This window comes from Solanum dulcamara, chromosome 6, assembly GCF_947179165.1.
Source record: "Solanum dulcamara chromosome 6, daSolDulc1.2, whole genome shotgun sequence".
NCBI lineage: Eukaryota > Viridiplantae > Streptophyta > Magnoliopsida > Solanales > Solanaceae > Solanum > Solanum dulcamara.
In genome coordinates, this window is record NC_077242.1 from 4762312 (window position 1) to 4906490 (window position 144179).

The following is a 144179-nucleotide window of genomic DNA, read 5'->3' on the forward strand; positions in this document are numbered from 1 at the left end:
GCGAATCTGATACATAAGCAAGATGTATCATATACGTTAAATCTTGAGACATAGAATTCTTATGCAAAAAATTAATGTATCGGAATCATTAAATATTGAGAAATGAGAATCTGATACATGTGCATGATGTATCATAATAAATAAAACTTGATTCATGTATCAGAATTCACAAAATGTGACACTTATGAATATTATACTTGATACAAGTTTGATACAGTAGAATATAAAACATAAACTTTGATTTTATATTCGATTTTGACACCAGAGAAAAACATAGTAAATCTGATGTATGGAAACATTAAAACATATTAAATCTGATACATTAGAGTTTATGTATCAGATACATTAAAAGAATCAGAATCACCTAAAATGTTTACTATAAAAAAAAAACTATTGGACATCAATCAGTTCTCTTGGTTTGGAGAGATGTCTCTCCTAAGGTTTTTTGGATCATCGTTATCGCTAACATAACCATCCATGGCCTTCTGACAACCATATCTCCATAAGAGTGCGCTATATCTTGAACGGAAGAATTCAGCGTTTAGTCCAGTATTTGGAATAGAAATTCCATCACTAAGATATTCAGCAAACATGGCCAGGAAAACTCCACAATCTCTGCAAAGAAAGGAATACACGAATTTAAAAAAAGTAAAATTGACATATGAATGATTTAGATATACATAGCCGATGTTAATACTCACAAGCTGTCACTTCCCTGTTGCGCAATTCCTTCAACATACTCAACTGCAAATAGGTGATGTGGTTCAAGCATGTTACCGGTTGATTTGTCCTTGTATGAATCAAGAGATGACCAATCATTACGTTCATTGTTGTCAAAGAAACCACTGTCTTACAGGTATGTTGGTAGCATTGCTGCTATCTTTTGGATCTCTTGGGAAGGGTTGCTACTTCTTCGTCTAGGCGATGAATCATACACACGTATCAACCTCTCTTTCAACACAACTACCGCAAGAACCCAATGAAAATCCCTGTCGCAGTTTACTGGAATGTATACCTCATCTACTAAATGCCAGGGCAAACCGGCTGATATTGAGAAACCTCTTATTATGTTCTTCACGGATCTCTCGTGATGAGCTGTAACAGTGGCCCTTGCCATATCTTCTTGTGTAGAAATGTTAGGTGGAAGGTGATAGTAGCGTGTGTGTGCATATTCGATGTAAATTTTGAAAATGCAGTTTGTCGTTGTGTATCGATACTGATTGCTCAACTGCATCTTCGATTTCTTTCGAAGGTAGTAAAATATTACATCGATGTGCTGCATATTTTAAGAAAGTATTAGTTATATAACAACTAGCATCATGTATCAGATTATGTATGTATCAGATACATTTATCTATATATGTATCAGATACATTAATATGTATGTATCAGGTAGTTAATATGAGTTGTATTATATTATTTATGATGAAATTTTTACCTCATTGTTCCAGCATCTGTTCGGCTGTGACATTAGGTAGAACCAGTTCTTATCTTTAAGAAATGCCACAACAAAGTCCATTTTTTCAAAGCCGAATAAAGAGCACTTAGATCTGTAATGATCCTTCTTCGAATTCTTGAATGGAAGCTTGTAGTTTAATAACATAACAAATATAATACACAACTTGTATGGGTATAAGTTGAATATATCATACTTACTTGTTGCCATGTGATTTTAGAAGTCCTTTATCTATCCATTGAGAGTAGTCTGTGACAAGCTCGGATGGGGGATGATAGCATATACCAAAACCTTCAAAAGGGTATGTCTGATGCATAACAGCTGACAAATTTTCCTTTCCCTTTTCACTCGACCCAAAGTTTGAAAGATACGGAGACTATAAGATCTTCGAAGGAATCCTGCTTCTTCGAAATGGTGTCTTCGCATCGTCAGACAATACATTGGCTTTTGATGGAAGAGTGGTTGGTAGCTGGCTATCGCATAATAGACATTCATCCTGAACTTGCTTATTACTAACAGCTGTTAATGGCATGGCTGGTAATGAAAGACCGTATATTAGAGCATCTATCACATCCAGAGTTTCGACTGAAAATGATGCTGAAGTATTGGATTCTGATATGCTTGGTTTGATTTTTTCTTTTTCAATCTCCTCAACTTGCTCTTCTACTTTGTCAGTTTTATCATCGGCTACTCTTCCATCTTTCTTTCCAGTGTTCTACACGTAATGTATAACGTCATTAAAAAACTTAATAATGTTGACTTTATCTCAGTAATGTTTCTGATACATTACCTGTAATGTATCAGAATCAGTAATAAGCTGATCAGTATCTACTCTTTGTGGTTCCATTTAGTGTGCTGATACATCCTTCAATTGTGGTGTAAAATTTAATGTTTTCGGTTCCTACAAATGTTAAAAAAATAATTACTTAATAAAAAACTGTGGATATCATACATTATCTTAAAAAACCAATTACTTCATAAAAAATCTACAGATATCATACATCATCTGCTACAATGTTATGTTGTGATACATCATCCACCTTTTGTATCTTGACGGATGATTCATCTTCCTGGAAACATAATAACATTTACTTATGATATATATGTACTAAATGTCTAGATATATATATATTTAAAGAGGTTGAGCTTATACAAAATATATATATAAAATCAAATTGTTCATCAATTTATTTCTGATACATTACCTTTAATGTATCAGAATAAACTTGCTGATCAAATAATTCAGGAACATCTGCTGAAATGCTTTGTTCCGATATATTGTCCACCTGATTTATCATGGTGGATGGTTCAGGTCCCTGAAAACATAATAACATTTACATTTGATACATGACAATGAAAAGTATCCAAAAGTTTAAAACCATAAATATCAAATATTACATGATGTATGTACCTTAATATCTTCCTGGACATTAGATTTGTCATTTTTTTGGGGTGGGTCAGATTTATTTGCAAAATTGTGCACCTCCAATCCAGTAGGTGCTTATTGTTGTTCAACTACATGGAATATTTGATCAAAATCATCTGTTTTAACTTGAGATGATGTGCCAGTCATTCGGTTCGCCATACTGTCGATGGCTTTCAAAAGATCAATGTGATTTGAATCAATTTTATTCTCCAAACGCTTGAACTTCCGGTCAACCTTGATACATGTATATGAAAAATCAGAATGTATCACCTAATTAAAAGTATATTGTATGTGATACATCTTAAAGTAAAAACTTACGTATCTCTTTAGAGACTTCTTTATGGACTTCTTCAATGCTTTGAATTGCATATGAATAATTTGATCCAAATGACCGGAAGATTCACCTCCTACAGCTGACTTCGCCCCTGGTACATTGTCAAGAGAAACAGGCTTTTCTGATTCATTTGGTGGTATGAAATCCTTGTGCATGTTGACTGTTTCTACTTGAATTGGCTTTTTAGCAGGGGAAGTCTTCATTCTCTTTGAAGGAGGTGGAGAAGATGTATCAGCGACATGACTGAATCTCTTTAATAATTCTGTGGGTGGTGTTGTTGAAAAGTCCTCAAATCTAGAGACTTCATGAGGTTTTCTGAAATTGATCTTGGCAGCCGATGTTGAAGCTTCAGGTTTCTGTTGGCTACCATGAATGACAATAGATTCCATTTCATGTTGAGATTGGACAATGTTGGAGCATGGATACTGCAAAAAATATTGATTGATTGTCAGAAAACAATTGAATAATTGATACATGTTAATGCTGATACATAAACATGATGTATCAGAAACATTAATCCTTCATACATGCTAAACTGATAGAAAAACAACATTATCTGATACATACATGCAGATGTATCATGAGATGTAATTCTTGATACATTATAATTTGATACATAAGATAGAGTTTTCATGAGCTGTAAATACTGATAAATGAGTTTCTGATACATACAATTATATGTATCAGAAAGGTTATATAAAGTATATGTATCAGATACATTATATCTTGATACATTTATATTCTAATACATAAATATATGAGTTGATACATCTACTTTATGAATCAAATTATACTATATCAAGGTCATGAATATATAATGTATCTTAGATTTTATGTATAATGAATTAGTGCATAATCGAATAATATTCAAAGCATGTACCTCACTAAAGATGGTAGACATGAAGGTCTCAAATTTTGGCTTCACGGCGACAACACGCCAGTTAAGAATTCTGGGAATTTTATTACCCACTCTTACAACAATTTCAGAGGGAACTTGAGATGCACATTCATATATCCAAACATTCAGAGCGTATGACATGCCGCCTAGATGATACATTTGTTTGGCATTTGAAAACTCCTGACGCATTCCTTTTATCAATTTTGAAAATGCTATTTTCCCCATGGATATTGCTCATACCTACCATCTTCTACCATCTTAAAATCATCAACTGATATAGGTGCATCACCTAGTTGAGAAAAAACAAAAGTGTGGATGAAATAGAGAATGGCCATCTGAACAGCGTCTTCATTTGTTTTCCATCCTCCAACTAGAAAACGCTCAACGAAACGAGCTTTGTTGACCCCATTTTTGGAACCAGAAAAATATAAAGACAATAATCTACTTGTTTGGTCATCAAAATACCGAAAGTCATTCATATTACCGGTACATCGCAAACCAGTAATGATAGCAAAATCATTTATTATAAATCGTAGTATATTACCCTGCACATGACGAATGTGCAATTCTTATTTGTTTTTTTGGTCTACCTCAAGAAGTAAGAGGCATTTGATGATTTGTCCTTGAAAATTGCAGTTTGGCATATCTAAGTATTGACCAAATATGGATTGCCTAAATAACTTTATACCTTCTTCACCTATTGATGATTCAAAATCATCAAGAAAATTAGCCCTATATGCCATTCCGAATCTCAATGGTTGGGACGGGATCTTCTTGATGACGTATTTCATTCTCTGCATTGACATGAAAATGGTTAAATACAACTTGAACTTTATACATAAATACGATGTATCATATGCATTAAAATATTTGATGCATGAGATGAGATTTTGATACATACAGAAGATGTATCAGAAATAATTATATATTATATTCTGATACATAAATGTAGAAGTATCAGAATTATTAAAACTTGAAAAATCAAAAAATGACACTTACACATGATGTATCAGAAATAGTAAATCTCCAAAAAATTACATTTTGAAAAAAACATTATGTATCTGATACATAAATATATATGTATCAGAATCATTAAAACTTGAAATAACAAATACTGAGACTTAAAGATGATGTATCAGAAATAGTAATTCTCAAAAGATTGCATATGAAACAGACATTATATTGAAACTTGAAACAACATAAACATGATGTATCAGAAATAGAAAATCTCCAAAAAATTACATTTGAAAAAGACATTATGTATCTGATACATAAATGTATATGTATCAGAGTCATTAAAAATTAAAACAACAGAAACTGACACTTAAACATGATGTATCAGAAATAGAAATCTCCAAAAAAATACATTTGAAAAAGACATTATGTATCTGATACATAAATGTATATGTATCAGAATCATTAAAAATTAAAACAACAGAAACTGACACTTAAACATGATGTATCAGAAATAGAAAATCTCCAAAAAAAAATTCCTTTTAAAAAGACATTATGTATCTGATACATAAATGGTATGTATCAGAATCATTAAAACCTTCACAAAATTTTCATTCTAAAACAAAAAACTTAATTGAACACATACCTTTGGGAGATTAGGGCGTGTTGTAACCCCTTCAATCTTGTTGTCTATTTCTTTGGGTACATGATTAACTGTAGCTTTCGACTTTAATTTCTCACGTAGCTTATTCATCACTGTTGGATCGTTACGATGTTTGGATCTAACTTCGTCGTAACCTTTCCAAGACGAATCAGAACCAGGAGAAACAAGAATTTGTTGATTTTTAGTGGACTGTTTGAGACCATGAACGGATTTCATATGTATCATTGAAGGTATGAGAAACAAAAATAGAAAGATTTACAGAAGAAAGCAAATGATAAAAATTTAGAAGATTTTTCAAAGATTTTCAGAGGAAATCAAAATATACAAATTTTAGGAGAAATCAGATTGAATGATGATGAAGTAAAATTCCATATAAGGAAAGATTGATACAGTACCTTATTTGGAACCTTGAAATTGATTAACAGTTGAAGAGTAACAAATTAACTAGAGCAAATTAGGGCAAGAATGAAGGAAGAGGCGGATGTATCAGTGAGGTATAGAGAGAGAAAGGAAAAAGAGGGAATTTGGAAATTTTTTGGTGTATATGAGAATAAAAGTAAATATATTAGGGGAATATGTGTAAAAGGGTAATTTACCCTAAAATTTTACTATTGTTATGAAATACAGAGAAGTGGATGCTTAGTAATGGGCCTATATAATGGTAAAACTAGGTTATGTAATTCTTTCTTTTTTTCATGAAAGTTTGGCCGTAAATAGATATATATTCTTTGTGGAATGAGATACACACAGGGAACAATTCTCTCAATTCTCTCTACTTTTTGTTTTTCTTTTTTATTTTTTGCTTACTTATCTTATAATCTTATTATTTCTATAATACATTATCAACACGAAGTTTTAATTTTCTCCAAATAAATTAACTTCTATATTAGGTATATTTATTAAAGAAATTTAATTTTAGTTGTCTTTGTTATTTCTAAATTAATTTCTATCTCAGTTTTTATCATGTCAAATTTATCAAATCTTGAGTTTGTGGCACTTGACATTATAGGAAAAAATTATTTGTCATGGATCCTTGATGCTGAAATTCACCTTGACGCTAAAGGTCTTGGTGATATTATTAAACAAGAAAATAAAGCATCAAGGCAAGATAAGGCAAATGCCATAATTTTTCTCCGTCATCATATTCATGAAGGATTAAAAACTGAATATTTAACTGTGAAAGACCTTCTTGAATTATAAACTAATTTGAAGAATCGATATCACCACCTAAAACTTACGGTGTTACCAAAAGCTCGATATGACTGAATACACCTTCGATTTTAAGATTTTAAGATTTTAAAACTGTGACAGAGTATAATTCTGCTATTCACAAGGTAAGTCCCATGTTAAAATTATGTTATTCACAAGGTAAGTTCCATTTTCATGCTTTAAATGTGTTGCTACAACAACAATATCATGAAAAACAGTTTAAGAAATATTCTGAATTAATTACATGCTTACTTGTGGCTGAGCAAAATAATATTTTGCTGATGAAAAATCATGAAGCCCTCCCACTGGGTCTGCTCTATTTCCTAAAGCGAATGTTGTGGCAGTACATAATCAGTCTGAATCAAGACAAAATATTTATCGTGGATGTGGTAGAGGACGAAACAATTATCGTCATCATGATGGAAATAAACATGAGAACAATAAAGTTCCTCAAAATAATTCTTCTAGAGGTAAATTCAATATTTGTCACTTGTGTGGTATGAAGGGTGGGCACGTGAATGTCGTACGCCCAATCATTTTGTGAAACTTTATCAAGCCTCTCTAAAAAAGAGATAATAATGTGGAGGCGCACTTGAATTTTCGCAATGATGATAGCAGGCAGGAACAACACAATAATATAATCATTCAAACACTTTATGCTATTGTACAAGATTCTAGAAGAAAAATTGTGATGTCCCTGGATAATCACATAGATGGTGACAAAAATCAAAATAGTGTCACGCCTCGGGAGGGTACCCTAGACGTAACCAGCACCCGAAGGCCATCTCTGACCTCAGAGAGAATCACTTGGTACAGTCACTCATTCATTCAAGCACATTCTATTAGCAGAAAACTCAATTTAAGAAATACTTCTCATATCATAAGGGCCGAAGGCCAAACATTTACAATCATGACGATAATCAAAATAGGACTCCTCAAGATGACCGTTCGACCTCCTCACATCTCAGTCTATGAAGCCTCTATTCAAGCCTAAAAGTTGCCAATGACAAGTCCATGGCTACCGACAATCTAAATAAAGAAAGGACAATCAAAACTGTACAAGAAGGCCCAATATCCTCCGAAAACTAGGAGGACTCACCGACTGGCTGGGAATGTAAGTGGATCTTCAATGGAGCGCCAGTTGATGATCTCTAGTACCTGTCTCTGCATCATAAAACGATGCAGGCCAAATGGAGTCAGTACATGGAATGTACGAGTATGTAAAATGGCCGAATACAACGAACATCAAGAAAGAATCAATCAACTCGGGATCTCAACTCGAAAAGGATGACAATCCAATCAAATGTCCTAAGTCTAAACAAGGATATGATTTAGACGGGACCAATCATATACAAATTAACTCAATCCGACTCAAAGTACTATCAACACCTATTTGGGAGTTTCTCTTAACCGACAACTATCACTTATGAGCCAGTGAAAGTACAACAAACCGACGTTGTTGCCGCGTCCGCTCATACCTTGCCAGGGCATGAACGAGTCAACAAATCATGGATCCAATCCAACCAGGTCCTATAATGTCAGGACAACTCTCTCGGGGAAGCATCCGACTTTAACGGTTCCATCCCTCCTACGTTTGGCGACGCAGTTATTGGGGTCGAGTATGGACTATACTCTTGCCCAATTCGGTGCTCGATACTTCTCCCAAGACTCAATGCTCATAAAACTCCATCCAATCAATTCAATCAAATCACATCGATAAGTCTCATTACGACCTTGTCAACTCATCAACTCTATCACAATCAAATCTCAATCTCAATGCTCAATCTCAATCATATCTTCAAGGAAGAGTTAAAAATGCATATGTATACATCATCTAGATTTAAAATCAATCATTACCTCTATCCATTTGAGAAAATCTTTATGACTCATCATATCTTCAAGATTTCAAATTGACATTCTTATAATAGGCAATATTTTTTTAGAAAATAGTATACTTTATAGAATCTATATAAATAACAAGACCAACAAAACATATTTAACAACTCATTTCCTCATCATCTCATACTTACATAAGGGCTCGTTTTAGGAACCTCTTAGCTCAACAACATTAACACATAAATACTAAATAAGATGGGAACAATACTCATTCAAACATGTACCATACCAAGAAACTCCATTTTCATGGATATCTAACCTCAAAACAAGAATAGGGCACATGGATGGACTCAACCCATGTTTTGGTTAGCCTTACATACCTTAGTGAAGACTTTGAAGAAACTTTGGTGTTGGGTCTTCAATGGAAGCTTGAGGTCTTGAAGCTTTTAGACTCCTTTTTGGTTGGAAATGGAGAAGAAGAGAAGAGAGAAGGGAGAGCTCTTAGGGCTTTTTAGAGAGAGAGTGGGGGCTGCCAAATCAGTTCCCAAAAGACCAAGGGCTACATATATATAATTGGGTAAGTTCCCAAATTGCCCCTCCTCAAAATGTTCTGAAAATAGGCTAAAACGCCTTTGGCGTGATAGTGGCGCGTCGCGCCCTTACAGCACCAAGGCCAATCATGCCTAAAACCTGCACAACTTTTAGTGGCGCGTCGCGCCAGGGACCAAACTACTGAGGCATGTTCCAGACGCGATAGTGGCGCGCCGCGCCCTTACAGCGCCAAGCCTATTATCCCAAATTCTGGGAATTTAGCCTGAAAAACCCTGCACACTTTTAGTGGCGCGTCGCTCCAGGGACCAAACTACTGAGGCATGTTCCTGGCGCGATAGTGGCGCGCCGCGCCCTTACAGCGCCAAGCCTATTGTCCCAAATTCTGGGAATTTGGCCTGAAAAACCCTGCACACTTTTAGTGGCGCATTGCGCCAGGGACCAAACTACTGAGGCATGTTCCTGACGCGATAGTGGTGCGTCGCGCCCTTACAGCGCCAAGCCCATTTCCCCAGCAGTTGTAGCCCAGGCCAAAGATTAGGATTCCTGCCGTGCTAGTTCGTCTTCGGATCGTCATATCTTTTGACTCCGAACTCTAAAATCTACGTTCTTGGTAGCGTTGGAAAGAAGACTCGACGACCTTTAATTTGATAGGTCGTGGGCCACCCAGATTGACGTCTTTCAATCAATAGGGTCATTGAAAGTCGACCCTTACGTGAACTCGTCCTAAACTTAGCCACGACGGAACTTTTGGACTTAGCTCGGTCCTAGGGGTCCTCAATGACCCCACATCACCTCCAACGCTCTTAAAATCCTCAGGGACTCATCTTAACTCAAGCACGTACTTCGAAATAAATACGATGGGCCCCACACGTATACAAAGAAGGCCCGAATCTTAGGAAAATTTTTGAGGGGTGTTACATTATCTCCCCCTTAGGATCATTCGTCCTCGAATGACGAGCAACCAAGAATGGACTCGGGGTACAATTCACAATCAAAACTCAGTCATTCAATCAATCAAATTCTCAATCAAATATCAATCAAAACTTAAAAAGGTACAAATGAATTCGAGTCAAGGAAATGGTCATTACCTTCAATATTCTCTTCGGTAGGCATGAATAGATGTGGATATTTAGATTTCATGGCTTCCTCCGCTTCCCATATGGCTTCCTCAACAAGTTGATTCCTCCACAGAACTTTGATTGAGGCGACTTCTTTGTTCCTCAATTTGCGGATTTGGCGATCAAGGATTTGGATTGGGACCTCTTCATAAGATAAGCTATCCTTAATTCCAACGATTTCAATAGAGACTACCAATGAGGGATCGCCCAAGCACTTTTTCAACATTGAAACGTGGAACACCGGATGAATGGAAGCTAGCACTGAGGGTAGGTCCAACTCATAAGCAACACTCCCGATCCGCCTCAAAATTTTGTACGGGCCAATATATCGAGGACTAAGTTTCCCCTTCTTTCCAAACCTCATGACACCCTTCATGGGTGACACTTTCAAATACACCCAATCATCCACCTCAAACTCTAAGTCTCTCCTCCTTACATCGGTGTAAGATTTTTGGTGACTTTGGGCTGTCTTTAGCCTCTCTCGGATAGCTCGTACCTTCTCCATGGCTTGATGAACGAGGTCCGGCCCAATCAACTCGGCTTCACCAATTTTAAACCACCCAATGGGCGATCTACACCTCCTCCCATACAAGGCTTCATAGAGAGCCATTTGAATGCTTGCATGGTAGCTATTGTTATATGCAAACTCTATGAGAGGCAAGTGATCATCCCAATTTCCCTTGAAGTCAAGCACACATGCCCTCAACATATCTTTCAACGTCTGAATAGTGCGCTCTGCTTGGCCATCTGTCTAGGGATGGAAGGCTGTACTCAAGTTCACCCTCGAACCTAATCTCTTCTGAAAGGATTTCCAAAATTGGGAAGTGAATTGAGCTCCTCTGTCTGAGATAATAGACAAAGGGACCCCATGCAATCTGACGATCTCCTGTATATACAATTTTGCATAATCTTCTGCGGTGTCGGTAGTCTTAACCGCCAAGAAGTGAGCTGATTTCGTCATTCTATCCACAATCACCCAAATGGAATCATGCTGCTTTCGGGACTTCGGCAAACCTGTAATAAAGTCCATGTTGATCATCTCCCACTTCCATTCCAGAATTTCTATGTTTTGGGCTAGACCACATGGTCTTTGATGCTCAACCTTCACTTGTTGACAATTCGGGCATTTGGAAACGAATTCCGCAATATCCCTCTTCATCCCACTCCACCAATAGATCTCCCTCAAGTCATGGTACATTTTTGTGGAACCCGGATGAATAGAGTATCTAGAACTATGCACTTCGGCCATAATCCTCTCTCGAACATCATTGACATCCGGCACACACAATCTATTTTGGTACCGCAATACACCATCTCCCCCTTGGGTAAAAACCATTACCTCTTGTTTGTGAATGACTCCCTTTAATTGGAGAAGGACGGGATCTTGGTTTTGCTTCTCTTTCACCTCTACCACAAGTGAGGATGTAGACCCATCCTGAACGGTAACTCCGCCTTTATTATTCTCTTCCAGATGAACTCCCAATCGGGCTAATCTGTGTACCTCCTTTGCCAATTCCCTCCTTCCTTCCTCCACGTGGCTAGTACTACCTGCTAAGAGCATCAGCAACAACATTAGCTTTACATGGATGGTAGAGGATGCTCATATCATAGTCCTTGAGTAGCTCAAGCCATCTCCTTTGCCTCAGGTTGAGTTCCTTCTGGCTAAAGACGTATTGCAAGCTCTTGTGATCGGTGAATACATCGATATGCACTCCATACAGGTAGTGGCGCCAGATTTTAAGTGCAAACACCACAACTGCCAGCTCAAGGTCATGAGTTAGGTAATTCCTCTCATGAAGCTTAAGCTGTCTTGAAGCATAGGCTATCACCTTCCCCCTTTGCATCAACACACAACCCAAACTAATTCTGGAGGCATCACAATAAATCACAAAACCTTCTGTTCCATCGGGCAAGGTTAGAACAGGAGCAGTGGTTAGCTTGATCTTCAATTTCTGGAAACTCTCCTCACAAGCATCAGACCATTGGAACTTAGCCTTCTTTTGGGTCAGTTTAGTCAATGGTGATGATATGGATGAGAATCCCTCTACAAACCTTCGATAGTACCCGACTAAACCCAAGAAGCTCCTTATCTCTGTTGGGACGTGGGTCTAGGCCAATTCTTCACAGCTTCAATTTTCTGAGCATCAACCTGAATATCATCTCCAGATACAATATGGCCTAAGAAGGCCACTGATGCAAGCCAAAATTCACATTTAGAGAACTTTGCATACAATACCTGGTCCCTCAAAGTTTGTAGAACGACTCTAAGATGATAGGCGTGCTCCTCTTCATTCTTGGAGTAAACCAGAATATCATCTATGAATACAATCACAAACATATCAAGGTACGGTTTGAATACTCAGTTCATGAGATCCATAAAAGCGGCGGGAGCATTAGTCAACTCAAAAGACATGACCAAAAATTCAAAGTGGCCATAACGAGTCCGGAAAGCAGTCTTCGGAACATCGCATTCTCTCACCTTCAACTGGTGGTAGCCGGATCTCAAGTTTATCTTTGAGAAACAAGTGGCACCTTGAAGTTGATCGAATAAGTCATCTATTTTGGGGAGAGGGTACTTGTTCTTTACGGTGACCTTATTCAACTGTCTGTTGTCGATACACATCTTAAGGGACCCATCCTTCTTCCGCACAAATAGGACCGGAGCACCCCATGACGAGATACTCGGCCTAATGAATCCCTTATCTAACAAGTCCTTCAGTTGCTTCTTCAACTCCTTCAACTCGGCCGGAGCCATTCTATATGGGGGAATTGAGATAGGCTGGGTATCAGGAAGAACATCAATCTCGAAGTCGATCTCTCTATCAGGAGGGACTCCAGGCAGATCTTCAGGAAAGACATCCGAAAACTTGTTGACAATCGGAACCGACTCAAGGGATGGAGACTCAATGCGGTCATCTTTCACTCGGACAAGGTCATAGATACACCCTTTTGAGATTTGCTTCTTGACCCTAAGGTATGAAATAAACTTACCCTTAGGCGCAATAGGACTACCCCTCCATTCTATGACAGCCTCATTCGGGAATCTGAATGTGACAATTTGAGTTCTACAATCAATAGAGGCATAACAGATATAAAGCCAGTCCATGCCAAGGATCACGTCGAAATCAACCATGTCTAACTCAACCAAGTCAGCCAAGGTGTCCCTGTGATGAATTGACACAGTGCAATCTCTATAGACTTTTTCAGCTAAGACAGAATCACCGATAGAAGTGGCCACACAAAAGGGCTCAAAAAGACGTTCAGGGATTTTATTGAATTTACTAGCCACATAAGGAGTCACAAAGGATAGGGTGGCACCCGGATCCATCAATATATAACAGTCAAAAGAAGAGACTCGAATCATACCCGTCACGACGTTTGGAGAGTTCTCCTGATCTTGGCGACTACCCATGGCATATAGGCAGTTTGTACTTCCACTCGTACCCGGAGTAGTGCCCCTCTGATTACCTCTAGCTGGTGGTGCGGTGGCAGAGGACCGGGCTCTGTTCCCCCATGCTGGGCACTCTTTTTGAAAATGGTCTATTTGGCCGCATTTATAACAACCCATCTTTCCCATTCTGCACTCTCCCAAGTGAAGCTTACCACACTTGACACATGGTGGTTTCCCCTACGCACCCTAACTCATGCTAGCTTGGGGTTGAGAACCCTGTGGCCTGAAATTCTGGCGACTTTGTCCCTGCCGATCATACCAGTTCTGCGGCATCGGTGCACTGGCGGTAGATGAGGCATAGGTGGAAGGCCTCTTCTGGAAGAAGGACCTGTTGCCATTGCTTTGCCTCTGCTCGTTCTCCTGCCCAGATGACCTTGCCTTTTTGTTCAGGTGCTCTTCTCTGTCTTTTCTCTTCTCCTCCTCTACCTGTTGAGCATACACCATTAATCTGGAAAGATCCATATCCGAGATCAACAATGCTGCCTTGCATTCCTTCTTCACATGCCTCCCTAATCCGGAGACGAACTTCCTCATCTTTGACCTCACATCGGGAATCATTTCTGGAGCATACCTGGACAGCTGGATGAACTTTAGGCCATACTCTTTAACCGACATACCTTCCTGTTTTAGGTTTACAAATTCCTCCACTTTCGCTTCCCTCAATTCTCGGGGAAAGAAGTGGTCAAGGAAGGCTCCCTCAAACTCATCCCATCTAGCAGGCTCAGCATCTTCACCCCTTCCCTGTTCCCATTGGCTATACCAAATGTTTGCCACATCTTTGAGTTGATAAGACACCAACTCGACCCCCTCAATTTTCGTAGCATGCATAGCTTTCAGTATCTTCCACATTTCATCAATAAAGTTCTGGGGATCTTCATCAACCTTAGAACTCATAAATGCCGGTGGGTTCATCCTCAGAAAGTCTCTAATTCTAATGGCGGCAGATGGCTCCTGGGAACTAGAGCTGAGAGTCGGCGAACTCTGATTACCGCTTCGGGCAGCCATTAGTTGAGTGAGCATTGCAATTGCCCCTCAAAATTCAGCCTCTGACGTGGGTGCAGGTGGAGTAGATGGCACTTGAGGTGCCTCCGCATATCTCGCGGGTCGGCCTCTAGCCCTTGCTGGGCGTGCCTCTGATTGTGGCATCCCTGCATTATCAACATTCCTCTGGCTAGCGGTACGTTTAGGAGGCATTATCTGTAACGTATAAACGCACGAATTAGAAAGGAAGTTTCATGGAGTTTAACTCCATCGCACGAATTCAGAGTATGAAAGAAGTGAAACAATTCCTAATATCCTGTAGCCTCCTGATTATAAGTGTGGTGCACAACACACCCATAAGCAAGACTCTACTAGATACGGCTTCATAGACTCCCTAGGACACTTGAACTCTGTACTTTGATACCATGTTTGTCATGCCCCGGGAGGGTACCCTAGACGTAACTGGCACCCGAAGGCCATCTCTGACCTCCGAGCGAACCACTTGGTACAGTCACTCATTCATTCAAGCACATTCTATTAGTAGAAAACTCAATTTAAGAAATACTTCTCATATCATAAGGGCCAAAGGCCAAACATTTACAATCATGACGATAATCAAAATAGGACTCCTCAAGATGACCGCTCGACCTCCTCACATCTCAGTCTATGAAGCCTCTATTCAAGCCTAAAAGGTGCCAATGACAAGTCCATGGCTACCAACAATCTAAATAAAGAAAGGACAATCAAAACTGTACAAGAAGGCCTAATATCCTCCGGGAACTAGGAGGACTCACCGACTGGCTGGGAATGTAAGTGGATCTTCAACGGAGCGCCGGTTGATGATCTCTAGTACCTGTCTCTGCATCATAAAACGATGCAGGCCAAATGGCGTCGGTATATGGAATGTACGAGTATGTAAAATGGCCGAATACAATGAACATCAAGAAAGAATCAATCAATTCGGGATCTCAACTCAAAAAGGATGACAACCCAATCAAATGTCCTAAGTCTAAACAAGGATATGATTTAGACGGGACCAATCATATACAAATCAACTCAATCCGACTCAGAGTACTATCAACACCTATTTAGGAGTTTCTCTTAACCGACAACCATCACTTATGAGCTAGTAAAAGTACAACAAACCGACGTTGTTGCCGCGTCCGCTCATACCTTGACAGGGCATGAACGAGTCAACAAATCATGGATCCAATCCAACCAGGTCCTATAATGTCAGGACAACTCTCTCGGGGAAGCATCCGACTTTAACGGTTCCATCCCTCCTACGTTTGGCGACGCAGTTATTGGGGTCGAGTATGGACTATACTCTTGCCCAATTCGGTGCTCGATACTTCTCCCAAGACTCAATGCTCATAAAACTCCATCCAATCAATTCAATCAAATCACATCGATAAGTCTCATTACGACCTTGTCAACTCATCAACTCTATCACAATCAAATCTCAATCTCAATGCTCAATCTCAATCATATCTTCAAGGAAGAGTTAAAAATGCATATGTATACATCATCTAGATTTAAAATCAATCATTACCTCTATCCATTTGAGAAAATCTTTATGACTCATCATATCTTCAAGATTTCAAATTGACATTCTTATAATAGGCAATATTTTTTTAGAAAATAGTATACTTTATAGAATCTATATAAATAACAAGACCAACAAAACATATTTAGCAACTCATTTCCTCATCATCTCTCATACTTACATAAGGACTCGTTTTAGGAACCTCTTAGCTCAACAACATTAACACATAAATACTAAATAAGATGGGAACAATACTCATTCAAACATGTACCATACCAAGAAACTCCATTTTCTTGATATCTAACCTCAAAACAAGAATAGGGCACATGGGTGGACTCAACCCATGTTTTGGTTAGCCTTACATACCTTAGTGAAGACTTTGAAGAAACTTTGGTGTTGGGTCTTCAATGGAAGCTTGAGGTCTTGAAGCTTTTGGACTCCTTTTTGGTTGGAAATGGAGAAGAAGAGAAGAGAGAAGGGAGAGCTCTTAGGGCTTTTTAGAGAGAGAGTGGGGGCTGCCAAATCAGTTCCCAAAAGACCAAGGGCTACATATATATAATTGGGTAAGTTCCCAAATTGCCCCTTCTCAAAATGTTCTAAAAATACGCTAAAACGCCCTTGGCGCGATAGTGGCGCGTCGCGCCCTTACAGCGCCAAGGCCAATCACGCCTAATACCTGCACAGCTTTTAGTGGCGCGTCGCGCCAGGGACCAAACTACTGAGGCATGTTCCTGACGTGATAGTGGCGCGTCGCGCCTTTACAGCGCCAAGGCCAATCACGCCTAAAACCTGCACAGCTTTTAGTGGCGCGTCGCGCCAGGGACCAAACTACTGAGGCATGTTCCTGACACGATAGTGGCGCGCCGCGCCCTTACAGCGCCAAGCCTATTGTCTCAAATTCTGGAAATTTGGCCTGAAAAACCCTGCACACTTTTAGTGGCACGTCGCGCTAGGGACTAAACTACTGAGGTATGTTCCTGGCGCGATAGTGGCGCGTCGCGCCCTTACAGCGCCAAGCCCATTTCCCCAGCAGTTGTAGCCCAGTCCAAAGATTAGGATCCCTGCCGTGCTAGTTTGTTTTCGGATCGTCATATCTTTTGACTCCGAACTCCAAAATCTACGTTCTTGGTGGCGTTGGAAAGAAGACTCGACGACCTTTAATTTGATAGGTCGTGGGCCACCCAAATTGACGTCTTTCAATCGATAGGGTCATTGAAAGTCGACCCTTACGTGAACTCGTCCTAAACTTAGCCACGATGGATCTTTTGGACTTAGCTCGGTCCTAGGGGTCCTCAATTACCCCACATCACCTCCAACGCTCTTAAACTCCTCAGGGACTCATCTTAACTCAAGCACGTACTTCGAAATAAATATGATGGGCCCCACACATGTACAAAGAAGGCCCGAATCTTAGGAAAAATTTTGAGGGGTGTTACAAACAGCCTTTCAGGACAAATAACATACTTTCTAGCACATTCTCAGGGAAAGAAATTAATTAGCAGACTACTTGGCAAATATTGCAATTGATAAATGAGGGTGTAACTATCAAGATTTCAACAGTTTGGAAGTAGTAGAAAGAAAAATCATTAACAGTGATAAACTAAAATGTCCCTATTTGAGAGTAACTCCAGCAAAGGGATAGAGAGGTTCAAAGTATTTGATGTTTTGTTTTTTAGTTGTTTGTTTATTTCTTTCCTAATCGATTGTGCCATGTAGGGAATGAGCTTTGCTCGAGCTGGTGTAAGGTGGTATTTATACTCATTACTTCATCAATATAATACCAAAATTTAACCCAAAAAAAGGCCTATAAAATTTCCTAGCTTAACTTCTCCAAATTGATTAAATGGAGTTTTTGGCCAAAATCATCCTTATACTATACTCCAAGCTTAGATTATATCCTTAAAATAATTATTCTTAGCAGAAAACATCCTTCAAGTATTTAAAATTTAACAATTTTCATCTTTCTGCTAAAAAATTTCAGAAATGTAACAAATTCTACAAAAATTAAGTCACCCATTTGTATTTATTATTCTAAAATACGCCAAAGATATTATCGTGAACTTTTTGGGCGATTGAATTTAATTAACAGTTTTTTTATTTATTTTTTATGTAATTTAATATTAAAAAATTACCAGTTGAAATATGTTTTTTCTCAACTGAATCTGCTTAAGCAGTGTTTGTAGGAGACTTCCACTTCTAGTAATGGAGAATGAAACTCGAATGCGAGACATAATTAGAATGTTGATCACCTTAATATCAAATTGCAATGAAAAATTATTGATCTAACGACTAACTACAATTTGACTTTAAAAAATGTGAAGATGATTAAACTCCAGCTTCTTTCCGTTGGTAAAAGAGAAGAAGAACAGATCATGTATCCTCACACCTTCCCAACATTTTTTGTTTCAGCATGCAATGGTGTCTATGATTTTTAATATTATTTTTTTCAGGAGCTTTTTATAGTAGGTTATGAATTATGCAGAAAAACTTTTTGTTATTTTGAATTACACATGTTTTTGTAGGATCCATAATTTTTTAACAATATCTAACTAAAGGATGAAAATTGTTAACTCTCAACTACTTGAAGGATGTTTTCTGTCAAAAAATATATTTTAAAGATGTCATTTAAGTTTGGGGTATAGTTTAAGGTTGTTTTTGGAACTTTCAGTTCAAGGGATTCTTTAGTATTACTATCATCTTTCATCGAAACATAAAAAAGATAACAAAAAATCAACTTTCAAATTATTGAGGATCCAAAAAGTACGACAAATAACCATTAAATAAGAATGAGAAGAGTCAAAGCACTCCAAACCTGCATTTCGAAATATTCCAAATCTGAAAAATTTCTTATCAAACAAAGAGAATATGAAAGCTTATATGATTTCACTAGCAAAATGTCAGCAGGTAAAATCGTTTGACACTGCTAAGATTAAAGAGAAGCTTTGTTGGTGTATCATATCCTTCTTCAGCAAAGAACTAAGAAAAGATTACATAAATTCAAGATTAAGTCAGCCCAAAAGATATTCCATCCGCTAAAGTGCATAACACTAAAGTCATGAAGCAATATTTACACCCCGAATTAAAGAAGTCAAAGCTGAGGAGCTCGAGAGAAGAACAAGACTCGAAAACCTTGGTAAAATCAAGATTCTCTGGCTACATATTGTCACCTGGCAGAGACACTTTTACCGAACGAGGGTTAGGCAGATAGGACTTATATCGCCTGTGAAATCGAACAATCTAAACACGAGGGCAGTAATTTCGATCCTGTGTAAATTTTATGAGATAGACAGCACTAACTGCTCAAGCAAGGGGCAATGAGATATTAAACTCTCTAGCAATTCAGAAGAAATTGAGACTCCACATAGTTCCAGGCTAATAAACTTATCAAATCCTTGAAAATCAGATGGATGATGTATCGAGCAATAATGAAGATCCGGATGTCTCAGTTGCGAACATGTGAGAAGTGAAGTCGGCAATTTGTATAGCTTTCTAATGGGAAGGTGCAGAGTGAGATGTTGAATGTAATTCCTCGAGGGGAAACATATAAACTTATCAATCTCAGAAAGCTTTCTAGATGAACAGCATCAAGGGTAAACTTAGTAATGGGTCCTCCATGATGGTCAAAAACTGGTAGATGTTCTTCCTAAATTTAACTGTAGGGTTTAGTAAATCCTTTCTTGTTTTCCAAAGAGATTCGTCAAGCGTCTAACTCTGTAAGTCTACAACAGTGATACCTCCATTTCTTTGATAAGACGCTTATCTTCACAACATCTTTACAAGGCAAATGCATCAGAATGACATTGATTACAATATGGGGAAGATTCCTAAGGGTATCAGGCATTAAACTTTGACAATGATTTCTTCCCTTAGGAGGCATCATAAACCACTAGAACTTGTTTAAGATAAACAACAATACAAGGTAAAAAATCTCCATGCTATATGGACAATACTAAAATAATCTCCAAACTATCTGCACGGAACTACGATTCACACTCTCAAATCAATACAAGAACAAAAGGAACACTTATAACAATAATCACCAAGAACCTGTAAAACTATAATAATAAATGAAGCATGGAATCCCCAAACTATCTGGATCAGAAATAAAGGTGCACTGTTATTGAAATCATCAGCTGTCTCCTATTAATATATCTGTCATGCGAATATGCACACAAGTTTTAGTAAGTGGTGTCAATATTTAGAGAAATGAATAAGTGCAACAAATCATCTTTTAACACATCATACAAGAACACACAATTAAAATCATACTCAAGAAACTATCAAGGATTAAAATGACTTAATTGACCATAAACATTAGATAAACCCCAAATATTTCATAGAAAAGGTAGGCTTGTGGCCCTTCCGGACCCTGCGCTTTGTGCATTGGGCTTTCTTTTGTTTCATAGAACTCAACCCACAAAGAAAAATAATGAATGTTTTTTCAACTCATAAAATCTACTCACTAGATGTAATAAAATAAACATAAGCAACAGTTTTTTTGATAGATTTAGAATATCAAATCAGTTGCTTTACTAGTTTATTTTTTTTGCAAAAACTAAAGAACCTATATAGCAAAAGCATAACACTAACCCCAAAAGGAAAAGTAATGATCTTTTTTCTAAATGGTAGTAAATTTCAAATATCTTTTATAAGTTCTTCAACTGTAAGGCACTATTTGTTAGAATTCAAAAGAAAAAGAAGGTTATGAAGACTTGGAATAAGGATGAAAACAAATTAAGGAGAAGCGATGATGGTTGTGATGAAAGTGAATGAAGTAGACAATGTCTTCAGACAACAACAAAGGTCTTCAATTGAAGACACAAAGTCATCATCCATGTCTATTATTCAATTTGGCCCAAAGAAATGGGCTGGAGCAAGTGTTGAACATCTATCAGGATTGGGCCAACGAAATGAACCTTGGAAAAATTAATTGATTGAGTGCTTTTTAAAAATTAATTATCGATTTTAGCGATAATTTTTATTTATTACCATTTATAGCAATATATAGCAATACTATGATAAATCTACAATTGTATTAAAAGTGAATTATGCATACAATATAAATGTATTATAAGTGTTTTAAAATATATATTATGTTTGTGTAGTAAGAAACAAACATAATGTATTATAAATCTATTAAAATATGTGATAAATATATTATCCATCTATAAAAATTGTATTATATATGTTTTATAAATAGTTCTCTGCATTATGTATTAAAATTGTATTATAAGTGTTCACTGAAAAAAAATATTTATTGCTATAAATGGTAAATATTTTCTTAATATTGTATATTTAAGTAAGTATCCCATGAACCTTTACATGCTCAAATTTCCAGAAAATAATTGTGTACATAAATATACATGACAAAGATATACTATCTTTTCTTAGATTTTTCTAGAAATATACATGTATAGATATTTCAATTGTATAGCTAGCCATAGCAGTTTGTTAGAAAGTAGTGTTTAGTACACTTTAGTCCCTGTTGCTAGTATAAAACTTGTACATGATAATTTGACACATATATAGAAAGTTTTCACAAATTAAGTTTCCTTTTTATTTCTCTCACTATTTGGACTCTTCAAGTCTTCAATCTCAATCTAGGGCAAGCAATTTGGCATTCAACTCTTGAGAGGGAGAGGAATTGGGGAAGTGCATTACATATTCGTAGACAACGTGGTTTTATTCTTGGCCAACAAAGAGTTATCAGTAATTGTTGGGCATTGGAAAAGATCAAGCTTCTCTAACAGATGACACCTCAGATAAGCATTCATCACCAACAAAAGACACATTCCCCATGGAAAGATCTCTGAGATTATGACAACCTCGAGCGATAGCCTTGAGACCAGCATCAGTCCCACCACGATAAAGGTTGTTTCCCGAATAGCTAGCTTGCTAAACCTCCATGATTTTCAGTTACAATGGCAATAGCACCAAATCTGACATCTGTGGCTTTCCTACCAACAAGGGACCTGGCAAGATATGCATTAGATTCTGCAATCTCATCCTTGCGAATGCTGCTTAAAAATGTAAGCTAGCGCTTGGAAACACAAGCATATGCACTTGTCTCTTGGCCACTGGGAAGACGTTTGAATAACTCAAAGAGGCATTTATCAGGAAGGATGTCAATGAGAGGATGATTCCTCTGCTCAAAATTTTCAAAAGTAGAAGTGGCACAAATCCTCTTCCAAGAAGTAAAATATACATTCCCATTTTGCCCACGTGATAAAAGCACAAATGATTGTTTTGGACTTGGAAATGAAGCTTGGAAGAAAGCACCATTTTCTGAAAACCAGAAGATTAAAAACATCATGTTTTTTTATCACCATCCAATATAAACTATCATTTGAAAGATATTTTCCCTCAACAAATATAGTCACATATGTTCTTCCTATACTAAACATTATATATCATAGGGCTATATAAGTGATGCAAACCATTTACAACCAGTTATATCATCGGCCTTATACTATTTTAATGGTATCTGCAAAACTAACTCTCAAAAAAGACATTTAGTGACAATAGATTTTCTTTTTGGGTTAATGTCACGTTGGAGACTGAAGTTATATAGGTTTTTTACACAACAACAAATATTTATAGGCAATTGAGTAAACGTCATTTCATGAGAGAAACTAAAGCCTTTAGCGATAGAATGTTGGTTATAAATGCTCATACTTATTATTATTGCTAATTATAATATATCGACAATTATATTATTGCCGATAAATAATTGCCACAAATACTTTATTTGTTATACTGTTAGGAATTGCAAAATTTAATACTAGTAAAGGTACTGGTTTGGTGTTTTAAATCTTATATATAATTTATTACTTCAAATGAGCATATTTTACTACTTGGAAACTTCATTGTTTTTCTTTGTGGGTTCGATGAATTAAAGGGAAACCTAACACACAAAACTTAGGTTCTGGAGAAGGTTTGAACCCTAAGGGGTGTGATATAGACAACCTATTCCATGAAACAGTTTGGGGTTTATCTAATTTTTATGGTCAATTGCGTCATTTTGATCTTTGATAATTTCTTGAGTATGATTTGAAATGTGTTTTCTTGTATGACGTTTTAAAATGATTTGTTTTACTTATTCACCTCTTTAAATATTGACACCACTTACTAAAACTTTTGTGTACTTGTCATGAATCAAGCCAGGTCCTAGACGTGACACGACGATCAGAATCCCGAAGGACTCCAACCATGCCTCTTAGCATATCATATATGAGCATACATAAGGTAATTAAAGCGATAAGGCTAAATCATGAAAGTGGAAATAAAGTCTCAACTCAAATGGAAAGACAATACAGACTCCATGAACATCTAACACGCCTTTACTAGTCTAGATAAAGCTCCTAGCTCACCCAAAAGATAAATTCATAGGAATATATAAAAGAGTAAATGTCCTGTCCTCGAATCGTGAGGACTCACCAATAATAGGAGAATGGAGCTCAACTCTAACCATGAGTGGGAGGTGTGTGATGCTCATCAATCCCTATATTATGATACAATATAAGAAAAAAGTATGCGTTAGTACATGAAATGCACTAAGTATGTGAGAAATATGCTTGAGCAATGATAATAGAGAATACGCAATAGAAACATGGGATGCATGACCAATATCTTGAAAACATAAGTAAAACTTGAAACCATTTGAATATTATAATCATGTAGTTAATGCATCATAAACATCATAAGAACTTATATCATTTCATATACCTTTGTATGGGATGGGACCTTTAACTGACATATAAGACCATGCGAGCTATAACATAAAATCCGATGTAACTCCCACATCGAGAATAGAGGATATTTTCCCAAGGTAGACTTCGTAAGAACCTTCTTTAACATTGAGCTATTTGTGGATCCACTAGCTAGGCCATATTGGCAAAAAGAAACCTACGCAGGCAACGTAGTTAGAGACTAAAGGTTTCTACTAGGATTTCCTTGGGTCACTACTTGAACTTCCGGATTGAACCCCACCTTAAAGTCTTCTCGGTGCTTAGTTATTGTCACGCCCTAGGAGGGTATCCTAGACGTGACCAACACTCAAAAGTCATTTCTAGCCTTCAAGCGAACTACCTGATTCAGTCACACTATCATTCAATCGCATTCACTCAAAGGAGGGTTCAATCATAACAACTCATCAAGTAAATATAACAAGACTTCTCAATAGTAGCAATCCAACCTGCCCACACTATAGTCTATGAAGCCTCTATCAAAGTCTAGAAGGTGCCAATAACAAGCCCATGGCTACCAACAACAAACAAAGGAAACGACAACAAAGCTATACAAGAAAGCTCAATATCCTCCAGAAACTAGGAGGGCTCACCAACTGGCTGGAAGTGTATGTGGATCTTCAACGGAGCATCGGTTAATAATCTCTAGTACCTGTCTCTGCATCATGAAACGATGCAGGCCAAATGGCATCAGTACATGGAATGTACGAGTATGTAAAATGTCCAGATGAAACAACATCAAACAAACATCAATGTCAACTCAGGGACTCAACTCATACATACATGACAACTCACTCAAGTGTCCTAAGTCTAACGAGAATAGTTTAGACGGGACTAACTCATAGGCATATAGCAACTCACTCCAATGCCCTAAGTCTAACAAGAGATAGTTTAGACAGGACAAACTCATAAGCCACTCAACTCAACTGACTCAGAGCACTATCAAGACCTAAATGGGAGTTTCTCTTATCCGACAACCATCACTTATGAGCCAGTGATAGTACAATAATCAGACGTCGTTTCCACATCCGTCCATACCTTGCCAGAGCATGAACGCCTCCCTAATCATGGATACCATCGATTAGTCAAGTCCTATCATTTCAGGATAATAAAATGGGAAACATCCGACTTTAACGGTTCGATCCCACAGGAAGCATCCGACTTTAACGGTTCCATCCCTACCTACGTTGGCAGCATAGTTTCTAGGGTTCGAGTATGGACTGTACTCTCACCCGCCTCGGTGCTCGATACTCCTCCCATGACTCCATGCTCATAAAACTCCTTCAATCATCTCAAACAAGCCCTCACGGCTAGTTTCATATGGTACATTGCCACCTCATCAACTCGGTTCTCATTTTAACTCAATTAAGTCGTAATGGCAAGTCTCATTTAGGACCTTGTCCACTCGTTAATTCCATCCTCAAATCAACTCAATCAAGCCTCATTTAGATAAGCATTTATGACATCTCCTCAAGACTCATCACAACTCTATGACTTTAGCTCAACAATTCAAGGAGAATAACACATTTAAGGAAATTGACTTAAGCAACATAATCACATGGCTAAAGATATCAACAAAACATAATAACAAGTCATCTCCATCAACTCATACTAATATTAGGCTTTTAGGAACTTCTTAGCTCAACAACATCAACACGTATAGCATCAAATAAATAGGGGACAAAACTCATTCAAGTATAAACCCTACCAAGAAACTCCATTTTTATGGACATCTAACCTCAAAGCAAGAGTAGGGCACATGGGTGGACTCAACCTATATTTTGGATAGCCTTACACACCTAAGCGAAGACTTGGAGAAAACCTTGATGTTGGGTCTTCAATGGAGGACTCAAATCTTGAAGCTCTTGGAACCCTTCTTGTTGGAAATAGAGAAGAAGAAGAGAGAGAGAGAGGAACTCCTAGGGCTTTTTAGAGAGAGAGTGGGGGTTGAAAATATGATCTCAAAATAGTATAGAGTGATACATATATAATTTGGGTAAGTTCCCAAATTGCCCCTTCTCAAAAGTTCTGAAAAATAGGCAAAAATGCACCTGGCGCGATAGCGGTGCGTCGCGCCATTACAGCGCCAGGCTGATTATGCCTAAAACCTGTACATCTCGTAGTGGCGCGCCGTGCCAAGGACCAAACTACTGAGGCACATTCTTAGCGCGATAGTGGCGCGTTGCGCCCTTACGACGCCAAGGCCAATATTTTCTGAGTTCTGGAAATTAGCTTGAAAACCCTGCACACCTTATAGTGGCGCGCCGCGCCAGAGCCCAAACTACTGAGGCATGTTTCTGGTGCGATAGTGGCGCGTCGCGCCATTGAGGTGCCAAGCCCAGTTTTCCAGCAATTGCAACCCAGGCCTGAAAATCTCTGCTGTGCTAGTTCATCTTAGGATCGCCATATTTTCGACTTCGAACTCCAAAAATTACATTCTTGGTGGCGTTGGAAAGAAGACTCGATGAACTTTAATTTGATGGGTCGTGGGCCGCCCAGATTATCGTCTTTTAAAAGATAGGGTTATTAGAAGTCAACCTTTATGCGAACTCCTCCTTAAACTTAGCCACGACGAATCTTTTGGATTTGATTTGGTCCTAGGGGTCCTTCATGACCCCACATCACCTCTAACACTGCTAAATTTCTCAACGACTCATCTTACTCATGCAAATGCTCCATAATACTCGAGTTCGACCCTACCTAAATACAAGAAGGGTCCGAATCTTAGGAAAAATTTTGAGGGGTGTTATAGTTATTTTGTCCACAAAATTCATAAATCATAGTTATTAGCATCATTAGAAATGGTAATAATAGATACCAATCCATCATTATAAAATAGTCAGAGTAGCTTATTAACATGATTGATTTATACAAGAATGAGAAAGCCTTTCAATTCTTATGAATTCATGAATCGGTGAGAGAATCATTCACCATCTTTAACATGAGTGTCTGAGGAAAATCCATCACAACCTTTATACTTTGTTTGATACATCATTGAAATCATAGTTCATCATCATTCATTACTTTTTATGAGTCATTCATAAGCCTTGATAATCATTCATAAATCATTCATAAAAACCATTTATAAATCATGATCATAAATCATTAAAATCATACTTAAAAATTCATATGGCATGGGTCCATGAAAATCAACTTGAAATCATACAATGTAACTTGAGTTATGCATAATTAGATCAATAATAATGAAATAGACTACAATTGAGATGACCCAATGCAATTTCATGAAAATTAGGGCTTGAAGAAGAATTCACAAAGGAATTTGAAGAAGAACCTTGAGACTCTATGAATGGAAAGATCCATGGATGAATTTTCACATACCTTCGACTATAGAAGCTTTAAATGCACTTGAATTTGAGACTTGAACTTGAAACCCTTGAAATCTTATTTGAGGAAGAAGAAGACCTTGGTAGAACTTTTAGATAGAAGATTTTTGTGATTTAGGTGTTAGGGAGTGAATAAGGGAGTTATGAGGGTTTTAGGGTAGTTAATAGAATAGGATAAATCCTCAAAAATTATCCAAATACATCATAAAAAAGGTTGGATAAAGACTAAAACAGCCCTCTTTTAAAACTGGATGAGGTCACTTAGACGGGAGGTCACCATGGATCGTTAAAGTCACCATAGTCTGTGGTGATGGTCGTGAACTGGATGGGGAACTGGGCTTGGATGAGTTGACTTCCACGGGCTCCTTCACGGCCTATGAAGGTCTCCACGGATCATGGAGCGCCCCATGAAGAAAGGCCATGAATACTTTGGAGGGTTGGGTTTCCATGATTCGTGGTAGGGTATAAGGTTCGTGGACCTGATTGTGAACTCCACTTGATTTTCCCCAGTTTCTTGGTCACTTCACGGGGCCGTGGTTCCTTTCACGGTCTATTGAAGGGCCTGTATAACTCTTTCCTTTCCCCAACTTTTCCAAGCCACCTCTACAGCTCCTTTCCACGAGCCATGATACTTTATACGGCCGGTGAGAGGCCTCGTAGAGGTCAAAAAGCTGCAACTTTTTCTGTGATTTTCCTTTAAACTTTATTTTTCAACTTTTCAATTTTTGGAGTCTTATAGTACTCCATGTGGTATCTCAATTCAAGTTAAATATTGGTATATCATAGATATTAAAAGGAGATAGTTGATGATCTCAATTATAATGCACATTGATTTCTTATCTAGATAGTTTGAGGATTTCATTCCATTTGTTCTTCTATTGATTTGACAATGTGAATAGTAGTTTCATCTAGATAGTTTGGAGATTATTTTAGTATTGTCCATATAGTTTGGAGATTCACTACCTCGTATTGTTTCTTATTTTCTATAGGTAATTGGTGGCTTATGATGCCTCCTATGGGAAGAAAGAATTGTCGAATTTTATTGCCTAACGTACTTCCTGATGATATAATTCTGATGCGTTTGACTTTTAAAGAAGTTGTGAGCTCAAGCGTCTTATCAAAGATATGGAGGCATCACTGGTGTAGACTTAAAGAGTTGACACTTGATGGATCTCTTTGGGAAACAAAAAAAGGATAAACTATGGCCTACAACTAAATCTACAAAGGTCATCGACCAACTTGTGACCCTAGACGAATGTTTGCAAATTCTTGATGATACTCCTGTATAAAACCTGTTTTCTTTTCATAAAAGTATAAAACCACTTTTTCAATTCCTCTAAAGAGTTAAAAAACCAAATTGCTTACCCGAGATTGAGGCTAAAGAGACTTGAATAGTCCAAATAGTGCCCTACAATTAAAGGGCTCATAAAAGGTATTTGAAAATTTACCATACCATTTTAAAAAAATTAATTTCCTTTTCAGTTAGTGTCATGCTATAGTTACATAGGTTCTTTAGGGTTTTCAAATTTTAATACTAGTAAAACTACCGATTCGATGTTCTAAATTTAGCAAATGAAACAACTTCTTGTGTTTATTTTATTACTTAAAATGAGTAGATTTTATGAGTTGATAATATTAGTAGAAGCAAACTGGAACTACTTGTAAACATCCATTATTATTTTTTTGTGGGTTGAGTTCTATGAAACAAAGGAAAACCCGAAAAAAATGCAGGGCCGCGAAAGAGCAGGACTCTAAGGGATATGATGTAGACAACCTATTCTATGAAGCCATTTGGGTTTTATCTAATTTTTATGGTCAGTTACGCCATTTTGATCATCGACGGCTTCTTGATTATGATTTGATTTATGTTTTCTTGTATGATATGTTATGAAAATAATATGAAGTATAATTGAAGAATAAGATGACTTTGAGGCGTGAAGAATCACTTTCCTTAAAGATATATTGATCGTATGCATATTGAGAAAAATACAACCAATTCCCTTCAGGATACAATAAAGCCCTTGTGTAAACCTACACGATATAGAGTCCTTATATTTATAGATCTTAAGAGATGACTTCTCATAATAATCATGTTCTTTCATGAATAAATGACTTTTCATAATAGTCATGTTCACATGAATAGATGTGTCTCTTCAATTTAAGACCTCTATATACTATAAAATATCCAATAATCCCTAACTAGCTTATAGTATTTCTCTTAATATCATGCATACCAGAAAGTATCTTATAATAAATTTGAACTTTCCGTTAGTGAAAGTACTTTAAAGTACTTTTTTTTGAAATTGGCAATGTTACTCTATATATCCATAGTTGTACTACAATCAAAAGTGTAGTTCCCCTTTAAAAGTATTACAATCTATCAAATGCTCAAGTCTATTTTTGTTGCCTATAAACAATCTAAAACATCAAAGATGTCTTAAGTTTGAGCTAATAAACTATGTTTACACCAAAAGTAAAATAAAGCTAAACACTTCATTTTGACATCCTGTAGACTGTTCTACACATTTTCAAAGCTCCTATTATTTTTCTCTTTCCAGATTGACCACCGAATACATGCTGGATCAATATCTTCCATCTCTCCTCCTTCTTTATAACATTTCCATCCCCATTCTATCTACTAAGTACTACTCTAATGCATCCTGATTTCACCCACCTGGTCACCTTCAGACTAGTGAACATCCTTTATAGTTGTTCTGTCCATTTACAATGTAAGAAAAAATGGTTGACTATCTCAGCTTGTTCTCCACACAGATAACACCTAGAAGCCAACTGATGACCACTCTTGTTCAGGTTCTCATATGTTAGAACAACTTCTTTTGCCAAAAGCCAAGTGAAACAATTCACTTCGTAAGGCACCTTAGGTTTTCATATCATCTTTCATGGCCACTCTTTCTCCTGTCCCCTTGTCCTATTAAGGGCCTTATAATCAGACTTGTCTGAGAAATCACCTTTACTGCCCTCCTGCCATATTAGTACATCATTTTCCTCAGCAAAACTTCTGTGAACATCTAACTAGTTGAGCAATTCTGTCATATTTTCAATCTCCCAGTCACTTAGTTGTCTTCTTAGGCCAAGATTCCAACCCTTCCTAGTTGACATATTAGCTACAGTGGCTTGTTGCCATTGACATAGTGTAAATATGATAGCGTGTGCTTGTCTCAAAACTGCTGTTCCATTCCACTTGTCATCCCAGAAGGAGGTCTTCCTGCCATTTTCCATCTTCACTCTGGTTCTTGCTTGTACCATTGGCCACAGATTCCTTATGGCTCTCCATACAGTGCATTTATATGGAATTGTAACTTATGTTGTCATCCACTTGTCCTCCATCCCATATTTAGCAGTAATCACATCCTTCATTTGCAAACTTTCATAACCATTTCAAATCAAGCTTTGGTTTTGTTTCTTTAGGTTCTTCATGCCCAGTCTCCCTATTTCCTTGCTCACTATTAATTCCTCCCACTTAACTAAGTAGTACTTCCTCCTGTCTTTAATATCTTGCCTTAGAAATTTCCTCCTCAGAGCATCAATACAATTGGACACACTAGCTGCCATAGGAAATTTAAACATCATATAAGAAGGGATTGCATAAAGTACACTATTAACCTAAGTCAATCTACCTCCCAGTGACAAGTATTGGCATTTCTAATTGGTAAGTCTCTTCTCATAGTTCTCCAATACCCTAACCAGATCCCTTTTGATTTATTTTTGGCTTCCATAGGCATGCATAGGTAAATACTTGGGAGTTCACCAACCTTTATACCTAATATATTAGCTAGGCCTTCGATTGCATTCACTGTGTTAATAGGATAAACAAAATTCTTACCCCAATTAATAGGCAACCATAACACTTGCTTCAAATATTACAGATATCGCCCTCAACATCTTGATCAGTTCATGTACTGCCTCACAAAATACTAAGATATCATCTGCATATTGAAGATGTGTGATCTCCATGTTGCTTAAATCACCTACTAGGAAGCCTCTGATCCAGTTCTTGTCCTTTTCTGTGTTAATTAAATTTCTCATCGCTTCCATAACAATAATGAATAGAATGAGAATAGGGGATCTATTGATTAGGATAGAAATCTTCACAGTATTAATGCAATATTTAATCCAATTATTCCACTTGCTTAGGAAACCCATTTTGCCAAGCATCTAGATGAGGAAATTCCAGTTTAGATGGTCATGTGCTTCTTGGATATCCAGTTTGCAAACATTTTTTTATTTGCAACTTCTCTCTATTGACTCTATACATTCATTTGCTATTAATACAACATCCATGATTTGCCTCTCCTTGATGAAAGTCACTTATTGCCTATCCACTAAATCATGGGCTACCTTCTTCAATCTTTCTGCCAGAATCTTTGCTATAATTTCGGGTATTCCCCCAATCAGACTAATGGGTTAAACTTAGTCAACTCCATTGGTCCCACTTTTTTTGGTATCAGGGCCACAAAAGTGGAATTGAAGCTTCTTTCAAAGTAGCTTTTTTCATGGAAGTTCTGAATAGCTGCTATCAGTCACACTTTGACAATGCCCAATATTGTTTAAAAAACACCATTGTAAAACCATATCCAACACATGCACTGATGCGTTGCAGGATCTCCTGAGGCTCATAAGGGGCCTCAAGCATAAGGTTTTCCCGTTTACTAATTTTGGGGCAATTTCTCATCTCTAGTTTTGGTCTCCATACCTCAGGCTCTGCATAAAGTTTCTTATAGAAGGACACAATTTCTCTCTTTATTTCCTCTATCACCCTTTTCATTTTCAACTTGTCAATGGTGTTGGATCTTCTGTGTGCATTAGCAATTTTATGGAAAAATAAACTAGTATTTCTAACCCCTCCCCCTCTTTTAACCATATTGCCCTAGACCTTTGTCTCCAAGCAATCTCCTCTTTCCTAGCAATCTCTTCCAATTCATTGGTAAGACTAAATCTAGATGTTATTTCCTCCTCATGTAAAGCTTTGTGCTCCTGAATTCCTTCTAAAGCTGCTAGCTGAGTCTACACACTTTGTTTCTATATTACTAAGTTCCCCTGAACAGACTTGCCCTATTCCTTGAGTTTTTCCTTCAAATGTTTCATATTTGTCATCATAAGTACAAAATTTGGGTTGCTAGTATTGAAAGAATCTCATTAATTCTCAATCTTCTGTTTAAAACCCTCTATTTACAATCACCAGTTTTCAAGTTTGAAAAAGGATTTGGAATTTTCCTAGTCCCTACATTGAAGAATAATAGTGGAGTGGTCTGAAGTTACTATATGAAGCATACTTTGTTTTATATTTCTGAAACAGCCATCCAAATCCTTTGAGATGAGAATCTTATTCAGTCTAGCGACCTCTATATATTACAAAATATTCAATATGATGTGTTTCACTTATTTAAATATTGACACAACTTACTAAATATTTTGTGTATCACTTAATAAGTCAAGTATAATATTGGAGATTGTTGACGATTTCAATTACAATGCACCTTTATTTCTTATCTAGATATATAGTTTGGGGATTCCATTATATTCTTTCTATTCTTCTATTAATTTGACAATATAAATAGTAATTCCATCCAGATGGTTTGGAGATTATTTCAGTATTGCCCATATAGTTTGGAGATTCCTTATCTCGTATTATTTCTTATTTTCTACAAGTGTTGGGTGGCTTATGATGCATTTTATGGGAAGAAAGCATTGTCGAAGTTTACTTCCTGACATTCTTAGCAACCTTTCTGATGATATTATCGATGTCATTCTGATGCGTTTACCTTTTAGAGATGCTGTGAGAATTAGTGTATTATCAAAGATATGGAGGTATCACTGGTGTAGACTTACAAAATTAACGTTTGAAGGATCTCTTTGGGTAGCAAAAAATGATAAACTATTCCCTACAGTTAAATTTACAAAGATCATTGACCAGCTTTTGACCCTTCATAAAGGACACATTACTAAGTTTATCTAGCATCGAGGATAAACATAGTAATGGGTCCTTTATGAAGGGTCAAATGTTGGTCGATGATCCTTGTAAATTTAACTATAGGGCATAGTTTAACCATTTTTGTTACCCAAAGAGATCTATCAAATGTCAATTTTCTAAGTCTACTACACTGATACCTCCGTATCTTTGATAAGACACTTGTCCTCACAACATATTTAAAAGGCAAATACATCAAAATGACATCAATTATATCACCAGAAAGGTTGCTAAAGATGTGAGGCAGTACACTTCGACAAAAATTTCTTACCATAGATGACATCATAAGCCACCAAGCACCTTTAGAAAATAAGAAACAATACAAGGTTAAAAATCTCCTCACTATATGGACTATTCTAAATTAATCTCCAAATGATTTCGATGGAGCTATTATTCAAATTGTCAAATCAATTGAAGAACAAAAGAAATGAAATCCCCAAACTATCTAGATAAGAAATAAAGGTGCATTGTAACTGAAATCGTCAAGAATCTCCTATTAATATCTATGTTATACAGATATTTCACTTGACTCGGCATATTAAGTGGTATACAAAAGATTTAGTAAGTGGTGTCCATCGATATTTAAAGAAATAAATAAGTGAAATAAATCATTTTAACACATCATACAAGAAATTACAATTCAAATCATACTTAAGAAACTATCGAGGATCAAAATGACGTAATTGACAAAAGTAGACAAACTCCAAATTGCTTCATAGAACAGGTTGTCTACATCATACCCCTTAAAGTCCGACCCTTCACCGGACCTTGCGTTTTATTTCGGATTTCCCTTTGTTTCATAGAACTCAACCCTCAAAGAAAAACAATGGATGTTTTCAAGTAGTTCTAGTTTGCTTCTATTAATTTTATCAACTCATAAAATCTGCTCATTTTAAGTAATAAAATAAATATAAGAAATTGTTTCATTTGCTAAATTTAGAATATCAAATCAGTAACTTTATTAGTATTAAAATTTGAAAACCCTATAGAACCTATATAACTAGAGCATAACACTAAGAAAAAAGGAAAAGTATTGATTTTTTAAGTAAAAAATTGTACAATAAATTTCAAATACCTTTTATGAGTGATTTAGTTGTAGGACACCATTTGGACTCTTCAAGTCTTCAGCCTTAATCTAGGGTAAATTCTTTAGAAGAATTGGGAAAGTAGTTTTATACTTTTATGAAAAGCAAACAGGTTCTATACAGAAGTATCATCAAGAATTTGCAAAACATTCGTTTAGAGTCACAAACTGGCCAGATCATTGTGTCTAATTAGGGTATTCCTGAATGGGCTAAAAGAGGAACTTAAAACAGATGTTAGGATTCACCAAAATAATTTGCAGTTGTATTCACCATAATAGTTTGAGCAAAAGTTATATATATACAAGCAAACATTCAATGCATCAACATATATATATTTCCCTCATAATACAAAATAATAAATACAATTTATAGATTAGTTAAGATTTACCTGAAATCGGAGCGAAATGGAGTGGAGTCCGAGAATGGCGAATTGGCACTGTTAGGGCTTTTTTCTTGTACAAATAATGAAGCCTAGAAAATGAATTTCGAGGAAGAAGAAGGGAAATTTTGCTCTTTTTTTTCCCTAGAAACAAAATCTCTAACTTCAGATAGTCTATGTACATACTACACCTAGTTTTGATGGGATATATATATATCCTCTAACCTTGTGTACATTTTACGCTCCAATCTTTGATGGGATATATATACATTTAACCCTTCTTAGATTTTTGACTAGATATGTTATTGTTATAATATGCTCTTATCTTTGACTGGATATATATACATTTAACCCTTATTAGACCTTTGACTAGATATGTTTTTGTTGTAATATGATTAATGGTCTGCATCTATTCTAAGGTCCTATCTTTGACTGAATATATACATATTCTAATCTTGCGTACATTCCACCCTCTTATCTTTGACAATATATATATATATATATATATATTCTATACTTCTTAAATCTTTGACTAGAAATGTTATTGTTGTGATATGATTATTAATGGTCTGATTACATTCTATCCTTCTATCTTTGACTGGATATATGTACATTCTAACCTTGAGTACATTCTATCCAGTTATCTTTGACGGAATATATATGTACATTTAACTCTTCTTAGACCTTTTACTAAATATGTTATGTCTCTAATGATTTAATATTTATGTATTTTTCATTTAATATTCCTACATAAATAACACTTATTTTGGGACGGTCAAAATAATAATTATTAGTATTTAGTTCATGAAATATAACAAAATAATTTTGTACTCTTTACTTTTATGATTTTACTGTGTGTCACAATGCTATTGCAAGTGTTATATCTTCTCTCTTCTTCTTTCTTCAAATAATATCTTAAATATGAAATTTTGAAGTTAAATAAAAAATTAAATAATTATATACTAAAGAAAGTAAATGAAAAGAAAAATACAAGTGCCAAAAAACAAAAAGATACTAGGGAATTTGATCTCATCAATGACTAACGTTTATTTGATCTTTTCTTTGTTTCGTTTCATTCGCCTTCCTCCATTCTTAACAATTGCTTATATGTCCAACAAATACTTATTAATAATTGTTGGGCATTGGAGAAGATAAAGCTTCTCTAACAGATGACATCCATGAGCAATCTCAGATAAGCCTTCGTCACCAACAGAAGACACATTCCACAAGGAAAGATCTCTGAGAGTAGGGCAATTTCGAGCGAAAGCCTTGAGACCAACATCAGTCACACCATGACAAAGGTTGTTTCCCTGAACAGATCCACGGTTTGCAGTTTCAACGGCAATAGCAGCAAGTCTGACTTGTTGTTATTGCCATTGGAACTACAAACCATGGAGGTTTAGCAAAGCTATCTATTCAGGGAAACAACCATTGTCATGGTGTGATTGATGTTGGTCTCAAGTCTATTGCTCGAGGTTCCCTACTCTCAGAGATCTTTCCTTGTGGAATATGTCTTTTGTTGGTGATGAAGGCTTATCTGAGATTGCTCATGGATGTATCTGTTAGATATGCTTGATCTTAGCCAATGCCCAACAATTACTGAGAATTCGTTGTTGGATATATCAGTAATAGTCATGTTCATTTTAAGATCTCTATATATTACAAAATATCCAATATGATGTGTTTCACTTATTTAAATATCCACACAACTTACTAAATATTTTGTGTACCACTTAATAGGTCAAGTATAATATTGGAGATTGTTGACGATTTCAATTACAATGCACCTTTATTTCTTATCTAGATATATAGTTTGGGGATTCCATTATATTCTTTCTATTCTTCTATTGATTTGACAATGTAAATAGTAATTCCATCCAGATGGTTTGGAGATTATTTCAGTATTGCCCATATAGTTTAGAGATTCCTTATCTCGTATTATTTCTTATTTTCTACAAGTGTTGGGTGGCTTATGATGTATTTTATGGGAAGAAAGCATTGTCGAAGTTTACTTCCTGACATTCTTAGCAACCTTTCTGATGATATTATCGATGTCATTCTGATGCGTTTACCTTTTAGAGATGCTGTGAGAATTAGTGTATTATCAAAGATATGGAGGTATCACTGGTGTAGACTTACAAAATTAACGTTTGAAGGATCTCTTTGGGTAGCAAAAAATGATAAACTATTCCCTACAGTTAAATTTACAAAGATCATTGACCAGCTTTTGACCCTTCATAAAGGACACATTACTAAGTTTATCTAGCATCGAGGATAAACATAGTAATGGGTCCTTTATGAAGGGTCAAATGTTGGTCGATGATCTTTGTAAATTCAACTATAGGGCATAGTTTAACCTTTTTGTTACCTAAAGAGATCTATCAAATGTCAATTTTCTAAGTCTACTACAGTGATACTTCCGTATCTTTGATAATACACTTGTCCTCACAACATATTTAAAAGGCAAATGCATCAAAATGACATCAATTATATCACCAGGAAGGTTGCTAAAGATGTGAGGCAGTACACTTCGACAAAAATTTCTTACCATAGATGACATCATAAGCCACCAAGCACCTTTAGAAAATAAGAAACAATACAAGGTAAGAAATATCCTCACTATATGGACTATTCTAAATTAATCTCCAAATGATTTCGATGGAACTATTATTCAAATTGTCAAATCAATTGAAGAACAAAAGAAATGAAATCCCCAAACTATCTAGATAAGAAATAAAGGTGCATTGTAACTGAAATCGTCAAGAATCTCCTATTAATATCTATGTTATACAGATACTTAACTTGACTCGGCATATTAAGTGGTATACAAAAGATTTAGTAAGTGGTGTCCATCGATATTTAAAGAAATAAATAAGTGAAATAAATCATTTTAACACATCATACAAGAAATTATAATTCAAATCATACTCAAGAAACTGTCGAGGATCAAAATGACGTAATTGACAAAAGTAGACAAACTCCAAATTGCTTCATAGAACAGGTTGTCTACATCATACCCCTTAAAGTCCGACCCTTCACCGGACCTTGCGTTTTATTTCGGATTTCCCTTTGTTTCATAGAACTCAACCCTCAAAGAAAAACAATGGATGTTTTCAAGTAGTTCTAGTTTGCTTCTATTAATTTTATCAACTCATAAAATCTGCTCATTTTAAGTAATGAAATAAATATAAGAAGTTGTTTCATTTGCTAAATTTAGAATATCAAATCAGTAGCTTTATTAGTATTAAAATTTGAAAATCCTATAGAACCTATATAACTAGAGCATAACACTAAGAAAAAAGGAAAAGTATTGATTTTTTAAGTAAAAAATTGTACAATAAATTTCAAATACCTTTTATGAGTGTTTTAGTTGTAGGACACTATTTGGACTCTTCAAGTCTTCAGCCTTAATCTAGGGTAAATTCTTTAGAAGAATTGGAAAAGTAGTTTTATACTTTTATGAAAAGTAAACAGGTTCTATACAGAAGTATCATCAAGAATTTGCAAAACATTCGTTTAGAGTCACAAACTGGCCAGATCATTGTGTCTAATTAGGGTATTCCTGAATGGGCTAAAAGAGGAACTTAAAACAGATGTTAGGATTCACCAAAATAATTTGCAGTTGTATTCACCATAATAGTTTGAGCAAAAGTTATATATATACAAGCAAACATTCAATGCATCAACATATATATATTTCCCTCATAATACAAAATAATAAATACAATTTATAGATTAGTTAAGATTTACCTGAAATCGGAGCGAAATGGAGTGGAGTCCGAGAACGGCGAATTGGCACTGTTAGGGCTTTTTTCTTGTACAAATAATGAAGCCTAGAAAATGAATTTCGAGGAAGAAGAAGGGAAATTTTGCTCTTTTTTTCTCCAGAAATAAAATCTCTAACTTCAGATAGTCTATGTACATACTACACCTATTTTTGATGGGATATATATATCCTCTAACCTTGCGTACATTTTACGCTCCAATCTTTGATGGGATATATATACATTTAACCCTTCTTAGACTTTTGACTAGATATGTTATTGTTATAATATGCTCCTATCTTTGACTGGATATATATACATTTAACCCTTATTAGACCTTTGACTAGATATGTTTTTGTTGTAATATGATTAATGCTCTGCATCTATTCTAAGGTCCTATCTTTGACTGAATATATACATATTCTAATCTTGCGTACATTCCACCCTCCTATCTTTGACGGAATATATATATATATATATTCTATCCTTCTTAAATCTTTGACTAGAAATGTTATTGTTGTGATATGATTATTAATGGTCTGATTACATTCTACCCTCCTATCTTTGACTGGATATATGTACATTCTAACCTTGAGTACATTCTACCCAGTTATCTTTGACTGAATATATGCACATTTAACTCTTCTTAGACCTTTGACTAAATATGTTATGTCTCTAATGATTTAATATTTATGTATTTTTCATTTAATATTCCTACATAAATAACACTTATTTTGGGACGGTCAAAATAATAATTATTAGTATTTAGTTCATGAAATATAACAAAATAATTTTGTACTCTTTACTTTTATGATTTACTGTGTGTCACAATGCTATTGCAAGTGTTATATCTTCTCTCTTCTTCTTTCTTCAAATAATATCTTAAATATGAAATTTTGAAGTTAAATAAAAAATTAAATAATTATATACTAAAGAAAGTAAATGAAAAGAAAAATACAAGTGCCAAAAAATAAAAAGATACTAGGGAATTTGATCTCATCAATGACTAACGTTTATTTGATCTTTTCTTTGTTTCATTTCATTTCATTTCTTTTTCTACTTATATAAATAAAATTATAAACAACTTACCTTAAGAAACAAGTAAGTTTTAGAGGAAGGAAAAAAAGAAAAACTTAAGGCATCTTAAGTTCCCATGCTCATTATTTTATATTACCAATATTTTCCCCTTTTCGTATTTATTTTTAAATTTTTAAATTTAAATAAGTTTTCTCGTATTAAATCAAAAAGTTTTTAATGGAAGTGAAATGTTTTAACAAATTCTTTCTACTAAAGGATTTTATATAGAATGCTAGAAGAATTGTGAAAAGTTGATTAATAATTAAATTATGAATTTTAAAATTTACGACACTACTATTCGACAATTATCTAAATTTATTGTTTAAGATTGTGTAAAGCGCGGACAACAATATTAATAATGAAATGAATGAAATTTGATGTTGTTTAGTTTTCTTATGGTTTGCTTTTCGTGTTGACGTGATTTATGGAACAAAAACAAATTGTACTTTTCATGTTTTTTTTATTTTTTATCGTAAGCTCTCATGTAACTTGTGTGCATTTCAATATGTATAACGAAATATATCTAATATGTCTCACACTCTCACTAACACAAGGATCATATGACTTTGTCCCTTTAATAAAACATATAAAATTTGTCTCTATCTATATATCATGTTTTGTAAATATTCAATTATCTAGGTGTACATGTTTTGCTTTGATAATTATAGGGTAAAAACTTATCAGAATTGAGGTGGTCGTAGTCTTCAAGAAAATTTACTATTAAGAATAAAATGAAATATGAATTTTATCTTGAATTTCTAAAACGATAAATAATTTGAAATAACTATTTTTTAAAAACAATAGATGATTTAAGAATAAAAGAGTAATAATTTATAGGAAAAAGGTCAAAACTTCTCGGAACACGTGAAATTCATAATATATTTGTCCTCCACTGATTGGTTTAATCATATCCCTATCTTTACTTCGTTAAGCCCAATGCTCTTATTTCAAACAGAACCTAATGGAGCATGATTAGAAATATAATTAGTGTTAATTAACTTATTAGTTTATTAGATATGTCATCCGCGTTTTTTGCGGGCAATAAGCATCTACACATTATAAGGGCATATTTACCACCAACGGATATGGTGAAGTGGATAAGATTATTCCTTCCTTAATTAAAGGTCTCGTATTCGAATATTGGGCATGAAAAATCCTTTGGTAGGGAGCACTTCCCCCCGAATAGGACCCTACATGGTACGAATTAGGAATAATCGAACTCCAATATAGATATCGGACATCGAATGGAAAAACCAAAAAAACTAATATAAGGGCATATTTGATTTAAAGTGTATGGACCTATGTGAACCTACATTTTTGGAGGGTGGTTACGAACCTGCACATATATTAAAGACATTTTTGATTTAATTTAATATTTAAAATTTTAATTATGTAGCAACTTATGAAACTGTATTTATGAAGTAACTTAATTACTTAAATTATAGTGAATTTTTTTCACAAATTTAAGACACCACATGGAGCACATTTTGTGTCATTTTTAAGATTTAATTAAAGTGTTGTTTAATGCCATTTAAATTAAAAGTTTTAGATAAAAATACAACAACCATAATGTTATAAAATAAGATAATTCATTACGTTGCTTTAAACCACAAAATATCTTTTCATTCCTTCAAATGAATTGCGAAAAAAAAATCAACTTAAGTATTTTACGCGAAAAAATCTTTATTCAAGAAAGTAAAAAAAAATACGACCTACCTCTGACTATTCCGAAACTCTTCACTAAACTCGAGGCCAAACTCCAAATAAGTTTATAGCTGCCTTTTGTAATACCTACTTCTTAATATTCAATGACGCTACCTCATAAATGGATTCCTAATTATAAACAAGACAACACCTATTACAATCTGAATGTAATATCAATCCAGGCTTATTTTGGAATCCCTCCAAGAAACCCTAAATAACCAAACTACAATCGGACTTCTTTATAACAATCTCATTCGTTTCAACACTTTTTTGTATTTTGTAATAATTGTTTTTTTTACACCTATAGCAATATTTGTCATGATTTGACAATTATAGCAAAAAAAATTCAAAAATCATTTTTTCATTTCTTAGTGTTACAAAAAAGATATTAAATTAAATTATTTAAATTCGAAATATCATAGATATGCTACTCCACTAATTAAAAATGAATACAAATTCAATAAATTATAGCTAAATGTACGTATAAAGATTTGTTCTCTAAGAACCGTGTTAAATCTCCTTGAAAATTAAATTCTTTTATAATGAAAAACTCTCTACGTTGAAAACTGTAATTATAAGTGTTGACACTTGATATATAAAATTTATACAATACCATATGCTAGCTTGGTAACGCTTTGTATATCAAGGAAAATCTTGATCGATCTTAATCAACAACTAAACATCTAATTTTAAAAATGCATATTTAAATATCTTAACTTGGTTTAAGTTGACCTTCTAATAAACACTTCATCCTCGTCTAGAATGCACCCTTTTAAATGTGTCTGTAAATGTGTATTGTCGAGAAGTTATTCTTGAAACACACTTATATTAAATTGAAGTGTCGAAATGATCACAATTAAAATTAAAATGTTCAACTATATCTAAACACATTTATATATTATCGTTAATATATCTATCTATTTATCCATCTCTCTATATATTTATGTCAGTATTAATTAAATATACCACTTGCATGTCGTGATGCATGTCAATCACTAGCAACTCTTAATCAGAAAAAGGAAATTATAGCAGACATTGGCAGTTGGCTTATGAAGACAATTACTAACTTGTCTAGTATCTACTCTTTGTATGATTTGAGGTCCACGTTTAAATGTAATGTACGTACTGTTGAAGATATGGAAACAAGTCGAACAACATGGTACAATTAATGTGTACAGCTGTTATTTGTTATAGAATTTGAGTCACGCTAGAACTAAGCTACTAAAAGTCAACTAGGCTGCTATAACTTGTACTAGTTCAAGTTGACTAGAATAAGTTATATGTATAGTAGTAGTAATCAATCACTACTTTTGTAAATTGTATATTTGTATTGTAGTAGAACTCTAAGTATAGCAAACCTAAGACTCTACAATTCACTCAGAGCATGTACTTGATAGTTTTACAATATAACCTTAATTTCTCTTAATTTTTTTACGTGAGATTACAATATAACCTTAATTTCTCTTAATTTTTTACGTGAGATTTCTACATGGTATCAAGAGCATTTATAAGCCAAACGTAAATGCATGCCTATTATGAAGTAGTTATCTGTTGGGTTTTGATAGACCTGACATATATTTTGAAATTTTAATAGTGGGAATTTGACTTGTTCTATTGCTGCGAATTCATTGATGGAATTTTGAAAAGATATGTAAAATTAATTATTCGTTACTTTAATTTAATAGAAAGAGAATTATTCTTTTGAATATTGATGCATCACATTTAGGATTCTTGGAATAGAGATATTTTTAGTAATCTAATTATACTATTTTTGACTAGTAAAACATTTTAATTTAAACTACTTGTGTTTTGCGCTCGTTAAGTTTTGATGTTGTTGTCGCTGGAGATTTATGACAAATCGTGATTAAATATGATATTGTGTACTAACTCAGGTTTTTATTTAATCATTTTACGCTTAGGATGTGTGGTGTGAAAGTTATTTTCCTATTTTTTCATGTTTAATTGGTCAAAAAAATTTAAAAATATTTTCTTTAGAAAAATAAGTTCTTTGAAAATAAAGAAGATAATTTATCTAATGAAAGTAGGAAAAATAAGTCACTGTCTCCTTTGACCACCCTCACAACCACCTACCCCACCTCCAAACCCCACCCGCACCACACCACACACCCCATCCCCGCCCACCCGACCTGCGCCACACCCCACCTCAACCCCATATCCATCATAGCTTTATCTTAAATATATACAAATTAAATGTTTTTAGAATAATATTTTTTACTCGCATACAATAGATTTTTATGATCAGACCTTTCTCCGGATCCCGTGCATAGCGAAAATTTCAGTGCACCGGGCTGCCCTTTTATTTTTTACTCGCATACGGCATATCTAACCCAAGAAAATAAGTATAACTAAAGAATGCACTAATTATTTTCCTAAAAAATTGCTTTCTTGTACCAAACACACCCTTAGTCTGTTATATTTGTTTTCTCTGATCCTAGATAACACCGTATTACTATAATTTTCTTTTACTAACTTGTTTTATCTTCAGCAAGGATGCATTTTTGGATATAATTCATTCCAAAGAGTGTGATATATATATATATAGATAGATAATTATTAAATACCACTTGCTTAGCTTCTCACGACAACAATTACTAACTTGTCCAGTACTAGATCTGTATTGTACGTGGGGTAATGACTTTGAGGTCCAATATGTTTAAGAGTCAATCCACTTGATACGTACAATTAGCTCCTACTACAAAAAGAAAAAAAACTTGGACATAATTCATACCATCGGAAAATTAAACACGTACGCTCTATGAATGCTTCAAAGCTATTACTTCGGGAGTTGCTCGAATGACAAGCATTTTTTATTTTTAATTTTAAGATTGTCAGTTCGAGTTATCAATGGAGCAAAATGGGTGGAAGCTCTTAGGGAGGGGTTCAAAAAAAAATTATTACTTCCTATGTTTTAATTTGTTTGTCCTCTTAAATTAAAGATATTCAGATCTTGTACAACCTTTAAACATGAAATTTGGAATTAAAAAAATATTAAAAAAAAGAAAGAGACTTTTTGAAACAGACTAAAAAGAAAAGTAGGACAAACAAATTTAAAAAAAGGAATATATCCAGAGACGGATCTAGAGGGTAGCGGGGGGTCCACCTGAACTCCCTCGACAAAAAATTACATGATATATAAGATATTTAAAATTATTTTTTATGTATATGTATAGATTTTGAACCTTGAATATAAAATTAAAGATTGATTTAGTGGTTCAAATGATTCAAAATTTACTTTTAAGTTTCAAGTTTAAATTTCAAACACTATTTTTATTTTTAAATTTCTTTAGTGAAAATTCTAAATTAGCTATTGTATGATAATTCAAATATGAAACTTAGAGAGAAATAATATTTTCACATATGTTTTTTACTATCATCTCTATTATTTATAACAAATTGCTAATTATGACAATACAGTTCAAAATAGTTACCCTTTGGCCTTAGGGACAAGTGACGACCTCTATTTATGATTGAAATGCCTACTCTTTTTTAACATATTGTACATGGTTGAGAAAATGCCATAAATAGTTTCTAAACTATAGAGTATGTCTAAAATGTCCCTTATATGTTTATTGGATTTAGTCCTTTAACTATTTAAAAATTGATTATTTTTGGTCTTTTAATTATACACTTATCGATTTTAGTTCCTTAACTATATTTACTGATTTTAGTCTTTAAGTATTTAAAAACTTATCATGTTCGATTTTTGTCCATTTTTTTTATATAAATAACTTAGATTTATATTAACAAAATTCATGCATCAATAAAATTGAAATCTTAACCCATTTTTTTTAGTTGTTTCTCTCTCCCTGCTACTTTTCTTCAAATTACTCTTGTGAAAAGAAAAAAAACTTAACCTCAACTATTCAAAATAAAATTTACGAGGAAAAAATACAAGTCATAACTTTATTCAATGGAGGATAAAATGAAGCATATTATTGCTACTAATGACTTGTATATGCTTAAATTTATTATACAAAGAAAAAAATTATTATCCGTTAGGTGTGGGGAGAGATTTATTTATATTTAATAGAAATAATTTTTTTGCAATGAGAATAAAGTTTAAAGTTCTTTTCTCACATGTTTTAATTCCAAATCTTGCACTCCAACGATTAATGGAAGGGAATTTATTTAATTTTTTCAAAAGTTGAAATTTATAAAATGACAAATTTGCAACTTTTTTTTAATTTTTTTTTTAAAAATATGAAATATATCGATTTTATTCTTCTGTTTGTTTTATTTTACATAGAAAAACTTGAGTAATTAGATTAAATCTTTTGTTGTTCTTTTGTATGAAAAATAAAATTAAAAAAATTTGCATTGATTATGAACTCTCAACCGCTAAAGAAGGAAATATAGCATATTCAAGCTATTAGCAACAATAATATAGTTCATTTTATCCTTCATTGAATAAAATTGGGACTTAATTATATCTTCTTTCTTCATTAATTTTATTTTTTAATCATTGAGGTTATTGGATTAAAGATTTAAATTTAGGAAGACATAAGTTCCGTTGATATAAACATAAATTATTTGTATAAAAATAATGGACAAAGACCAAACCTAATAAGTTTCTGAATACTTAAAAGACTAAAATCAGTATGTGTATAGTTAAGAGACTAAAATCGGTAAGTGTATAGTTAAGGGACCAAACCTGATTAAGTTTTTGAATAGTTAAAGAACTAAATCCGATAAATACATAATTAAGAGACCATTTTAGACCTATTTCTATAGTTAAGAGACTATTTATGACATTTTCTCGCACATGGTTAGATCTTCATGCCCTTTTTGAGATTTATTTAATAGCCTTAATACGGGTCATTTGCATTTTGCCCTTTTTTTTGTTGGTTTTTAATTTTTGCCTGTCATGGTAAATAATTTTTTTGAGAAGCATAAGCTTATATTTTTGTATTATAATATCTCACAGATTATGTTTCGTATTCTTAGAAAACATATGCCCTACTAGGAATAAGTGTTATTATTAAGAATAAAAATTAAAGATCAGACCATTTGAAAGACAAATCATGTTACTAAATATGTTCATATTCAATAAAATCTAGAAAACTCGTCTTTAATAGTTTTATTCAGAAAAAAAATTAAAAAATAGCCCATTTTGTAAATTAAAAACAATTCATTTTATGAGCAGAAAAATAACTCATTAATCAAGCTCATACTGAAAAACTGAATTAGAAAAGAACAAATCGAATCGAACTTGAAAAACAATCAAGTCAAACAAATTCAGTTTGATATTCAATACCTAAGGAAGAGACGAATCAAAATTCAAAAATACAAGATCGAAGAATTGAATGCTCATCCTTAAATTATATTGTAGGTAGGGTTGTACAGGGTAAATCGATAAACCGCATCAAACCGACAAACCGAACCAAACCGGAAAAAACCCCGACTAGTGGTTTGGTTTGACTTGGTTTGGTGTTTGAAAAAAAACCCCGACCATTATAGGGTTGGTTTGATTTTAACTAAAAAAAGTCAAACCGAACCCAAACCGACCCGATTATAAATATACTACTTTTAAATTATGTTATACATAAAAATATTTATTAAAATGTAATTTATAAATATTTTTTTTAAAAAAAATCATAATTTTTGTTTTCTTTCTTACATTTAGATTTGGACTTGAGAAGCCCATCTAAATAATATACAAAAAAAGGTCATCTTATAAAGTTATATTATAAAGTTAAAACTTCAAACAGTGTTCTGTCTCCATCTTATATGTTGATATTTTGTACTAGAACTCTTTTTAAGAAGTACTGCTCTGTGCTTTTTATTAGATACTATGAAAAACCCGAGAAATCCGAAAAAACCGAAAAACCCGAAAAAATACGAAAAATCCGAAAAAAATTGATATCGAAAAACCCGACTTTTATTGGTTTGGTTTGGTTTATAGATTTAATAACCCGACACAAATGATTTGGTTTGGTTTGTAAAAAATTCGAACCAACCCGATCCATCTACACCCTAACTGTAGGTAACTGGTAAAAGTAATTATACCTAACCATGGACCTAGTAGTACCCTACTTGTTTCTGCATGCATGCATTTTTCGATCGATATAGACAATTATTTATATTCAACCACTTGCTCCTGACAATAATTACTAACTTGTCCACTCTCTGTATGACTTTGAAGTCCACATTTAAATGTCTTTCCAAATAAGCCTAAAACACAAATGTATGTCCTATAAAAGAAGAAAACTTGGACATAACTCATCACAAAAAATAGTAATCATAAGGGAAAAAACATTCTCCCATCCATGAATGCATCAAATATATTATTTTTGACCATCATTGCACTAATTGTCTCAGTAAATTTAGCCTTAAATGATTCGAAAATTGTGTTGAAATCTCAAAATGTCCTCTCAAAATCCAAAATTATCCACCTTAATGGAGCAATTGGACCAGAGAGTGTTGCTTTCGATCCAAATGGCGAAGGCCCATACATAGGAGTTGGCGATGGACGAATTCTCAAGTTGCAATTAGGGTCACAAAATCGATTATCTTGGATTGATTTTGCGGTCACCTCTTCTCATAGGACGAATTGTACCTTGCCTTTCGCTCCTGAAATGGAGCATGTATGTGGAAGGCCATTAGGCTTACGATTCGATACCAAAACAGGGGATTTGTACATTGCTGACGCCTATTTGGGACTCCAAGTTGTTGGACCAAAAGGTGGACTAGCTACACCATTAGTCCAAAAATTCCAAGGTAAGCCTCTAGTCTTCACAAATGATGTTGATGTCGATGGTGATGTTATTTACTTCACGGATACAAGCACAAAGTATCAACGTTGGCAATTTCTCACATCTTTTTCAAGTGGAGATATGACTGGCAGGCTAATGAAATATGTTAAATCAACGAAAAAAGTAACAGTTTTATTAGGAGACCTTGCTTTTGCAAATGGTATCGCTTTGAATAAAAATCGTTCCTTTGTGCTAGTGACTGAAACTACTAATTTTAGAATTTTAAGGTATTGGCTAAAAGGTCCCCTTGTGGGAACACATGATATATTTGCTGACTTGCCGGGATTTCCCGACAACATCAGAATAAATTCCAGAGGGGAATTTTGGGTCGCACTGCAAGCAATAAGATCAGTATCGAGTATTTCAGGATTGGGAAAGTTCCGGTTCACCCCACAGCAAATGGACGAAGGGCAGCTGCATCCTACCGCGATCAAGCTAAGTGAGGATGGGCGCGTTTTAGAGGTTTTGGAAGATGTTGAAGGCAAGACATTGAGGTCTATAAGTGAAGTTGAGGAGAAAGATGGAAAGTTGTGGATTGGTTCTGTTGTGATGCCCTTTTTACGAGTTTATGGATTATGAATTTAATTTTCTAGAGACCGCACTATGTGTAATTTAAGTTATAGTTGATGATTTCACTCTGTTGTTATTACTTAGCATTTGGTTCTTCAGTTGTGTGAGGCACAAAAAAAGAAAATTTTTCGAACTTGAATAATACTCTATCACTAGCTAGCAGTAAGTAGTAACACATATTTGTAATATAATTTTGTCATTTCTTTCAAATGTTTGGTGAGTATAACAATGTTGTTGTTGTTTTCAATTTAAATGAGATTAGCATAAAGAAGTTGATTCCAAGTATCAGGAACACCAGGGAGACACCAATGTGTACAATCCATGCCTTTATATCTAGGACTTCCATAAATAGAAGGATGACCATCAACTCTATATTGTGACATTTTGTTGAGTTTCAACATATGTATTGGCTTTCCTGTTTTTCCCAAAACTTTACCCAACAATATGTCTGCTTCATCTGGACCTCCTAAATACCTTAGCTTTTTTACTGGATTTTGTTCCCCCTTGCATTGCATTTGGTTGGTCGTTTTTCCCCATTGGGTGCCACTGTAACATTTCAGGAAAGAAAAAAACAACATTAATGTACACTTCCTCCGTTTCAATTTGTTTGACCTCATTTGACAGAACACAATGTTTGAAAAATATATAGAATTTTTTGAAATTTATGATGTAAAACAAGTTATAAATATTTGTATTTCTTTTAACATAAAACAAAACAGAACGAAAATATATATATATATATATATATATATATATATATATATAAATGCATAGTATAGACACAAAAACTTGACCTCAAGAAATAAGTAAGCACTTTAACTTTGAGAGTACACATTTAAACACCTCAACTGACAACAAAACACTTCAACTCATCCTCATTGTGTCTCATGGACACCTGGTGCGCGCTAAAGTGACATAAATTTTAGAGATGTCTAGATGATCATTTTGCAAGTTTGTGTTCAACTTACACAATGGAGACAAATTGAGGTGTCTGGATGTTAGTATTAAAAGTTAAATGTTTACTTGCCGGTCAAATGAGACCAAATTTAAGTATCTGTTTATATATTATGTAAATGAAAATTAAAAAAAAAAATCTTACTTGCTATGATCAGGGGAGATGCCCTGGAAGAAGACCTTAGTTTTCTTGAAATTAATGTTGTTGGAAACCCATTTACCCCATGTTACCAAGGCTTTTTCATAAGCTTTTAAACGATCCATATCTTGATGTAGGACTTTCCCATCTCGAATCAAATCCCATCTGCATAATTAGTGTTAATTTTAGTAGAAATTTTGTATAACTCATCCACTCCAACAAGAATAATAGGGTATAAAATACGAGGGTCAATCATATAAATTTCGATAATAATGAAGGGGTTTAATTTGAAGTACGCTAATCAACTAATGTAATTTTCATTCTCAATTCGAATATCAATTTTTCCGAAACAACCTTTCTACCTCACAAAGGTAGGCATAAGTAGGTTTACGTAAATCCTACCCTCCTCAGACCCTGTTTGTATGTTGTTCTTAATTGGGACATCAAATCTCTAATATTTTTTTCTTAAAGATAAAACTTACGGTTGTTTTCTTCCAGTGTGAAGCCACCAATGCCAAGTATCAAAAATCAAAATATCATAACCAGTCCACAGCTTTGAAGAAGTTGCAACTGAGTCCAGCTTTAGTACTCTTTTTGATTTCTCCCTCACTATGTCTACAAGCAATGCATTTCTCACGTAGCTCAATGTCACTTGCTTCGACTACATATATACATTCAACAATATAATCAACCACTATTTTAGAGATTTTACTATCAATATATTGAAAAACAAATGTGAGAAATTAAACACAAAAGAGGATGATAAATGAGTCCCTGAAGTATCTCTGATTAAGCATATTTAACATTTAATTTATTGAAATATGAAATTTTGATCCCTCATCTACTTTCGAACTGATAACCCAATAATAATAGATTCTAAATCGCTACAAAATCGTTAATTCAATAATCCAATACCAATAAATGAAAGAGTACTATTTTTGAAAATTAGGATTATTAATTTTACCCAAAATATGTACTACCCTACTTTGCTATTGAATCTTCATAAATTTATCCTTGTGTTGTCTTTATGTTGCACTTTATAAGATAAGGCCAAGTCCCCTTCATGTATCTCTCTCATAAATACAACTCCATTTATTTAATTTTAAGAAAGAATCTTCACAATTTATCCAATTATTATGTCTCAGAACATTTAATTACCTGTATATATTATGTTAAATTTGCACTAGTATTCCAAATTTTAGAGCAAAATATATAGATCTAAAAAGTAACTTAAATATAACAGGTGCTTCCTATATATGAAGAGACAAAACGTGCCTTTTATTTAATTGAATGTTAAATATGCTTGATCAAATATCACAAAAATAATTTTATTAATAACAAAGAGAACAAAAATACTACACTTATCTCACTCCCCCCCCCCCCCCCTCCCCTCTTCTTTACGTAAAGGAAATTAAAAATATACTCCTTCCATCCACTTTTTACTTGTCAACTATATTAAAAAATAAATGTTTATTTGTTCAGTTTAAAAAATCAAGAGATAAATTTATGAATTAATTCTTAATTAACCTTTATTATTAACTAAAATTATTTTTCAAATTATTGAATTTATTATATTAAAAAAGATTGATATTATAAAATTATCATTCTATTTATTATTGATTAAAGAGATATGTCAAGTGAATACTGAATAGTGAATAAATAAAAATGAACCAAAAACACAACACGTGACAAATCATATTTATTATGATATTTACTCTAAATTCACATGACTTACAGGAATTGAAAAGGTTGACATGAGTGGTCCATTTCTGGTGACAGTGTAATTAAGTCGAGGGAAGGCAGAATGAAGCATGCAAGCCAAAGATTGCCATTGATTCAAGCTCAATGAATCTCCCACGAACAATACCTTCTTGTTTTTAATTCTTCTCACAAAGTCCTTTCCATCCCACCTACGTGTATATCCAAAAATTAAACTCTAGAAGAAAAAAAAAGATTAATAATGTTTCATATGGAAAGACATATAACAAAATAGAGAAGGAAAAGTTACATATTTAGTTGCTCGTAAAAAATATTTATAATCGTTAGTTAATATATATATATTAAATACTAATTGAACAAATATTTATATATTTGTTTTTTATTTATTTATTTTGCGAAGGTGCATATTTAAGTTAATTTCCCATTTAATAGAAGGGATTTTAAGATATTTGGTCACTCTGCCAAAATAATTATAATTACGAGACAAATATAATATATATATATATATATATATATATATATATATATATATATATATTAACTATTATTTTAATAGACGGCTCTGAGTAAAAATTCCTTGAAAAAATATACATTTTTTGAATATGAAATTTGGGATTTTGAAAATAAAACAAGCACTTATTATAAGTTATAACATGCGAAATGACATAAGATAATATAAAATTATTAATATTAATGATATAAATAGCTTCAATTCTACTAATAAATGATTTTCACGAGATCACAAGTTGGTGCAATTAATACTCAACGTACGCTGGAATACCACAGTCGTTAGATTAGTAATTCATCCAGAAATCCCAATTAGTATATAGCTTGAATTTCAAAAAAACAAATATCTTTATTTTGATTGTGCATTTTAGTCATATAAACTTTAAGATTTTTATTAATAATTTTTATATTTAAAAATTATATAAAAATTAATAATTTAAAATATTTAAAAACATACAAATAACTCTTTTGTTTTTACTATATTTTTATTTGATTTTTGAAATATAAATTATGTCATGGAAATTTAGACACAAGAGTGAAAAAGAACATTTTGCAGTTTGTAGGTAGGACTTAGGAGGAGTACTAAGTAGGTAAATGGAAAAGACAGAATGCATGAAAACAAATACACCAATTATCAAGCAAAACATGTCCACCTAGATAAACAAATATTTACAAAGCACGATATACAAGAGACAAGTTTGATTTAGTTTCATTTCGAAAAAAAAAAAAAAATGATAACTAATATGAGACAGAGAGAATATCAGTCACTTTTCATCAATGAATGAACTTACGATGTATACGAGAGAGAGTGCAATTCGATCGAAGAAATTAAATTCGATTCTTCAAAACAATGAGAAATAATCAAAATGACAAGAGTTAATTTGTTACCTGGCTAAGTTACAATTTGTTGGTTGCCATCTATACTTGAGATACGCTTTATCTGGCCTGCCATTCTTTACACAATCAAACTGTTGCAGTACAAATGGACAATTTTGAGAATTATAAAGTGGGTAATTATAATCTACAACCCATTTTCCATCATAAAAATCGCAGTTTCTAGCCAAATTTGTGGGTATTTTTTTGGGACGGCCCAGCAGCTTCTTTTGCTTTGCTTGTGCTAGAATGTCAACATTATTATTGCTAAAGCAAATAATAATGTTGATTATTAAGAACCAATGAAATTTCATTTTAGAAAAGTAGGCAAGTGTTCATGATATGGAGAAGAAGAAAAAGAAAGGGAAAAGGGGTCAGTTATGTATGTTGCAGGGTAATGGTAATGCAGGTGGAGGAGAATTTAATTAAATAGGTGAGATTTGTGATGAAATTAAAGGGATTAATTAATTGTCTAATTGTAAGAGAGGAAAAAATACTAAAAAATGATTATAAGGGAGATTTTAATGCTCCACGTTCATTAAATGCCAAATACTCGGAGTTAAATTGGCGGTTAATTTTGGACTTTGTGAGCATGTTCTATAAAAAAAAAGGGGGATTAATATGAGTTTTTATAATGATATTTATATTTATTTATGTATAATTTTAGATTTTAAAAAAATAATTTGGAGAATAAATAATTAATATTAAGAAAAAAATAGAAAAAAATAATTATCTTTTTTCTTAATATATTAAAATTCAGAAGGATTAATACGAGTTTTTATCATAATTGATGTACGGGAGATATTTTAAAATAAGGGAGATGTTTTTAGTTTTGACGCATCATCTTAATGATTCTACTCATTTCAAGAAAATAAGATGTATTTCACAAATTTACCTTTAATAAATATAGGTCTTTACTAGTTTCTTGATTAGGTAAAATTTTATTTATTTAAATAAAAGTTATAATTGGACAAACATTATTTAGGGGCGACAATTGGGCGGGTTGGATTAAATTTGAACGAATCATAATGAGTCAAGACCTAACCCAACCCAATCCAAATTTGCTTGGGTCAAAACGGATTGGGTAATGGGTTATAAGACCCCGTCAAGATCCAACCAAACCCAATTTCTATTAAGTTTTAATTATTTTATTTGTTCTTTTACAATATTTTAGTACATGATAAAATTATCGTTTTCTTTATTACAGCTATATATAACATATCAAATTTAAAAAAAGGTTTTTTGAAAGTATTTTGATAACAAATCAACTCATTATTTAATGGGTTGAAATGGAATGAGTTGAAATGGGTTGAGCTAATAAATACATGGGTCAATAATCCACCCAAACTTAAATGGGTTGGACGGATTGGTTTGATTTTGTCACTCCTAACATTATTAATATCTTCTTAATTATGTCAAAATACTAATTGCTAAAATATCAAGCAGGTCCAGCCTAGATTAACCTTAATCTGATCGTTTACTCGTTGCAAGAACACGAAAAGTTGAGCGTTCAAAGTCATTCATGCAACGAAAATTATATTTGCTCCAAAAATAAAAACAAAAGTTGGGTGATAATAATTGTCCTAAATATTATTTTCCATAGTATTTATTTACGAAGTGCAGTTATAATAAGGCAGGTTCCTAAATAATGAATACAATATATGGTGTTGAAGAACCACTGAACCAAAGCATGTATACGTAAAAAAGAATCGTATGTTCATGTGATTAAAAAATCAAATTACATATTGATATAGGGTAGACAGAAAATTATGGCGATTTGATTTTATAGTCCTTTACAAACTAATTTTTAATTTTATATTTTTTACATAAAAAAATTGAAAAAATTATTTTTCTTCTCTTCAATTTATAAATTATGGTGATCATTTCCCCCCAAAAGGAATCTATCAAGTGGTGTAATTGTATCTGATAATTGCCGTCACTGTACTGAATTATTTTAAACCGGCAAAATCCTCTTATATTACTGAGACCTTTCTTTAAATAGAAATAAATAAATTGTAAAGTAACAATAAATAATCCTTTTTATAAGAGTTGACTTCATAGTAATGGATTAGTTAGTTGGAAAATTAACTCTATTGTTTTAATTTGGAGATTTTTATTAATGGCACCTTAAATTCCTGGTAGATAAATTCAGAATTCTATATTCCTTAATCAGAAATCACAATTAAAAATTTATTGGGAGATACCTCAGATATGCTCATATAGGACGATCCACATAACAAGGCATTTTTCTTGTAGATCTTGGAATTTTTTATTTGCTTATAATATTGGCATTGTCTTGGATTTTTAAATTACGAAAATCTAATTCCAACATGTTTTTCCCACTTTTAGCTTATTCTCCAACTTTGAATATTTTGGAGTTCTAAGTTACAGATGATTGATTCATTTCTTTAAAAAAAAAAAAAAAAAAAAAAAAAAACTCAATCATCTATGATACTTACATGAAATGTATATCATATACTTATAGAGTATTGTAGAGATCGATTATTTCTTAAAGAAATACTTCTCAGTACTCTATAATACTTATATGGTATATATTATATATTGAGAGAATATCATAGAATACAAATTCATTTCTTTCAAAACCAATATTCTTCAGATCTTATGATACTCACAAGACATATATATGTCTTTAGAGCTGTTAATATGGGCCGACCCAGTCCATTCGAGCTAGAATATATAAATTGGAAAAATTATGAAACTAGGCAAAATTATCAACTTATTTATATAGAATATCTATAGTTTAAAAATACTGTAAAAAAAGACTATATGTTGTTTTAATAACAAAATATTTGGTTTTAATTATAATCCTAAAATACATCATATTTTTCCTCCCCCTCAACTACACTCTCTCTCCTCAACCCATTTTTTATCTTCTGATTGATTCGTGTCTCTACATCAAATTAAATGTATCTATTCTATTATATTTATATTCCAAATTTAATTGCATTTTATAAAGTCATTTTGTATTCTAATTTTTTTCTTATATTACAACCTTATTCATAACACTTTTTTTTGTATTACAGCTTTACACTTTATATTTCAAAATAACTTGTATAAAAAATTCATTTGCATTACAAACTAAATTGTATCCTCAACTAACTTGTATTATAAAATTATTTTTATTATAAATATCTTCTTTGTATCCAAAATTATTTGTATCCCAAATTTACTTGTATTTTAAAATTATTTTCTATTCCAGATTTATTTGTATTATAAATATTTTTTTAATTCGGTCTCAATTTGTATTCTATATTATTTTGTATTACATTCTTAGTTCAATTACATAAGTGTATTCACCACCAAATCATCAAAGTTGTATTCAAATTCAACAACATAAAAATGCATTTCTTTTTGTATTTCGAACTTAATTCACCACCAAAGCATCAAAGTTATATCCAAATTCAAATTTATATAATATACAATTTTGTATTCGAATCTTTGAACATACATATTAACAAGGAATCCCAATTAAAACACATTCAATATACAATTCGAATGATATACCAAAATTGTATTCACAACTTATTCGACATATAAATCTCACAATTTTGTATCAAAATTATTCCTATTTACACAAATAAGTAATGAAATACACAGATTCATTTATGATTTGAAATACAAATTAGATTATATTTGGAGGGGAAATAGAGAGTCATTTCTGGAATAATTTTGGTTTGTATAACAACTGCGATGTCTCTAAACGAGCCTCGTTTTATAAGAGTATGGTGGATGAACGACGATGAACTACTCCAATTTTCTTGTCAGATGAATCAATGTTTTTGAATTTTTTAGAAAAACAAACGAAGGAAATTGATGAATTTCATGAAAGATGAGAGATAATGAGGAATCCAGAGTCCTGTACGTAACAGGAATAATGAGGGAGTAAATTGAGGGAGTTTACCAAATTTAATCCACAATTTACAACAATCAGTTAGGTTGTATTTTTTTTTGTATGCATCACAAAAAAATACAGAATTTAGAGGAATAGCAAATAAAAATATAGCTATGTTTTGCAAATATTGAAAGTATAGCTAAGGAGTCCTATTTAAGGCTTAAAGTTTGCTATTTATAAAAAAAATTCCATACAGATTTTGAAATTTCACGGATCAGGCCGGAATGACCCATTATTTTGTCTCGGGTCAAAAGAAGTCAGTCCAACCTATCGGGCCAGCCCACTTTTATTAAAAGAATATATTTTTAAAAATTTAAATTTAAATTTTACAATATTAACTTAAATATCGACAAGACAAATATTACATGGTATTTACTACTTGTTAATCAAGTCTCAAATTTATAAATAAAATAATCTTAATAATACGTATTAAGTTTGGCTTCAAGTAAAGATTTTGTTGTATGACTTCAATGTCATTATCATTTTATGTAAATATTTTGAATACAACCATACAAGAAAATATTTTTTATATTTGGGTTTGGAACTTTGTAATATCCGGTTTAAGACTTTAAGTTTGGTCTCCTCTTGTTATTTTTAGTAGTCTATTTTACTTGTTACTTATTTTTCTTTAGTCCACGGCCGGCCCAATCCACATTGTTCAAGCTCTACAAACTGGCGGGCTTATCCGAGTTGGACTAAAAAAGTCTATTCTTAAAGGAAAATTTTTACAAATAACAAACTTTATGTCTTAAATAGGATTTCATAGCTATACTTTCAATATTTGCAAAACACAATTATATTTTTATTTGCTATGCCTCCAAATTCTGTATTTTTTTTTGGTGATGCATAAAAAAAAATACAATCTAACTCAATGAATTAAATTTTGAATTATTTTTGGTAACCTCCCTTAATTTACTCCATCATTAATCAGGTTACGCACAAGACTCTTTATTCTTCATTATCACTATCTTTGAGAAATTCAAAAACTCATCAATTCCTTTTTTTTTTCTAAAAAAATCAAAAAACGTTGATACTTCTTGCAAGGAGATTTGAAGCAGTTCATAATCGTTCTTCCAACGTCGCACTTCATAATCGTTCGTTCACAAAAGAAGACTTGTTTGGAGACATAACCTAATTTAAATTCAAAATCATGGTTGAATCTGCTTTTTATACATCATTTTATTTTTGCTATTTATAATAATTTGGAATACATATAATTGTGAGATTTATAAGTCGAATATATATCATTCGAATTGTATAAAGAATGTGTAAAGATTTGAATACAAATATTTACATTATATAAATTTGAATTTAGATATAATTCTGATGCTTTGATGGTGAATTAAGTTCGGAATACAAAAAGAAAAGTATTTTTATGTATTTGAATTTAAATGCAACTTTGATGCTATTGGTGATGAATACACTTATGTAGTTTAACCAAGATATGTAATTCAAAGTAACAATAAAAATACAAATTGAGACTAAACTAAAAAAATGTAATTATAATACAAAGAAATAGTGGATACAAATAATTTTAGAATACAAGTAAATTTGTGATACACATAAATCTTGGATACAAAGAACCTATTTATAATAGAAATAAACTTAGAATACAAGTAAGTTGAGGATACAAATTATTTTTTTAATTCAAAATGCATATAGATTGGAACAAAATACAACCCCAACCTTAAAAAATAGCGAAATTATCTCCAAAAAAAAGATACTTCAGCTCAAATTGATGAATAATTTGGAAAATAAAGATACTTATGAAACTGAGAATTTTTTTTACAAAATAGCACTAAAACTGGAAAAAAAATCTAAAAAAATACACAGTTACCTGTTTCAACGGAATTCTGCTGGAAAATATTTTGAAGGATTTTAAGGTGGAATATGGATAAACATTGAAGAATTAGACTAGAGAGAGAGTGAGGTTGAGATGAGAGTATGTAGGAATATGGAGAGGCATGATTAAAACGAAAGAGAGAGTGTATTTGATTGGGAGTGAAAAAAGGATGTATTTTAGGATTTTAATTAAAATTAAATATTTTGCTATAAAAATAATATGTAGTCTTTTTTTATAATATTTTTAAACGATAGCTATTATACATAAATAAGTTGATAATTTTGTCTAGTTTCATAATTTTCTCATTCTTAAATGACTCTAAAAATCTTAGCTCAACTCTATCAAATTACTGATTGAGCCCGACTGGCCCAACGGGCGAGCCCTAATTGATGGCTCTACATATTTTACATAGTTGAACCCTCATAAGGAAATGTCCATTCTTTCAAAAGAAAAAAATATAACACTTAGCTAAGTAATAACATAGTGAAATCATCATATTAGAAGCTTGAAATTGAGGTAACTTGACTTGGATCTAACTTAAATTACTCATAGGGCGGTCTAAATAGATGATATATTCTTGTAAAAGAAAATCCTTCAGCAGATGGTATATATAACTTAAAACTTATAATCCATAAACTCCCAAAAAAGGCATCATAACAGAACCAAACCATAACTTGCCATGTTTCTCCTGAACTTCACTAATAGACCTCAATGTCTTGCCTTCAACATCTTCTAAAACCTCCAAAACTCGCCCGTCTTCGCTTAGCTTGATTGCAGTAGCGTGTGGTTGTCCTCCGCCCAACACGTTGTCCAGTTGGTGCGTGGTGATCGGGAGCTTCAGCAATGCCTTCCCGAGCTCTAAATCCGAAATACTCAATTGTGCAAATACTGATCTCTTTGCGTGAAGAGCGACCCAAAATTCCCCTTTCGAATTTATTCTGATGTTATCAGGAAATCCCGGCAACTCAGCAAATGTATCATGTTTTCCTTTGAAAGGGCCTTTTAGCCAATACCTAAATATTCTACCAGTAGAAGTTTCAGCTACAAGCACGAAGGACTTGTCTTTGCTCAATGCTACACCATTTGCAAAACCAAGGCCTCTTATTAAAACCTGTACTTTTTGAGTTGATTTAGTGTATTTCATTAGCCTGCCTGTCTTATCTCCGCTTAAAAGAGAGGCGAAAAATTGCCTGCGTTGGTACTTTGTGCTTGTTTCCGTGAAATAAATGACATTGTCATGATCATCAATATCAATGTCATTTGTGAAGACTAGAGGCTTACCTTGGAATTTTTGGACTAATGGTGTAGCTAATCCTCCTTTTGGTCCAACAACTAGGAGCCCGAAATAGGCATCAGCAATGTATAAGTCCCCTGTTTTGGTATCGAATCGTAAGCCCAATGGCCTTCCACATATATGCTCCATTTCAGGAGCAAAAGGCAGGGTACAATTCTTCCTATGAGAAGAGATAACTGCAAAATCAGCCAAATATGATCCTTGCCACTTCAGAATTCGTCCATCGGCAACTCCTGTATAGGGGCCTTCTCCATTTGGATCGAAAGCAATGCTCTCTGGTCCAACTGCTCCTTTCAATTCGATGATTTCGGATTTTGGGAGGAGATTTTGAGAGCCTGGTATAGGAGGTGGTTTCAACACATTTTCGTCATCGAAGGCAAAAATTACTGAGATAATTGTTAGTGCTGTTGTTGCACTGATCAACAATAGATTTGAAGTATTCATGGGGAGTGTTTTTTTGGTGAGATTATGTTCAAGTTTTCTTCTCTTTGCATTTGGCTTGTTTTAGAGTGGACTGACTTTAAACGTGAACTTCAAAGTCATCCGAAAATGACATAAAGAGTGAAAAAACAATCAAGTATATATCAATGGAGGAAAAAATGACTCACTCTATACTATTAATGGCTGAAAATGAACTTTTATAAAATGATACTAAATTACTAACTGGTCAAGAAGGGACGGCAGAAACTTTGGAAAGAAAACCCGGCGTTGATCAAGTCAAAGATTAGTACTATTATTTGGCTACATGGCTGTTTCTGGTGCTAAACAGAGAAATTAGAGATAAGGCAAGGCAATGTTGCTTGGACTCTTCAAAAATATCGATGGATGGTCAGATACGTGTCGGATACTTGAAAAGTAATGCATTTTTGGAGAGTCCAAATAATATAGAGACAGGATCATATGTGAGCTCTTTTGCTAAATGTAGGGGATTAATTATTTGACCCCCAACTATTAACGGAGACGAAAGTTGGATCATTTCACATAGTTCAGATATAAATTTGGACCATTTCCCCATATAAAACTTAAAGATTCTTTGATTACCTGGGTCGTAACTAAATCATACAAATACCAAAAGCATCATGGAATGAAGTTTATGTATATACTGTGTTAGCGAAAACGTGAAAATATAAATAACAAGGAAGAACAACAATATTTAACGTGGTTCAAATTAGAATGATCCTACGTCCATCAGAGAACAACTGTCTTTATATTAACAAAAAAAATAGAAAGATACCAAATACAACTAAGAGAATTATTCTATCAATTCTTTACTCTTCTAATGTATTTTGCAAATACCTTAGAATATGAGAAGATAAGAGAGAAATGTTTTTGAGGTATTTCAAATGAATCAAAAGCTACCTATTTATAGAAATAAATTCTTGCTCTTGATGTCATCCAGATTTTGTCAAGATGTCAAAGTTTACCAAACTTTCACCTACCAAGTTTACCTAACTTTCACCTACCAAGTTTAAGACTATCTAGAATCTTTTAACAAATCTCCACCTTGGCAAGATTCTCCATTTTCAACTTTCTTTTAGCAACTTTTGATTGTATCTTCAACCTCAACTCTTTTAATCACCACCATCGTTTGCGTTCTGAGCATGCGTATGAACAACTGCGGTCAAAATTTCTAAGCTTACTGGGCAATTCCATTGTAAGAAACAAGAAGAATCAAACATTTATTTAACATACTAGCTCCACCTAGTAGTTGTTCTCCCAGAGTTTGCATTAGTTGATGCATACTCCCGCCAAGTCCTTGCAGGGTGCAAACTTGGCAAGTGGGACTATCTTGGTCATCATGTCTACAACATTATCGTCTGTGATAACCTTATCGACCTTGATAGCTCCTTCTTCAATGACATCTCGAATGAAATAAAATCTGACATCAATATGTTTGGTGCGCTCATGAAATCTTTGATTTTAATCAAATGAATAGCACTTTGATTATCACATCTTGGAGTTGATTCCAGTTGAACCAAACTCAATTCTGCTACCAAACCTTTCCACCAGATAGCTTCTTTCACTACCTCTGTTGCTGCCATATATTCTGCCTCTGTTGTTGACCCATGTCTCATTTTTGTGAAGAGACTCTATCTCTTCCATCATGTCTAACCGCCATTATGCAGCATCTTTGCAAGAAGTTGCTTCAATATATGAAGAGGGCTCGAGGTATTTAATCTCTTCTTCTGCAGCTACGAACGCGTATGCAATCATATTTGCTTGCTCTATAAGACGTTCTGATTTTCGTATTTGTCCTTTGTCCCTTCCCTTTGCAATTGTGTATGGTTCATTAACAGCATATTCATCAAGTTCTATATCTTTTGACTCATCAACTTGAGTTTATTGACCCTTTTTCTTGGTATGCTCCACTGGTAGCTCCACCTGCTCGTTGTTCTTGTTTATTGATAACTCTACATAAACTTTACGGGATCAAGTATAGAGGATTCATCAAAGGTAACATCTCTACTAACTACAAATTTGAGTAAAGATAAAAACCTAAGTTTGTACCCTTTTACTCCATCTACATGCCCTACGAATATAGCTTTTTTAGCCCTTGGTTCAAGTTTTCCTTCATTAACATGATAATAAGCTGGACACGCAAATATTCATAGGTATGAATAATTAGAGGGTTCACGTGATCATACATCATTCGGAGTCTTAAAGTCAATCGTTGATGCTGGAGATTGATTAAAAATATAAGAAGCAGTGTGAATTGCTTCAGCCCAAAATACTTTGGACATTTTGGCTTGTAAAAGCATACAACAAGCCTTCTTAAGAAGAGTTCTTTTCATTCTCTCGGCAACTTCATTTTGTTGTGGTGTGTGCTTGACCATCTTATCTCTTGTGATCCCATGAATCTTTCAAAAATTATTGAACTCTTCACTGCAAAACTCCAAGCCATTATCTGTGCGAAGATACTTGATTTTTCTCTCCATTTGATTCTCAATCGAATTCTTCCATTCTTTAAATGCTTCAAAAGCACCACTTTTTGCCTTCAAGAAACACAACCAAATCTTTCATGAAAAATCATCAATGAATGTGAGAAGATTCCTCTTTCCTTCCTTCGATGGAAATTGAGAGGGACCCCATAAATCTGAATGGATGTAGTCTAGCACTCCTCCCGTCTTGTGCTTGCCAGTGCTGAAACTAACCTTCTTCTGCTTCCCTAGGACACAATGCTCACAAAATTCAAGTGTGCTGATTTTCTCAATGTTCAAAAGGTTGCGTTTGCTTAACATCTCCAGTCGTCGTGCGCTCATATAGCCCAGTCTCACGTGCCATAATATTTCCTTGTCATCATTAGATAACTACTACACTGTAGATGCATTAACAGAGCCAACAATGGTGCTTCCTGCTAGTGTGTAGAGGCCATCCTCCAGCTTGGCCTTCAGCATGACTAAAGAACCTTTAGCCACCTCTATTGTACCTCCCTCGCTCATGTACTTGTAGCCTTGATTATCTAGAGTATCCAGGTATATCAAATTCTTCTTCAGATCAGGAACACGATGGACTTCTGTAATAGTCCACATGATTCCATCATGGAAGCAAACCCGAATTGAACCAATGCCAACTATTTTACAAGTTGCATTATTGCCCATTACTACAGTTCTTCCACTTTTCTCATAGTTGTTGAACCAATCTCTTCAAAATGTCATATGCAGAGTACAACTAGAGTCTAACACCCATTTGTTATCATAAACTCCACTATTGCATAATGTTGTTAGTACATATTCATCATCAGAATTATGTACCAGCTTAACAATGGATGCACTTGTTTTTTCTTTAGACTTTGACATAGGACAATCTCGTTCAAAGTGTCCCTTCTTGTGACAGCCCCAACACTCCACATTCTTCTTGTTCACACGATATTTTAATCTATTCTTTGACTTGCTCCTTCCCTGTTGGCTAGTACGACCTCTTACAAAGAGCCCACTAGCTTCATTATCTTTGTCTCCTTCAAAATACCTCCGCACATCACAAAAGTTAAGTGTTTGCCGCACTTGCTCAAGAGTGATAGGCGTCTTGCTATACATCATTGAATTCTCAATATCACGATATTTTGAAGTCAATGAAAATAGCAAAGCACATGCAAACGTCTCCTCATCCTTCTTAATTCCGACAATCTATAAGTCCATCACAAGTTTATTGAATGCATCTAGATGGTCTTGCAATAACGTACCTGACTCCATCTTAAATGTGTGATGACACCGTTATAACAACATCCTTGTTGCAACCGATCGATTCTGATAAAACTCTTCCAACCTATCCCATAACTATTTGGTCGTCTCCTCGGTACTTGTACTCAATTCACAGAGCATGTTAGGTGCATCGGGGTACTTTCCGTCAATAGCGTGGATTAAACCTTCTCTCTGCAATATCGCCATCATCTGGATTGAGCCTTCCTTTCGCAATATCGCCATCATCTGGATTTTCCAGATATTGAAGTTGTTGCGCCCACTAAATCTATCAATTTCAAACTTCATGAAACTCATTATTTACTTGTTCTTCCTCTTTTACTACAAAGTATTTGAAAATACAGAAAATCAAAGTAATTCTTTTCTGATGTACAAATTCAGACTTGTTGCAACCACAAAGCATACTCAGACAGAACCTTAGCTCTGATACCAATTGTTAGCGAAAATGTGAAAATATAAAGAACAATAATATTTAACGTGGTTCGGATCAGAAAGCCCTTATATTAACAAATAAAGGGGAGAGATCCAAATACAACTAAGAGAATTGCTCTATTAATTCTCTACTCTTCTAATATTTTTTGCAAATGCCTTAGAATATGAGAAGACAAGAGAGAAATATTTTTAAGGTGTGTTTCAAATGAATCAAGAGCTACCTATTTATAGGAATAGATTCTTGCTCTTGATGTCATCCATGACATCACATTTTGTCAAGATGTCAAAGTTTACCAAACTTTCACTTAACTTTCCCCTACCAAATTTAAGACTATCTAGGATATTGTCAATTTTAACATACTGATATATGGCTACTAAAGTAGCATTACAATTTACAAGTATAGCTCATAATCAATGGCAATTTATACTGGTGTCCAAGTAAATAGCGTGCAAGTACTTATACATGGTACATGTTGTATTGTAACTCCTGTTGCTTAACCTACTTCGAGTATATATTTTATAAGTAAATATCTGTCATGATTGGTTGCCATGTTTCTCAAAGTTTTGGAATTGTAATCTGTAGAAGTCCATCCCTGCATTATTTTACACTCGTGAAATTTCAGAAGTTTATATGTAATAGAGCGTTGTTCTTGACTAAAAACGATTACAAGGATTGAGAACTTACACAAACTCAGCTGAGACGCGATCTTTATTAGCATTACTTGGAAGAGGCCAGAAAACTCGGTATGGTCCCTGAACAATCTCCTTTTTGTGATAGGCTGATACCAAGCCATTCAAGTATGCTGACACTTTACACTGAGTTCTACGATTTCCAGAAACTATTAAGCTGTCAAGGACATAACACTCGTCTATTAGACCAATGCAAATTGAATTCATCATTGCAGAAGATGGAACTTTATAACGCATGTTGATCTCTCATATTTCTAAGGTTGATTTCTCATATGGTCACTCAACTAATAATTATTATCTCTGAAAGTCATCATTTTTCTTGATTCCAATTTTCTTCAACAAAGCTATTAGTTGAGTGACTATGAGAAATCAACCCCCTATTTCTAAGATGTCCTTTTTAAGTCGTCATAGTGAAACAAAAGACTAATGGATAGTTGTAATTTATTTACCTTTTGTCACTGACTTCTACCTTTATATCACTTATATTGACACCGGGAAGTTCTATAGATACGACGTACATGCTTCCAGATTCTGCAACATCCATCTTAGGAGACCATTCACTTCCTATATTAGCAAAAACAAAAGCAACTTTTCAACACTCTGAAGAGGCTGCACCTCTCAATTACCCGAACAAATGTCACTACTGCAATACATTATTAATTCCAGCAACAACAAAAAACGCCAAACAAAGCAAAGCATCATTGTTATTTACCATTAGATTGAAGTCCATTTCGTCGTTCTTTCAATTGGAAATGCGATGCTTCGTTAGTCCTTGTACGTGGCCTGGCAAATTTAGGAGCTTCTTTGGCAATTTCATTGTATTTGAAATCTTGTGCAGTATACTGAATTTTTTTATTGGCAGGTCTAGAAAACATTGGTCCTTCAGAAGCACTTGTACTCTTTTTTGCACAATCGTTAGCCTTGAAAGGCGAGGCAGATTCAGTACAGCTTCCCTGCCCGAAAGCAAGAAAATGAAAAAAGATAACGCTGCAGAACGAATAGCACAAACTCATTGAAACTAAAGTAATGGAAATTCTATTACTAATCCACATACCTGTTCACTTGAATTGAGCCTCATGAAACAAGCTTGAGAACTGGAACTTTGTCGTGCATAGTACATTCTGTTATCGTACCTCGGAATAGCAGAATTCAAGCTACTGCTACAGCTCTAGACATTAAAGCAAGTGAAAAGCCAAATATTATATAAGCAAATGAACACATCAATAGAGAAAGAACAGTAAGAGTTATTTAATAGATTACAAGTTAAGTTTAATTACATTCCGTTTCCTAATAAGATGAAAAGTCTAAAATTAATTTGCCAAAAAATGAAGAAAGAAGTTATAATTGACATTATGATGTTGTGTGTTTGTCCGGACTTTCCTAGCATAATTGGTTTTTCCTTTTCCTAAAATAAAAACACAAAGTCTCTATATTTAGCTAGTCTTTTTTCTTGTAGGAAAATGTTTATGACTCTATAAATAGAGATTCATTCCTTCTAACTTGGTGACATTTACAATGTAGTCCTAGGGGCTTAGAGACTTTTGTGGAGGGGGAGAAACGATGAGACACAAGTGTTAGGCTAACACTTGTGTGAACCTCCTTTTATATTTGAGTGAATTGTGTGAGGTGAGTGTTTGATTTGAATAGTGGAGATCGGATTCGGAGGTCAGCAGGATCTAATTTCAGGTCCCGAATAGCAGCTGGGTTTGGGTGGTTTCTTTCTATTTACTTATGTTGGTGTAGCTATTGTTTGTTCATGTTTGGCAATTGTTCTGTAGTCATTTAGAAAAATATTCGTAACCCTCTTATTGTTCTAGCAGAGCAATTTGGATCTCGGCGATCCCGTGATTGTTACCTTCGATTTGAAGGGTTTTTCACGTTAAATTTGGTGTTCTTTATTTTCTCTATTCTTGGGTTTACGTCTTTCCGTCATAACACTGATTTCTTACTTAGATTTTTTATTTTGAATTTGGATATGCTAAATGTAGGGGCGAATCTAAAATTTCAAGTTTATGAATTCTTATAGCGACCTCAAGTTAATACTACACTAATATCAAGGTTTGCAATCAAATATTTATATATATTTAATAAATTTCTTAATATATACCAACCCTCTAAATCCGCCTTGATCAAATGCACCAATACCTTCACTTTTCAGCCACCATGCCTCAAACAACATTGATTGACGATGGACCACATATTTCAGATACCCAACACCAAATAAATTAAGAATTAGGATGAGTCTGACTCTTATACTATGCTAAAACAATGAATATCGAGGATAACTCAATCCCCAAAACTAGAATACGATGATATAAATGTCCAAGACCATATGACTAATCCAATTGCCCATCCCACAAACGGTGTCAAGACTACTAACAAAAAACTAAAATTAACGAAGGCTGCTGAATTGATCAAAGGACAGAGTTACTATTAAAAAGAAACAGGGAAAATGACTCAAGGCTGCCGTTTAACAAACTTGAAAAATTGAGTTTTTGTAGTTATGATTTTTGGATTTCATGTTCAAACATATATTTGAATTCAAAATCTACAATCAAACGCTAGCTCAGAAAACAGAGTAATAGAAGAAAGAGATTACCATAGGAAAGAGATGAGTAGCGGAGGCGGAAATATCATCATGTGCAGCTAAATGGGCAGCAATCATGTTAACTCTTCGTCGCACAACTTGACTCTCCATTTTCTCCAAACAGAGTGAATACAGAAAGTGAGTTTCTATGTGAATAGATACAAATGCTCTTTGAGCAAAGGTGAGATTTAAAATAAAAGGATTAGGATATGGTGATGAGTGATGACAATATGTGCAGATATTTTTTCTTAACTGTGAACTGTGAAGTGAACTTTTTTTTTTTGGGTGGAAAGGATCTTTCATTCTACAAATATCAGCACTCAAATTAGATAATATTTGGCATCTCTTTCCTTTCCTTCCTTTTTAATCATCATATTGTAATTTGTTTTTGAGATTTTTTCAAAGATAAATTAGATTATATCAATTTGATATTTTAAAATAAAAAAATTAAATTTAAAAATTATATAAAAAATATTATAAATTATAATTTTTTCCATCTCAATATAATAGAAAAATATATTTTAAAATATTAGTCACACTTCATATTGTTTGACTCTCAAAAAGAAACGGAAGGAGTATTAATTTATGTAATACATGTTTTTTAATTTGTTCTAAAAAATGATATATTTTTAGATATGAAAATAATCACAATTAAAAAATTATTATTTACCCATTGAAAATTCCGAATTTTTTTTATTGAATCCATAAGAAAAGGTAAAATAATATTATTTTCAAAATTATTTTTAATTTTTTTTTATAGGCATACCAAGATCCGATCATTTTTGTATGATTTCACTTACACTGCTCTTTTCAATGGATTTCAAAGATAAAAATTCTTTATTGATTAGCCCATAAACTGACCTAGGTAAATCCATGAACTCCCTTGGATTATTCATTTTGACTAAACATATGAACCATGAATATATATATATATATATATATATATATATAATAGGAAAGGTAAAAACACCTACATGTTAGCACCATAAAAATCAGACTTCTATACATTATTAAAATTAATTTAAAATGTAAAACTCTAAAAAAACTGCAAACACTAAATAAAATAAAAGAAATTTTAGAGGGTAGTTATTATTTTTAAAATTCAAAATCCAAATATATTGCAACACGTTATTTTTTGGAGGATTTTAAGGAGAGGATATGATTACTATAAAATGGTAATCACGTTTTTTACCTCATTTAAATAACAACTATTAGGTCAGTTTTTTCTCATATTTTAACCAGTAGATTAAATAATTTATCTCTTATTGTGATAATTTATATTTATCTATATTCTATATATAATAGGAGAAATAAAAATACCTATGTGTCTATTTATTATCTATTTATTTGGTTTTTTAAAAAAACAAAGTGGTTACTATCAAGATACAACATAAAAACAGATTTTTTATATAATTAAAATTAATTACATGTATAATAGGATTAAATAATAAATTACTATTTTATTTTTAAAATGATTTAAAAGCAATTTTTAACAATATCTATATTTATATCTATATATTATTAAAAAGATAGGATAAAGTCACCACATTCACCCCATTTTCCAAGGAAGAGAAAACGACAGTAAATATATAAATAAATTAGGTTAGGTAATAATTACTCTTTTTGAATTTAAAAAATATTAAATATCTATATTATTTAAAAATAACATACATACGATTGAAATAACTCTCCATTTATACATGATGGATTCCTAAAACCGTGCCGTCATGATTCAAGGCACGTTTAAAACTTTAATTTTTCTTTTTTGAAATTTATCAAATTTTTATATTAACTATTTCAACTTAAAAACAAATTTTAATTAAATTAACGATAAATATTGAGTCCTAGGACCATGCAGTCGTATTTCAATTCAGGACTCTCTCTGTTTCGATGTTATCATTTAAATAATGTATTTAAATTTTAAAATTAAAAGATGAATTACACCAAAATATAGATGTGAAGAATCAATTAGAGGCGAGTGATCTTTATCTTCGGTACCCTGTATATAAACTATATAACAATTTTTTATTTGAGATTTTAACACACTGTTGTGGTTTTGCTTCACTGTTTTTTTCTTCTATAGGAGATTTTGAAGATGTCTTGCTTGTGCAGCCATTTAAGTTTTGATATTGAGGTTTTCTTCCATCGTGATTCTTAGAGCTCCTCTCGAGGCTAACTGAAAAATCTGATCAATCATTATGTCATGACTGTGCAATCGTTACTAGAGAAGGTAAATTTCCTTGAGAGAATAATTGAATCCATTAATTTACTTATCATTTAGTGAATGTGTGTTCTAATATATCTTTTAATATATATGTATAAGTCTAATACTATAATTTTTTCTGTGAGGTATGTCATTATCAAAGAATTGAGTAACATGGGTTGAAGAAAAGACAGATAAAGTGATACCCAAGTCATCTTTCAGTATAGTGCGAAAAGACATGTACAAGCAATTGCATAAAAAATATTTCTCTTTATCTTTTTTTTAAAAAAAGACACAACACAACACAACAATCAAATATCAAGATTTAAATATAAAAATTTATTGCAGAGAGAGACAACTCAAGAAAATATGAATGATGAACTACTGGTAAATGTAATGCTTAAGTGTTAAATCATCATTTATTTCAATTGATTTTTTTCTTAACCTTCAACAATTTTGTGTAGGAAATGCCAACCAACACCATTTTGGTGGAGATCCACTTTTGAAAAAAATATGAATAGTGAAGGAAATAGTTGATAATGTTACTGTTAGAAAAGTAAAAAGTTTAATTTTATTGCACGTCCAGATATTTTTTAGAGGTGGCTTTTGTTAGATAATATCCGTATTAAAATATATCTTTCTTATATTTGAGTTTTCTTTGTTCTCACTTTTTCCAAATTCCTTTCCTAACAATACTGCAAATTTAATTTTGAGTAATGAGTATTGCAACATTATTCTATATCTACACATTTACGTTTTTAAACACTAGACTTTAATCTATATACCTTATGAAACTGATAACATGATTAAATGTTAGTATTGTTTGCAGGATATGCATAAATTTGTCTTTTTATTTGTTTCATTGAGGACTTGAAATAATATGATCAAGTAATTCGACGCAGATTTCGAAATTCCTAACCCACCAACTCATGATGTACATAAACTATGAAACACATGTACAATTCACGACTTTTAACCATTATTTTCTACTTTTAAATCAAATGAAACATAACTACAGTAAAACATCTATAAATGCATATGTTTGAGATCGAAAAAAAATATTTATTTATTGAGATTATTAATTTATTGATAAATATATAAAATATTTATTTATTGATAAATAAATATTTATTATTTTAGAGAGTATTTTGCAGTATGTGTCATAAGAAAAAAAACATTTGAATTAAAAATTTCAAAAGTTTAAATCTAGGAAACTATATTTGAATTAATTGCAGTATGCAATCTGTAATGAATAATGATGATGAGAATGATCCTAAACAAGATGATATTAGCATTGTCCCACATGTATCGTCAAAGGAGGCATTTCAAGCAATGACTACATTGTCAAACTATTTGGTACAACATGAACAAAATATTCCAAAAATTGTGTTCGCTCTTCAAAAAGTTAAGGCTGAGATTAATTTTAGTTTTGGTGGGAAGAAAAAACAATCAACTATAGAATCATATTTTAAAAAGAAATAGTTATTGGTCTAGTATTATTGACTGATTAAAATATATATATAAATTTTTGATGTATTCTAGTAATTATTACTTTATATTTAGGGTAGAAGGCTAGTACATAGTCTCGTTATTCTTCCGTATTAGTAGACGCATTAGCGCACTATAATTTCTTGTGCTCTGACTTCTGTTATAATCTGTCTGTTTTCTTTATTTGCGTTATTCGTTATTTGCTTCTCATATTGCTTTGAACATCTTAGCCTTATCTGACTTCTTTTTATGCTTCTAATGAGCCGAGGGTCTCCCGAAAACAGCCGTCCTACCTTGGTAGGAGTAAGGTCTGCGTACACTTTACCCTCTCCATATCTAACGTTGTGGATTTCACTAGGCTGTTGTTGTATTTTTTTATGGGTTTTAATACTTTATTTTTAATTATTATCTAATGCATTTAGCGAGAATATTACTTTAATATAACTGGCCTAAGTCTGGACCGGAGAAAAATATTTATCTAGCGAGATTATTACTTTATCGAATATTACTTTATTGAGGTTTTACTGTTTGTACTTTGAAGGTCTTTTGTAATTATTATTATTCACTTAATAGTTCGCTAATTGATTTGTAAATAGAAATTTTTGTATCTTTTGATTTGAATTTTTTTTACAGCTATGCAAATGGCTGGAGATGGGAATTTTAATGTTTTCTCAATAGAACAAAAGCATTAGTGAATGACTGAAGATTCAAAATTTCATATTTCATAAAACATAACAATGGTATTTAATTAGTAGTCAATGTAGGAAAATTGAATTTAAATTAAAACATAAAAATAATTAGATTAATTAATTAAATTAAAATAATAAGTACAAAAAATTAATATTGAATATTTAAAATTTCATATTTCATAAAACCTAACAATGGTATTTAATTCGTAGTCAATGTAGTAAAATTGAATTTAAATTAAAACATAAAATATAATTAGATTAATTAAATTAAATTAAAATATTAAGAACATATATAAGTTAAAACATAAAGTATATATTTATATTAATTTTAAATAAAAGAAATAAAAGAATAAGAGAGAAACAAAAAAGGAAACAAAATAACTAAATAAAATTACATACATACCTTGACCCCCATATCCCCACTAACTCACAAATACACACATGCAAGATTTTAATATTTATAGAATAAACTTAAATTTCAGATAATCAAAAAATAAGTAAATAGAAAATATTTTACAATTCTAAATCCTACGAACAGTTTCAAAAAGAAGTAACACACGTTTTTCAAAATTTAAGATCCTATATTTTTGAAGCTGTATTTCCACAAAATATGCCTAATAGATAAACTAGCATTTTTAAATTTATTTGTTTACATCTATTTAAATTTTAAATTATTGTTAATTGTTTTTCAATTTATATTAAAAAAAACTACCAAATAATCTACAAAAAATTGATAGTTATAGGACAAACCTTCGAAAGATTTATATTTTATAAAAATAGAAGTTTTTATAGAAAAATTGATGGCTAAAATTGTTGTAGCATTCACATATTTTCTTATTTCTTTTAAACAATCTTAAGAGAGATTATTTAATTAGTTTTCTAATCTACGAAAAAAATTAAAAAAATTTATCGTGTTTTTACGATCATACATGTCTGTAAATGTATGTTTCAACTGCTATTGGACTTTGAAGATCTTATCATGTTCTTTTGAATCTCAATTCACCAATTATATTTTAAGATTGTGACACTTTATTAAAAAGAGAAAACTCACACAATAAACTATTTAAAAAATTGAAACAATGTAAGAAAAATAAGATTTGGAGTCTTTGAAATATTTTTTAAATGTAAGAAAAATAAGATTTTGAGTCTTTGAAAGATTTTTTTAAAAAAATCTGAAACAAAAAAATTACATAAAAAATAATTTAAATAAATGGACATTTCTCCAACAATAAAGGGACGAAAAAATTTAAATTAATTCATTTCAAACAAACAAGATAAAAAGAAATATCCACAACCGTACAAAAATACCACATAATTATATTATTATTTTTAAATATCATGTAATTGATGTATGATTATTAGAAAAATTAAAATTTAAAAATTTGAATAACATATCTACAATTTGATATTCAAGTGATTAAAACTTCTTAGTTTTACGTTTTGCATTATCATAATCATAGGACTTTTTTTAATTACATTTTATTTTAATCTAACAATTAAATTTTCTTATATCTTTATTATTCTAACAAGAAGATAATATGAATTGTGTAAGAGTATTTATGATTTTAAATAATTTTAAAAAATATAAATGAAATAATGCCAAAAATTGTTATTATCAAATTTAGACTATAAATTAAGCTTATATATTGATTTATTTTCATAAGTATTTTATTATAACATGTCAAGGTGCTAAATGCTAACATTCTCTAAGAAAAATATTTTTTTTAATTAAAAAATGCTAACATTCTCTAATGTAAATTTTACAATATCATTTTATAATAGGTTGAATTTTTAAGTGGTCAATAAATTAGTATTTAAAATTGCATTTTCAACTGATAATTCAATCAATCCTTATATATTGATTCAAATTGGATATCACACAAATTAATCGGGACTATTTGTAATATTCTTTGGTTCAGTCAAACTTATTTGAGGTTCTTATAATAAGACATGTAACAAGTGAAAAATATGCTTGAAGACCAACTTAACACACGTGGCATACTCTACTGCCATAATAATAAAATAACAAGTTGTAAGAAAAAGAAAAAGAAAAAGAAAACAAAGTAGATAATACTGTTATTAATTAACTAAATTAGAAGGAGTAACGATCAAGAAAAATATAATCACATGATGACAAAAAGTTGATCAAATAATAACATTGACCCAATTTTTTTATTACGTTACGTCATTAATTACGATAATGAAGTTGTTCAACATGAAATAGTTTAGCTTTTTGCTACATGGAGAATTTTATGTGCATTTTAATTTGAGAAAAAAACACTTGTATCCCCCCAAAAAATTACTCTTAAATGCCTATTATTTTTATATCTTTTTTTTAATTTTAAAATGACTAAATTTATTTTAAAATTTGCACGCACTCTATATGATATCGATAATGTATCAATATATTTATGAAGTATCACAGAGGATTAAGCTCAGTCATATATAATATCAATATGGTATCAATATATCGACGGAGTATCACAAAAAATATATTTTCTACTAATTTAGAGTTTAATAAAGAGGATTGTGACTTTAATAATTTTCTCTTAATTATTTCATTTTTATTTCTTAAAAAAAATTCAATCCTATATGATACCGTTAGGGTATCAATATACCAACAACAGAGTATCATAGAGCATCTCAGTCATATATGATACTGTTATGATATCAATATATCGATGGAATATCACAGGATTAATTTATAGCACATGCTGATGTCATGCGCGAAATAAGAAATGAGAAAGTGGGGTAAAAGGTAAATAGTTTGAGCCATAAGTCCATTAAAGATAAATATTTTGGGTTGGGTTCAAATTGGGTAAAGGGCAGTCCGGTGCACTAAATCTCCCGCTGTACGCAGGGTTCAGGGAAGGGTCCGACCACAAGGGTCTATTGTACGCAGCCTTACCTTGCATTTCTGCCAGAAGCTGTTTTCAAGGCTTGAATCCGTGACCTCCTGATCAAATTGGATAATAGTTTCATAATTGAGTCTATTTTGTATAGTTTTTCCTTTTAATTAATACTTCTGGTCTCATATTAATTATCACATTTCTTGTTACACCTTTTTTTTTAAAAAAAATAATCAATTATTTAATCCCTAACTACCACAACAACAACAACCACCCCACACGTGAGGTCTGAAGAGGGTAAAATGTACGCAGACCTGACTCCTACCAAGGTAGGACGGTTGTTTTCGAAAGACCCCCGGCTTAGAAAAATCATAAACGAAGTCAGATAAGGATAAAAAGTTCAAAGCTATTTTATCCCTAACTCTCTCTAATAAATGCACTTTATTTATTTAAGAATAAGACTAAGCTAATTAATCTTATTTCCAAGATATGTAATACTAAAAATAAAATGAGATAAAAATAATCAATTTCATCTTTGACTTCATTAAATGACAAATAAATTGAGAGAAAAATCTTTGTATAGCTCAGTTAGCTTTGGTACCTAAACTTTTCCTTATTGGTAAAAGTTCGTTTTTTGACTATCTAAACTTTTGGGTGAAAGTTGGATTTCCCACCTGTAGACTAAATGGGAAGATTAAAAGATAATGTTGTCGGCTTAACTACTGCAATAGAAAGACACAAAAATAGAAAATTAAGGTTACAGACAGAATGAAGAAAACTTTGAATTTTCATGTAAAGGGAATAATTAGAGTCCTAGTGTACTGTGATGAGTATCCCAGCAACCTATTTTCCACATACACTATAATTTCATAATCCAAATACTAACATGCATGCTTAATGAAATTATTTGCACTAAACAGAAATCATCTTATGTTAATTCTCTGTCTTCTTCTATTGATAAAATGAAATATTTTATTAGGAGTCTTTAGAGAAATCATATTTTACTGAGAAGTTTCTAAAGTTGAGGCTTTTATTAAGAGCTCCTATCAAGAAATATAATTCTACGAAATGCCCCTTGTATCACTGAACTTAAAATAATGTTTCCATTTTTTTATTTATTTTTACTTTTGTTGCAAAAATAGGCTTCGTTTGTTTATTATGCAATGCAAATGACATATTTGTCCTTTCTATATAAGCTCATGTTCTTGTACTTTTCATGCATTTCATGCTAACACAATACAAAATTCTATTTCTTTTTTAGGTAATTTCTCTCCACAAACTTGTTGAGGATTTGATGGTATAGAAGTTTTTGAAATAAGTTAAAATGATTATCATGAGTGAAATTATAAATTATGACAGTCTGATAGTGTAAATCAAATAAATTTATATGAAATAAGTGAAATAAAATTATATACTAACAGTTATGATTGATGGTGAAGAACGTGTCATCAAAGCTAATTATAGAGGTAATAATTGGTAGAAAAGATGATTTAATGATGGTTAGTGACAATGACCGATTATGAAGATAGTACGTGATCGCGCGGTTAGCGATATGGTAAAATTGCTTAAATTAATGCTTATGATAAAAGTGACAAATAATAGAGATGTATAATGATGATTAGCGTAATGTGATGAAGATTGATGAATGATGAATGATGATTAAGATAAAGATAATGATAAAAAATCATATTTCATGTGAATCTTAATTGAACAGCGTATTAATATCTTTGAGATTCAATGCAAAATCTGAATAAAATTAAACAAATTCAGAGTAACTAAGTAACTGTATTTTATTTAGGAATATATATTGTATGAGAAGTGGGGTAGTACATTCATTCAATAATAATAATTTTTAAAAGGGAAACACAGAACACCCAGTCAAAATGGCAGCCCCTTCTTAATTAAAAGAAAGAGAAAAAGTCATAAATCATGATACCTCTGACTCCACGATTCTACTCTCGTGCTCCCTTTTTCTCTGTATATCTTCAAACTTGGAACGCTGAAAGCGAACCAAATTAGTTAGTCAAAAGAAAAATGAACAAACAGGACCGTTGAATATTTTAATGATTTTGGATATGAGGAAAAAATTATTGGGAGTGTTATCCTAAATGAATTCTGTAGTGCTCGATTTAAATTTATTTAGAGTTTCAATGCGAGATTCAAACATCGAATTGAAAATCAATAATAATAATAATGAAAAAAGACATAAATATCTCTCCGACCGAAATTTCAACTACACAACTTAACTTTACTAAGGTCCACATTCAAAGTCAAGTCGTCTACCCTCTCTCAGTCAAGCTAAATAATGAAGAAACACTGTATTTCTCCTTTTTGCCTTTTTTTTTTATATACACATCTCCTTTTCACTTTCTTCTTATAATTTTCTTCTCTTTTCTCATTGAAACTTGAATCTCTAATCCTTTTAATCTTCGCAATTCACACGAGGTTTTAACTATTCCTTTTGAAGATTTTGTTGTGCACATGGTAAGCATAGTTATGGATAATTGTAACGGCGGATCAAGTTCTTCTCCGGCGCCTTTTTTGGTGAAGACTTATGAATTGGTTGATGATGCGTATACGAATCCAGTTGTTTCATGGAGCCATAACGGACGTAGCTTCGTGGTTTGGAATCCACCTGAATTCGCCAGAGACTTGCTTCCCAAGTATTTTAAACATAACAATTTCTCCAGTTTTATCAGACAACTTAATACTTATGTAAGTTATTTCGATTAAATTATCACCAAATGTTTATCGAAATACACCTTGTTCACTTTTCCTATTGTTCAGATAAAAAAAAATGAACAACTGATAATTCGAATACGTGTTTTTGATCTTTAATTCTTTCTGTTTTATCTTTTTGTTTGACAATCTTATTTTCTCTTTCTATAGGGGTTTAGAAAGGTTGATCCTGAACAATGGGAGTTTGCGAACGAGGAATTTTTAAGAGGACAGAGACATTTGTTGAAGAATATTTATAGACGAAAGCCGATCCATAGCCATTCTGCAACAGGGCAATCAGTGGCTCCGTTGACTGATTCCGAAAGACAAGAGTATGAAGATGAAATTGAGAGGCTCAAGAGAGAAAATAGTTTTCTTCAGTCATCTGCGGAGAATCAAGAGAAATTTAATGCAGAATATGAAATTGGAATTAAGTCTATGGAGCAGCGTTTACAGAACGTTGCTCATAGACAGGGGAAATTGATTTCCCTTTTAGCTCAATTACTACAGAGACCTGAATTTTCCTCTGATTTTATTCAATGCACGAACAATAACAGCAAGAAGAGACGGTTGTTAGTGTCGAATTACTTAATTGAGGAGGAAAATGCAACTACTAACTCTGTAGTTGCACCAAAGTTGGATTTGGAAATGGTTACAAAGTTGGATTCTTCGATCAATTTTTGGGAGCGTTTTCTTTATGGTATTCGAATGAACCCAACAGAAGATCAAATGTGTGATTTTGAGCATACACAACCTTTACCCTCCCCGATTGTTTTACGCGAAATGGATACTTCATCTGATGATTCTGGCAAAAGAAACTCTCCTATTGATCATTCACCATCCCCTTCAAGTAATATCCAATCCTCGTCCGAGTTAGGAGGAGAACCTTTGAGTCCTGTAATATCATCAATTTATGTCAATTTAGAATGTCAACTTAAGCCATCTGATCAGAGTTGTTTGGTTATTGATTCGATGAAAGATCAGGTCGAGGGTAAGACCACTAAAGCATCTGAATTAGTATCAAACTCGGGTAATGATGTATTTTGGCAACAGTTCTTAACAGAGACACCTGGTTGTACTGAGCCACAACAAGTTGAGAGCAAAGACGTTAACGGATTAACATGTGATATTAGGTTAGGGGAAAACCATAGGTATTGGTGGAATCAAGGGGTTAATATAGAAAATCTTGCTGAACGGATGGGGCATCTTAGCAGTCCAGCAACATGAAGCTGAATTGATTCAATATTTTCTTTGACATTTATAGCTATTATTGTTGTTGTTTTCTTCTAGATTTGATTATCAGATGTCACACAGGAGCACTTGCTGGTTTGTTGTGTAATACTAAATAACAAATAAGAGTTCCAAGTCCAGAGATCACACACTAGAAGTTAGATGTTAATTTGCTCACTTTTTGTGGAACTTTTAGTGTAGACTTTGCTTGTAATTATCACAGTTCTAAGTATAAGATATTTATGATAGAGGATTAGAGATATTAAACATTAAAAAGTTAAAGCTTAATTTTGTTTAAGTTTAATAATAAAGTAATGGAAATCGACCTGCTCTTTTCTTTCTTCTCTATTGAACTAGGAAAAGCACTTTATAGTCGCGACACAGATTCACCACAACTTATGATTTCTCCAATGGAGCAAACAAGGCTAATTTGTTCTGGTTGTTATGACCGGAAAGAACTTATACTTTCTTTCAGTGCGCTTTGGTTCTTCTTATAGAGACTATACTTTGTATAAGTTATGATCCATTTAAGAAATAAGTTTCCCTAGAGTAAAATTCCCTGGACTACAAGGAAAAGATAGAATCTCGCCCGACAATAAAATTCTCTGTTGAACTATGGAAAACACTTTATAGTAGCGACAAAGATTCACCACAACTTATGACTTCACTAATGGGGCAAATGAAGGCTAACCCATTCTGATTGTTATGGCTGGCAATAATCGATAGGTTCTTTCAGTGCGCTTTTGTCATTTTTATAGAAACTATCCTTTGTATAAGTTACTTCCATCCAAGGAACGAGCTTCCCATAGTAAAATCTAGTGGACTACAAGAAAAAGATAGAAGCTCACCCGACAACAAAAGTTGATTCAAGAGCAGATGGTCTTGAAAAGAACCTTTCATTCGAAGCTTCTAATTCAACTCTCACATAGCCACGAAGTATGTCTGAAGATAGGGTTAGCCCCCGCAACAAGTATTATATGGGAACGATTATCTAAGAACTAAAAGATGATTGGCGTGACACGCCTAAATCCCTCACATCAATCTACAAGGCTTCAGGCGTTGGAGCAACATTTGAAGGCGTTCAACCTTGTACACCATTTCCTAACTGATTAATAACATGTTCGATCAAACTTTTAAAAAGCAATGCTTATTTGAGAGAATGCTGGACCAAAAGCACACAATTAATTAATCATAGATTGGGATAAGGCATAAGTACCCTTTCTAAACTATGACTGAAATCCCAACAATACACCTTAACTTAATTCGGGTTTCATCACCCCTCTAAACTAAATTTTTCTTTATTTTCATGCACTTGTTATGTTGATGTGACACCTTCAACCAAGTAAAGTTGCCTGCATGTATAACACGCGCAACCACGTGAGTAAATAATATTTTATTTTATTTTATTGATTTTTTAAAATTCTTTTTATTTTCTTTATCTTGTATTTAAACTAAGAATCTTTAATCCTTGTATTTAAACCTTTTTTCCAATATTTTTTTACCTTCATTCATTGTTTTTTCTCTTTTTTTTCTATTGATTTTATTTATTCTTTTTATTTTCATAGTCTATATTTTTTATTTCATTCCAAATGACTTGTATTTATAATAAGTTAATTTCGGGCTAATATCAAAATAAGTGAAGAAAATCAAATAAAACATAAAAATGTTAAAAAGAAGAAAAAATTAAAGGACACATTTTAAAAAAAATATTTTATTATTTTTTAAAAAATATATGTAATTTTTCAAAAATAATTAAAAGTGAAGAGATAAGAAACTAATGAAATAGAAAAAAAATAAAAATTTTAAAGTGAGGAGGGAAATAAGTATTTTACAAAGAAAGAAATAAAAATAATTAAAATTAAATATATATACGTTTTAATATCAATAATTATGTGTACTAACTAATTGTAAATAAACCAATTAAAAAAGAACATGTATCTAATTATTTTGTTGTTCACTTGCCTTCGAGAGAGCGGCACACTATCTATATCACGTCAGCATTTAGGATGTATTTATTTCATTTTAAAATAGTTTAGGAAAATAATGAAACCCTAATTAAGTTTAGACGTATCGCTGAAATTTCAATCATCATTTAAAGTGGGTTACTTATGCCTTATCCCATCATAAATTAAATATGCAAGAGTAGATATTACAAGGTCTAAAATCAAATTTTGTCGACAATTAGGGACTAGATGTGTGATTCATTAGGCCCATTTTTTATTTTTTCATGTAATAAGATATTTAAAGCACTATGGAATTAAACAGTTGCTTACCACCACTACATTTAATAAAATTATTTTAGGAAATTTTTACAGTAAAATTAAGGTATGTATAAAAATCTACTATTTTAAATCATTATTAGCAACATATTCCATTCATTCAAAAAAAAATGTGACTGATAATTATAAGGAATAAAAGAATATAAATATTATTGAAAAATAATTCAACTTATTGACCTTCTACGCAAGCAAGTTAGAGTTATGCCAAAAAAAATTGTCGAAACATTTCCTAAGCAAATCAAACATATAGTACAAGATAATAAATTTATTGTTTAAGACAAATTTATTAAAGGATACACATGAAAATATTTTTATAACTTTTACTCCTCCAGGTCCAGTTTTAATTCGTTTAAGGTTAGAAAAATAATTTTAAAACATTAATAAGGATTTTTATTTTTTAATAATTAGCCTTATATTTCTTCTCAAATGAGCAATAACGGTTGAGATTTTTCAAAAAAAAAAAAAAAGAGATTGTATAAATCATTTACTGGAGCAATCAGGATTTTTTAAAAATAATAATCAAAGTCTTCTTGGTTCCACAGAAATATTGGACCAATTTTTTTAGAAAAAAAAACAAAATTTGAAAGTATTAAATTAATGTCATTGTCTTTTTGTGTCAATATTCGTGAGCGGCTGCTATCTGCAAATTACTCATTCATTGACACTCAAAGCAGTTGTTGCAAAAATACCATTAATACAACATATAACGTAATGGGACCCTTTGAATTTCATAATATATTTATTTATTACACACCTTTGTTTTTATTATTTTTAAATCTCACCCGATGTTCATTATTTGTATTGGTGCTCAATTAAATTTGAATTCATACATTATAGATTTATTTCTAGGATTGCTTTTAAAACTTTTTTCATTTTTACAGACTTAAAGTTGAATCTTTTAGATAAAAACAACTTTTTAAGGATCGTTTTGTAAAGTGTATAAGAATAATGTAAAATATATTGTATTAGTAATATTTGCATTATTAATGACGGTATTAGTTATGCTAAATTTTTTTTATGCAGTGCTTGATTTGATGTATTAAAAATAGTATAACTTACATAAATCTCATAGTTTAATGATCAAATTACATCTCATTCCTACCTTTTTCTTAATTACAAAAATTCCTTAATTTTTTGGGCATCCGGATACATCCCAGACTTGCGGATACGTTAGTTTGATACATTAGTTCAAATTTCAGTTACGATTAAAAAGAAAAGGAAAAGTAAAATTGAATGTGAGTTCCCCTAATAGTGTCAATCAGTTTATTGTCAAATTCTACCAACTCGTATCAATTTCAAATAACAATTCAAATTCAAATTTTCTTCCTTCAATTCTCTCCAAAATCGTAACAAATCAAAAAACTTCAAAATCTGTTTTACATATATGATTAGTATATTTATATTGTTGAGACATTCAGGATTCTGGAAAAACAAAGTGAGATATGAACGATATAAAAGTGATGGATTAGTTGTTGGGCAGACTATCGAGATCTGATGATAAGAGGTATGTAATTAGTTGTTTTGTGATGGGCATTATAATTTTTGATTTGTGATGTCGAGATACATAAGTAATGATAAATTATTATTTCAAAAACATTTAGTGAATTGAAATTCAGTCATTGCTTAGTGCTATGGTGACGAATCAGCAGACGTGTTTTGAGGGACTCAAAAAAGATGGCAGCAACATAGTGGCTCAACTGTTGACGCCGCTAGGCAATGCGCGCAAATCTACAGTGTATCATGTCCAGATACTTTTTACCGAATGTATCATGGCTAATAAATTATATCTGATACATATATTAAAGAGTGCCAATTAATTTTTATTTGATACATACTGTATTAATTTGAAAGTGAAATTTCTGATCAAGAAAATGAGCATGATACATTAATATCTATTGTATCATTATTTTTTTGTGAATTGTTGTATCTTATTTCGTAGTGATACATGGGACATTGCTAATTTGTAATGTATCTGATACATATAATGTAGCTGTGTATTAGGATATTTTTCAGATGATAAAAAAGACAGTATGAAATATGCAACTTGTGTTTTAACATGACACTGTTATGTATCAATTATATAATAATGTATAAATATGCAACATATTAGATAAAATACATGCTTTTATGTATCAATTAATTTATTAAAAAAGACAATATGAAAAAAATTCCTTAATTCAACAACATAGAGTAATTAACATAAAATAATCAAATTTAAGAACATTAGACATAGATACATATTTACAAGAATAATTCTCTAAAAATATTAGCAAAAGTGTCTTAAAAATTAAAGGTAAAATTTAAAGTTAAATAGTTGATACACAATTACTCTACAACAACCAACTCTTAATCAGCAGGGGATACAAAATCATCCTTAGGATTTGGTGGATCGTCGTTTTCACTAACATAGCCTCCCTTGGCTTTCACAACCATATTTTCATAAGAGTGTTGCATATCTCGATCGAAGGTAATCAGCTTGGATTGCAGTAGATGGATCGGAATTCTATCGCTAAGGAACCCAACAAACACAGCTACAAACACACAATAATTTTTGTAATATTGAAATGTATATTAAGGAATAAATAGCATGATGCACACTGATACATATAGAAAGATCAAATATTTATGTATAAATAGAAGTGGGTAATCTGCAAGATGTTAAAAATTGGGGTTGTTCTGCTCCAAATGAAGCAACAACATACCAAGGCATATTGATGTAGGGATCAAAAATAGTTTGGCGAAATAACTCAACACTTTGTTCTCTTATGGACAATAAAAAACGATTATAAAACTTTTGTTATAAGATGTACCAAACTTTAATGAGTGAGTGAAATTTTTTTTGATAACATATTTCATACCTTGCATTTGTAACACAAAAACAATATAAAAGATTGTAGATACATAACAAGATTTGATGCATATCGAATTAGTCGAAGTTGATACAGTTATGTATCATATAAACAAATCATACAAGTTATAGGATATTAGGATTAATGTATAAAGACAGTTAGGTAATGTGAACGGATACATAGTCTCCATAACTGAATATAGAAAACAAAACACTGATATATGATATTCCTTGAAATATCTGATACATAGTAATAACATGTTACATATTGATATATTTCTAAAAACATCAATGTTCATGTATTAAGAGTATTGAGTAATGCATACAGGTACATATTGTTCCCAATTTGAATAATATTGCGGATACATAGCAAACTCTGCTACATGATAAATGATATATGTAATAATGAAATTGAAATCTATTGCAATATTTTTTTGAAAAAAATAGGGTTATATATCAGAATTTTTAATGAAAATATGATACATTACATCTAGTATTCATGATACATTAGATTAAGACTGAAACTAAATAGATACATAATAAAACTAAAATTTTGACAGTTTTGAGCATGTAGTTACAAGACGTTTTTCTGTATGTGTTTAATGTGCAATTCATTGGGGTTCTTGTTCTTCAACTGAAGAAGCAAGAGTCATTTTGTAATTTGACCTTGAAAATTACACTGAGGGATGTTGAGGTAGGGACCAAAGAAGGTTTGTCGAAATAACTCAATACCTTTTTCTCTTATTGACAATAAAAAATCAGTCACAAAACTTGGGTTATAAGATGTACCAAACTTTAATGAATGAGTGGAAAATTTTTTGATAACACATTTCATACCATGCATTAATAACACAAAATTAATACTTAAAAGATTGTAGATACATAACAGTGGGGAAAAGAGAGATGTCTAAATATTAACTTAACTAAAAATTATACACAAAAGTAGCATGATACATAAACGTATATGCCTGAGAAAAATAAGTTTATTGAGATATGCATACATTAAGAATGTATCAATATCAATTTTAATCAAATGTATCAGTATCATGTTTAGATAAATGTATCAGTATCAATTTTAATGAAATGTATCAATATCATTTTTTGATCAAATGTATCTGTTTCAATTTTAATCAAATGTATCAGTCTCAATATACATATTTATACTATTTGAATAAAGTTGTTGATACTTCTCATACTATGATACATGAGGAATAATACATGTAATAATTAAAATGAAATCTACTGCAATAGAGTAAGAATGATACCTTAGCTTTAGAATGATACAAATTAATATCACTGATACATTATTCAGTAGATTGATATCAATGATTAACACTCATACATATATTTTAATTTGATACAAAAGATTGATACTGATACATTTCATTGATATTGATACATTTGCATATAACTAGATACTACAAAATTATAACTATTGTTCATAATACATTGTATTTAAAATAAAAAAATAAGTAGATACTAGAGAAAAAATTGAACCTTTGGAAATTTTGGGAGTGTAGTTACAAATTTCACTTTTTTCTCCTTTTTTTAAAAGATTTTTCAGAAGCTTCTTCAGCGTCAGAATCAGAATCGGAGCATTTATCCTTCGTGCTCTTCGCCATTTATAGATTCTTGGTGCCTAATGGATCTTTACCTTGATTAGACATATTTTCATGGAACCCACAATCAACAACATCAGGAACAAAAGGTATTAAAATTCAATTTTGAGAAATTAACTGGATGAATGCAATACTAAAGGACGGACCGATTTTCATATGCATCAATATATTTTGGACGAGTTTGAAGCAAAAAAATTTAACATTAAACTACTAAATTGAAAAAAAACGATGAAGAAATATTTCCACCTCTTTGGAATAATGCAACTGAAACTCGAAAATGGAAGCTTACCTAGAGGTACGTGTGCGTGATTTGAGGCAAAAATTTGGAGATTTGATTCCTATTTGATTTGTGAATCCGTAAAAAGTGTGGTAGAAAGACGAGAAAAAAGGATTTTGGGTGAGGAAGAAGGATTTTGGGTTATGTATCAGGTTAGTGATGAGAGAGAAAGGAAAATAGAGATTTTGATAATTTTTTTTAAACAATTGGGACTTTTAGCAAATATGGTAATATAAGGTGTGTACTTTAGTAATTTTTTCTTAAAAATAAAATGCATTGCACAATTTTTTTTCTTTGCAAAAATGCCCTCCACAAATATAATAGAAAAAATGTAGAAAAGATATTAAGAGACAATTAGGCTTAATTTGTTTCATTAAGATTTAGATGTTTGGATCTGTATGCCCATCTGAATAATTTAGATGTTATTTCTAGATCTGAATACTAAATAATTAAAACTTTTTCTTTTCAATTATGTATGTACATAATCTATTTATATGTACATAATAAATATATAATTCAAATAAAAACAAATTAAATATTAAAAAAGAATAACTAAAAATCACTATTTGATTAAAAAAAAAAATATTTATACTTGCTAGTGGTAGTGGAAAGAGTTTGGAGTGATGGTAATAGTTGTTGCTAGTGGCTATTAATGGTGATGGTGATAGTTGTGACAGTGAAGGTGGTTGATATAGCGGCGACTATCATAATGGGGGCGATTGGTAATGGTATTGGTAGTTGTAATGATGAACTTGTTTCATGTTAGTAGTTGACAGTGTTGATAGTGATGACTGAAGAATGTCTAGTTGTTGGTGATGCGTTTGTGGTAGTTGGCGGGCATGATAGTTATAATGATGGAGATGGTAGGTAGTAGAAATTGACCACAGTGATGGTGGTGGCTGATAGTAGTGGTGGAGGTGGTGGAGGTAGCGATGATGATGGTGATGATTGAAGAATGTATGTTTGTAGTTGGCTACAGTGTTAGATGGGATAAAAATATTTGTTGGCAGTAGGAATTGACTATAGTGGTGATAGTGGTTGACAATGATGGTGGAGGTGGTCGCGGTTATAGAGACAGGGGTGGTGACGACAATGAATATAATCATAACGATGGAGGAGGTAAGTTTGGTAGCAGCTGATAATAGTAGTTAGTAACAGTGGTGGTTGTGATGACAGAGATGGTTGGTGGTAGACGACGGTAATAGTGGTTGGCAACGGTGGTGATGGTAGTTATGATAACAGAGGTGGTTAGTGGTGGTGGTTGATTATTGTGGATAGAGTGATGGTGAATATTATCCTTTTAAGAATACATCTTAATGATATTAAAACTCTGTTCTAGATCTAAATATTAAAACCTATTCAGACCTATTAAATGTTTAAATCTTAATAAAAACAAATGCACTTAATATAATCTAATGTCTGAACCATTTAAATTCAGACTTTCATTAATTGCAAACAAATGAGGCTTTAGTAATACAAGCATTAGTTACTGGAAAAATATACCAAACAAGATACTAATAATACACAAAATTAATACATGCATTATTTTTTCCAATACACTCTACCAAACTACACTCTAGATGAATTCAACTCAAGGATATACGAGTCATAAATCCAAGTTATTAATTTGTTGACACATGACTAGTTTTTCTTCACCTAATATTTTAATAAATATACTATTTTAATTTTTAAAATTTATTCATTTTCCTGGGTCATGTTTTTTGGTCAAATTCATAGAGAATATTTAGAACTTTATTATATAGGTTACAACTTTTTTATTTGATTACAACACCATAAAATTTCACTCAGCTATTTTTTATTTGTTAAAAAACAATATATGGTTTGTTTTCATGGCCAAACACCGACAATAATTTTAAGAACAGATATCAATACCATGCAACCCTAATTAAATTAGAAAAAATGAAAAGAAACGAACAGAAGTTGGCACGTCTTAGAGCCCGTTTGGATGGGCTTTAAGTTGGTCAAACCAACTTATAAGCCTCTTTTTAGCTTTTGGACGTGTTTGCCTAATGCTAACTTTAAACCATAAAGTTCTTAAAGTCAGTCAAAAATGAAAAGTTAGGATTTCTAACTTTTTTTTTCTAAGTGCTTAAAGCCATTTTGTTTGACCATAGAAATTACTTTTATATTTCTTATATTTTAACTAAATTTTCAAACTACCCTTTTTATTTTTTTAACCCAAAAATTCAAACACTTATTTTCAACATAAGCACTTTTATCCAAAAACTCAACTGTTTATTTATAAAAATAACTTTCAGCATTTTAAAGTTCTAAAAACACTTCATACATAAAAGTTACTTTTTTAAGCCCATCCAAACGGGCTCTTAGTCGCAGAAAGATCTCATGGAAGAAGAGGAGAGATCTAACAACATAAAATCTGGTATTAATAAATCCCAGTGCCAATCATATATTAAACTTTCCTATTTTTTATTTTAATTTATTTATCTTATTTTTTTTTCATTAGTCTATTTTTCAAAAATTGTTTTTTTGTATCGCTATTATTTTTTAATGTTCAATTTTTTACATATCGTATTAAAAATCACAAAATTAAAGAATATATTGATATATGGGGTGTGAACCTCCACCCAAAATAGCAAATTCAACCAATGAACCAACAGATATATAAATCTTTATGTATATATAATATTAATATACATATTTAGTAAAATTTTCTGAGAAAGGGGGTATCGCTTGACACCCCTTAACTCAACATGGATCCGCCTCTGTAGAAAAGAGAGTGTACATAGGTCATATTCAAATTTTGTAGAGGTAAATAAATTATTTTCAGAGGATCGTCGGCTTGAGTATAGCATATCAAAATAGGTATGAAAAAGAACAAAACGATCTTGGAGAAACAAAGCAACTGATAAGAAAATAATAACGACCATAGAATGATGTGCTAACCTAACATAATAAACAATAAGCGACGGTGACATTAAAAGCAAGACACTACAAGAATACGGCTAAACTATTTGAAAATCAAGACAACACTCCACACTTATTAACCTTTTATTCTAATACGCGATCTACACATTAAAGCTGCGTCATGTCCTATTTAATCATTTCTCCCCAACACTTTTTCCATCTATTACTATCTCTCCTCAAACCCATTATTATATCCAATTTCTCGAACCTCCTTAATAAAAATACTTACTTTCTTAAACTCCACAGTAAGAAAAAAATAAATAAATTGATATAAAGAGAGTATTTAAAAACATTTTACAGCTTAGTAAAGTGATTCAACCAATTGTGAGCTGTCGGCATTAGTTGATTTTCCTTCAATTTTACCTACCGTAACAGACGAAAAGAATAAACCCCCTAAACCAAACGCTTATTTTTTTTTCTTTCTTTCTACTCAAAGGAATTCCTAGATCAGATCTTCTATGCTGGTTTTCTTCTACACCATTTGAATCTATTAACTCAAACAAGCTCAGGTCAGTTTTGGTTTGTCTTTTATCAATGCTTTTACTAGTTAATTTCTTGATTCTTCAATAGCATTTACTCTTCTTGATTGATTCAACTTTCTTTTGGGTTATTTTTTTTCGAATCTATAGACCTGTAATAGAAAGGAGGTTCTTTTGTTTTCCCCTTTTTCTTGAAAATTTGATTGCATAGAATTCAAAATTGTGATTTTTTTTGTTTTTTTGGGAGATTTCCTTAATTCTTGTTTTGGGATTTGAGTTAAATTTCAAGTTGCTTTAATGCAGATTGTTGAGCTTATTATGGCCACCAGTGAAGCTCAGCTCAGTTTTAGTCTATCTTTTCTTAACGCTTTTACTAGTTGCTTTCTTGATTATTAGATAGCATTTACTCTTCTTGATTGATTCAACTTTCTTTTGGGGGTTTTCGAATCTATAGACCTGCTATAGAAATGGGGTTCTTTTGTTTTACCCCTTTTCTTGAAAATTTGATCCCATAGGATTCAAAGTTGTGATTTTTACTGTTTCTTGGGTTAGATTTTGGGAGATTTTCTTAATTCTTGTTTTGGGATTTGAGTTAAATTTCAAGTTGCTTTAATGCAGATTGTTGAGCTTATTTTGGCTACCAGTGAAGCTCAGCTCAGTTTTAGTCTACTTTTCTCAATGCTTTTTACTAGTTGCTTTCTTGCATTTACTCTTCTTGATTGATTCAACTTTCTTATTGTTTTTTTTCCCCTGAATCTATAGACCTGCAATAGAAATGGGGTTATTTTCTTTTCCCCTTTCTTGAAAATTTGATTCCATAAGATTCAAAGTTGTGATTTTTACTGTTTCTTTTTGTGTGATTTTGGGAGATTTGGGTGAAATTTCAAGTTGCTTTAATGCAGATTATTGAATTTATTCTGGACACTAGTTAATTGGATTCAAGAGCTCAGTGGTGGTTTCAATCACTTCTTAGGTGTGTTTTATCAGAAATAATAGTGTCAATTTGAAGTTCTAAAGGGTTCACTACAATTAGTCTGGTCAAAGATAACTGGAAAATATCGTGCTATATAGACAACTGGGCGGATTTGCTTGGTTGTCAATGGGAGATAGATGGCTTTGATTGTGGAGGAAAAAGGAGATGATAGAGAGTGAATTGACTATAGAGAAGGTTGAGGAGGGTGCAAGCGACAACTTTCGGAGGGCGCCTTCTTTCTCGGGCTGGTGTGATGATAATGACCCCATCCATTCAGCTGAACTAGGGAATGTTCGTACACTCACTGACGACTTTGACTTTGAACTGCCTCTAGCTAATAAAAATGGTGTAGGAAATGGATCTGTAGTCTTAGATACACAAAATTGTAACTTTAAGCAGAGGATGAAGGGTGGTCGTGATTTAGCTGTTGCATCTACTGGGAACGGAAAAGATAGATATGTCCCATTTGATGTGGAGAATGGTCCTAGAAGTAATCAAACATATTCAAATGTGCGCGGGGAAGGATCTACACTGGACCACCACGATGCATCACAAACAATTTCAGAGAATGTTGTTTCCGTTGCTGATGTGCTGAAGACACTGTTCTTAGTACTTGTATGGTACACATTCAGTACATTCCTGACATTGTAAGTCTACTTGGTCATGAGCTTATGATTTCACCAAGTAATTTGTTTCTTCTCATCCGTATTGAAGCTTTGGACACGTTGGTGCTTATCATGCATTCATCTGGTCCAGGTATAATAAAACTCTTCTAGGGGATCATCTAGGGAGATTCCCTGCTCCTTTACTGATGAATACATTCCACTTTGCCATGCAAGCCATTTTGTCCAAAGGCATTACTTGGTTCTGGTCCCGAAAATTTCAACCCACTGTAATGATGACTTGGAGAGATTATTTTTTGAGAGGTAACTATGATTTTCATATCCTTTTGCTTTAAGCTATACTCAGATACATGTTATCTTTATTTCATGCGTTATTTTGGATTTTCAACAGATTGTGCATTGTCTTCTGCTATATGATTACAAATAACTTTATTGTCTGTATAGTTTGCCTGTAGGGTTCATTATTGGGAAGACAAACTGCATGGTTCTTGCATAGTTCTGTTACCTTTCTCAAAAAATGATCCTTGCATAATTCTATGTTCCCAGTTAGTACACCTTTTTCTCTTATGGCTTCAACTAGCAACCCATTTAACACAAACCCACACCTTTCTTTTTCTTTTTTTCTTTTTAGTTGTAAAAACAACAGGAAATAAGTGCTGAGATCTGTACGATGTCGAATGACTAGTAACACCTATCTATGATCTAAGGAGTCAATAAAGTCCAACAAGTGTCAGACTAACTTACAGCTATCATGCACCTCAAAAAGATAAAGACGGTTAACACCTAAGCTTTATAGAATGAACCTAGAGTTCCTCTCCTTCCATCCTATCCATATTCGATACAATGCACAATTACAACATTCCATAGGACTTTGAGCTGCTTTGGTTTCTTCAGGCCTCTCTTGTTGATGACCTCCTTTAGGATGAGTCCGACTCTGATACTAATGATAAGAAATGACCTTGGAAACTAACTCAACTCCAAAAGCTGGCTGATAATGTGGAGATTGTCCAAGACCATATAATGCTATCAATTATAAGCTTTTAGATGTAATGGTTACACACTTCAACATGATATTAGAGAAAGACATGTCTTGGGTTCGAGTCTCACTGCAATCCTTTATCAAAAAGAATTTTCATGTGCTTGACTCATAAAAAAAATCAAGCCTCACGTGGGGCATGTTGAAGATATAATAAAATACATAAACGTGTGTTCTATCTAATAACTTAAACTTTTAGATGAGATGATTGCATACTTCAACATGGTATCGGACACAGAGAAATAAAGAATTTTAGAGGCCTACATGAACCAGTGGCACCCAAAGCTGCTTTTGTGCGTTGAAACATATTTTCTTTCTCTAACATCATAGGGTTTTAAATGAAATGGTCATACAACTTCAACAAGCTGGATGTTCCTTGATTTATTCATGTGGATCAGGAGGCGTTAAGCCATATCTATGATAACTAATACAACTACCAAAATCACAATTGCTACTTTTTCCCCATTAGAAGATCAACGTGTCATCAATAAATAGAACATGACACTATTACTACATTTCCTGCATTAGTCCTACTTTAAATCTAGAAATCCATCTTTATTTGTTGATACCTTTGGCATCTGACTTTGTCTTTTCATTACTATTTATTACTAGTATAAATAAGTTATAAGAAAATGAAACTTGACCTAATTCAATTCCAAAAGTTAGATCATGAAGTGGTGATAGCTCAGGACTGACCATTTAAGGAGTCCAAATGCCCCATCCTCGGCCAATGTGGAAATTTTGACGCTCCCTGTTGGACATCTGGAGCGTGAACAATATAACATGAGGGGCAACATCGGGTTAACCAATAATTGTGATGGGTCTTTAATGCCATGATAAGCAAATGTCTTTGGACCTAACTCGACCTCAAAGGCTAGCTTATGAGTTGAGGATTACCCAAGGCTATATAAGGAGACCAAGTTCCATCCACTTCCGATGTGGTAGTTTTAACACCTCTATGCACGCCCAAGCCTTCCAACTGGAGCGTGAACAGAGCATCCAGAAGTTCTTGGTTCGAGTCTCACCGCCACCATTACAACAACAACAACATACCCAGTGTAATCCCACAAGTGGGGTCCGACGAGGGTTAAATTGTACGCAGACCTTACCTCTACCTCATAGAGATAGATGAGCTGTTTCTGATAGACCCTCAACTTAAATAAAGTCGGCCAAACAGTTTGAAAAAGGGATACTGATATGGAAGCAATAACAACAACAAAATAATGTGAAATGGAGAGTAATACATAACAAACAGGACAAAGAACAGCAACGACAACAATATAATGCAACAATCGATGCACAAAGAAAACACTAATGATAGCCGATATCAAAGATCAAAAAATTAAAAAAACACCAGTGTAATCTCACCATCACCATTAGTAAATAAAATTTCACGTGCTTGGTCAGATTAACGCGTGAGGGGGAGTGTTGAAGATATAATTCAGTAATTTAATGTGTATTCTCTCAAACAGCTTAATTTTTTAGATGAGATGATCACAAACTTCAACAATAAAAAAGGCGCCGGGTGGTCGCTCCAGCTCAATTAAACCTTCTGAGCTATCATATATTATGATAGCTAATCTGACTGAAGAAGTTCAGAAGTTTGGCCACTCAATTCATCTATTGTCAAAGCCCATATTATTCATTATATTCAAAAGGAAGGACCAAATTTCTTTGCTATATGCTTTCTCCTTGTATAACTTACACATTATCCCTGCTCATTTCTGATTCCATCTCAATTCTCAAGTACTCATTTGCAATTAATGAGTCATCTATAATTACATTCCCTGTGCAAAGGCATTTTGGCAAGTCACATCATTTTCCTGATGAACTTTTTTCAATCTCCATTCAACACCATCACTTATAATTTTATGTATATACCTTGATAAGCTGATAGGAACATAATCTTTCTGCTTTTTCGTAACTTTTTGGTTAAAGCAACAGATATTTCATTCATCTGTTTGTATTGCAATCCTGAGATTTTGTTACTTATGGTATCATCTGAACTTCAATGATTGTTCAATTTGTCACATCTACTTCAAGTAACACTACTTGTTCTTCGCTTATTGGAGGCATTTGATCTTATGCCTTTTATTTGCACCTGTTTTTTGAAGTCTAAAGCATTACTTATAGACTTTGGCCTCCAATAGTTTCCTGCTAATTTTTATTAACTTTTCTGACAACTAATGCTACAGATGGCCTTTGCCTTTCACAGTTGTTCCCACAGCTCTCAGTACGGCAATGGATGTCAACCTCAGCAATGCGTCCCTTGTTTTCATATCAGTGACATTTGCTACTATGGTGTGTATTCGTTCTCCCTCTAAATTTTATATACCAATCAATATGATGGTCAGCAAATTTATTAAGAAAATTGAGTCACTGGACAATTTAAAAAGGATTCTCACAACCCAACATTCCTTTGGGTCTGTAGAAACACTTATACCTCCTGAAATTTTAGCAACAGTTTGTGAGAATGCAACCCTATAACAATAATTTTCAAAGACTTGAAGGGAGAGTGAGTGAAACGATCTTCTACTTTTACTTGTAAAAAAGAATAATCCTCTAATTTCTTTCATTTTCCTCCATAAATTCTTGATTCCTAAACACAAGTTTATCATTGCAGTGCAAATCTGCAGCACCGATCTTTCTCCTACTCTTTGCTTTTGCTTTCAGGTACTGCTTTTAATCATTGCTTTATTTCTCATTGAATCTTTACTATGTGTAGTAGATGCATGTCCTATTGAATTATTCATCAATGTGCATTGTAACTACTCGATCTGTCTTATTTGACATTCAACTTCTTTTAGTCTGCTTCAAAAAAATGACACATTTTCTATATTTTGAAGTGCTCTTTAACTGTAGATTTTTCAGTTTACCCGCAATTACACGCTGTTATAGCGATAGAAATGTTATGACTTGTTTGAGACAATAATTTCTTAGGGTAATTTGGTATGTGCCAGACCAAATCAAACACTGCCATATAAGTAATGGAGGGAGTAGCCTTTTTGGCATATAAGGACCCTTCAATATTTTGGCCGGCCTTTTCTTGTCCAGTTAGAAAAATTCTATGTAGTCCCTCTTTGAAGCTCAGTCAGATCCATGACCTTAAAGGAAGCAGGATACAATCATCACTAAGTGATTTTCAATTAGTCCCTCTTTAGGGATACATATACTGAGAAATGAAGCCTTTTTCCCGTCCATTGCATACTTGATCCTTCAAGGATTAAATTTATCATCCATCTCTTGTGAATGATTTCATTTGCTATCTCTTAGAAATATGAGTTCTTATTTGAATATATGGGGTCTACCGGCTTGTTTTTAACCTCAGAACTTTTTTTGAAAGGTTGGAGTCTCCAAGTTTGAAGCTCCTTGGGATCATGTTGATTATTTCTATTGGGGTATTATTAACAGGTATCCTATACACTTATTAGCATATCGCTTGTGTTGTTGTTTCTTGCATTTTTTAATTTTATTTTTGGGTAATATCGGTTGTGCACACACTAGGTCTATGTTGCTTGGACTTTTCAAAAATGTCAATGGGTGCATGTCGGCTATGACTCATATATTTAGCCTGCCTGGCCATTGGTCATGTTAATAGAAGTAAGGCCAATGATATATAGATGAACCCCATATTCAGGGAAAGAAAACTCAGTTAGACAGGTCACCGTGCGTCAATTTCCGGTGACTTTCTAGGGTTTTTTGTGTCAACCCCATATTTGTCTGTGTTTGTGTAGCACCGTGCCATCTTTCCGGTGACTATTTTCTTATATCTAATTTGAGTAGCAAGGTGCCATCTTTCCAGTGGCTACTTTTTCATATTTAATTTGTGTAGTACCGTTTCATCTTTTCCTGTGACTACTTTCTTATAGCTAATTTGTGTAGTACCGTGCCATTTTTTCGGTGACTACTTTCTTATTTGTGTAGGATCGTGTCATCATTCTGACCCTATCCATATACTCTTTTTTAGTAGGGTTGTGCTGGTAATTCGACCCTATCCATTAAATCCTTTTTTCAGTAGGGTCTTGCCATCATTCCGACCCTACCCATATAATTTTATTTCTCAGATTGTGACCACTTTCCGCCATCAAATCTAATAATCCGGCGCATGAGTATGTTTCGGCCATTTTTACAGTGACTTTCTTGTTTAAGATCGACTCATCTCTTGATTTCGAGACGATCCATATATTTTATATAGATTTCGAGCACTTCCCAGCGAGCATTGCATTGTTTCCGACGGATCTGAGTTTTTCGGCAGTGTTTTCTTTATGTTTCAGATTACTTTTGCCAAAAAAAGAAGAAGGATATACTCAGATATTTGGACTGGATTAAAGTGATGTTTTCTCTCCCGTGGCTAAAATAGCATATGTCCCTTTTTCTATCTATGGTTGTTGTTCTCCATTGGCCTTTTAATCAGTTGGACATTAAGAATGTTTTTCTCCACGAGGATATCGAGGAAGAGGTCTATATGGAGCAACCACCTGATTTTATTGTTCAGGGGGAGTCTCTAGTAGCCTTGCTTGTCGATTGTGAAACAGTCTTCTCAAGCTTGGTTTGAAAAGTTCAACACTGCAATTCAGGAATTTATCACCTTGTGTTTTATTGACATTTTGCATCCAATCTAGTATTTCATGAGAAGACCAAGCACATTGAGATTGACTTGCATTATACATCAAATTCAGTATTTCATGAGAAGACTAAACACATTGAGATTGACTGTCAATTTTATAAAGTCAAGTCATCAGCTTGAAGATATCTTTACCAAGTCCCTCACCGGTCCTCGTATTAATTACATTTGCAACAAGCTAGGTGCATATGATTTGTATGCACCAGCTTGAGGGGAGTGTTAGAATAAGAATAAGAATAAGAATATACAATCCTACTTAGAATAGGAATAGGAATAGGAATAGTAGTAGGAATAGAAATAGTAAATAGTATCCTACTTGGTAAAGGATTGTATTGTAGTGTCTATAAATAAGGTCTCTGTGTAATAATGTATATACACAATTCAATAATATTTTTCTCGTATATTTTTCACAGATACTATGTTGAACAAGAAAGGAAAGGTACATTATACAAGTGTTGAAAATGCTGAGGATAGTGATAGGGTAGTGGCTCCACAAGGTAGTGTGAAGAAATAGGTTAAAACCATTCACAGTATTTCTGCAAGGTGAAATCAATTGAAAGGAGCACTTCTAGAACCACTAATGCAAAGAGTACAAAAAAATCATAACAAATGAGATGAAAAGAGTAATTGCACCCAAGGGTGTGGCCTAGTGATCAATGAAGTGGGTGCAAACCTTGGAGACCCAGGTTCAAATTGCAGTAGAAGCAAAAATACTTGGTGATTTCTTTGTGTCTGCATCCCTTGGAGAGTTGAGTTACTTGGTAATTGTGTTGGTGGGAGGTAGCAGGTGGAATAGCCGAGATGCGTGCCAGCTAGTCTGGACACCATTGTTATTACAAATAAAGGAGATGAAAAGAGTAATTTTAGAGAAATGTTATGACTTATTAATCATTAGTATAAACATTGAATGTAGATAAAAGAAAACCAAGAAAAATGGAACTCACGCAGCATAGATGAATTTATTAGAAAATGTCGAATTAATTTGTGTTATTCTCTTCAAAACTATCGCCGTCCATTTTCTTTACCTCGTTATTTTCAGTTTTTTTGAGTGCTTAGCTAACTCTATTATGTTGTGACTAATTCTGTTGTCTGTAGATCAGATATGTGTTCAGTAAGCACATCTGACCTTTATTGATTGATAATACAGTTGCAAAGGAAACGGAGTTTGAGTTTTGGGGGTTTATCTTTGTTATGCTAGCTGCTGTTATGTCTGGGTTCCGCTGGACTATGACTCAGATACTTCTGCAGGTAGGATCACAAAAAATTTTAAAAGTGATTTTTTAGAAGTATTTTCATCATCACACTTGTGCTCACTTCGTCTATTTTGTGTTCATTCTCCTGTACTCCATCCAACGGGTGCGTGCTGACAAAAAACTGTCATAAAGAAAGAAATCTACGGTAAGGACCATCAGCAAATTGTAGCAAATTTCAAAGCTCTGAAAATGAATTTGTTCATAGAGTATTTCTGTTAATTAATACTGTTTGTTTTGTCAGAGTTTGTTTTAACCCTAGTCTGGCCAAATTTGATTGTTAATCAAGTTTTTGTTTTGATAGTTTTAAGTTATGGTAAGCAACATATATTACAGGCGGAATTCATAGATAGCCTCAACTTGCCACCAACTGCCAAGTGTACACCTAAATATACACCTTAACTATGCAGTGATTAGATAGACACCTTCCTGGCAAAACTTTCTCTTGACCCTCAAGATGACATGGCGAAACACATTTCTTTCAGTTGAATTTGATTACATGAAGCTCCTTAAAATATAACTAAGTACTTAGATTGCAAGTTTAATGATGTAACTCACGAGGCGAATGTGGAAGGGAGGATGGATACACAAGTCATCTCCAAAAGAGGGAGTTTCAAGTATCTTGGGTCAATAATTCAAGAAAATAGGAGATTAATGATGATGTTACACATCGTATTGATACGGGATGGATGAAATTGAGGCTTGCATCCAGTGTCTTATGCGATAAGAAAGTGTTGTCTAGTATTGCCGCAGGAGTTAGACAAGTTATTTTGGTTCCAAGACTCGCGTCCTTACTACTTACTATTTTGTTAAATGTTTTGATCTGCAGTTTGCCCAATCCCATAAGAACATTTCATAAGCTTGTGAGAAAGTTCAAACTAATGTAGTGGTCTATTGATGCCCCATCCACACACCTTTCCAAGGAATGCAAGAAGTGCTTAGTCTTTTTTCTCGGCACTTATGGGAACTGTAAACAAAGATAAGCAGTACATTGGGGTTATTAAAATGTTAAGCCGGATAAAAGTGAGTACCCTACAAAGAGCAAGTTTCTACTCATCTAATCTATAAGGCATTCTCTGAGTTGCACGATTCCCGAACTACTCCTTTTGTCTTAATTTATGTGACACTCTTTGCTTTTTAATCAGTCCCAAAAAAATGACACTTGCCTATATTTAGTAACAATTTAACTTTAAAATTCTCATTTATCCTTGACAAGATAATTTATAGCCATAAAAATATCAGTGGCTCGTTTCAGACCACAAATTTCAATTTTTTTTTTCATTCTTAAACTTCGTGTCCAGTCAAATACCTTCACATAAATTGGAACAACGGGGGTATATGTTTTGTGTTTCTTTTTGTCGAAGTCATGTTTACTTTAAAGAAAAGTAGCTAGTTGGAATTTAATATAGTGAAACTTGTCCTTTGATATGTTAACTATGTAGCTTGTACATACAATGCATATGACAACACTTTCTTCGGTTATTTCAGGTTTAAAAAATCCACTTACATTAATGAGCTACGTTACTCCAGTAATGGCTCTTTCAACTGCTATGCTGTCTCTTATTTTTGATCCATGGCAAGAGTTTGGAAGCAGCAGTTACTTCGATAGCTCATGGCACATAACTAGAAGTTGTTTGCTGATGCTTTTTGGTGGAACCTTGGCTTTCTTTATGGTATGCATATATCTAACTCAACATCAATCAGTTCAACTTGTTGTCCAACATTCTAGTGTTAGATTTCTTTTACTGTCTCTTTTTCTTCTGCAGAAATTGGTTGTCTACTAAAATACCAGAATACCTAGAAGCAATAGACAAATTTAATAAACCTTCCATGCGCGTATTGCAAATAATTTTCTCTCTGTTTTTTTTTCTTCCAGGTGTTGACGGAATATATTCTTGTCTCTGTTACTAGTGCAGTAACAGTGACAATAGCAGGAGTCGTAAAGGAGGCTGTCACTATCGTGGTATAAGCTAAAAACCAAGTTATCTATATGTCTTTCTTAAGTAAAGTAATGTAACTAACTAATCAAAGAAAAAAGAGCACACAAGCAATGTAGCTGAATAACTGGTTTAGTTGTTCACATTTCATCAGTTCTCTGATAGCAGTTTACTCTATGGAATTTGTAAGTTGTTTCTTTGTTGATGAACATTAGGATTTTTAATTAAAAAGTTTGAAATGTCTTCCCCATGCCCGGTGAGTGGTTATGTAGGATGTAACTGCAATTTTTCACCTACAAATGCTTTTATTGCTCAGAGACTTCATTTCCCAAAATATCTTCACTTTAAGCCACCGCATATCTTCTATCGCATTAGACTGATATAAAATCAGTTTTCACTAGTTAAAAAGTTTCTCTGGTTTTTGGAATCTGTTGTTGCTTCAGTTTCTAAAACTAATTGGTAATTATGTCGGTGATATTTTCAGGTTGCCGTGTTTTACTTCCATGATAAATTTACCTGGGTGAAAGGGGTCGGTCTCATGACAATAATGCTTGGTGTGAGTTTGTTTAATTGGTACAAGTAAGTATTTGAGCTCTCATATTTTCGCGAGAAGTTATCATGTGATTATTGTCTCCCAACTGCTGTTAAGATTAGATAAATTTTCTCTTTAACAACCTACTGTGGATGTCATCCTTTAATTTTTGGACACCGCTTTGCAGTTAATTTCAACTTATCTAGTATTTGTACTAGCTCTTCAATATTTCTTTCATAGCATGACTAGGGTTTTACAGGAAACATGCTGCGATGTATTTCACTTGAGCGACAACGTCTAGTCAAACTGTACTTGTTAATAACTGGTCTTGCAAATCGTTAATAGTATAGGGTTGTCATGAGAACTATATTGTAAGTTAAATTGACATAATAGTTGATCCGTGCTTATTTTTTAGATTAAATGTTCCTTTCTGCAAAACTAGTGGAGCAAGGGGTTGTAAAAGGAAATAGTTACTCAAAAATGGTGATTTTATTGGGGACTTGGAGTATCTACTTTTGTATTACCCCCAGCTGCTAGGTCTGTTTCGTTGGCCTGTTATCACTTGCTGAATCTGTTATTGTACTTGATGTTTACAGAATCCATCGTGTTACATCATAAGACAGACAACTTTTTGTGATCCTCAAGAAAATGTTTGTGACTATGTGACCAAAAAGGTTTTGCATTGTTAGATGGTTTATGCTAGACATTAAATTTGTTTTCCGCTTCTGCTTTTCAGATACGACAAATTACAGAAAGGTGATCTAAGTGAAGATGAAATGTCACGATCCTCAACACAAAATGCAGCTGCAAAGTATGTTATTCTTGAAGAATTTGAAGATCAAGATGATGGTCCTTGAAGTTCTAATATCACATTATCTGCATTTGCAAACCTAGTAAGCTTCTTAACTATAACGCTCTGATGCTCTTTGTATGTTGCATACGATGGAGGAAATGCTTTTCATTGTCGTAGCTTATTATGAACTTCAACATAATATTCTTTTTTGTTTATCATTCATTCCTACCATTAGCTATTACTATCATCCAACACAATTATCAGTCACTACATCAACAACTGTGGCTAACCACTACCCTCGGCCACTATCACCTTTAGCTACTACCCACAACCAACACCATCAACTAACATCATCTCCCATCGGCACCCCCAACCAACCACCGTTGGCCATCACTACCACCACCAATCGTCAGATAATTTTTATTTAGTTGATATATTAATTAGATCAATTTGGTATTTTATTTGAATTTTGTGTCTACTAGTTTTTAAATAAAGAAAAGTTTTATACATTGAGATAGTAATCTTAATTATTTGGTATCTAGATCTTAATGCAACATCTTAATATTCAGATGTATATTAGATATGATTCTTAATAAAAACAAATGAGGCCTCTGCTTTGGTCAGACTGATTGCTAATTGTTACTTAATTTTCATTGTAGTATATGTGTGATGTAGTTAGTCAACATTTTTTATATTTCCTGAGCTATATCTATCTTTTCTCGTCTCACAAGACATACCATAATAGTTGGTGGAGGAAATTGGATACAAATCCTATTTGCTTTGTTTCTTTTTATGTACTTGCTCAACTTTCATCAATGCTTGTTATGCTACTAAACTATGGGTAGACATTTACGAGTCAATCTAAGATAACTTGTAATCTGCATTACACACAGATTTGACCGACAACTGTTTGATTGTGATATGATTGTTAGATGACTGCTGGCAATGCTGATAGTTTCAAGAGAGAATGAGTTGCCATATTTGAATTAATACCATATAGGACGAAAGTGGCAGGCATCGATTGGTTGGTTTTCGGCTTGAGCCTGCACTGGACAGCCTTTGATCAGTTTTCTGATGAAAGAAAGAAGCTTTTTCATTCATCATTATTGTTGGTAAAAAAGATTGATCAGTTTCCATACATAATTCTGAGGTCCTCATTTTTGTTAACACAGATTTTCGACATTGTTCTTGTTGTATTTGTCAATGAAATTTTCATCCTCATTTATTCAAGTATTTTTCGAGGTCTATCTCCTCATCGTTGTAATATGACCTTAGTACATGTCGATTATAGATCTTTAGTTTACTTGTAAAACAGGTTTGCCATTGTATTTTAGACGGGTTTTTGCCTTGATTTCAAGGAAGTTTGTTTAACTGATCTCGTTTATCCTGTCAATTTTTTTTGTCATCATGAATTAAATAGTATTATGAAATATTGAAGAAAACATTGTTCATTTAAGGACCTCACTATGAAGCTCTCTGCTCTTACCCGTAAAACCATATGTAATATACACCACAGATACCTTCAGAAAGTTGGTTGGAGTTTGCACTTAAAAAAGCCAATACGATACAATATATATTACATATAAGTAAAAGAATAATTGACTTTATATATATACAGTAAAAACTTCCAACAGAAGGGGTTCGTTACGCGCCCCTTAGTGACACCTATTGCTTGTGTTATCCAAATATATATTGGCAGAATGTGTTCAATCTAGTTATATTTGAAGCAAGGTTGTAAAACTTATGTTCATCTCTTGAGTGAAATCAGGTTGAGCGATCTACTATAAGATACGGTTCTAGAGGAAGATGCAAATACAGAAGAGAGTTTCATATCCCAAGTAGAACACAGAATTAATGCTCAGCATTTTAAGCAAATAATCTGGTCAATTACCATATACATTATAGGATTCTTTGACTTGTTAATTGCTTGTCCAAGGAACAAAATGTTATACGGTAGTACAAGAAAGGTTAATATTTTAATATACCAAAACCAAAATTTCAACTAGGCTCATTTTTAAAATTCTAGTCAAAGATCATCATGTAGCAATATATTCTTTGCACATGACATCATAGCATTGACAAAGACAACTTCTTGAGTTCTATACAACAAACTTCCAGCTGGCGGTTATCCAAGTTGTGAAAACTAGGTGCATGTTGCTTTCTTGATCATATTGTAAGTTATCTAAAGTTGTGAAAACTAGGTGCTTGTTGCTTTCTTGATCATATTATATATAGATTCTGCATTAGAAAATGCAATTAATCAAAGGCACTTTGCCTAGTGTTAAACTTTAAACCATCTGCATTCAGTGTTCTTAATGGCTTTATGCAAGATTTTTCCTTTTGCCTTCATCCTTTGTTGTTCTTGTTATCTGATATCGGGCCAACGTTTCGATTACCCCAATGCAAATCTTTCTACAACTTGGATCAATAGTGTTTCTGCACCCCATTCAGTGGATTTCACTGATGGCTCAAAAGTAAGGGCCATATTACTCAGAGGAACTTTTGGTCCAAAGTATGCTTGTGGTTTCTACTGTAATGGCAATTGTGATAGTTACCTCTTTGCCATCTTCATTGTGCAAACTAACAGTGTTTCCTATATTACTTCTCCCGCGATTGGGTTCCCACAAGTTGTTTGGTCTGCTAACAGGAATAAACCTGTTAGGATCAATTCTACTTTGCAGCTTACAGCAGAAGGAGACTTAGTGCTCAGAAATGCTGATGGTACTTTGGCTTGGTCAACTAATACTGCTGGCAAATCTGTTGTTGGCTTAAGCTTGACCAATGAAGGGAATCTTGTTCTGTTTGATTCAAACAATGGTACTGTTTGGCAATCGTTTGATCACCCAACTGATGTTTTAGTTCCAGGGCAGAAGTTAGTATCAGGGATGAAACTAACAGCAAGTGTTTCAACAACAAACTGGACCGAAGGAGGTTTGTATTCTCTCTCTGCTATCGATAATGGTTTGGTTGCTTTTGTAAAGTCAAATCCTCCACAAAAATACTTTGAAGCATCTATTGGTGGATTGAATCCTAGTAGAGGTTCCAATTATGTTATGTATTTGGATGGAAGCTTAACTTTATTCACAAATTCGGCTGATACAACCGAGTGGATTCTGGTTTCTATTACTCCAGCATCCTCTGCTCAGTATATGAAACTTGAGTCCAATGGACACTTGAAAGTGTACGAGTGGAAAAGTCGATGGAGAGAGGTGGATGATCTCTTGACAGGCTTTCGTGGCGAGTGCAACTACCCCACAGTATGTGGAAGATATGGCATTTGCACAATGGGACAATGTAGCTGTCCCATAAGCTCGAACTCAACTACCTATTTCAGACCGATAAACGTTAGGCTGCCTACTCTTGGTTGCTCTGAGGTCACAAAGCTAACTTGTAAAAATTCAAAGAACCATAGACTTTTGGAAGTTGAAGATGTGGACTATTTCGCGTTTACTGCAGATATTAGTAACACAGATGTGAATACTTGTAGACGCGCATGTTTGAAGAAGTGTTCCTGTAAAGCTGCATTCTTTCGTAGTGGTTTAAATTCTTCCAGGGCCAGAGGGGAATGCTACTTACCAAACGAGATCTTTTCACTAATGAATAATGAGAAGGACAAGACAAGGTATGACTCCGTCGCGTTTATAAAAGTACAGGTTTAAGCTAAACCAGCTGCTGCTAAAGGGGAAAAAAAGAAGGTGTTTTATGGTTTGATAAGCCAAATTAGTGTTAAGAGTTCTCTGTATTCCTTCAATTTCCTTTTTCTCTGTATTACACTCTCATTTTTCTTTCATTTCTCTGTACTTTTTGTTATTTCAATTCAGCAGACTATAATAAAGACAATCTATTTTTTCAATTGTTTGGTAAGTTAAGTGTTGGTTTAATACATAAATAGACACTCAAACTTGAACTCAACTGGCAGGTTAACAAGTGCACATTTCGTCATCACTGTATCTCGTGGATACCCGATGAAGTGTTACATAAATTTTGAAAGTGTCTAGATGTCACATAGGTTTGAGTGTTCAACTGTCAATTAGCTTGGTGTGATGGGATAGTGTGAGATACAGAAAAGGGAAGTTGAAAGGGTATTACAAGCACAACATAATTTAGATTTCAGACGTACAAGCTATAAATCGAGCTAAATTTAGTGTTCGTTTGACCATGAATATTTTTCACTTTTTTGTTGGAATAATAATTCAAAGTTGGAGTAGGAATCTTAAGTTGTTTAGGAACTATTTGGACGTAGAATTGTTACAAATTTTCAAAATTTCGAAAAACTTCAGAAGTCTTGTTTTCATAATTTTCACTCTAAATCACTCACAATAATTCAAAAACAACTTCAATTTGTATTCATGTCCAAATCCAAATCCAAATACCATTTTCAACATTTTTCCAAATACTACTTATTTTTTTTCCTTCCAAGTTTCATAATTTTTCTGTCCAAATGCTCACTTAGAAAGATTTTTATGTATTATCTCAAATTAATACTGAGTTGAATAAATTGGTCAAATGTGTCATTGTACTCTTTTAACCTGTCATTTGTACATGATACTTTCACACGTTTAACTCTATATAAGAAATTTAAAAGAAATTGCTTTGTGTTTTCCCTTTCATGGATAATATGGAGGAACTTTTAAACGTGTACAGTAGGGACAAACATGACAATCTTTTTACCAGTTGATTTGGTAAAGGTGGATTAAATTACACCTAAAATGAACTAGATGTATTTCGGACAATATGTGTTGCTCGGATAGTAAACATCCTCCATCTATGACTTTAAGGTTGTGGCTTCAAAACACCAAGGAAGCAAAAAGAAAGTAAACTTCTAAGGACAGGTAAAAAAATAAAATAGAAATATTTTAAAAATTATAAGTCGTAATGTTTATGATCGAAAATCAAATTTTTCTTTGAAAATTATTATATTTTCTTTCACACTTTAAAATTACAAACCTTTTTTTTGGGTCAAAAAGAGGGGAACCAAAAAGGAATACGTATTCCAAAATTGTTCCCTTTAATTTATTCAATTTGAAAAATCATAAAATAATTTATCATTTTATATTTTTTATATTTTTATTATTAAGTATAAATCATTTCCCAATATTTAGATGACATAGAGCCCGTTTGGATTGGCTTAAAAAAATAACTTTTATGTATGAAGTGCTTTTAGAACTTTGAAGTGCTAAAAGTTATTTTTATAAATAAGCAGTTGAGTGTTTGGATAAAAGTGCTTATGATGTGAATTTTAGGATTAAAAGAATAAAAAAAGGTAGTTTGAGAATTTAATTAAAATATAAGGGATATAAAAGTAATTTCCATGGTCAAAGAAAATGACTTTAAGCACTTTGGAAAAAAAAAGTTAGGAATCCTAACTTTTCATTTTTGACTGACTTTAAGAACTTTATGGCTTAAAGTCAGCATTAGGCAAACACGTCCAAAAGCTAAAAAGGCGCTTTAAGTTGGTTTTGACCAATTTAAAGCCAATCCAAACGGGCTCATAGTAAAATTATCATTTTATTATTACTTCTTAAAGAGCGTGCCAAGTTAACTATGAATGGACCAGAAATTCAAACAAAGGGATTAATTTTTTTTTATGCCAAGGCGATTCAATAATTTAAATTTTATATATATGCAAAAAAATAATAATTCTATACTATTTTCATGGTATAATATTTTAACGAAAAGAGTTCAGTTGGACCCTTGCATCCTCCCGCCCGTGGCAGAGAGGGAGTAATTACTAATTAGTACAGAAAAATTGAATAGCATCAAGGGGTAGAGGGGTAAAATTTGGACGACTTTGATAGGGTCAACGCGTTTCTTAGTCCACCAGTTCTCCAAGTTGTAACAAGTAGGTGCTTGGTGCTTTCTTGACCATTATTATTTTTTGCATCAACCAAACATTAAAAAAAATGCATTAATGGGTCAATAATAAGCAAATAATAGCTTAATGCACAGATCTTACATTTAAGTTCAATTTGTTTTCATCTCAATGATGAAGTAAAGGCCACTTTGCCTTGTGTGGAATCACAAATTGAACTTCATGGCTTTATGCCAGATTTTACCTTTCTTCTTGTTCATTCTTTCTTGTTCTTTCCATTTGATATCCAGCCAACCTTTTGATTACCCTTCTGCAAATCTTTCTACAACTTGGGTCAACAGCTTTTCTGCACCCCATTCAGTGAATTTCACTGATGGCTCAATAGTAAGAGCCATACTACTCAGAGGAACTTTTGGTCCAAAATATGCTTGTGGTTTCTATTGTAATGGCAATTGTGAGCGTTACCTCTTTGCCATCTTCATTGTGCAAACTAACAGTGTTTCCTATATTACTTCTCCCGCGATTGGGTTCCCACAAGTTGTTTGGTCTGCTAACAGGAATAAACCTGTTAGGATCAATTCTACTTTGCAGCTTACAGCAGAAGGAGACTTGGTGCTTAGAGATGCTGATGGTACTTTGGCTTGGTCAACTAACACTACTGGGAAGTCTATTGCTGGCTTAAACTTGACCGATGAGGGGAATCTTGTTCTGTTTGATTCGAAGAATGCAACTGTTTGGCAATCTTTTGATCACCCAACTGATGCTTTAGTTCCAGGGCAGAAGTTAGTATCAGGGAAGAAGCTAACAGCAAGTGTTTCAACAACAAACTGGACCGAAGGAGGTTTGTATTCTCTCTCTGCTATCGATAATGGTTTGGTTGCTTTTGTAAAGTCAAATCCTCCACAAACATACTTTGAAGCATCTATTGGTGGATTGAATGCAAGTAGAGGCTCAAATTATGTTGTGTATTTGAATGGTAGTCTAGCTTTACTCTCAAATTCTAGTGATTCCAGCAATCCAGAGACACTAGTTTCAATTAGTCCAGCAACCTCAGCTCAATATATGAAATTGGAGTCTGATGGACACTTGAAAGTGTATGAGTGGAAAAGTGGATGGAATGAGGTGGATGATCTCCTGACAGGTTTTTACGGCGAGTGTTATTACCCCATGGCCTGTGGAAGATATGGCATTTGCTCAAGGGGGCAGTGCAGTTGTCCCAAATCGAACTCTAATTCAACTACCTATTTCAGACAGATAGATGATAGGCAGGGTAATCTAGGTTGCTCTGAGGTCACAAGGTTGACATGTAATGATTTAAATAACCACGGATTTTTGGACCTCCAAGATGTGGACTATTTCACATTTACGACAGATATTAGAAACACTAGTATGAATACCTGTAAAGATGCATGTTTGAGGAACTGTTCCTGTAAAGCTGCTTTATTTCGTAGTGGTTTAAACTCTTCCACGGGGGACTGCTACCTACCATCCGAGATCTTTTCACTAGCAAACAATGAGAAGGACAGGACAAGGTACGATTCCCATGCATTTATAAAAGTACAGGTTGAACCTGAAACAGCTGCTGCTAAAGAGAAAAAGCGCGTTAATGGTGCTATACTGGGCTCTGTCATAGGAGTTTCCATCTTAGGGATCATAATTGGAATTGCAGTTTTCATATTCTGGAAGAAGAAAAAGGCCAATGAAGATGAGGAGGATTATCTAGATCACGTGCCAGGAATGCCGACTAGATTTTCTTACGATGATCTAAAGGCTGCAACGGAGAACTTCACCAAGAAGCTTGGTCAAGGAGGATTTGGGTCAGTTTTTGAAGGGTGCTTAGCAGATGGCACAAAGATTGCAGTGAAATGCCTCGATGGAATAGGACAAGTCAAAAAGTCATTTTTAGCTGAGGTTGAAACTATTGGCAGCATACATCATGTAAACTTGGTGCAATTGATTGGCTTCTGTGCTGAGAAATCTCATAGGCTTTTAGTATACGAGTGCATGAGCAACGGATCACTAGAAAAATGGATCTACCATGGGAAACAGGAGCAAACTCTAGATTGGAACTGCAGGAGGAAGATTATTCAAGACATAGCCAAAGGATTAGCCTACCTTCACGAAGAATGCAGGCAAAAGATTCTGCATTTGGATATTAAGCCCCCAAACATATTACTGGATGAGAAGCACAATGCTAAACTCGCTGACTTTGGGCTTTCGAAGCTAATTGATCGGAATCAGAGCCAAGTTATGACTCAGATGAGAGGCACTCCTGGTTATTTGGCTCCTGAATGGCTTAGTGGAGTTATAACAGAGAAGGTAGATGTCTATAGCTTTGGCATTGTGATCTTGGAAATTTTGAGTGGAAGAAGACATTTTGAAGCATCGGAGTCTGAAGACCAACAGGTAATGGTGAACTTATTCAGGAGAAAGGCAGAGGAAGGGCAGTTGGTGGATCTTATTGATAAGCATAGTGAAGATATGCAGTTTTACAAAGAAGAAGTAATAAAGACGATGCAGATTGCTGCCTGGTGTTTACAAAGTGATTACACGAAGAGGCCATCAATGTCAATGGTGGTCAAGGCCATGGAGGGTGTTTTAGATGTTGACAAGGATTTAGACTACAGCTTTAGGCCCCAAACTATTTCCGCAATACCAAATATCAGTTTTGTAGATTCAACTCCTTTACTGCCTTCGGTCCTATCAGGCCCAAGGTGAGGAGGAAGTTCCTCAGAATTTTTGTTAATTTCTTGTTTTTATGCTATTGCAGCTTGCTCGCTGCTGTGTAAATTTCTTCTCTGATGTTCACCAAGTTATGATTGTTTTCTTCAATTTATTCATGCAAAGATTGTCCTTTGAGAACTAATCAACTCATCAATGTGGATTTGATACACGCTTGTTAGTACAATAGTTCATATAAAGCTCCTTTTATTATAAACCTCATCAGCCTATGTAGTACAAAGTTATGTTGACGGCAAAAACATTCTTAAGCTTCGCATACAGTCTGTCGTTTGAAGAGAAATATCTGACAGGGCTATCTGGAGGATTAAACAGGAACAAGGAAGGTTTGATTTATACCAAAGAGAACATTCCAAACCTAATGCTTCAAAGAGTAATAAAGCAACATTTTTGAAATTGCATGTTGTCTACTGTAAATACTTATATGCACCCGTTGTTTACCCCAAATCAAGAAATAGTAGCAGTTAAGAAATAGTAGCAGTTAAAATTTAAGTGAGAATACATATTACTAAATCACACTTAAGTGATAAATGTGCATAAACACCAGCTCATGAACATCTAGGGAAAGACAAATCAATGATCATGCACAAGACCAGTTTTTTAGAGAAAGCTAAAAGCATCCTCTTTTGTCCTCTCCTTGATAGGTATAAGCTAAAAACAACAAGAAGACCAATTTATTCCCACAAGTGAGGTCTAGGGGAGGTAGTGTATACGCAGACCTTATCCCCTGCCTTGAGAAGGTAGATGGACGGTTTCTGATAGACTCTCGGTTCAAAGATAGGTATAACTTATAAGCTAAAAACAGTTTCCGAATGTACCTCAATAGTTTATAAAACATCGATAAGCTGCTAGATTAATGGTTTAAAAGAGTGTTCTGAAAGTACTCCCACTAGTATGTTGGAATTATTTAGCTTATGTAAACATATCAAAGAGAAACTCATGTCTAACCACATGGAGCTTTCAGCCATGGCTATACAAAGTAAATGAAACGAAAGAACATCATGTACAAGTGAACTAAAGTCGAAGGACGAGGGCGATTTTTTAATTCCATATAAACAACTATGAATAGTCACAGATAGCTTATGTATAACAAGCTATCATAATCAGAGTTGATAAATATATACACTACTATTTACATTGAATTGTGGAATGATATTGTAATCAGAGCCAAATCTCCAACAGAATTTACTCAGCAAATTGAGCTTACTGATTCAGTAGACAGATGTAAGTCTTACTGGAACCTTCTCTCTAGCTGGATCACTGAATCCACCCGCTACAATTCTCACCACTTTCTTAAACGCAAAATGCAAGCAATTCGACAACGCAGCCCAACACATCAACTCGTAGACAAAATCAAAAGCAGGATCCGAAAAAGAGTTCGAGGAAGATTCTTCCCAATTTGCCCCTCCAAATCCATCAAAATTCCATCCCCTACCACCACCACCGCCGCCCCAGCTACTACCACCACCACCAAACGGCCCGTCATAATCACCTCCGTCAAATAAAAATCCGTTTTCATCACCTTCATCAGTTCCACCAATCAACGACTTCCGTATAGTCCGCCTTGTCTTACGAGCTAGTCTTCGAGGTGCGGCTTTGACCTTATTGTACTTCACAGGCGGCGGCGCTAAGGCATCGATCGGGCAAATCACGGCGGAGATTTGACGAACTCCGGCGGCGGAAGGAGATTGCTGCTCCGAGGAAGAATCAGAGAGTGAGAAAACGTTGTTGGATGAGAAATTGAGATTGCGATTCAGAAGAAATTTTGAAAATCCTATGCCTTGAGTGGTCACCACCGTCGTTACCGTATCGGAGATCATAGAAATTTCCATTAATGATCGATCTAAGAAGGCGATTTTCGAAAAATCAATTTTGGGTTTGGAAGTTTGATATTTTGTGAAGAGGACAATTTATATACTGCCTGCTTTGGAATTTTCAAGCGGTAGAAGAGAGAAACGTGTGATTCTCTGCAATGGTTATTCTTGCAAATTTAAAAGTTTATTTTTATTTTTCTTCCCTTTTAGTTTTTGTTTCAATTAGTTTTTTTCGGCACATGCTTTAAGCGTGTTATATATAATTTTAAAATATGATATTAAAATTATTCAAATAAAGTCTTGAGTGTTAATGTGTTATACATGACTTGCTTTATAATAATATCTTTATTTATAAAAAATATATTTTGAGTATATATATATATATATGAAATAATAAAGTATAGGTTTTTGTAGATTGTGTACGTGATTTGTTTGGTAAGGCCAATGAAAGTAATAAAAGTATCCAAAGGAATAATATAATGCTATATAGAAGAAATTTGTTAAATTAGAGAGTTACGGAAAATTTTGAAATTCAAGACAAAAAAATATTTTTAAATTATTTTTTAAAGAAAAAATTGAAAGTTTATTTTTTAAAAATATTTCACATTTTGAAAATTTTATTTTTTTTACTCATTCCTACCCCGACCATTAGAGTTGTACAGGGCAAACCGATAAACCGCACTAAACCGATAAACCGAACTAAATCGGAAAAAACCTGACTAGTAGTTTGGTTTGACTTGGTTTGGTGTTTGGAAAAAAAAATCCGACCATTATAGGATTGGTTTGGTTTTAACTAAAAAAAGTCAAACCGAACTCAAACCGACCCGATTATAGATATACTACTTTTAAATTATGGTATACATAAAAATATTTATTAAAATATAATTTATAAATATTTTTTAAAAAATTTTCATAATTTTTGTTTTCTTTCTTACATTTAGATTTGGACTTGAGAAGCTCAACTAAATAATATACAAAAAAAGCACATCTTATAATGTTATATTATAAAGTTAAAACTTCAAACAGTGTTCTGCATCCATCTTATATGTTGATATTTTGTACTAGAATTCTTTTTAAGAAGCACTGCTCTGTGCTTTTTATTAGATATTATGAAAAATACGAAAAACCTAAAACAAACCAAAAAATTTGAAAAACCCCGAGAAAAATTGATGTCGAAAAATCCTACTTTTATTGGTTTGGTTTGGTTTATAGATTTAATAATCCGACACAAATGGTTTGGTTTGGTTTGTAAAAAATCCGAACCAACTCGATCCATGTACACTCCTACCGACCACTCTACCCCCAAAAAATTTTAAAATTTTACTTTTTTGAAAAATATTTCAAAATTTAAATTTTTTATTTTTTTACCCCACCCCTACTCCTCCCTCCTCCCTCTACCAAAACCACAAATGAATCCGAGCACACCAAACCTAACAACACAAATAGTATTGTCCAAAACATGTATGATGAACTTTTATGTTAGGGGCAATGCAACATCCTTATTGAAAATGAACATCATTAAAAGTATTGTTATATCATTGTTAGATGTGATTTTAAATTATTGTGCCAAACTATGCACGAACCTAGATCCCACAAAGGGTGTTGGTCGATTAAGACACGACGGTGGTCATGGAAGTCGAAATCCGCTAAAGAATATGTAACAACTCACCTGGCAAATTAACTAGCTATCCTAAAAAATGAATGGCGCTTAAGCACGTGACCTACACTTGGACGTTGGAGCTGTTGGGTTTAATAGATAGTTTGAATGGGAAATTGAGGGAAAAAGAAGTGGAGGAAAAAATGATTTGTTCTCTCTTGCTTTATGAAATAAGCTTTGGTCCCACATAGGTGGTGGAAATGAAAAGTCTCCTACTTAAAAGTAGAAGCACTCCTTCATGTTGCTAAAGGGTCAAGAAGAGGGTCTCCCCTCGCGCCGTCGTCATCGCTCGCTCGCTCGGCTCGGCTCGACTTCGGCTATGGCTACGGCTACGGCTACGGCTTAGAAGTTCTCCTTCATGTTGCTAAAGGGTCTCCCCTCGTGCCGTCGTCGTCGTCGCTCGGCTCGGCTCTGCTCTGCTCGGCTTCGGCTTCGGATTCGGATCTCCCCTCGCGCCGTCATCGTCGGTCGCTACGGCTACGGCTTAGAAGCACTCCTTCATGTTGCTAAAGGGTCAAGAAGAGGGTCTCCCCTTACGCCGTTGTCGTTGTCGCTCGCTCGGCTCAGCTCGGCTTCGGCTTCGGCTTTGGCTTCGGATTCAGATTCGGATCTCCCCTCGCGCCGTTGTCTTCGCTCGCTCGGCTCGGCTCGACTTCGGTTACGGCTACGGCTACCGCTTTGGATTTGGATTTGGTTAATTGATATGATTGATAATTTTTTTGGACCAAATTTCCTTTAAATTTTAATTAATTAATATTATTTATTTATTTAATTAATTAAGTGAAAAAATCTTGACCCGTGACCCGCGACCCGTTTCTTTCCCGGATTAATTTAAAAATATTTCCCTCCATTTTTCCAACAGATTTTTTGAAAGGTTGCAACCTTGTCCGAAAAGTTGCAAACCTTTTCCCAACAAGTGCCTTTTCTTAAAAGGTGCAAACAGTCTATATATATCTGTTAATCCTCAGAATGTTCCATATGAAATTTCTGAAATAACATCTTCTTCTTCTTCTTTCTGCACTTCCTAAAACTCGTGTGATATACAGTGTTCGAGTGGTTCGCAGTCACCAGAATTTGCAGTACCTCTATTTTGGTGAGTAAATCGTTCTATTCTGGGAGGAAAAAATTCAAAAACCTCAGGTACGTTGAGGGAAATAATTTTCTTAAGTACACACTGTGCATTTAGTGGGCTCGATTTTGTTCTTACATTAATTTTTCAGATTCTGTATTTTATTACTTTCAGTAGTTATTGTTACTGTTTTAATATTTACAATACAGTTTACTAATAGGAGCAAGTGCCAGGCCCCGATGAGTAGGAGGGCGCGACGGTCACTACAAAACCTTGTGCGTGAGTGACCCTCGTTGAGATCTTAGTGACAGTAGCAAATATTCAAATGAGAACTTTGAAGGCCGAAGAGAGGAAAGGTTCCATGTGAACGACACTTCATCGAGCCAAAAACTAACATTGCTTTGTCCACATACTTCAATCTATGGAACCTTTCCAAATCTTTATGTCAATTCAATATATGTTGACTTCATGAATATCTAGAAGATTTGTCATATAACTCTCTTTGCCGGCCAATATAGTCAATTTATTTTTCATTTCCAAAGTAATTGCTTTGCCAGCCAATATAATTAGACCAAATGGTAGCCCTCCCACACTGCACCCTTTAGGTCTTCTGTTAATCCAAAAGAAAAGGACAACAATTGTTTCATCCCAAGCTTAATTTATTGTCCATGTTAAGTTAAACAGGATTTATATTTGTAAAAGCTAAACCTCCTTAATGACAAGAACAAATTGTTTCATGATTAAAAGTAGAGAAAATTACTGAAATGGTCGTTTATGTTTGAGGGTAGGTTCAAAATAGTCCCTCGAGTATGCACTCACCAGTTTTCGTTCTTTGTTCACACGGTAACTACACAAAGAAGCCATCAATGTCAATGGTGGTCAAGGTCACGGAGAGTGTTTTGGATGGTGAAAAGAATCTAAACTACAGTTTCCAAATATCTTTGTTTTGGTAGCCTGCAGTTTGACTGGAACACAGACGCCACAATTTCTTTGTTTTTGTAACTTATGTTGGAATTTTGATCATTTGACTGGCTTTTGGGAGTTGATTTCCACTTCTTCAGAAAACAGGCCAATGGTTCTTGATTATAGCCCATTTCGTGCCACTCTTTTCATCGGTAGTATCCTCATCCTTTCTTCACAGCATCTGATTAGTGGTCAACTTCCTGAAACATTTATTACTGATTCCTCCATTTCCTGGATCAATAGCCCCTCCTATGCAGTGAATTCCCCAGATGGAGCCAAAATGACACCTATCCTCTCGAGACAAGGGAACAAGATTCTGTTTGTCTGTGGTTTCTTATGTGATTAAAATGGCACTGCTTGCCTTTTTGGTGTCCTTTTATTCCCAAATAACTATGATTACCCGAGATTAGTTTGGTCAGCAAATTGGAATAATCCAGTTAGAGCTAATGCAACCTTGCAACTTAGGCAAGACAGAGGCATGTTCTTGATGGACCTAAATGGTAAGTTTGATTTGGAGTACAAGCACAAGCGGAAAGGTTGTTACGGGATTCAACTTGACAGTACTGGGAAATCTTGTCCTCTTTGGCAAAAGTAACAACAGCATTTGGCAGTCTTTTGATGATCTTACAGACTCTTGGCTTCCTGGACAAATGATGGTTGCTGGACAAAAGCTGAGATCCAGTATATCAGCAACAAATTGGAGTGAATGTTTGTTCACATTTGAAGTTTAACGTTTTGGCTTTTTAGCATACATTGAGTCGAATCCATGCCAATCTTATTTCTCAACGCTTCGTCATTGGGATGATTTTGCATATTCTGTACTAAGCCAGTACATAAGTATGAATGTGTCCATATGAATGTTACTCGAACACAGAGGCATAAGAACTGGATACATGAAATTGGGGTCTGATGGGCATTTAAGGGTGTATAACTGGATAGGATCATCTTGGTCAGAGAAGGCTGATCTATTGACAGCCTAAGTTAGTAACTGCGGGTATCCAACCGTGTGTGGGAATTATTCTATTTGTGGAAATGGACAGTGTGCTTGTACTCAAACTGGAATTGGTCGGACAAACTTCTCCAGCAAATAAATTACTGGCAGCCAAACCAGGGGTGTTTCGTTGTAACACCTATATCCTGTGGACATTCCCAATATCACATTCTTCTGGAGCTTAAGGACACATCTTATATTCCCCGCTATTGCAATCTGGTACCAACAAAACAGAGTTGGAAAATTGCGAAAGATCATGCTTAAGCAACTGTTCTTGCAAAGCAGCTCAATTTCGATTTAGTGGTCCTGGTGACACAATGGGTGACTGTGTATTGTCGAATGATGTGTTTTCACTCATGAACAAAAATGGAGCACTCAATAAGACCACTATTTTTATCAAGGTGCAGAACTCTTTTAACCTACAGGTCTCTTCAGGGAAGATATCAAAACGTGTCACGATGATAGTAGGATCCACCATCGGAGCTTCATTTGGTTTGCTTTTCATGGAGTTAACTTGCTTTTGTCTTACTTTTCAGAAGGAAAAAAGGAGTTGAGGAAGGGGAGGAGGAGTTCCTCGACCAAGTACCGGGAATGCCTACCAGATTTTCCCATGAGGAACTAACTGTGATGACAGAAAATTTCAGTAAGAAACTTAGGCAAGGAGGATTTGGTTCTGTATTTGAAGGAACAACGAGCGATGGCGCATAATTAGCAGTGAAACGCCTCCAATGTTTTAGCAATATAAAGAAATCATTCTTAGCTGAGGTAGCAACAATAGGAAAGTAGGAAAGTAGTTGTAAAAGGTTACTAACTTTATTATTTTGTTAAGATGCAACGTGGTTTAATGTTTCTACTTTATTTTTATGAGAAGTAGGAAAGTAGTTGTAAAAGGTTACAAACTGGACATTGGAGATTCTAAGATAGGTTGGTTTTTCATGCTTGTATCCTCAAGGACTTTTCAGCAACTACAATGGTGCTTTTGTAAGTAACATGAAGCTCAAAAATCAAATGTAGAAGTTACTGAACATTACTTTTGTATAATTTATATGTAATCTCATACACCATAAAAAGTTGTGCTGGAATTCAATAATCTCACCAACAGTAAATTGGAACTTTCAAATTCAAAACCTTTAAGCTTATTGTTTACCTTGGTCCCGATAAAATTGAAGGAAATTTTGAACTGACAGTGGCTTCCCTCTGTTTGTTGCCTGCCCCAACCTTTGCTTCATTTCTGAAACTATAATCCAAGTTTGTTTCAACAGTCACCAAACCTTCCAGTACCTTAACCACCAATGACATGGAAGGCCTCTTGGCGAAATCGCCTTGTAGGCACCATGCAGCGACACTCATCATTTCTGTGACTTCTTCTCGGTGGACCTGCATATCCTTGTTGTTTTTGTCAACCATATCCATGAGCTCCTCTTGTTCCGCTTTTATCCTAAAGACACTCAACAAAACGGCATCTTCTTCATCAGCTTGGGACCAATCCAAATTCTTTCGCCCACAGAGAATTTCCAAGAGTACAATTCCAAACGCATACACATCAACTTTCTCAGTGATTACCGAGCTCAACCATTCAGGGGCCAAATACCCTGGTGTTCCTCTCATTCGAGTCACAATTTTGCTTATGTCTTTCTCAATTAGTTTCGACAACCCAAAATCAGATATCTTAGCATTGAAATATTGATCTAGAAGGATGTTTTGGGGTTTGATGTCCAAATGAATTATCTTATGGCTGCAGTCCTCATGTAGATAAGCTAACCCTTTGGCAATATCTGATATTATCCTTTTCCTTGTGTGCCATTTAAGTCCATTCTCTTCATTTTCAGGAGAAATCCACCTATCCAAAGATCCATTTACCATGTACTCATAGATCAGAAAACTGTCGCTCTTTTCTGTACAAAATCCTATGAGTTTTACCAGATTGACATGGTGAATACTACCGAGTATCTTTACTTCTGTTAAGAATGAATCCTTTACTTGACCTAGACCATCCAGATGTTTCACAGCTGTTTTGGTGCCATCACTGAGTGTTCCTTCATAAACGGAGCCAAATCCTCCTTCCCCGAGCTTTCTGCTGAAATCTTCTGTAATTATTTTCAAGTCATTGTAAGAGAATCAAGTTAGAATTCCCGGTAAGAGTGGTTCTAGATCCAGAAAATCACCAGCCTTGCTTGACTTATCTCTTCTCCTTTTCACAACAATCAAGCAAGTAGTGATACTTAAAATTATCCCAAAGAAAGCTGCAAGAGTATATCCTGTTATCACTTTGAAAGGTTTGGATTTCTGTCCAGGTGAAATGTTTGGTAAGTGATTGATCTGAGCATTTGACGAATTATGTACCTTAAGAAAGACGGTCATGTTGTTGTATACTCTTTCCTCTTTGTCAATGAGTGAGAAGACTTCATTCAGGAATAAGCAGTTTTTTATTTGAGTCCCAGCCCAAACAATAGCTTTGCAAGAACAATTACTCAGACAGGCCCTTTTGCAATCATCCAACTTTTTTGCCTCAGACCATAAGCTCGAACTTAGTTGATAGACGTTAAAGTCAACTGCAAAATATGTGATGTTCTTGAGCTCTACTAGTCTATGATACAGCGAAGAGTCACAAGAAGTGGACGTTATCGCTGTACATCCAAGATGTGGTCTCCTATCATTAAATGGCCTGAAGAAGTTTCCTTCAACTGGACAGCTACATTGCCCATCATTTGAACAAATGCTGTATCTTCCACACGCCATTGGGTACCCACAGTTCCCAAAATCTGGCGTCAAAATGTCAGATACCTCTATCCATTGAAAAAAGTTACCCTGTTGGTATACCCGTAAATGTCCATCCGCCCCAAGCTTGATGAATTGAGCTGCTGGTCTAGGAGGGTGTTTTAAAGCAGTAAAAGTTCTACCGTCAAAACTGAAATAACGGCTATCCGTATAAGGTGAAGAGTAATAAAACTGAGGTGGATCAGAATCTATGTAAGTGGTCCAGCTTCCATTGAGAATAGTAAGACAAAACATACCTTGACTCCAATTGGATGCTGAAACACTTGCTATGAGCTTCTGCCCGGAAACCAAATTCTGCCCCGGGAGCAAACAATCCGTAGGATGATCAAAAGATTGCCAAATCGTGCGATTAGACTTGTCAAAGAGCACCAGATTTCTCATATCCGTCAAGTTTAAGCCTGAAACAGATTTTCCAGTAGTATTACTGGACCAAACAAGAGTGCCATCAGAGTCTGCCAACACCAAGTTGCCATCTTGGCCTAGTTGTAACGTTGCATTAATTTTCACAGGATGGTTCCTATTAGCAGACCAAACTAATTGGGGTTCATATATATAATTGATCTCCCCGTTGGAGCTGTGTTGGAATATTACTAATAGGATACCAAGAGCACATTCCGTGGCACTGTAATTGCAGTAGAATCCACAGATGTGGTACCTAGCAGTGGTTCCACTCAGAAGGATGGGTGTCAAGGCATAGAAGTCGACGGTGGAGTTAGCAATATAAAACGGCCTGTTGATCCAGGAAGTGGAAATTCCAGAAGTAGAATTCAAAAGACTGGAATTTAAATTCCACCAATGTTGAGAAAAAGCAAACCTGGATGAAAAAATGTGGAGATAAATGATGTGAAAGATAGGAAAATACAGTCTCTGGACAACAATCATCGCGCCCACTGCTTAGTTCAATTGACAAAGATTGAGGGAGGAACTAAGTCTAGTATTTACGTAGAGAAAGGTAGAGGGATGAGTCCATTATCTCAAGTTTCTAAAGCTATGATAGGTCTTTAGGATGATCCTGATCTATTTCTCGATCATCAAAAAATAGTAAAAGGGCAGCCCGGTACACTTAAGCTCCCGCTATGCGCAGAGTTCGGGAAGGGCCCGACCACAGGTTTATTGTACGCAGCCTTACCTTGTATTTTTGCCAGTAGAAAACCATAAACAAATTCCATAAGTTTCATTGCTAAATGTATTTAGCTTCCACTAAAGAACAATTCCCAAATTTCAACTCAATAATTGTTCAACCCCACAGGCAAACTAGGGCCAATATTCTTCTTTCTGTACCTTAATGATATTTTTTAATTGTATTTTGCTCCATAATTCAGTTTCTTTTAGCTTGGGTCTCTTTTTTCAATCAGTAAAAGGGCATGACATTTAATTTCTTCCATGTGCTAGTGTTCTATTCCAAACTTCTGTTGACTTTCAACACTGTTTAGCAGCTGACTTTGACTATAATAAATGACTTCTTATTTTATACTGAAATTGGAAAATGAATCACGTAAATAGATTCAATTTATAAAATAAAGTGTGAATATGATTGTTAATTTCAATTTTCAAGAGTGTTGACAAACCGTTGAAGTTCCATTAGTTTGTAGCTGATTTTTCATGTACTATGTTCATATGGGGAGATCAAGAAATAAATATATCAGTTGTTTATGGTTTTTTTTTCTGTGTTTAATATGTTTTTTATTTTTTATGATGGGGGTGTGCCAAGCCTGTCCTGTAGTGCAAAGCCTTGTCGACACGTGAAGGCCCAAATAGTAAGCTACTCTGATAGATCTTCCCCTTAAATAATTGAGTTAATATCATGTGAGCTGATGACCTACATATCAAATATTAAACTGATAAGAACATATACTACACTTGATCTTAGCGAAAAGGCCAAGAAAGATATTGTGTTGAATTCACGATTTACCTTTCTATTCTCTTTTCGTTGTGTCAAAAGTAAGAAAGGAAATTGAAGGAAATGGGAGAAAATACATTTCTCTTCCGTTGAATGGTTTTTTGGATGAAAACAAATTGATTTCCTCAATATGGGCACTCGCTCGCGAGGTAGGGATAAGATTGTGTACTGTTGATTTGAGGATATCTAACTATAATCAGATTTTATTTTGTAGGAGCTTAGTTGATCTGATAAAATCAGATATGATATGCTATTAGATAGTTTAGGTAATCAGATCAAATAAGATCATCCCTTGATTCTCAAATCTCCTAGAATCAAGGGATCTGATTCTTTGTTTGTTTGTTTCTCTGTACTATATATTTGTAGTTCTATAGATGAATTAAGATGTGCAATTTTGGTACCAAAACTTACATGGTATCGAGGCAGCTTTATTCTTGCATAGCTTATGACTAAAACAACATTTACTGGGCTGCTTGAACAGTGGCATCAACAAAAGCCGAGAGTTCTGTTAACAAAGTTACGACTTCTGTTATGAAGCCATGTGGATGATTAATATTTTTCCCTCACAAAAAAGAGGCAAACTTTGCATCAGTTCTCTGATTAGGACATGATCAAGTTGTTCAATAGAGAAAGTTCTACACTTGCTTTGTGGACCTTTTCAGATAGCATAGCACAATAAAGCTTACTGTACACTACCAGTTGAAGTCCGTAATGCAAATGCCAGCACTTAAAACACACGTTCAGTAGCTGCACTTCCACGATATTGTACTTAGTTTCACACATGATGAATTGGGAAGCCTCTATATGATAGTAACATGAAGCTCAAAAATTTGACATAGAAGTTACTGAACATTACATTTCATGAATTATAATCTCATACACCATACAAAAGTTATGCTAGAATTGGAAATGTTGCAGTATTTGACAGTATACAACCATAAATTGGTTCCTTCAAAGACAAAATCTTAAGCATACTGTTTACCGTGGTCCCGATAAAATTGAAGGAGATTTTGAACTGATAATGGCTTCTGTCTGTTGGTTGCCTGCCCCAACCTCAGGTACGTGTGTGAAATTATAATCCAAGTTGGTTTCAACAATCACTAAACCTTCTAGTGCCTTAACCACCAATGACATGGAAGGCCTCTTGGCAAAATCACCCTGTAGACACCATGCAGCAAGGCTCATCATTTCTTTCACTGCTTCCTTGTGGAGCTTCATATCCTCGTTGTTTTTGTCAACCATATCCATGAGCTGCTCTTGTTCCGCTTTTCTCCTAAAGACACTTAGCAAATGGACATCTTCTTCATCAGCTTGGGACCAATCTAAATTCTTCCGCCCGCAGAGAATTTCCAAGAGCACAATTCCAAAAGCATAAACATCAACTTTCTCAGTGATTACCGAGCTCAACCATTCAGGGGCTAAATAACCCCGTGTTCCTCTCATTCTAGTCACAACTTTGCTTTTGTCTTTCTCAATTAGCTTCGACAGCCCAAAATCAGATATCTTAGCATTGAAATTTTGATCTAGAAGGATGTTTTGGGGTTTGATGTCCAAATGAATTATCTTATGGCTGCAATCCTCATGTAGATACGCTAATCCTTTTGCAATATCTGATATTATCCTCTGCCTTGTGTTCCATGTAAGCCCATTCTCTTGATTTTCATGCGTAATCCACCTATCCAGTGATCCATTTACCATGTACTCATAGATTAGAAGCCTGTGGTTTTTTTCGGCACAAAATCCAATGAGTTTTACCAGATTGATATGGTGAATGCCACCGACTGTCTTTACTTCTGTTAAGAATGATTCCTTTACTTGACCTACACCATCCAGATGCTTCACAGCTATTTTGGTGCCATTTCTCAGTGTTCCTTCATAAACAGAGCCAAATCCTCCTTCCCCGAGCTTTCTACTGAAATCTTCTGTAATTATTTTCAGCTCATTGTAAGAGAATCGAGTTAGGATTCCTGGTAAGATTGGTTCTAGATCCAGAAAATCCTCAGCCTTTCTGGACTTATGTGTCCTCTTTTTGAATATAACAAAGCAAGTAGTTATGCTTAAAATTATCCCGAACAAAGCTGCAAGGGTAGATCCTATTATCACTTTGAAAGGTTTTGATCCAGGAATAATTGGAGACTGAGTCAACGCCTTTGAGGTATTCTGCACCTTAAGAAATACTGCCTTGCCTCTTCCTTCTTCGATGTCTGTGAGAGAGAAAACTTCATTCAGTAACAAACAGTTCCCTCTTCGAGCCCCATTCCAATCATATTCAAAAACAGCAGCTTTGCAAGAACAGTTACCCAAACAGGCCCTTTTGCAATCTTCCATCTTTATCCCCTCAAGCCAAAATATGCTCGAATTTAGTTCCTGATTAATCTTAAATGAAAAATATGTAGTATTCTTGAGCTCTACGAAACTATGATACTGCAAAGATTTGCAGTCAATGGAAGACAGCAGTGAACATCCAAGATCTGGTTTCCTATCAGAAAATGGCCTGAAGAAGTTTTCCTGTGGTGGACAAGTACATTGCCCGTTATTTGCACAAATGCTATATCTTCCACACACCATTGGGTACCCACAGCTCTCTACATATGGCGCCAAAATGTCAGATACTTCGTTCCAATCAATTGCAGACCATTGGTATACCTTTAAACGCCCATCAGGCCCAATCTTCATGAATTGAGCTGTCAATTTATTAGGATATTGTAAAGCAGTAAAGGTTCGACCATCAAAACTGTAATAAGGACCATCAGCATAGTATGAAGTGTAGTAATATTGAGGTGGGTCAGTATCTGTGTAAGCTGCCCAGCTTCCATGGAGAACAGTAAGAAAAAACAAACCTTGACTCCTATTTGTTGCTGAAATGCTTGCTATGAGCCTCTGCCCGGAAACCAAATTCTGCCCTGGAAGCAAAGAATCCGTAGGGTGATCAAAAGACTGCCAAATTATGCGTTTTCTATTATCAAAGAGCACAAGATTTCCCATTTCTGTTAAGTTCAAGCCTGAAACAGATTTCCCAATTGTATCAGTGGACCAAACAAGAGTGCCATCAGAGTCTGTCAAGACCAAGTTGCCATCTTGACCTAGTTGCAAGGTTGCATTGACTTTCACTGGATGGTTCCTGTTGGCAGACCAAACTAACTGGGGTTTATTTATCATTTCGTTCTCCCCGTAGGATCTGTTGTGGAACAAAAGGATACCAAGAAGGCATTCAGTGGCATTGTAAGTGCAGTAGAAGCCACAGAGGAATCGTGGGCCAGCATTTCCCCGCTGAAGTATGGGTGTTGTCAAACCAAAGAAACCGTCAGTGGGGGAATTATCAATAAGAGACGGCCTGTTGACCCAGAAAGAGGAAAGCCCGGCAAGCCCTGCAGTTGAATTCGAAAGACTGATGTTGTAATCCCCTAAAGATTGCGATATAGCAAGCCGAGACGAACAGAAGAGGAGATAAATAAAGAAAAAGATAGGAAAATACAGTCTCTTTTCTGCAAACATTGTTTTTTTCTAAAATATATGGAATCTTTCTGTTGTGCCTTTTTTGGAGATACGACCTCTCTTTAGCCTAGCATTAGTCAGTTTTAAATTGGCATCACATTTAATTTCTTCCATTTAGTTGACTTCCAACACTATTTTCAGCAGCTAACTTTGACTATTACAATGATTTCTCATTTTATTTTACTAAAATTTGAAAGTAGTATGAAGTTATTGGCTTTTAGTTTTCGAGAGAGTTGACAAATCATTCAAAGCTTCTCTACCTCCACTAGTGGTAAAATTTGCGAAGAATTTCTACCCTTCTCAGATCTCATTTTGTGAGATTTCACTGAATTTGTTGTTGTTGTTGACAAATCATTCAAGTTGCAAATCCTCATAATCCCATTAGTTTCGACTCAATTTGCAGCAACAACTAAATTGATTACCACTCGTTTCTCAACTCACGCACTCCGGCTACAAGAAAGGAATATATCAGTTTTTTTTTTCTTCCCTTTCTGTGCTGAACAAGTCAGCTGCTGGAAGAGTGTATAAGTCAACAAAAGTTTAGAAGATAATAAAATATTGAAAAAAGTTTCTGTGAGGACCCTCCCCAACCCCGTGTTGACTGGGCAAGGATTTGACCAAAGGACTCAACATGTTGGAATTTGCTAATGATACCTTTGATTTTCCTTTTTCTGTTTCCTTTGTGAATTAGGGACTTCAATTGGTAGTGTCCAGTGAGATTTACTGTGATACTCTGCCGAAAACTGGGACTGAAAATTAGTTTGTCCTTGTTAGAGTGAGTTAGAGCCTCATATTGGTATGGTTATTAGCTTTTTTATATGGACTTAATGTTAGTAAACTGTATTGTAAATATTAAAAATAGTAACAACCACTAAAGGTAATAAAACACAGAATTTTTGGAAAATTAATGCAAGAACAAATCGAGCCCACTGAATGCACAGTGTGTCCTTAAGGAAATTATTCCCCTCAAGGTACCCGAGGTTTTGAAATCTTTCCTCCCAGGATAGAACGATTTACTCACCAAAGTAGAGGTACTATAAATCTTTGGTGACTGCAAACCACTTGAAGGCTGTATTTCACACGAGTTTTAGGAAGTGCAGAAAGAAGAAGAAGATGGTATATTCAGAATTTCGTATATTACATTCTGAGGATTAAGAGACATATATAGACTGTTTGCACCTTTTAAGAAAAGACAGGTTGCAACCTTTCAAAAATCTGTTGGAAAAAAAACTGACCGAAATATTTTTTTTAAATTAATCCGGGAAAGAAACGGGTCGCGGGTCAGGATTTTTTCACTTAATTAATTAAATAAATAAATAATATTAATTAATTAAAAAGTAAAGAAAATTTGGTCCAAAAAGATTATCAATCAATTGACCAAATCCGAAGCCGAAGCCGAGCCGAGCGACGACGACGGCGCGAGGGGAGACCCTCTTCTTGATCCTTTAGCAACATGAAGGAGTGCTTCTACTTTTAAGTAGGAGACTTTTCATTTCCACCACCTATGTGGGATCAAAGCTTATTTAATAAAGCAAGAGAGAACATATCATTTTCCTCTCCACTTCTTTTTCCCTCAATTTCTCATTCAAACTATCAATTAAACCCAACAATCCCCCACATGAATGGGGAATGTCTACAAGATAAAGGAATGCACGGATAAGTGTGTGATATACAAACGAAGATTAATTGCATTTGGATAAGTAGGTTTTCTTTTGAACTTTCCATAGTGAACTTATATAGGATATACTCGATCAATCGGTAGATGCGATATCTTTGAACCGTCGAACTTTGTTGTATAACTAGACAACATAAGTCACACAATTAATCATCAACCATCTATGGTTCTCACGGTTGTGTTCGTTTCAGCCATGAACACCTCATGGTTTCGTGAATGCATAGAGAATGGGCCTTTACCGTCATTCCCCTTGAAGCGGCTTATACTTCACATTCACATAGGTGATTTCTAAATGTGTAGTCCTATAGACACACTATCTAGTCATTTTCCGCCAGATTTAGATAATCATTAAAAATCTTTAATGCTTTATTAACTCATTAAAAAGCCTTAAAGTTTTATCCTTTGTTTCTGAACATTGTCATTATCACGAGAATGGGTTGAATTATTTGACAATGTTGAACCGCCAATCATAACTTTGTTTGATCTCTTTGAACCTAGTTCTTGGGATCTCTAGTCTACTAGGTAGAGTTACCGCCATGATGACTTGTCCTAGGCCTTAACCCCATTCCCCTCGATGATCTTTCAACAACCTCTCTAGATAGGCCTTTTGTTAGTGGATCCAATACGTTATCTCTTGACTTTACGTAGTCAATAGTGATAACACCACTAGAGAGTAGTTGTCTAACATTATTGTGTCGCCGTCGAATGTGACGCGATTTTCTGTTATACATAACATTTCCTGCCCTCCCTATTGTCACTTGGCTATCACAATGTATACATATGGGTGCCAAAGGTTTGGGCCAAAATGGAATATCTTCCAAAATATTTCTGAGCCATTCAGCTTCTTCATTAGCCTTGTCTAAAGCTATAAATTCAGACTCCATTTTAGAGCGGGTGATGCATGTCTGTTTTGATGATTTCCAAGACACTGCTCCTCCACCAACGGTGAAAACATATCCACTTGTGGATTTAACTTCAGATGATCCGGTGATCCAGTTTGCATCACTATATCCCTCAATTACTGCGGGATATTTATTATAATGCAAAGCATAGTTTTGGGTGTGTTTCAAATACCCCAAGACTCGTTTCATTGCCATCCAATGAGTTTGATTGAGATTATTCGTGAATCGACTCAACTTGCTAATAGCACATGCTATATCTGGTCGTGTGTTATACTTATTTTTAACTCGAGGTCAAACGGTGTACAACATATTGATGATTCCTAAATTATTTAATTTTAAGGAGTCGCCACCTAATTATTTTTAAGGTAAATTAGGATACCTAAATAATTAACTTATTTAATGCTAAAAATGATCTCCGATTAGTGGTCTACTTAGCTTATGAGATTTTAGATAAGGGTTCTAGTTATCCTAAAGGGAAGGGGTTAAGCATCCTTCAAGATTCGTTAAAAACGATTACCGGCCAAACTTAGGTTTAGATTAAAACTATAAAAAGTTGTTCAAAAGTTTTGAAAATGAAGCTTAATAATTACAAGGAAAAAGATTTTTGAACTTGAAATTATTAGGCAAATATTGCTTATTGCATGAAATAAGTGTGTGTTTAAATGCGGTATTTTTTACTAATAATTTAGCCTTAAATAAAAATATAGGTTTCTTTTATTATGATGACTCATTTTAATTAAAAGTTCACAAATCTAAATATCTATATAATGTTAGCTATTGCATTAGTGAGAACATATTCACATTATAAAAGTAAATTTAACATGTAATGATAATAATAATAATACTAATAATAGTAGTAATAGTAATAATAGTAATAATAATAATAGTAATAATAATACTAATGATAGTAATAATAATAACAACAATCATAATAACAATAATGCAACAATAACAATAACAATAATAATAGCCATAATAATAATAACAATGATAATAATAATAATAATAAAGTATAATAATAATAATAATAATGGTAGTAAAAAAAATATAATAATAATAATACGATAAATAATAATAATAATATGATAAATAATAAATATAATATGATAAATAATAATAATAATAATAACAGTAAATAACAACAACAATAATAATAAATACGATAATGATGATAATAATAATAACGATAATAATAATAGTAATAATAATAATAATAATGATGATTATAACAATAATACCATAATAATAATAACAATAATAATAATAATAGATATAAAAATAATAATGATAATAATAATAATAATAAAATATAATAATAACAGTACTAACAGAAATAAAATATACTAATAATATTAATAATAAAAATAGTAAAATAAAAATATATATACTACTACTAATAATAATAATAATAATACTAATGATAATAAAATATACTAATAATAACGAAAATAATAATAATAATAATAATAATACTAACAGTAAAAAATAAAAATACAATTATAACTACTAATAATATTAATAACGAAAATAACAATACTAATAATAAAACAATAATAATAATAATAATAATAATAATAATAATAATAATAATAATAGTAATATTAATAATAATAGCAGTAAACAAAATGTACTAATAATAATGATAATAATAATTACGAAAATATTAATAATAGTAATAATAATAATAATAATAATGCTAACAGTAAATAAAATACTACTACTACTAATAATAATAATAATAATAAAAACGGTAATAATAAGAATATATACTACTACTACTAATAATAATAATAATAATAACGAAAATAATAATAACAATAACAATAATAACAATAATAATAATAATAATAATAAAAACGGTAATAATAAGAATATATACTACTACTACTACTAATAATAATAATAATAACGAAAATAATAATAACAATAACAATAATAACAATAATAATAATAATAATAATAACAGAAAAATAAACATACTACTGCTTCTATTAATAATATTAATAATGAAAATAATAATATTAATATGAATAACGAAAATAATAATAATAATAATAATAATAATAGTAATAATAATAATAGTAATACTAACAGAAAAATAAACATACTACTACTTCTATTAATAATATTGATAGCGAAAATAATAATAATAATAATAATAGTAATAACAGAAAATAAAATATACTAATAATAATAATAGCAATAATAATTAAAAATAATAATAATAACGAAAATAATAATAATAATAACAATAGTAAAAATAATAATAAGGATATCGGCTCCATGTGAGGGAATGAAGATTACATTGAAACTCCATTTTTGCTCCCGAAGTGTTCATGCAAACAAAAAGAGAGTGACGAAATTAGGAGGCTAGCATTTTTAGGATAATATTTAAGCATAATGACAACGAAAAAAACAAAGGAACATGAAATAAATATTACCTGTTGCAGGGCAGTGAACGGGGATGATTTGGTCATGAATCTACCCTCGTTTTAAAAGTAAAGCTAAGTGCAAATTCAAAAATACTTTGAAAGAAATATTCAAAATCAGTGTAAGAGTTTTTTTTTTGTGTGTTTTTTTTTTCTCTCCTCCTGTCCGTGTAAGTGTAAGCCCCCCCTTTAGTTCTGTCCAATCCCTCTATTTATAGGGAGATAGAGATTAAATAAAAAAACGGATGATTAAAATAATGCGGAGTGGACAAATGAATAAAATAATGCGGAATGAGCGAAAATATAAAATAATGAGGAGCGACGGAAAAATAATAATTAATACAAAATGGGCGGAATATTTAAATAATGCGGAATGAGCGAAAATATAAAATAATGTGGAACGGCGGAAAAATAATAATTAATACGAAATGGGCAGAATATTTAAATAATGCGGAATGGACGGATTATTAAAATAATATGGAATGAATATTATAAAAATGTGAAATGAATATATATATATATATATATATATATATATATATATATATATATAAATATTCGGAAGAATATATATGGGGACGCGTGGTATAAATTAATGTTATTTATTTTTATTTTATTAATTATTTATTTTTAAAATAAATTGGATGTGAATATATATATATATTTTTTTTTTTCTGAAAAGTGGGAGGTGACACATTTTTGCTTTTTTATTTTTTATTTTTATTATTTTATAAGGTTAGGGGGCACATGGATAGAATAATTATATATATATTCTGAAAAAGAGATATAATATTAATACGGGTATATGTGCAGGAGACAAGCGTGAAATAAAAAATTGGTATAGGGATATGGGAAGGGCACGCGTGGTGTTTATATTATATATATATTTATTTATTAATTATTTTTGTTGGAAGAAAAAGAAAAAATATTTATTTATTAATTTATTTATTATTATTATTAAAAGATGGGACAAAAAGGTTTGCAGAATATTATTATATATATTATTATATTATTATTATATATATATATATATATATATATATATATATATTATTTTTATTGGAAGAATAAAACTAATTATTTATTTATTAATTAATATTGTTTTTTGAATAGAGGTGACAAAAAGGGTGCAGAATATTATTATATATATATATATTTATTTTTTTATCGGAAGAATAAAACTAATTATTAATTAATAATATTTATTTATTTTTGAAAAAGAGGGGACAAAAAGGGTGCGGCGGATTTATATATATTATTATTATTTTTATCTTAAAATATGATTTTGGATATATATATATATATATATACACGTTTATGACAAATGGTGATGGGCGGGGGCACGCGTCAGTTTTTTATTAGTATAGGGAAACGGGGAGGGGGACAAAGTATGAGTATAATAATATATATATTTTATTTATATTTTTTTATTTTAAAAAAATTGGATGAATTATTTATTATATATTTTTTTTTTATTTTTTTTATTTTAAAAATTCAGATGAGTGTTTATATATGAAAAAATAAAAATAAAAATAAATAAATATAATTGTAAAGTCCATAAATTGAGAAATTATCTTATTATAACAATGTGTAAATTAATTTATGTGCAATATATAGATAGAATGGGATGTAAAATTGGGGGGATGATATATATATTATTAGCATGATGTAGTGTTCAATAGAAGAATTAAAGCGTTGTTAATATAAATAATAAATAATAAATTAATTTACGAAATATTTAATAGTAATAAATAATCTTTTTATAAGTCAATTTTAAATATTACTAAAAGATAAAAAAAATAATAGAGATTGTATATATTATGAAGATGACAAAATTATTTAAAAATAAAACTTGAAAATATGCATGATTTTTATAAAAGCTAATTATTTTAATTTGTTTAAAATTGAGAAAGGCTAGAATTAAAATAATTAATTTGAAAAGGTGAGTCTATTAATTAAGTCAAGCTAATTAACAAAATATTAAGTTTAACAATAAAAAAAATCTTTTTGAGATAATTTTTGAATAAATGACAATATATATTATATTCAAAAATTATTTAATATATATATATATATATATATATATATATATATATATACTTGAAATTATTTTTAAAATAATGATAATATATATGAATATTTCATTTGTTTTTAATTATTATTATTATATTTTTTTTAAAAAAATTACGTTGTGGATGGTCAAAATTGGATGTCAACATCGTGTACAATTCATAATATACATCAAACTTCCCAAAACTCGTGCATAATCCAATTGTGAGTCACTTTTACCTTCATTCTTTTGAAGTGCAAAACTTACATCAATTGGAGTTTTTGCAACATTGAAATTTAAATACTTGAACTTATCAAGTATGTTTTCAATATAATGTGACTGTGATAATGCTAGACCTTGTGGAGTTTTATGGATTCTAATTCCTAAGATCAAGTCAGCAACCCCTAACTCTTTCATGTCAAATTTGCTAGCAAGCATACGCTTTGTAGCATTTACATCGGCAATGTCTTTACTCATTATCAGCATGTCATCAACATATAAACAAACAATGACTTCATGATTTGAAGTATTTTTAATGTAAACACATTTGTCACACTCATTAATCTTAAATCCATTTGCTAACATTGTTTGGTCAAATTTCGCATGCCATTGTTTAGGTGCTTGTTTAAGTCCATAAAGTGACTTAACAAGTTTGCACACTTTTCTTTCTTTACCTGAAACTACGAAACCCTCAGGTTGTTCCATGTAAATTTCTTCCTCCAATTCTCCATTTAAGAAAGTCGTCTTAACATCCATTTGATGGATTTCAAGACCATAAACAGCAGCAAGTGCCACCAACACCCGAATAGATGTTATCCTTGTTACTGGCGAGTATGTGTCAAAGTAATCAAGGCCTTCTTTTTGCCTATAACCTTTGACCACAAGTCTTGCCTTATATTTATCAATAGTGCCATCAGCTTTTATTTTCCTTTTAAATATCTATTTTGATCCTAAAAGTTTATTTCCAGGAGGAAGATCAACCAATTCCCATGTATGGTTATTTAAAATTGATTGAATCTCACTATTGATTGCCTCTTTCCAAAAAGCTGAATCAGAAGAAGACATTGCAGCTTTAAATGTTTGAGGCTCATTTTCAAGCAAGAATGTCACAAAATTTGGTCCAAAGCAAGTAGATAACCTTTGACGTTTGCTACGCCTTGGATCCTCTTCGGTTGGTTTACTTTCCTTTGGTTCTACTTGTGGTCGTTTAGATCTTTCACTTGAGGACTCACATTTTATTTTATATGGATAAATATTTTCAAAGAATTCGGCATTATCTGATTCAATTACCGTATTAACATTAATTTCAGGACTGTCAGATTTGTGAACTAAAAATCGACAAGCTTTGCTGTTTATAGCATAGCCAATAAAAACACAATCCATAGTCTTTGGTCCGATTTTTACCCTCACGGGCAAAGGAATTTGGACCTTTGCTAAACACCCCCACACTTTGAAATATTTTAAGTTGGGTTTTCTTCCTTTTCATAGTTCATATGGAATAGTTTGTGTTTTGTTGTGGGGTACTCTGTTGAGTATTCGATTAGCTGTAAGGATAGCTTCCCCCCACAAGTTCTGCGGTAAACCGGAACTTATTAATAAAGCATTTATCATTTCTTTTAATGTTCGGTTTTTCCTTTCCGCAATTCCATTTGATTGTGGTGTGTAGGGGGCAGTAGTTTGATGAATAATTCCATATTCTAAACATATCTCTTCAAAAGGAGATTCGTATTCTCCACCCCTATCACTTCTAATTATTTTTATCTTTTTATTCAATTGATTTTCCACTTCATTCTTGTATTGCTTAAATGCATCAATTGCTTCATTCTTACTATTAAGCAAATACACATAACAATATCTAGTGCAATCGTCAATAAAAGTTATAAAATACTTCTTCCCACCATGAGTTGGTGTAGACTTCATATCACAAATGTCTCTGTGAATCAATTTTAAGGGACTAGAATTCCTTTCAATAGATTTATAAGGATGCTTAGCATACTTAGATTCAACACATACTTGACATTTTGATTTATTGCAATCAAAGTTAGGCAGTATATTTAAGTTAATCAGTTTTCGCAAGGTTTTATGATTGATATGTCCTAAACGTGAATGCCATAAATTATTTGACTCAAGTAAGTAAGAAGAAGCTTGAACTTTATTATCATCAACAATCATTACATTTAGTTTGAAAAGACCCTCAGTAAGATAGCCTTTTCTTAGATACATTTCATTCTTACTGACAATTACTTTGTCTGAAACTAGAACACACCTGAATCCATTCTTGATAAGAAGACCGACAGACACCAAATTCTTTCGCATTTCTAGAATATGATAAACTTTGTTCAGAGTCACCACCTTGCCGGATGTCATTTTCAGAAATACTCTTCCATATCCTTCAACCTTAGCAGTTGCAGAATTTCCCATATAGATCATCGCATCAGGTGCTGTAGGGGAATAAGTAGAGAAGGCTTCTCGGACTGCACACATATGCGAAGTAGCTCCCGAATCAAGCCACCATTCTTTGGGATTACCTACTAGGTTGCATTCTGATATCATTGCACACAGATCATCGATACCTTCTTTATTTTCCACCATATTAGCTTGTCCCTTTTTCTTGTTCTTTTTCGGAAGACGACAATCTGGAGCTTTGTGGCCAACTTTTCCACAATTATAACAATTGCCCTTGAACTTTTTCTTGTTCTGCTCCTGATTCTTTCCAAAAGGTTGCTTCCTTTTCTTATTCTTTGGAGCAGCATCTTCAACGATATTCGCTCCCATAATTGTTGAATTTCCACGTGACTTCTTTTCTGTTGTTTTATTATCTTCCTCAATCTTAAGACGAATCACAAGATCTTCCAACTTTATTTTCTTACACTTGTGCTTTAGATAATTTTTGAAATCTCTCCATGAAGGAGGCAACTTTTCTATCATCGTAGCCACTTAAAATGCTTCATTAACTACCATACCTTCAGCAATAAGGTCATGAAAAATAAGTTGTAGTTCTTGAACTTGGGTTCCAACAGTTCTGTTATCTATCATTTTATAGTCTCTGAACTTAGCAACCATAAATTTTTTCAAGCATGCGTCTTCAGTCTTGTACTTCTTCTCAAGTGCATCCCACAATTCTTTAGAAGTTTTCACAGCACTGTAGACATTGTACAAATCATTATCCAAAGCACTTAGGATATAACCCTTGCATAGAAAATCTGTCTGTGTCCATGCCTTAGTAATCATAAATTTTTCATTGGCTGGTCTATCAGCAGCAGGCACAGGAGGGTCTTCATTGGTGAACTTCTGCATACCAAGAGTGGTAAGCCAAAAGAACACCCTTTACTGCCATTCTTTGAAGTTGGCTCCAGAAAATTTTCCTGATTTTTCTGCCGGTGGCACAGAAGTGCGGCTTGTTGCAGCAACAGTCGTAGAAGTAATAGCAGTATCACTTGTCATTTCTTTTCATTGTAAAAAAAAATAGACAAACTGTCTTAATATTTCAAAATATCAAACCTTTTACAAAAACAACAATGAAATTTTTATATTCTTCAAATCGTTGTACAAGTATGAACTTTAATATTCCAATGAAGTTTTTATACTCTTCAAGTCAGAATATTTATTTCATACGGAGTAGAAAACCACACAGGTTTTAGTCTCCAAAGACAGAATACAGTTTGATCAGAAAACAATAATAATAATAATTTCCTTAAGATTATTAGTAAACTGTATTGTAAATATTAAAAACAGTAACAACCACTAAAGGTAATAAAACACAGAATTTGGAAAATTAATGCAAGAACAAATCGAGCCCACTGAATGCACAGTGTGTTCTTAAGGAAATTATTTCCCTCAAAGTACCCGAGGTTTTGGAATCTTTCCTCCCAGGATAGAACGATTTACTCACCAAAGTAGAGGTACTACAAATCTTTGGTGACTGCAAACCACTTGAAGGCTGTATTTCACACGAGTTTTAAAAGTGCAGAAAGAAGAAGAAGATGGTATATTCAGAATTTCGTATATTACATTCTGAGGATTAAGAGACATATATAGACTGTTTGCACCTTTTAAGAAAAGGCAGGTTGCAACCTTTCAAAAATCTGTTGAAAAAAAACGGAGGGAAATATTTTTTTAAAATTAATCCGGGAAAGAAACGGGCCGCGAGTCGCTGGTCGCGGGTCAGGATTTTTTCACTTAATTAATTAATTAAATAAATAATATTAATTAATTAAAAAGTAAAGAAAATTTGGTCCAAAAAGATTATCAATCAATTGACCAAAGCCGAAGCCGAAGCCGTAGCCGAAGCCGAGCCGAGCGAGCGACGACGACGGCGCGAGGGGAGACCCTCTTCTTGACCCTTTAGCAACATGAAGGAGTGCTTCTACTTTTAAGTAGGAGACTTTTCATTTCCACCACTTATGTGAGACCAAAACTTATTTAATAAAGCAAGAGAGAACATATCATTTTCCTCTCCAATTCTTTTTCCCTCAATTTTCCATTCAAACTATCAATTAAACCCAACACTTAATACTTCCTCATTAGCTACCTTTTGAGGTTAAGTTAGGTCTAAGGGCCATATTTTCACACGGTTTCAGAACTAGGTACGACTATGTTTGGACCCCCATGTTATATTGGCTTCGGTTGGTAGTCTGGGCATGTGAGGTAATGTTAGAGTAAGGTTAGAGCCCCTCGTTAGTTGGGGAATTGGGCTGTTGTTCTCCTTATGCAGAATCGGAAATGATCACTTCAGTGTATTACTTGTCCTGAATGAGGAGGGGAGTGCCAAAATATGAAAATTAATTTGGTTTCACCCAAAAACCATTCAAGGGAAGGGAATATAATTAATTTTCCTAATCTACTTCTTTTCTTACCTATTGAGAAATCCAAGCTTATCGAATTCTGCGGATGTGGAACACGAAAGGTTTCTCAACGTTCTTGAAATTTATAACCATATTCATGCTTTATTGTAGAACGCATCTAAGAACAAGGTTCGCTTTCAAATTTTAGTAAATAAATTGAAGTCATTTGTTATAGTCAAAATATAGCTGCTGAAAATAGTGTTAGAAGTTACCAAATGTTTGGAAAATGATATAACGCGGCAAATATTACATGTAATGCCCTTCTTCCTAACCACTCAGCAAAGATTGGAAAAATAGACTGTTTACTATTTAGTGAAGAAATATAAAATTACACAAATATCATGACTTTGGACTTGTTATGTTTTTCTCATTCAACTGTACGCAACAAGAAGGACATATCCCAAAAAAAGGGCGTAAAAGAGGGAGTAGCAACTACCTAACTACTCCAAATACCATATATTTTTCTAAGAGCTTTGGATTTTGTAAGAAAGAAATGATTCCAGAGAAGAGAGTGTATCTTCCTATCCTTCTCTTCATTTGTCTCCACTCCTTTTCATCCCGGTTTGCTTTCTCGCAACCTTCCTGGGACTATAATGTCAGTTTTTTGAATTCTACTACCGGACTTTCCAGTTCTTGGATCAATATGCCATCTGTTAGAGTTTTCAATACCTCCGAGCCCTCTCAATTGACACCTATTCTTCAGAGCAGAAAGGATAGCTCTCAGTTTCTCTTTGCCTTCTATTGCCTCAGTAACGGTACCACAGAATGCATTCTTGGTATCCTCTTATTCCACACCAGCTCCCGTTATCTAAGTGTTCCCCAGTTAGTTTGGTCTGCTAACCGGTACCATCCAGTGAAAATCAATGCAACATTGCAACTAGGCCAAGATGGCAACTTGGTCTTGACAGACTCTGATGGTACTCTTGTTTGGTCCACTAATACTACTGGCAAATCTGTTTCAGGCTTAAACATGACAGTAATGGGAAATCTTGTACTCTTTGATAAGAGAAAGCATGCAATTTGGAAGTCATTTGATCATCCAACAGATTGTTTGCTTCCGGGGCAGAAGTTGGTTTCTGGGCGGAAGCTGATATCAAGCGGTTCAGCATCCAATCAGTCTTTTTCTTTTACTATTCTTTACGGAAGTCTGGTGTCTTCCATAGATACCAACCCACCTCAGTATTATATCGCTTCAAGTAGGGATGATGCTGCAAATAGTCCTTTTTTTGATTTTGATGGTCGAACCTTTACTGCTCTACAAGACCATTATACATCAGAAACCCAATTCATAAAGCTTGGGCCTGATGGACATTTAAGGTTATACCAGATGGATGCATTTGATTGGAAACAGGATGGAGTCATGAATTCACATTTAGGGAACTGTGGGTACCCAATGGTGTGTGGAAGATATAGCATTTGTACCAATGATGGACAATGTAATTGCCCGGTAGAAGGAAACTTCTTCAGGCCAATAAATAGGAACCCAAATCTCGGATGTTCACAGCTAACAACCATTTCTTGCAACTCTTCGCAGTATCATAGTCTTATAGAGCTCAAGGATACAACATATTTTGCATTTGAGACCGACTTTTACACAAGTTCGAACATGTGGTTCGAGGGGACAAAGATGGAAAATTGCAAAGCGGCCTGTCTGAGTAACTGTTCCTGCAAAGCTGCTGTTTGGTCCGAACTCTAACAAAAAACTGCTTAATACTGAGTGAAGTCTACTCTCTTATGGACAACTGGTCTGGAAGTGACAAGACAAAAGTTTTTCTTAAGGTGCAGAATTCCGTAAAAGCACAGTATCAGTCACCAATCATTTCTCGAAGAAAGCAATCAAGACCCTCGAAAGTGATTGTAGCATCTGCTCTTGCAGCTTTAGTGGGAATAATTTTAAGTATTAGTGCATGGTTTGTTCTTTTCAAAAAGAGAGCACTCTCCATCAAGGCTGGGGATCTTCTGGATCTAGCACCAATCTTACCGGGAATCCTAACTCGATTCTCTTACAATGAGTTGAAAATAATTACTCAAGATTTCAGCAGAAAGCTTGGGGAAGGAGGATTTGGCTCTGTATATGAAGGAACACTGAGTAATGGCAACAAAATAGCTGTGAAGCGTCTGAATGGGGTAGGTCAAGTCAAAGATTCATTCCTAACAGAAGTAAAGATAGTTGGTAGCATTCACCATGTCAATTTGGTAAAACTCATCGGCTTTTGTGCTGAAAAAGATCACCGGGTTCTGATCTATGAGTACATGGTAAATGGATCATTGGATAGGTGGATTTCTCATGAAAAGCAAGAAAATGGGCTTACATGGCTTACGAGGCAAAGGATAATATCAGATATAGCTAAAGGATTAGCTTATCTTCATGATGAATGCAACCAGAAGATTATTCATTTGGACATCAAACCACACAACATCCTCTTAGATCAAAATTTCAATGCTAAGATATCTGATTTTGGGTTGTCAAAACTAATTGAGAAAGACAAAAGCAAAGTTGTGACTAGAATGAGAGGAACACCAGGGTATTTAGCCCCTGAATGGTTGAGGTCGGTGATCACTGAGAAAGTAGACGTGTATGCCTTTGGAATTGTGCTCTTGGAAGTTCTTTGTGGGCGAAAGAATTTGGATTGGTCGCAGGCTGATGAGGAAGATGTCCATTTGCTTAGTGTTTTTAGGAGAAAAGCAGAACAAGAGCAGCTCATGGATATGGTTGACAAAAACAACGAGGATATGCAGCTCCACAGAGAAGAAGTGACGGAAATGATGAGCCTCGCTGCATGGTGTCTACAAGGCGATTTCAACAAGAGGCCATCCATGTCATTGGTGGTTAAGGTACTGGAAGGTTTGGTGTCTGTTGAAACCAACTTGGATTTCAATTTCACAAACCTAACTGAAGTAGGGGCGGGCAACCAACAAACGGAAGCCACAATCAGTCCAATACTTCCTTCTGTTTTATCTGGACCAAGGTAAACAATTTAGTCTTGAAAAGAACCAACTTATAGTTAGACACATGTCAACAATTGCAATATTTCCAATGAACTTTCATGAATCTAATATTCAGTAAGCATTAGTTTTATTGAGCTTCATGTACTGTCTTGCAATTTTTCCTTTTTTTTTTATCAAGTTCTTATATTTTTATATTCAATCAGTTTAGTATATGATTTTAATTCTTTTTAAAGGCGTGACAATATGCAACAACAATTGTTAAAGAATCTACTTGAGTTCGACTCGAGTTTGGTTATATTGTAATAATAAAAACCTACACCAAGATTGAAAGAACTTTTCTCTAAGAAACTGTAGATCCTTTAATTGAAGGTCCTAGTGAGTTACTTGTTGGAACAATAATTGAATTGGAACTTGGAAATGGTCAAAATGGTCCCATCAGTGGAAAGATAGAGCCCGGCCATCATTTTCCCCGAACATTCGAACACACCCATAGTCAATTAAAGTTTGAAAAAAAAAAATAGCACATCGAAGAAATTTCTTTGAGGTCCCTTTATGTATTGAGTGGGCAAAGATTAAGATATTGTGTAGAGTACTGGAACAACAATTGACTTGGACTTTGGAATTTATGGCACATCCCATTCAGTAAAAACTGGACCTGAACCTTAATGAGGAGGAAAGTGCCCAACAATTCCAAATTAATTTGTTAGTAACAATTTGTAACATTAATTGCTTACTGCAAGTACTTGGTGTTGTTGAAATTATAAGATTACAAATTACAATTGAAAAATAAAATGAAGAAATTAACTTCACTTCTTGGCTGAGGTGCGGATATCTCGCTCTCTTTAAGGAGATTCAAGCCCACTGCAGTAAATCGTTTCACTGGTCCAGCAGTAGTCCTCTTGACTTGTCCCCTCCAGGATACAACAGCCTTATCACAAAAATGTAACTCAACAAACTCTGGACAAGAGTTGAGTTTAAAGCTCTTCACAAAGAACACCTCTCTTCAACTAATAAGAACTCTCTTTTCTATATAAACTTAACTCTCTCAATTTTTTCTTCTCTTATCTTTTTTCAAAACAAAGAAGACCTCTCTATTTATAGGAGAGAAAAATCATACAAAGATGAAAAAATAATAGAATGCCATCATTATCATCATTTAGTGTACCATTATGATTTAGTGCACCATTATGATTTAGTGCACTACTTATTAGTGATAATTAGATTAAAAATACATAATAGAATGATTTAGTCTTGCACTAAATAAAGATGATAATGAAAGACATTTTTATGCACTAAAGAAAGAATAATAAAGATGACATTAAATGTCATCAATGGACAATTGCTAAAATTGCAATTTAATAAAATGTTAAAATGCTCACACTAACAATCCCCCACTCATTTTAATATTGTATAAGAGAGTTTATCAGCTAAAGGAAAATTACTATACATAATGAAGGTGTGCTCTGCATTGAACCTCCACTTAGTGAAACAATAACTTTTACTCCAGAGTCGTAGTGGTCTCAGACTTGAACTATGACTGCTTAAGGGACATAAAATATTACTGCTCACACATAGTAATCAAGGTATTATCACGAGCTTTATAAGCCAGCACTTTACGGTCTTGTGCTATCCCGGTTTTATGAGTGCTTTTGAGAATAAGCCTAATTCTCATAGGAAGCGGCCTGCTTCCATACTCACATAGGTGAAATCTGTCGAGAGTGCTCCTGTAAATTTAACACTCCACCCATACGGGCTACAGATTTTCATTAAGAATTTTTTAAACTCAACCTCCACAATTCATTACAGGAAATAATGCACTCACATCATAGGGAGGGAATAAAAAATAGTGCATTTTTTTTCACAACAAGTCATCATATGATTCGTTTTTCCCATTGAACCTGGTTATAGGATCTCTAGTCTCCAGGTTGGGTTTCCTCATATATGACTCATGGATTTATAGGCTTCAATCCCATCCCCCTCGATGTGCTCCAGACCTTTTCTCTTGTTAAGGCCTTAGTAAGAGGATCTGCAAGATTTTCACAAGATTTGACATAATCAACATTAATGGTACCACTTGTCAAATATGATCTTACATTACTGTGTTTCCTCCTTATAGGTCTGGATTTACCATTGTAATAACGATTTTGAACTCTACCAATTGCTGCAGTGCTATCACAATGAATTAAAATTGGAGGAATTGGTTTTTCAAAATAAGGTATTTGAAATAATAAATCTCTTAACCAATTCGCTTCCTCACTAGCTGAAGCTAAAGCAATTAGTTCAGCCTCCATGGTAGAGTTAGCAATTATAGTTTTTTTTTTGATTTCCAACAAACAGCACCACCACCCAATGTAAAAATATAACCAGTGGTAGAACATGAATCACCTGCTAGAGTGTTCCAATCTGCATCAGAAAAGCCTTCAAGTACAGCAGGATATTTTTTATAGAACAAACCACAAGTTTTTGTTCCAATTAAATATCTCATAACTCTTGTTATAGCATGCCAATATTCATTACCTGGCTTGCTAGTAAACCTGCTAAGTACTCCTACTGCATATGCAATATCAGGCCTAGTGCAATCAGTCACATATCTCAAACTTCCAATTACGCTAGCATATTCCTTTTGATTTATTACATCAATTTCACTTTGAACAGGAAACAAGTGTACACTTGAATCAAAAGGAGTTAAAACATACTTGCAATCAAGAAAGTTATTATTTTTTAAAATTTTCTCAACATAATGTGACTGGTCAAGGAAAATTCCATCACATGTTCTAGTAATTTTTATTCCCAGAATAAAATTTGTCTCACCAAGATCTTTCATATCAAAATGGCTTCTAAGAATGTTCTTAGTATCATCAATAACATTCATATTCGAGCCAAAGATCAATAAATCATCAACATATAGGCAAATAATAACATGTGTATTATTCCAAGACTTATGATATATGCACTTATCACACTCATTTGTTTTAAAATCATTTTCAATCATGCAGGAATTAAACTTTTCATGCCATTGCTTTGGTGCCTGTTTCAAGCCATATAGGGATTTAGTAAGTTTACATACTTTGCTTTCTTGGCCTGCTTCAACAAAACCTTCAGGTTGTTCCATATAAATTTCTTCATTAAGGTCTCCATTTAAAAAAGCAGTTTTTACATCCATTTGATGAATATGCAAATCAAAAATTGCAGCCATAGCAATTAAAAGTCTAATGGATGTAATTCTTGTAACCGGAGAAAAAGTATCAAAAAACTCTAGGCCTTCTAGTTGCTTAAACCCTTTAGCAACTAGTCTAGCCTTATATTTATCGATTGATCCATCTGGTTTTAACTTTTTCCGTAAGACCCATTTGCAACCAATTGTTTTACAACCTGGTGGTAAATCAACTAACTTCCAAGTTTTATTAGAAATTAGTGATTCCATTTCATCATTTACAGCCTCTTTCCAAAAAATAGAATCATACGAAGATAAAGCTTCTTGTAAAGTGAAAGGGTCATCTCCAACATTAAAAACATAAAAATCAGGCCCAAAATCTTTTTCTACTCTAGCTCTTTTACTTCTTCTTAACTCAAAATCATCAATTTCTTTATTTTTTAAAATGGAAGAAGAAGAACTAGGTAGTGATAAAATATTTTGTTCAATTCTTTGACCCCCACTGTTTTTAGAATCAAAAGGAAATTTATTTTCATGAAAAATAGCATCACCTGATTCTATTACAATATTATCTTCAAGATTAAAAAATCTATAGGCTGTACTATTTGAAGCATAACCAAGAAAAGCACAAGTAGTAACTTTCTTACCCAATTTTGTAACTTTGGGATCCATTAGCCTCACAAAGGCTAGACAACCCCAAACTCTTAGATATCCCAAATTTGGCTTGTGACCTTTCCACAACTAAAAAGGTGTTAGTTTAGTATTTTTATGAGGCACTCGATTTAACACATAACACGCAGTCAAAATAGCTTCACCCCAAAAATTCAAAGGTGCATTTGACTCAATAAGCATGGCATTAGTCAATTCAACCAAAGTTCTATTTTTCCTTTCCGCTACACCATTAGATGAAGGAGAATAAGGAGGAGTAGTTTCATGAATTATTCCCAATGATCTAACAAAAGAATTAAACTCATTTGACTCATATTCACGGCATCTATCACTTCTAATTCTTTTTATTTTCTTTTCAAACTGATTTTCAACCTCATGGAGAAAAAATTTAAAATTTTCAAAAGCATCACTTTTATTTTTCATTAAGTAAACATATGTAAACTTAGAAAAATCATCAATGAAAGTGATAAAATATCTATTTCCTCCACGAGTTAAAATTCCTCCAAGTTCACAAATATCAGTGTGAACTAATTCTAATAAATCAGTTTTTCTTTCAACTTTAAAATGAGGCCTTTTAGTGATTTTTGCTTTACTACAAGCTTCACACTTTTCAAAATTCTTTTTAATCACTGGGATTAATCCTAAATTACTCATGATTCCAACATAACGATCATTAATATGACACAAACGAGCATGCCAAAAATTAGTAGAAGAAAGCATGTAAACAGAAGTAGAAATTTTATTCATTTCAACATTCAGTTTAAACATCCCATCACAAGCATACCCCTTTCCCACAAAAATACCTTTTTTCACAATTACATATTGATCAGATTCAATAATTTGTTTAAAGCCTGCTTTATTAAGAAGAAAACAAGACATCAAGTTTTTTCTCAT

General features: G+C 33.5%; 10 protein-coding genes, 1 long non-coding RNA gene, 1 other non-coding gene and 3 pseudogenes across 15 annotated transcripts; 6 read left to right on the top strand and 9 right to left on the bottom strand.

Moving 5' to 3' along the window:
• Positions 1-19700: 19700 nt before the first annotated feature.
• Positions 19701-20302, bottom strand: LOC129891856 (F-box/LRR-repeat protein At4g14103-like; annotated as a pseudogene).
• Positions 20303-23701: 3399 nt separating this feature from the next.
• LOC129893179 (uncharacterized) lies at positions 23702-38989 on the bottom strand. 2 transcript variants are annotated; one of them, XR_008767398.1, is made up of 3 exons: positions 38718-38989; positions 24764-24828; positions 23702-23926 (listed from the first exon to the last, which is right to left on the bottom strand). It is a non-coding gene; the product is annotated as an uncharacterized LOC129893179 (long non-coding RNA). The 2 variants fall into 2 exon arrangements; XR_008767399.1 differs by lacking the exons at positions 24764-24828; positions 38718-38989 and adding an exon at positions 34977-35175.
• An 8750-nt stretch (positions 38990-47739) lies between these two features.
• Positions 47740-49102, top strand: LOC129893448 (protein STRICTOSIDINE SYNTHASE-LIKE 10-like). Its single transcript, XM_055968983.1, has one exon. It carries the CDS (start codon positions 47800-47802, stop codon positions 48862-48864), a length of 1065 nt encoding a protein of 354 aa, XP_055824958.1. The 5' UTR covers positions 47740-47799; the 3' UTR covers positions 48865-49102.
• Positions 49087-53428, bottom strand: LOC129892007 (protein trichome birefringence-like 43). The gene is made up of 5 exons (XM_055967527.1): positions 53063-53428; positions 51684-51858; positions 50431-50609; positions 49955-50113; positions 49087-49401 (listed from the first exon to the last, which is right to left on the bottom strand). The coding sequence occupies exons 1-5, from the start codon at positions 53359-53361 to the stop codon at positions 49104-49106; spliced, it is 1110 nt and encodes a 369-aa protein (XP_055823502.1). The 5' UTR covers positions 53362-53428; the 3' UTR covers positions 49087-49103.
• Positions 53429-59267: 5839 nt separating this feature from the next.
• Positions 59268-60697, bottom strand: LOC129893311 (protein STRICTOSIDINE SYNTHASE-LIKE 10-like). Its single transcript, XM_055968823.1, has one exon. The coding sequence runs from the start codon at positions 60539-60541 to the stop codon at positions 59426-59428; it is 1116 nt and encodes a 371-aa protein (XP_055824798.1). The 5' UTR covers positions 60542-60697; the 3' UTR covers positions 59268-59425.
• Positions 60698-65066: 4369 nt separating this feature from the next.
• Positions 65067-68229, bottom strand: LOC129893345 (17.7 kDa class II heat shock protein). The gene is made up of 6 exons (XM_055968854.1): positions 68015-68229; positions 66470-66583; positions 66128-66368; positions 65865-65979; positions 65411-65572; positions 65067-65318 (listed from the first exon to the last, which is right to left on the bottom strand). Exons 1-6 carry the CDS (start codon positions 68111-68113, stop codon positions 65282-65284), a joined length of 768 nt encoding a protein of 255 aa, XP_055824829.1. The 5' UTR covers positions 68114-68229; the 3' UTR covers positions 65067-65281.
• A 9372-nt stretch (positions 68230-77601) lies between these two features.
• LOC129891991 (heat stress transcription factor A-4c-like) lies at positions 77602-79514 on the top strand. Its single transcript, XM_055967505.1, has 2 exons — positions 77602-77946; positions 78121-79514. The coding sequence occupies exons 1-2, from the start codon at positions 77713-77715 to the stop codon at positions 79174-79176; spliced, it is 1290 nt and encodes a 429-aa protein (XP_055823480.1). The 5' UTR covers positions 77602-77712; the 3' UTR covers positions 79177-79514.
• A 9973-nt stretch (positions 79515-89487) lies between these two features.
• LOC129891986 (probable sugar phosphate/phosphate translocator At1g06470) lies at positions 89488-102788 on the top strand. 2 transcript variants are annotated; one of them, XM_055967500.1, is made up of 13 exons: positions 89488-89657; positions 90530-91247; positions 91357-91526; positions 94475-94560; positions 94883-94932; positions 95603-95670; positions 98031-98131; positions 98269-98281; positions 99622-99806; positions 100010-100096; positions 100555-100649; positions 101339-101495; positions 102289-102788. In XM_055967500.1, the coding sequence occupies exons 2-12, from the start codon at positions 90766-90768 to the stop codon at positions 101457-101459; spliced, it is 1458 nt and encodes a 485-aa protein (XP_055823475.1). In that variant the 5' UTR covers positions 89488-89657; positions 90530-90765; the 3' UTR covers positions 101460-101495; positions 102289-102788. The 2 variants fall into 2 exon arrangements, with proteins under 2 accessions (XP_055823475.1, XP_055823474.1); XM_055967499.1 differs by having other exon boundaries at positions 102328-102788.
• Positions 102789-103584: 796 nt separating this feature from the next.
• Positions 103585-105248, top strand: LOC129891988 (EP1-like glycoprotein 2). The gene has a single exon (XM_055967502.1). It carries the CDS (start codon positions 103711-103713, stop codon positions 105052-105054), a length of 1344 nt encoding a protein of 447 aa, XP_055823477.1. The 5' UTR covers positions 103585-103710; the 3' UTR covers positions 105055-105248.
• Positions 105249-107285: 2037 nt separating this feature from the next.
• On the top strand, positions 107286-110069 carry LOC129892259 (G-type lectin S-receptor-like serine/threonine-protein kinase SD2-5). The gene has a single exon (XM_055967822.1). The coding sequence runs from the start codon at positions 107430-107432 to the stop codon at positions 109923-109925; it is 2496 nt and encodes an 831-aa protein (XP_055823797.1). The 5' UTR covers positions 107286-107429; the 3' UTR covers positions 109926-110069.
• An 892-nt stretch (positions 110070-110961) lies between these two features.
• Positions 110962-111925, bottom strand: LOC129891977 (uncharacterized). The gene has a single exon (XM_055967487.1). It carries the CDS (start codon positions 111776-111778, stop codon positions 111158-111160), a length of 621 nt encoding a protein of 206 aa, XP_055823462.1. The 5' UTR covers positions 111779-111925; the 3' UTR covers positions 110962-111157.
• Positions 111926-115505: 3580 nt separating this feature from the next.
• Positions 115506-120460, bottom strand: LOC129893313 (G-type lectin S-receptor-like serine/threonine-protein kinase SD2-5; annotated as a pseudogene).
• Positions 120461-120914: 454 nt separating this feature from the next.
• On the bottom strand, positions 120915-121109 carry LOC129893626 (U2 spliceosomal RNA). Its single transcript, XR_008767523.1, has one exon. It is a non-coding gene; the product is annotated as a U2 spliceosomal RNA (small nuclear RNA).
• Positions 121110-121947: 838 nt separating this feature from the next.
• LOC129893061 (G-type lectin S-receptor-like serine/threonine-protein kinase SD2-5) lies at positions 121948-124791 on the bottom strand. The gene has a single exon (XM_055968555.1). The coding sequence runs from the start codon at positions 124611-124613 to the stop codon at positions 122097-122099; it is 2517 nt and encodes an 838-aa protein (XP_055824530.1). The 5' UTR covers positions 124614-124791; the 3' UTR covers positions 121948-122096.
• A 12185-nt stretch (positions 124792-136976) lies between these two features.
• LOC129893352 (G-type lectin S-receptor-like serine/threonine-protein kinase SD2-5) lies at positions 136977-139747 on the top strand (annotated as a pseudogene). Its single transcript, XR_008767420.1, has one exon. The product of XR_008767420.1 is annotated as a G-type lectin S-receptor-like serine/threonine-protein kinase SD2-5 (transcript).
• The last annotated feature ends 4432 nt before the right edge of the window (positions 139748-144179 follow it).

Bases quoted from the DNA above. Each gene is read 5' to 3' on its own strand.
- LOC129893448 (XM_055968983.1), top strand. From the start codon at position 47,800: ATGAATGCATCAAATATATTATTTTTGACCATCATTGCACTAATTGTC.
- LOC129892007 (XM_055967527.1), bottom strand. From the start codon at position 53,361: ATGAAATTTCATTGGTTCTTAATAATCAACATTATTATTTGCTTTAGC. The intron at 51,859-53,062 runs GTAACAAATTAA...ATATACACGTAG, and splicing joins ACAAATTGTAACTTAGCCAG to GTGGGATGGAAAGGACTTTG. The intron at 50,610-51,683 runs GTAAGTCATGTG...GTATATATGTAG, and splicing joins TGTCAACCTTTTCAATTCCT to TCGAAGCAAGTGACATTGAG.
- LOC129893311 (XM_055968823.1), bottom strand. From the start codon at position 60,541: ATGAATACTTCAAATCTATTGTTGATCAGTGCAACAACAGCACTAACA.
- LOC129893345 (XM_055968854.1), bottom strand. From the start codon at position 68,113: ATGGAGAGTCAAGTTGTGCGACGAAGAGTTAACATGATTGCTGCCCAT. The intron at 65,573-65,864 runs GTAAATAAATTA...TGTCCTTGACAG, and splicing joins GTAGAAGTCAGTGACAAAAG to CTTAATAGTTTCTGGAAATC. The intron at 65,319-65,410 runs GTAAGTTCTCAA...AAAATAATGCAG, and splicing joins CGCGTCTCAGCTGAGTTTGT to GGATGGACTTCTACAGATTA.
- LOC129891991 (XM_055967505.1), top strand. From the start codon at position 77,713: ATGGTAAGCATAGTTATGGATAATTGTAACGGCGGATCAAGTTCTTCT. The intron at 77,947-78,120 runs GTAAGTTATTTC...CTCTTTCTATAG, and splicing joins TCAGACAACTTAATACTTAT to GGGTTTAGAAAGGTTGATCC.
- LOC129891986 (XM_055967500.1), top strand. From the start codon at position 90,766: ATGATAGAGAGTGAATTGACTATAGAGAAGGTTGAGGAGGGTGCAAGC. The intron at 91,248-91,356 runs GTAAGTCTACTT...CATCTGGTCCAG, and splicing joins TTCAGTACATTCCTGACATT to GTATAATAAAACTCTTCTAG. The intron at 91,527-94,474 runs GTAACTATGATT...TGCCTTTCACAG, and splicing joins GAGAGATTATTTTTTGAGAG to TTGTTCCCACAGCTCTCAGT.
- LOC129891988 (XM_055967502.1), top strand. From the start codon at position 103,711: ATGGCTTTATGCAAGATTTTTCCTTTTGCCTTCATCCTTTGTTGTTCT.
- LOC129892259 (XM_055967822.1), top strand. From the start codon at position 107,430: ATGGCTTTATGCCAGATTTTACCTTTCTTCTTGTTCATTCTTTCTTGT.
- LOC129891977 (XM_055967487.1), bottom strand. From the start codon at position 111,778: ATGGAAATTTCTATGATCTCCGATACGGTAACGACGGTGGTGACCACT.
- LOC129893061 (XM_055968555.1), bottom strand. From the start codon at position 124,613: ATGTTTGCAGAAAAGAGACTGTATTTTCCTATCTTTTTCTTTATTTAT.